The 141885-nt window shown below is 45.2% G+C and overlaps 4 protein-coding genes, 1 long non-coding RNA gene and 1 other non-coding gene across 10 annotated transcripts; 4 read left to right on the forward strand and 2 right to left on the reverse strand.

Annotated features, from left to right (window-relative positions):
* Positions 1 to 15820: 15820 nt before the first annotated feature.
* Positions 15821 to 15950, forward strand: LOC119808580. The gene has a single exon (XR_005284503.1). It is a non-coding gene; the product is annotated as a small nucleolar RNA SNORA61 (small nucleolar RNA).
* Positions 15951 to 17745: 1795 nt separating this feature from the next.
* Hmces (5-hydroxymethylcytosine binding, ES cell specific) lies at positions 17746 to 36799 on the reverse strand. The gene is made up of 7 exons (XM_038319862.1): positions 36736 to 36799; positions 35887 to 36091; positions 31917 to 32060; positions 27568 to 27693; positions 22790 to 22968; positions 20944 to 21136; positions 17746 to 18276 (listed from the first exon to the last, which is right to left on the reverse strand). The coding sequence occupies exons 2-7, from the start codon at positions 36067 to 36069 to the stop codon at positions 18040 to 18042; spliced, it is 1062 nt and encodes a 353-aa protein (XP_038175790.1). The 5' UTR covers positions 36070 to 36091; positions 36736 to 36799; the 3' UTR covers positions 17746 to 18039.
* A 1524-nt stretch (positions 36800 to 38323) lies between these two features.
* Copg1 (COPI coat complex subunit gamma 1) lies at positions 38324 to 64240 on the reverse strand. The gene is made up of 24 exons (XM_038320103.2): positions 64076 to 64240; positions 62984 to 63036; positions 62400 to 62480; positions 62098 to 62169; positions 61853 to 61932; positions 59781 to 59856; positions 59492 to 59584; positions 59080 to 59166; positions 57878 to 58035; positions 57660 to 57793; positions 55927 to 55994; positions 55571 to 55759; positions 53344 to 53439; positions 47866 to 48109; positions 46637 to 46712; positions 45777 to 45880; positions 44698 to 44823; positions 44371 to 44439; positions 42594 to 42736; positions 42177 to 42348; positions 41515 to 41612; positions 40449 to 40587; positions 40072 to 40170; positions 38324 to 38687 (listed from the first exon to the last, which is right to left on the reverse strand). The coding sequence occupies exons 1-24, from the start codon at positions 64110 to 64112 to the stop codon at positions 38557 to 38559; spliced, it is 2625 nt and encodes an 874-aa protein (XP_038176031.1). The 5' UTR covers positions 64113 to 64240; the 3' UTR covers positions 38324 to 38556.
* Positions 64241 to 90036: 25796 nt separating this feature from the next.
* On the forward strand, positions 90037 to 98982 carry LOC119808485. Of its 2 annotated transcripts, none has more exons than XR_005284439.2 (3): positions 90037 to 90278; positions 97307 to 97399; positions 98572 to 98982. It is a non-coding gene; the product is annotated as an uncharacterized LOC119808485 (long non-coding RNA). The 2 variants fall into 2 exon arrangements; XR_005284440.2 differs by having other exon boundaries at positions 90038 to 90249.
* A 2550-nt stretch (positions 98983 to 101532) lies between these two features.
* LOC119807603 (CCHC-type zinc finger nucleic acid binding protein) lies at positions 101533 to 112069 on the forward strand. 4 transcript variants are annotated; one of them, XM_038319656.1, is made up of 5 exons: positions 101533 to 101690; positions 109509 to 109646; positions 109744 to 109836; positions 110003 to 110204; positions 111014 to 112069. In XM_038319656.1, the coding sequence occupies exons 2-5, from the start codon at positions 109523 to 109525 to the stop codon at positions 111129 to 111131; spliced, it is 537 nt and encodes a 178-aa protein (XP_038175584.1). In that variant the 5' UTR covers positions 101533 to 101690; positions 109509 to 109522; the 3' UTR covers positions 111132 to 112069. The 4 variants fall into 4 exon arrangements, with proteins under 4 accessions (XP_038175584.1, XP_038175585.1, XP_038175586.1 ...); XM_038319657.1 differs by having other exon boundaries at positions 110006 to 110204; XM_038319658.1 differs by having other exon boundaries at positions 109509 to 109625.
* A 9890-nt stretch (positions 112070 to 121959) lies between these two features.
* Positions 121960 to 136915, forward strand: LOC119808368 (pre-mRNA-splicing factor ISY1 homolog). Its single transcript, XM_038320829.1, has 11 exons — positions 121960 to 122129; positions 124591 to 124613; positions 125132 to 125183; positions 125716 to 125781; positions 126251 to 126293; positions 128647 to 128759; positions 130798 to 130915; positions 133702 to 133824; positions 134684 to 134805; positions 135749 to 135835; positions 136174 to 136915. The coding sequence occupies exons 1-11, from the start codon at positions 122127 to 122129 to the stop codon at positions 136279 to 136281; spliced, it is 858 nt and encodes a 285-aa protein (XP_038176757.1). The 5' UTR covers positions 121960 to 122126; the 3' UTR covers positions 136282 to 136915.
* Positions 136916 to 141885: the final 4970 nt, after the last annotated feature.

A 141885-nucleotide genomic window follows, 5' to 3' on the forward strand; every position in this document is an offset into this window, starting at 1 on the left:
TTTTTGAGGAAAAAATATTGAGGACAAGACCAATCCCCAGAATCAAAAATAGTGATGTAGGAGGAAAATCATATGTCTTATAATAAGAAAATATAAAGAACCATAGCCAATCCATAGCAAGAAAAGCTGCTACACAAGAATTCTATATTCAAATAAACTGCTGGCTCCTCGAACACGCTGCACATGGCCGAGGTGCGGTTTGGGAGGACTTGCGCCTAGCTGGGCATGCTCCAAGCCTAGCGGAGGACATATATGCAGTCAGAGCCGGGGGTTCTAAAACCAAATGGTTGGTCACCAGATGAAAGTAAAAGTCACAAAATAATCCCATACCAGTTCAGAATTATAAATAATAAAGGGTATTTTATTTAGGGGAAACTTACAGATTACTGCCCAAGATAACAGTCCTCTGCGCAAACATGAACAGAGTCTAGCAGCTGAAAGCAAGAGCAGGAAGCAAGAGAGTGAACGCATGCTTTACAGCTGCATTTACAGTATAAGAGACCACACCCTTAATCCCAGCATTCGGGAGGCAGAGGCAGATGGATCTCTGTGAGTTCGAGGCCAGCCTGGTCTACAAGAGCTAGTTCCAGGATAGGCTCCAAAAGCCACAGAAAAACCCTGTCTTGGAAAAAAAAACAACCAAAAAAAGAGACCACATCCAACTAGGCTGGTATCTTAAATGCTATTGGCTGAAGGAACAGAATGTGCTCCCACAGCATCTGCCCTTATCTGATCTAATTGAAAAAAATTGTGTGTTAGCTGTAATGAATAATATAGAAACTTAGTTTACCATAGGCCCTTAATACATTTAGTTTATGCATATTAGGTTCCCAGACTGTAAAGGCAATGTGGACTCCATCCTGTAGTGCCAGGAAATTTTTTTAAAAGCAGTCCTTAATATCTAAAACTAAAATACAAGATGGAGTGATAGCACTAGGTTGGAGGAGGCCTGGTTGCCTCGACCCCATTTTTTATATTTGACCATTAACTGCACAAAGATACTGTAGGAGGCAGTAGCATCCCAATATCTTGGGAGTAACAAATATGGGGGGATTATGTTTACTTGTGGGTGGTTCTATGTGCTATGTGCCCCATCTTAGCTGTTCTGGAATGAATTCCTTTAGGATTGACAATTTGGGTTCAATTATAGGCCACTGTTCCACCAGATGTCTTGATTTGAGAGCCATGTCATTGGACTGGGGCTAAGAGGCTCAATCATAGTGGATTTCTGACGGACAGCAGCCCTTAGAATTGGGGGTGACAGTCATGCATAGGATCGCAATTTGCTAAACCTGTGTTTTTATGGACCTGAAGGTCATCAAAGAAAACTGTATCATCAGTAGTTATGACAGCACCCATATCCTCCAGGATGTCTCTGCCTCAGAGGTTTCTCAGTACCATGAAAACAATAGGGAGAATAGTATTGTAGTCTTTGAAATCCAGTGTGCCCACTAAGCATGCTCTTGAGTTGTTAAAGCAGTCTGTGATAGCAGAGAGAGATGTGGGAGAGATAAGGGATGGTAGAGATATTTGGCTTAGAGCAGCTAATGAGCAGTGTGGTAAGAGAGTCTAATAAGCCAAGGAGTGAGGCCACAAAAGGTGGTCATGAGTTTGACCCAGTAGGGACACACAGCCAGCATTCTCCAAGGTGGTCAGGCAGAGCATTAGTAGCTAATATGCAGAGGTTAAGATCTGATACAAGGTGGTGTGACAGAGAGGTGGGGTCAATATCATCTAAAAGGATTGATGTTAGAGATGTAAGTATATTTGAAAATAATTGGACCACTGATCAATGTGTTACAGCTCTGAGGGAAAAGGTTTTTCTATTGCAACTTATTTTATTACAAAACAAAACTCAGGAAGTAAACTTTAGAGAATAAGTCTGAGAGATCCACAGAGCAATGAAGGCATGAATACTTGCTCTCTACTTCATGTCCTAGATTTAAAAGACCATCCAAGGGGCTGGAGAAATGGCTCAGTGGTTAAGAGCACTAGCTGCTCTTCCAGAGGACCTGAGTTCAATTCCCAGCAACTACATGGTGGCTCACAACCATCTGTAATGAGATCTGGCACCCTCCTCTGGTGTGCGGGAATACATGGAGGCAGAATGTTGTAAATCTTAAAAAAAAAAAAAGGACCACCCAACATTTTGGCTTCTCCTCTTCTTCCTCCATATGTCCTATCTCCCTCTGAGTTCACCTGGAAACTCTATTGTCCTCTCCAGCCAGTTTAATGTGGACTCCACCATCTGAACTGAGGTCAGACTCTGTTGGTGTTCTCAGAGCAATCAATACAAATCTCCCCAACATTTCTCCAATGCAAGTGATGCATCTCCAAAGAGAAAGTTTTCCTTGAAGTCTAGGACAGAGAAATGAGAGGTCTCCAAGAGAATGATGGTGAGGAGAGTATAAGAATTGGTCACTATGGGGTGAAGGGAAACAATGGGTTCTTAGTTAGGATGAAAAAGATCCCAGTCTTCATAAAGGCAGACTCTTTTCCGGAATGGGCGTCATGTCTCCAGCAGTCTCCAGACTCTACCATGTGAGTGGTCTGGTTGAACTGCTGGGTATGTATTTCCTGAACCTCAAATTCCCATACATAGAGTCTGATAGTGATGGAGGTGAGTAGGGGGAAGGGGAAGAGGTAGGACATGACACAGTAGGGCAGGGCTTGAGTCTTGACAGGTGTGTGAGGCCTCATTCTTCTGAGACCAGAGATAGGCTGGTATTCTGTAGATAGTTTTAGGGGTTGCCCCCTTGCTAATTTCCAGGCATGGATTAGAGCTATCAATGCAGCCTGCTGATTTGTGGTTGGGTCAGAAGGGCCTGCACTTCAACCACTATGGTTTCTGAAACAATAGCATCTCCTGCTTACGTACTCCTTCATATGGGGGGAGCCGCCACCTGTGTGTCATGTATATGTGGCCTGAAGTAGTGCTATCTCCTTTTCAGTAACAGAGAGAGAAGGGTGAGTTAACTCTGGAAGTTGTAGGGCTGGAACCTGGAGGAGGGCCTGTTGAAGTTTACAGAATGGCTTGCTGACAGGGATCAGAGGAGGTTAGTGGAGGGGCCAAGAGCTGATTTACATGTCAATGAGCAAAAAGAGAGAAAGAATAAATCAAAAGAGCATAAGAAACTGGACATTCCTAGGAAATAAAGAATTTCATCCTTTGTAGTAGGGATGGTGAGTGACTGGATTAAGGGTCTTCTGTCTAGTATAAGCTTAAATTCCCTGAGGTTTTGAAGAGAGAGAGATTATTGGGCCCTAGTTATATATTTGGTTGGGCTTTGTGGTTAGATGATATCAATGGGGTGATGCTTGGCTGTAGAAGGTTTTGGGGTGCTCCATACCTGGGGATATACCTGGGAGGCAGGTAAAGGAAAAGGAGTAACAGAATGTGTGGTTTGGAGGAGAAGGAAGGAAATGACTGAGGCTAGCTGGATGGAGGGAGCAAAAGAAATAGAGGCTCACATTTTGGTTAGGGGGCCCCTTCTCAGCAAGGGGATAGGACAGGTTGGTACCACTAGGGAAGAGTGGGTGAGGGGAATATCCTCAAAGATGCAGCTAAGTGGTGGGGTTTTGTTAACTTGGTAAGATGGTCTCCCTATTCTGACAAGAGAGGAACAAGAGGTTAAGGTCAGCCCCCAGAACTTCAGCAGGACTGAAAAAGTGTCCCCAGTATTGATATGTAAAAAGATGTGTTGCCCAAATGTTGTGTTGGCTACCTGAGGCTCCTTGTTGGAAATGGCCGTGGTTGGGCCAAGGAACCCTAGGCTTTGTCAGTTATCCATGGACAGACTAAGAAGGTTGGCTGAAGGGTATCCTGGGCTTGATATCCCCATGTCCCTTATGGCATGGGGACAGTCAATACCCCAATGCCCTTCTTGATGGCACCTTGGACGTGATCTGGGTGATTTATGAGGATTTGGACAGGCCTGGACCCAGTGACCCTCCTGACCACATTTGTAACAAGGATATAAATGTTCTCAGACTTTTGGAGGCCAGAGAGCCTGAACTTCTTGACAAGTTGAGAGGCTTTAGCCATCATCAGGTATTTTTGTTTACAGGCTTTTTATTCATTCCATAATAAACCTTAAAGGCCATACCTAAGGCTGCTGTCTGTGGACTCGGGGTTGCTCTCTCTAAACATTTAAGTTTAGCCTTAGTATCTGGGAAACTTTGAGAGAAGAAGTAGGTCGTAAGTAGTTGCTTTCATCTGGGGCCTCAGGATCCAGGTTGGTATATTTTAAGAGGGACTTTGTAAGGCAGTTGAGAAATTGAGATGGGTTTTCTTGTCCTTTTTTATTGTCCTTGTGGACCATTTTAAAATTTACTGTCTTAAGGGCAGCCCTGCAGAGACCAGCTAGAAATGGGGCTTGTTCAGATCTGGGAGGTACAGTAGGTCCAGTAGCAGGGTTGGAATGACTAGCAAGAGGACTAAGGACTGTCAGTGAGTTGAAAGAAGGTGCCAGGGAGAATTGACCTGGACAATCTGTCACTGAGAAGAAAAGGGAAGCTGAAGGTACCAGAGGAGTGATGTGGGGTTCCCCTCTATATGCTGTGAATATGGCTTATTACCATTGGTTAATAAAGAAGTTACTTTGGCCTATGGCAGGGCAGAATATAGCCAAGTGGGAAATCCAAACAGAAATATATGTAGAGAGAGTAGGTGGAGTCAGAGAGATGCCATGTAGCTGCCAAAGGAAAAAGATGCTGGAAACTTACCAGTAGGCCACAGCCTCATAGTGATACATAAATTAATCAAAATGGGTTAATTTAAGATGTAAGAGCTAGCTAGAAAGACACCTGAGCCGTTGGCCAAGCAGTGTTGTAATTAGTATAGTTTTTGTGTGATTATTCGGGTTTGGGAGGCCAGGAAATGAACACGCAGTCTCAGTCTACAGATGGTGCCCAACATCTGGACATGGATTCACATAGACCTAAAAAAGCTTAAGATAAAAAAGAGGGCTTCTAGACCCACAAAAATGGGAGCCTAGCACAGCTTCTTTGTAGGAGCATTTTTTTCCAGATGGGGGTCTGTTTGTAGGCCATAAGCAGAAGTGGCTTCCTGGTTTGTACTGGCAGCATGAATGACCCTAGCTGTTTCAGGAGGTCCTACTACAGAGCACTTAGGGTTTGTGGGCAGAGTGCTACTAGTTGCTAAATAGTGACATAGACCCACTGTGTCCCCTGGAGCTGGGGCAGTGTGCACGACTTGCAGAGGTAGTGAACATAACTCTGCCATGTTGGATGGGATGGAGCCAACAGGCAAAGCTGCAGCCTTAGTCCTAGCCATGCTTGCTTACCATTTTAAAAAAAGTGCTCCTGGTAAGAAGTGATTACAGATATGCAATAAAGACAGATTCAGATAAAAATAAACCTTTGAATGCATCACAGAGTGTTTAAAAATGTACGTAGGCTTAAGAAGAAAAAGAAAATGGGTATAGGCCATTATAGAAAGAAACAGTTTAAAAAAAATAAAACAAAGTCTTTAAAGAGACAGTAAAAGTAATATAACAGAAAAGAAAAGAAAAAAGTAATGATGGCGTAAATCACAAACAATCCCACACCAGTTTGGAATTATGATTAATAGAATGGTTATTTATTTAAAGGGGAAAAAACTTACAGACCACCGTCCCAGACAACAGCCCTCTGAGCAATCAGGAAGGGAGCCTAGTTGTCAGAAGTGGAGCCGGAAGCCAGAGAGCGAGCAGAGGGAAGTGGCCGCATTTTTAAAAAGAGAGACCATGCCCCAGTGGGCTGGTATCTCAGCAGCTATTGGCTAAAGGAGCAGAAGGAGCTCCTGCAACACCTCCCCCTTTTGTTTAAGTAAGAGAGTTCTAAACCTACTATGAAATTATATACAATAAGCACAAATATCCTATTCCAACTAGCTTAAGTCTTGTAAAATAAATAACTTGGCCAAGTCATGAGAGGAAAGTAACTACATTTATATAGTCTTCAACCCCATTGAAGATCTGAGAAGGAAAATGTTACCTGAGTAATTAGGAAGTGCATTCAAACAACTTCTAAAACATGCAACAAATCACAGAGACAACTAGCTACCTGGACAATCACCCAAAGTCATGTTTGCAGCGTTGAAGCAACCAACTTTGGCTAAGGCCTGACGAAACTGACATACCATTTTCAAAGGCAAGAAACTTTTCAGAACTATCTTACCCTGTCTTGGCAGGATATGACAGTCCTGTTTTATCCATTTATGGATGCTCTGTATCTGTCAGTGGTTGAGGTATGGGCATTTCTTTGCCCAAAGGCCAGTTCTGCCAAGAAGAAAGGCTCCACGTGGAGTGTCTTTGGTGCTCAACATTCTCTCGGGAATAGATTGGTGTTGCCAGGAGCAATTGTGTCTCACTACCAAATTATTTGTCTACCATGGAACTCTGAGTTAAATTAAAGGCCATTTTCTACAGCTCTTTGAAGAGGTTGAAGATTATCTATCTATTCTGAGTATAATCTCTATTTATCTAACGAACCTGATTAGTCTAATTATAAATGACAAACATAGATGACTACTGATCTATATAATTCTCAATACCTATCTAACTTAAAGACTAAGACAATAAACAACTGTGCAATAAATGAGGACAATATGACCTCCAAATATAAACAATGTACAAATATACAATGCAATATGATAAATACATACAATATATATATAAATACAATATATATCAATACATAAATGTTTTAAACAGAGGTAGAAACATGCATGCATACAATAGTCAATATAATTTAACTTTGTATCAATATACAAGAATTGATACCAAATTATTTGTCTAAAAACAGTAACTCACAATTACAAATCTATTATCCCATCATCCAATTATCCTTCTTTTTTTTTCAAAAAGATCCCTGAGCTTATAAAATTCCTCCCCCAACCCCCAAACCCTCAACCATATACTAATTATAATCAACCCTTAAATAATGTCCCTAAACCCAAGGACAAACTTTACGGGGAGAGGGGACGTCGTCCTCTAGAATTACTTCCAGCTGTCATGGGGGAGACATCTTTCTGGGGGATCCTGTGAAAGTAAAATGATGGTTAAATTCCAAGATCAATATCTTTTAAAATTGCAAATAGTCTCTGAGTATTTTGTGTAGGTCTGGCCAGAATGTTGTACAAGATGTGCACCATTTCAGATAACCAAGTTGGAACTGTCTTGTGCAGCTGGTACCCAAAACAGGTCTTGTAGTCTTGTAGTAGCGCTATCAGTATCATGACGTCAACCAGGTGGAATTGTTGTTATGGGGCCCCATCTTCTTCCTGGAAACTTCAAATGTCACTGCAGGAAAAACTCATTGTTCATTGTGAAAAGCTCAAACATTAATCATATAGACATATACAGACATACATATATTCAATGAAAGACATGATATGTTCAATGAAAAGTATGAGAGGTATGAAGAAAAGCAAAGATGTTTTCTAAACTCATATTTCTTTCTGTCCCATATCATGGCTCTTGACATGAGACAGAAACTCCAGAAACTCTGGGTTTTCTCTTATCAACAGGCTTGGAATTAGAGAGGGACTGAGCCAGAGTCCAACTCCAAAACCAGCTCTATAAATTTAGAAATATGATTTAGTATATTCTACTTACAGAATCCATTTAGTTTTCTTGATAATCCCTATTGGGCAGTTATTTTCCCATCTGTCAGTATTCAAACATCCAGGGTCCCTTGAATTTTTCAAATATGAATGTTTACCTGTGGAGATAAGAACAGAACCCTGCCCCCATTCTATATGTTTTTCTTACCACCTGTATGAATATCATGATTGTGGATGAGCTGTCATTTCACCTTTCCAAGAGGTTTCTCCTCTTCAAATCGAACCTTTATTAATTTTGATGGTATCCACAATTTTTCTTCTCCTGTGGAAACAAGAGCAAAACCCCTTCCCCAACGTAGCACATCTCCTGGCTTTCACTGAGAGGTCAGCACATCTTTGAAATAAATTGGTTGATTTAGTTCAGCAGACTTTTCCATTATCCAATGTCTTTCTGCCGCTATTGTTCCTTTCTCATTAGCGTTAAGAAAATTCAAGGTTAATAAAGCATTATGCAATCTATTTCTGGGGGTATTTTCCGTCCCGTTTTGTTTGTTCAGCATATCCTTTATAGTACGATTTGATCTTTCTATAACTGCCTGACCTGTAGGATTATTTGGTATACCTGTAATGTGTTTTATATTATAATAATCAAAAAAGCGTTTCATTTTCTTAGATACATATGCTGGACCATTGTCTGTCTTTATTTGTGCAGGTATACCCATGATGGCCATAACTTCTAATAAATGTGTGATTACTGAATAGGCCTTTTCTGAGCTCAGGGCAGTAGCCCATTGAAAACCTGAATATGTGTCTATGGTGTGGTGTACATATTTTAATTTACCAAATTCCATAAAGTGAAACACATCCATCTGCCAGATTTCATTCCTTTGAGTACCCTTTGGGTTACTCCCTGCAGGCAACGGTGTTTGATTATAGAAAGAACAAGTAGGACATCTCTTTATAATGTCCTTAGCTTGTTGCCATGTAATGGAAAATTCTTCCTTTAGGCCTTTACTATTGACATGATGCTTTTTATGAAATTCTGAGGCCTTCAACACACTTCCAATCAATAATTGATCAATCTCTGCATTACCTTGTGCTAGAGGACCAGGCAGACCCGTGTGGGACCGGATGTGTGTTATGTACATTGGACAAAGCCTATTCCTAATTATATCTTGTACCTGGATAAACAATGAAGTCAACTCTGTGTCATCTGGAATAAATTCAGCAGTTTCAATATGCAAGATAACTCTTTCTGTATATTGTGAATCTGTAACTATATTAAGAGGTTCTTTAAAGTCCCTTAGCAACATAAGAATGGCATATAATTCTGCCTTTTGGACAGAATTATAAGGGCTTTGTTCCACCTTACTCAATTCATCTGACTTGTAACCAGCTTTCCCTGATTTATTTGCATCAGTATAAAACGTACGGGCTCCAGTTATTGGAGCATCACGTACAATTCTAGGAAGAATCCAAGAAGTTCTCTTTATGAGGTTAAGCCTATCACTTTTGGGATAGTTGCTGTTAATTTCTCCCAAAAAAATTAACACAAGCTCTTTGCCATGGTTCACTGTCTTCCATAACTTTTTTATTTCCTCAGTAGTAAAAGGCACTATAATTTCTGCTGGGTCTATACCTGCTAGTTGACGAAGTCTCAGCTTACCTTTTATAATTAATTCAGAGACTTTTTCCACATAAGTTTTTAATTTTTTACTTGGTTTATTAGGCATAAATATCCACTCTAAAATAGTATCTTCCCTCTGCATTAAAATCCCTGTAGGAGAAATTCTGGAAGGCAATATGACTAGGATGCAGCTAAGATTTGGGTTCACCCTATCCACATGTGCCTCCTGTAATTTTTCCTCAATCATTGTCAGTTCCTTTTCTGCTTCAGCTGTCAGTTTTCTGGGACCATCTAAGGTTTTGTTTAAATGAACTATTAGATCAGGTGTTATCCCAACAGCTGGTCGTAGACTGGAAATGTCTCCTAACAATCTTTGGAAGTCATTAAGAGTCTGTAACCTGTCTCTCCTAATTTGTGCCTTTTGCGTTTTAATTTTCTCTAACCCTATTCTGTAACCTAGGTAATTAATAGAATTTCCTCTTTGAATTTTTTCAGGGGCAATTTGTAATCCCCATTTAGGCAAGACTTTCTTTACTTCTTCAAACATCCTTTCTAAAGTATCTTTATTTGAATCAGATAGCAAAATGTCATCCATATAATGATAAACTATTGACTTGGGAAATTGTTTACGAATTATTTCCAATGGCTTACTTACAAAATATTGGCACAATGTGGGACTATTGAGCATCCCCTGTGGGAGGACAGTCCATTGATATCTCTTAGTAGGCTGAGAATTATTATAAGTAGGCACTGTGAAGGCAAATTTTTCTCTATCCTTTTCTTGTAAAGGTATAGTGAAAAAACAATCTTTCAAATCAATAACTATAAGAGGCCATCCTTTTGGTAATAGAGAAGGCAAAGGAATTCCAGATTGTAGTGGGCCCATAGGTTGAATTACCTTGTTGACAGCTCTTAGATCTGTCACCATTCTCCATTTACCAGATTTCTTTTTTACAACAAACACAGGAGAATTCCAAGGGCTGGTTGATTCCTCAATATGGTGAGCATCTAGTTGCTCTTGTACCAGCTGTTCCAATGCCTGTAATTTATCTTCAGCTAAAGGCCATTGTTTAACCCATATTGGCTTCTCAGTTAGCCATTTTAAAGGTAGGGCTGTTAGTACCTCTAAAGGTTTGTTTTGTTAGTTGCTTTATGTTCTTGTACAGCCTGAATGGCTGGTGACCTTTGTGCATGGTACTTTATTACATCCTTCCCAGAATTATGAGTTCCTGAGACTGCAGGAATGTTAATCTGGGTATTCCATTGTTGTAGCAGGTCACGGCCCCATAAATTTATTGCAATATTGGCTATATATGGCCTTAGTCTTCCTATTTGCCCTTCAGGCCCTATGCATTCGACCCATCTTGTGCTTTGTTTTACATGAGACAGGGTTCCAATTCCCAGGAACTGAACATCTACCTCTTGAAGAGGCCAATTCAGATGCCAAGATTCTGGAGTAATGATACTTACATCCTCACCTGTGTCTAATAAGCCTTCAATAAAAATGCCATTTATACAGACTCTTAGCTTTGGTCTTTGATCATTAATAGAAGTCTGCCAAAATATACGTTTACTCTGTCCTACTGGATTTTTTGACTGGCCCTCCACATGTAATTCATCATTTAGACCAGTATTACTTTTTACAGCAGAAATTGGAGCTTTTAGTTTTCTTGGTGAGGCACGTTCTCCACTGTGACTGGGAATGACTGGGCCACTGTTGGCTTGGGGGCCTGCGAGAGGCCCCTCAAGGGGTTTCCCGATGGTATCAGGTTTCCTTGTCTGTCTGTTGTTGACCTGCATTCGTTGGACCAATGTCGGCCTTTACCGCATCTCCTACATATACCTGAAGGCCGAGGTCTCCTATTTTTGTCATTCCCAGAGGAGATATTATTCCTAGAAATTCTTTGTCTGCAATCCCTTTGCAGATGCCCTAATTTACCACAATTAAAACACCTGGCAGTTTGATGTCTCCTCATTGCTTTGGAAATTGCTTCTCCTACCCAAGATTCATCATTATAGCTAAACATCTCAATATTCATCGTATGCTGAATCCATTCATCCATAGGTGCTGATCTAGACTTTAAAGGCCCAATTACCTTTTTAATCTACATTTGCATTTTCAAAAGCTAGAGATTCAAGAAGTATTCGTCTAGCTTCTGGGTCTGTTACCTCTATGTCCAGAGCCTTAATTAATCTTTGCAAAAAGTCAATAAAGGGTTCTCTCTGTCCCTGCCTAATCCTTGTATATGATTCGACCCTTTTCGCTGGATCTTGTATCCTATTCCAAGCATTTAAGGCTGCTTGGTGACATAGACATAATACTTCTTCGTCGTAAAGAGCTTGGACCTGTGGATCAGCATATGCTCCTACACCAAGAATTTGATCTTGGGAAACCTCCACACCTTTTGCTCTTCCTTGCTGTTCCATATGTTTGGATTCTTCTCTGAAATAAATTCCAAACATCAAGGAAGGTCCATCATCTAAAACTGCAGACACTAACTGAGAGAAATCATGGGGGGTAGCTCTGACATTAGAGGCCCAAGTCTTTATCATTTCCTTAACAAATGCAGAGTGCAAGCCATAATTAACAACAGCCTGCTTAATTTCTTTTAGATCATTCAGTTCTATTGGCTTCCATCTAGCATCTTTGACTCCCTTTGAGCCTTTGGAAGTTGATGCTTTGTCAGAATTAATTACAGGGTATGTCGCTAAAACCCTGGGTAAGCCAGTTCTAATAGCTGGTGGTGGCATTGTAGCCTGTCCTTGTGCCTCCTTACTCTGTTCACCAGCTCCAATAAATTCTTCAATCTTTTCAAATCTTTTTATCATCATCTCTCTTAAATCCTGAATCTCCTGACCTGTATGTGTTTCTAGTGATTTCACTAAGGTATCAAATTTTTGGTCTCTATTCTGTACTTGTGTTTCCAAAGTTTTAATTTTTTCCTTCAAAGATAATATGTCCTCTTTAAACTTTTCTTGTACATCATGTAGATTCCCATCTTGGAGGTACATTCTGTCTGTTACCTTATCAAAACTTTGTGATAACGTCTGAACATCAAATTCAACAGCCTGAACCCTTTCAGGTAACTTCCTAGTACCCTTGGATATGGAGTCAATTTTGTCTATCATAGTATCCACTTGTTCAATTAACCTCTGATTTTCAATAATTTTAATCCTTTCTACTAGTTGTTCATTATTAGTCCATAGAGATTGTATAGTTCTTACGAGTGCCTTATTCTTCCTTAATGATAGAATATGGAAAATAAAACTGAAACCTAGTAATAAGCAAATTAAGGTATCCCCATAATCATATAAACCTTGCATGATATAGTCCAATGTATTAATAAACAAAACAGTAAAATTTGCGTTGGAAATGAAAACTGACATATTACCTATTATCCAGCCGGTGGTGCTGTTGCAGAGTCGCGACTAGAACAGCTGCAAAGTTGATTAAAACGGGATCCTGTTTCAGTGTCCGCCTTAGTATTTGTTAAAAACTGGGAAATGCGAGTTGCTCAACAAAGAAAATGTAATTAAATCAATTCCATACACAGAACTAGAAACCCAGAATCCAAGGGAAAAGAAGAGCAACCTGGAAGCCGCAGCTGCGTATGGCCTCCACGTGACAGAGTCGCCCTGAGGGGTTGCAGTTTTTTCGGCAACCGCCTGCATGCTGGTTTGCTCCACCCAAGCACTGCACTTGCAAGGGAGATTTAAAAGCGTCTCAGAAAAGAGTAGGCCAGGCGGGCAGAGACTGTGCGGGCCTGTGGAGTTTAAATCCACGTGGGGAGGCAAACGATAGGGTGCGTGGGGACTTGGAGTCAATCTGAGGCGTGTAAAGAGAAAATATAAAGAATTTCAGCAAGAAAAGCCACTGTGTGTAATTTATATTAAACGCTGTCTCCACGCACAAGGCACAGGCCTCCGCTGAGGGAGGGAGGGCTCGCGCCAAGCCGCGCTGGCGGCAGGCAGCCGAGCGGGGAAAGGAGGGGTCCTAAAACCAAATGTTGGGCGCCAGATGATGGCGTAAATCACAAACAATCCCACACCAGTTTGGAATTATGATTAATAGAAAAAAATCTCAGAGGCAAAAGGTAGATGGGATAATTTAAGTTATGAAAAGCTGGCTAAAGCCAAGCTAAAGTCGGGCATTTATAAGAAAAATTAAGTCTCCTTGTGTTTATTTGGAAGTTGGGTGGTAGGCCACCAAAGAAGAAAAAAATGGAAGAAATGAAGTGGCTCTCTTGGCTTGTCCCCTTTCACAAGTTTATTGTGGCATGTCTTGGTACACACACACACACACACACACACACACACTGTGCATAACTTCAAAACAACAAAAATAAGACTCCCTGGCAATGATGCTCTGAAGGAGTCACATGCTGTTGACAGCCACAGACTCAGGCTGTGGTCCTGAGTATTTCTATTGCAGAGACACTTTCTCTCCATAGGATGCTCAGGACACAAGACTACGCTGTATTTAGGATCTGTCACTCCTTTCCCTGGCTGCTTCAGTCCCATTGTGACTGCCCTGCACTTCTGACCTGCTCTTCAGTTTGATGGTCTGCTACCCTTCTAACCTTTGCCCCATCAAACGGTCCCCCAGCTTCTGCTGCCTGCCTAGAGCATTGCACACACAGCATGAAACACGCGTCTCTTCTGCTGGCTGTGAGAAGTTCCCAGTTGTCTCCATGAGGTACACCTGTAGCGAGAGATTTCACAGAGCCTTTGCATCTGGCTCGAATTCAGAGTGATTGCTCCCAGACTTTGAACTACCTTTGTTTTGTTTTGTTTGGGTTTTGGGGGCGGGGAGGATTTCTAGACAGGGCTTCTCTCTGTAGCTTTGGAAACTGTCCTATAGTGATGAGCAATGGGCTGCGTTCCCGCCCAGCTCTCGGCTGCCTGGCTAGCTTATGCCCCGAAATAACAACATACAAATTGTATTCTTTTAAACACTGCTTGGCCCATTAGCTTCAGCCTCTTACTGGCTAACTCTCACATTTTGATTAACCCATATTTAGTAATTTGTATAGCACCACGAGGGGTGGCTTACCGGGAAGATTTTAGCCTATGTCCATCTTGGGTCCGAGCTTCATTGCATCTGACTCACTTCCCTTCTTCCCAGCATTCTGTTCTGTCTGCTCCACCCACCTATGTTCTAACCTATCAGGCCAAGCAGTTTTCTTTATTAATTAACCAATGAAATCAACAGATTGATAGAAGACCCGCCTCCATCACTGTCCTGGCACTCACTTGCTTTGTAGACCAGGCTGGCCTTGAATGCACAGAGATCCACCTGCCTCTGCCTTCCCAGTGCCAAACAAACTTCCTTTTAGAGCAAGTGATTGTTAGCTTTTGAATTCTTCTTTTGAAGGAATTAACAAGCCTTTGCATAGTCTTGAAAGTACCTGGCAAATTGGGAGCTCTCAAGGTTGAGAGTTGCTTAGATAAAAGGTTCCTTCAAACTGTTCGTTCAAACTCCAGATAAGAACTTTTGGTATGCAGAAATTGACTTGCTAAATAAGTAATTTGTATAACATTAAAGTGGGCGTTTGCAAAGCTGTGAGCAGTCAGTTCCTCAAAAGCTGGCTCCTCTGCCCCTGAAAACGTCCTTAAACATTCCGGTGTGACTCTTGACTGACCCACACAGCACAGAACACCACACATACCACTTGGGCCTGAGTCCCAAGAGCTGGCGCCTGCTGTTGTTGGGTGCTGAGACTTTATTTTTGCATACTTGCCTGCTCTCCTGTGGCTCACAGGGTCAAACTGAATCCCCAGGGAATGAAGTGTCAGCACTTCCATCCCTTGCCCCATATTCTGAGCAGAGAAAGGGTGAGCAGGCTGTAGGAGAGAGACCAAGTCCCCTACCCTCAAGTGGGCCTTTTGGCAGGATCTAGAGACTCAGTACAACAGCCTCTTAGAGAAAAGCAGCTAGGTGTGGTGGCCTCCATTCTTTACCCCAGCACTCTGGAGGCAGAAGGAAGCCAATCACTGTGAGTGCTTCCAAGCCAGCTTGGTCCACATGGAGAGTTTTAAGACAGTCAGGTCTACAAAGTGAGATTGTGTCTCAAAAACATAACAAAACAAAAACAAGGGAAAGGGCATAATTTTAGTCATTCACACATACATAGTGATCTTTAGAATAGTGAGGTCTGAAAAATCAAAGCATGATATTTTTATACTTTTGCACACATTTCTGAAAGACAGTACAAAGGGCATCTTGGCTGCAGTGGTCAATTCTAGGTATATTAGGGAGATACCTCTGAGGGAGTGCCACAGAAGTTCATGAGCAATTGGTTTTCTGTTCCTGGATAATACGTTTCTGCACCAACGCAGTAAGCCAGATCAAGTCTAACTGTATAACAAATGTATTTGAGCAAAGTAACTCCTGGGTAAGTTCTCATCTCCATCTCAGAGATGGAGGCCAGAGAAACTTCATGTGCAGGAATTAAGGCAGGAAGATTATATAAACTGTAGGTGATGGGTGATGATATGTTCTCCACAAGCTGCTTTGTGCCCAAGTATGGTCAAAAGCTGGAACACTTATATGGGGACTTGGGCTTCTGGTGACAACAGGAGAGGAAGATGCAATGGTCACCAGGAATGTTAACAACAAAGGGGAAGCCCTCTGCTTCCCTTTCCCTCTGGATCCCAGGACTGGTTTTGGTGGTTCTAAAGCAGAAAGGGAATAGGGGAGCTGGCCTCCCAGTGTTGGAGTCTGCCACAGAGCGTGCAGGCCAGATTCAGACAGGCCTGGTTTCTCTTTGCAAAGTGGAATAACGTGAGAATTAAAGAGGCAGTGTGCAGTTCTGGGCAGGTAGCAATTGCGTGGGCATTTCTTGCTTTCTAGTCTTTTTAAGGAGCTAGGTAACTAGTAAAAGGGCCTTCATCTCTGATTTTTGGTCTACAATTAGGAAAGGCACAGGAAAGAAGGGGCAGGTAAAAGAACAGCTCTACAGGCAGAAACGTTTGGCTAATGCTGTGTGGTTTACATACCTGTAACTGGATCAGTAAGGACATTTTTTGGAAAAATAAAAGAACAACAGAAGAGTATCCCAGTTGGGCAAAGAGTGTGCTGCACAAGTCTTACAACCTGGACTCCAACCCTGGAACCCACAGAGGGGACTGACCCCACAGTTTGCCTCTGATCTCCACATGTGTTCTGTGGAAGCACATGACCCACTCTCCAGAGCTCTATAGACAGGATTAAACATTGGCAAGAAGGCGGGAGGAACAGGTCACGTGCTTCTGAAACAACTGAAGATTTGGTGAGCAATTAGCAATGCCCAGTAAAGCTGGTGGCTTAAAGAAAAAGCTAAAAATGTAACGCCTGAGGTAAGTGTTTCCATTTTCATACCTGAGTTTTATTACTTAAATATTTTGTAGTCTCCTGTTGGCTAGCCTTGAACTCCTGACTCTCCTGCCTCCATCCTCTACCTGCTAATGATGCAAATGTCTATGTGATTCAGTGAGTGTTCTAATAAGTTATCTGAATTTAAAACAAAACAAAACTTATAGAAATGAGCTCACTTCCTAAACCAGAAGTGCAGTGTGCCTGGACCCTCATGTCCAGGGTCAGTCTACCTTCTCCGCTTCGCTCAAGGGGAAATTTGGGAAAGGCAGCCCAGGAAGGTATGGGTGATGGGGCCTGCATGCACTTGGTGGGTACCCCCCACACCAGGGTACCCAGACAGCATAGGGTGCAGGATTGCAGGATCCCTGAACCCAGCTGCATAAGCAGCTGCCACCCACCAGACAGTGCCCAGGTTCTTAAGTCGGTATCTTTACCTGAGTGGTCCTTCTGTGAGCCATTCCCAGTGGCCGCCCTGGTCTCTGTACCTGCTTCTCGAGGGGTTTTGCAAATGGCCCTGCTGGGACACTAGCCCTTTCGGTAGGGGCAGAACTCCAGAGCACTTACCCCATTACTTATTTCTAAGGTGAGCTGCAGTGCAGGCACACAGAAGTGCTCACAGGCACTCAACAAATGCTTGCACCTGCACTTCTTAGGCAGCAGTTACACTAAATTTAAACCAACACAATTAAACAAACACCTGGACACTCAGGGAAACACTGTGGAGAATCTATTTGCGAAGGGACATAGCATCCCAAGCCACTATGAAGGTATGGTGCCAGGAAAGGCACACAGCAAATGGCTGACTGAGGGTGTGGTAGGGAGCCATTTCTCCAGCATTCCTCAAGCCATCTAGTGCAGACTCATGTGCACACAATCCTGGAAGCTGGGAACCTGCACAGGTCCAGGCTCTCACCAGCCTCTTCCCTCTGTGCTAAAGGCAGGGCCCTGAAGTCATCTGAACTCAATTCTCCCCAAATCACTCAGCTGAGTGCGACAGCCCCCTCAGGCTGGATTTTAACTACACAGAGGACTTTTAATATTAACAGTGAAAACATCAACAAGGGGCTGCCATGCTACTAAACTCTGATGGATTTTTCCCTCAGAGGGCCCCAGTGACCCACCCCTTTGTGGTAAAACCCATTCTTTAAAAAAACAAATACCAGGGAAAACTGTAAGAGCAGAACTCTTGCCAGCCAAGGTTTACCAAACATAATTTATTTACAACAAAATACAAAGAGAGCCTAGAGATAGAGAAGAGCCTTCTTCCAGGACCACCAGAGCAGAAGTAAAGCTCCCAGCAGGAGGCAAGACTACCAGCTGAGCCAGGATGGGTAGAGGCCCCACAGGGCTGGCCATGGCCGCCAGCCTTCTTCTTCTCAGGCACAGTAGCCATGGTCCTCCTAGGCCCAAAACTGACATGGTGTTACCATTTTCCAAATAATTGGACACAATTCCAGTCAACTGGTGATAACAGTAATCTACTGTGGCCTAGCTGTGAGGCCGCTTGGCCATGGGCTCTTCTTCCTTCTCCTGCTTCAGCCACCGGTCCAGGAGGCTGCTGGTGGCACCTCTTTTAGCAGGCAATGGGCTCTTCTGTAGAAACTGGCTGGACCAATGGGGTACACCTGACTCATCCTTTTTGGGTGATCCAGGGGCTTCTTTTTTGGGTGACTTTGTAGCCAGCCACTGCATCATTCTTTGACTGCTGCCACTTGTCTTGGGCTCCTACGGGAGAGAGAAATCTCTTAACATCAAGGTTTGAGCTTCACAGGAAAGACCAAAATGCAGATAGGAAAAAGCATACACACCAATCATCAACCTACACTTGCATAGTGTTACTCAGGGTGCAAGGAAAAGGGGGCCGAGAATGCTCCCAGAGTAGGGGAGGAGCACTTAAAAATCAGAGGACAAGGGTCTGGGTGAAGCTGGAGTCTCCCAAACATGCAGGGAATGAAGTGCCTTCTGGGAAATTCAGTGACTCAATGGCTGACGATGGGATGGATGCTAGAAGTGAGGCTGCCACCACAATCAGGCTCAATAGTTTTCCCCTGCCCAGTATGTCTTGACTGTCACTACTCCCTCTGCAGCCTGTGTGCACACTCAGCCCTGAAATGAGAGGTTCTCTGTGAGCAAACAGCACAGAGTATAGACCAAGATAGAAAAAGAGTTCTGTAACTGGCAACGGTGGCACACGCCTTTAATCCCTGAATTTAGGAGGCAAAGGAGATGAACCTCTGAATTCAAGGTCAACCTGGTTCACAAATCCCAGAACCCACACAAAAGGCGGGAAAAGCTATAATCTCAGCAGTGGGTAGGAGTGTCCCTCAGGCATCCTAACTGCCAGACTAGCTCTGAGTTCACTAAGAAATCCTGTGTCAGCTGGGCATGGTGGCCCACACCTTTAATCCCAGCAATTGGGAGGCAGAGGCAGGCGGATCTCTTTGAGTTTGAAGCCAGTCTGGTCTACAAGAGCTAGCTCCAGGGCAGGCTCCAAAGTTACAGAGAAACCTTGTCTCAAAAAAAAAAAAAAAAAAAAAAAAAGAAAAAAAAAAAAGAATTGCCATGGTCATGGTGCCCCTTCACAGCAATAGAAATCCTAAGACAGGGCTAAAATACAATAGGATCTCAACATCACTGCTGTTTATTTTCCAAAGAGTATAAGAGCTCTGAATAGTTTAAATTAAATTAAAATTCTGGCCAGGCGTGTTAGTGCACGCCTTTAATCCTAGCACTTGGGAGGCAGAGGCAGGCGGATCTCCATGGTTTGAGGCCAGCCTGGTTTGCATGGCATGTTCTAGGCTAGCTAGAGCTACAGAATGAGACCCTGTCTCAAAACAAAATCATTCTGTGGGTGCTAGATAGATGGCTCAGCAGCTAAGAGCACTTTGTCACTCTGAGGAGGACCCAGGTTCATTTCCAAGCATCCATATTGGGCAGTTCACAACTGCCTGCAACTCCAGCTCCAGGAGATCAGATGACCTTTTCTGGACTCTGCAGCCACTGTACTCATGTGTACAAACCCACCCACAAACACACACATGCTGTGGGACAATGGTCTGTACTCTGTCACTTTATTTTAAATAAACGCTGATTGGCCAGTAGCCAGGCAGAAAGCAGAGGCAGGGCAACCAGACAGGAAGTAGAGGCAAGGTAATGAGAATTCTGGGAAGAGGAAGTTTCAGTCTGCAGTCGTCACCCAGACAGAGAGGAAGCCAGACACAGAGCAAGCAAGATGTGACTGCCTCCCCGAAAAAAGTACCAAGCCACATGGCTAACATAGACAAGAAAAATGGGTTAATATAAGATGTAAGAATTAATTAATAAGAAGCCTGAGCTGCTAGGCCAACCAGTTTATAATTAATGTAGACCTCTGTGTGTTTATTTGGGATTGAACGGCTGTTGGATCGGGCAGGACAGAAACCTCAGTCAACAAATGGTGCCCAACATGTGGACAACTGCATCCACAGAAAACCTGAGATTGGGAAGTAATTCTAGGCACAAAATAACAGCATTAAGCATGGATTCTTGGTAGCAACAACATCTCGGGTTTGCTCTCTTTGCTAGAGGCAAGTGCATCTCATTTAAGAGAGGCTTCCTGACTCAGCTTTAGCTGCAAAAACTTGCAGGTCTTTTAAGAGGTCCTTCACAAAACATTTAAATGGTGTTGATAAATAGCCAACCACATGCTTTTTGGTGGTGGCAGGGACCTTGAAACTCCATAGCTTGGGGCAATAAACACAACTCCAGCCAGTACCTCCCCCATGAGGCTAGACTCTCAGAAAGCTAAAGAATGGGCTGGATCCAGCCATCAAAGCCACAGCTTTAATCCTAGCCATATCATTTAGGAAGGAAGTTTCCGTCTAAAGTCATCACCCAGACACAGGGCAAGCAAGATGTGACTGCCTCTCTGAAAAAGGTACCAAGCCACATGGCTAACATAGACAGGAATAATGGGTTAATGTAAGATATAAGAATTAGTTAATAAGAAGCCTGAGCTACTAGGCCAACCTGTTTATAATTAATATAGACCTCTGTGTGTTTATTTGGGACTGAACAGCTGTTGGACCAGGCAGTACAGAAACCTCAGTCAACAAACACACATATACATAAATAAAAATTAAATAAATCTTTAAAAAATAGTAAAAAAAAAAATCCAAGCATGGTAGTGCATACCTTTAATACCAGCAATAGGAGGCTGAAGCAGATGGATCTCTGTGAGTTTGAGGCCAACCTGGTCTATATAGCCCAGTTCCAGGTTAGTCATAGCTACACAGGGAGACCTTATCTAAAATTCAAATCACATAAACTCAAATGAAATAAACATTAAAGGCAAGACAAGGCATACTCTGAACATCAGGAGTCTCAGAATAGACTACCTTCTTAGTCACCTACCTTCTTAGTCACCAAATCAGCAGGAGCTAGACATTCAGGAGTGTTGTTTCGGGAATTGTTCACCACTTGAGAAACTGGATGGAAGGTGATATTGTCTATGGGATGGATTAACTTCAGAGCTTCCTGAGTGGTGACCTCACCAAAGTCAAGCCATTTGGAGACTGCCTCTTCTCCATCTAGTATGGCAGGCATCCTGATCGGGGATCAGATGGAGAGGTTGATGAGGGTAGGGGAAAGGAAAGAAACTGAGTCAGCTGATAGTTGAGGCATCACAGGCTTCCTGGTCCTTACTCTTACCTCACCTGCACTAGAGTCAACATTCAGTTAAGTTATGAAACATGGCACAGGCAGTAAATAGCACTAAGACTGACTCTAGTGCATGCCCTGTACCCCTAGAAAGTTGGTGCCTCTCTCCAGACATCAATTGTGAAAGTCCTCCAGCAAGAAAGGGCTGGCCAGGCACTGAAGTGAGCTTGTAGTCACAGCTATATAGGATGCTGAGGTGAGTGGCTCATTTGAGCCCAGGAGTTCAAGCTAGACTGGGCAACACAGCAAGACCCATCTTTTGTTTTGTTTTTGAGACAAATTCTTGCTGGAGCCCAGTCTGGCCTTAAACTCATGATTGTCTTGCCTCTCCTTTCACTCTCTAAGTGTTGGGATTATAAACTCAGTGTTGCCACCAGGGGAGACACATTTCTTTTTTTTCTTTTTGGTTTTCCAAGACAGGATTTTTCTGTGTAGCCCTGGCTGTCCTTGAACTCAGAGATCCACCTGCCTCTGTGCTAGAATTTAAAACAGGCTTTAAGACACATTTCTTTAAAGAAAAAAAAAAGACAGTCAGGATGGCCCATGTACATAATCCCAACACTTAGGAGAATGAAGAGAATGAAGCAGGAAGAGCAACAAGAGTTTCAGGCCAACCTGGATTCGCACAGTGAGTTCCCAGTCAAACTTGGATACAGAGTGAGACTCTGCCTCAAAAAAATGAGAGAACAAAAGATCCTTAAAGTCTCTGAAATCTGGGTGCATTCATACCACTTGGGCTGTATTACATCTTAGTTAGAAATAACAGACAACTGTTTTTGTGGGTTTTTTTTGGGTTTTCATTTGTTTTGTTTCTTGAGAGAGGGTTTCTCTGTGTAGCTCTGGCATCAATTGCTTTGTAGACTCGGCTGCTTCGAACTCACAGAGATCCAGCTCCCTCTGCATCCTGAGTGCTGGGATTAAAGGTATGTGCCACCACAGCCTGGCTAGCTTCTAGTTTTACAGCCCACGCTCATATTTTATTGGTTGTTTGACACAGCTAATTTTAGGAGACAAATGTATAAATAATTATATTAACAGATAAATGCTTTAACTTCAAGAAATCAACATGTTTTATTATTTTAAGATTTACTTTTATTATTTGTAATTACATATAGATGTGTGTGTCTACATGTAGGAATGTGCATGTGGCTGCATGTGTTTGTAAAGGCCACAGTCAGTAGATCCCCAGGAACTGCAGCTACCAACAATTGTGAGAGAGATCCTTTGGAAGAGGACCCACTGAGCCATCTCTCCAGTCCTTCAATGTGTACTTTAAAAATCAGTGAGTTGTGAGTAAATCTCAGTGATACACCACTAGTCTAGTAAGTCATATTAAGTACATATTCAACTATGAGCTACACCATCAACCCCTAAAAATATTTTAAAATCTCAGAAATCCAAATGATTTCATGTTGTTTTTACTATGTAATTTTGCAAGCATGTCTGTAACAATTTTAGAACTATATATCATGTTTTGGGAAAATGAATTATAATCTGTACAAGTTAATTTCCTACTCCCCAGAAAAAGGTAGTGACTTGCCTGCTGTGGATGTCACTCAAGCCTTTGCAGGAATCCACTGTGATGATGCTGTAGGAATATAGGCGCTCTCCCTCTGGGGGTTCCCAGCAGTCAAAGATCCCTGCCATGGTCAGCAGCCTCCAATTGTCCCAGACCTTTTCCTTGCTGTCGGGGCTGTCTGAAGCATCATTCCCACCTGACTGGAAACAGCAGTTCAGCCCATTATTGAACCTATTTGACCCACTATCATTAACACCAACAGACTTCACAGCAAATGTCTACTGAAGCTCCAGATTTCAGCTTCTTAACACTTTCAGAATTTAATACCTTCACTTGGTTTCAAGCTTTCAAAAAAATCTAGCTCAGGAAGGGCCTACAGCCAGGGAGAGCTTGGCTATTGGAACAACCCTCTGGTGTGACTGCTCACCTAAAGCACAAGGAAATAATACAAGCCTGTGAGGAATAAAGATAATGAAAACAGCAAATACAACCCAGTTCTATAACAGACTTGATCTCATATTTAAAGTCATCATAGAAGAATTCCCAGGAATAACTATTATTTATTTTGGTCTCTGCCTGTGGCTAACAACAAGCAAAAATTGAAAGAAACATAAAAAAAAGCTAGAAGAGCTGAGTGGTGGTGGCGCATGCCTTTAATCCCAGCACTCGGGAGGCGGAGGTAGGTGGATCTCTGTGAGTTTGTGGCCAGCCTGGGCTACATAGCTAGTTCCAGAACAGGCTCCAAAGCTACACAGAGAAACCCTGTCTCAAAAAACAAAACAAAGTAAAACTAGAAGAAAGAATCTACTGCCAAGAGAAATTTCAGAACCAGACTGAAGGCTTGATTCTAGATGGTTTAGTTAAACCACTAAAGGCTCTTGAAACCAATGAACATTACCCAAACTGAAACACAAAAAATTCAGAAGATATTGTTCAAGAACTGTGGAATAATATCAGATAATTTCACATAGATAAGTGCTTTTTCAGGCAAATAATACCAGACTTCAAGCTTGGATTAGTGGCACATTCCTTTAATCCTAACACTCAGGAGGCAGAGGTAGGCAGATTTCTGTAAATCTGAGGTCAACCTGATCTACACAGGAATTCTAGGACAGCTAGAGCAACATGACAGAGAAACACTGTCTCAAAAACAAAACGAACAAAACCCCAGAAAAGTATAACAAAAAATACTCAATTAAAAAGCATCTGGAGAGATGGCTCAGTCAGTAAAGTGCTTCCCACATAAGCATGAAGACCCGAGTTCTCATCCCCAGCACCCACGTTAATGTTGGACATGGTGGCATGTGCACATCACCACTTGCTAGCCAGCCACTGGCCCAGGCAAATGAGTGAGTTTCCAGTTCAATGAGAGACCTGTCTCAAAACAACAAGGCTGAAGAACAACTGAGGGAGACATACAACATCAAACTCTGGCCGCTCTCTGCATAAACACACATGATCATGTGCAACTAACTGCAAGTAACAGTGTGTGCACTTCTGAACATACACACATGAACACACACACAAAAAAACAGTAGGTAAGTAACAGAAAAGCTATAAAGTTACTGAGATAAATAAAAGACAATTAGCAAATATTTTAACCCAATTATTTCAATAATTATAGTCAAGGGATAAGTTCCAAACATAAGACTTCTTGTCAGATTATCTGAGAAAGACAAGCTAAGTGGAAAGTCCATGTATTGCTTCCTCTGGAAAGCCTGCCATGATGCCCTAGTCTGAATTTGATGCTGAGTTTGAGCCCTTGCAATTGTACTTCCATGAGTGTTCATCACTACATTCCTTCATGTTCTTTTCTCTTTCTCCTCCACTACCTCTCTAAAAAAGGAAAAAAAAAAAAAAAACATGGAGGTAAGGCTACCAGTAGTGGTGGTGAACAGGAGAAAGTAGAGGGAGAAAAAAGGGGAGGGGTCCTAGAAGTGCTGAATTACACTTTACTGTAATTGCATTTAGAGGATCTAAATGCAAGCTTCAACCTCAGCCCTGAAATAACACAATAGTAGGGCAAGCATACTGGCTTGGTGCACAAATATGAGCTAGTAGTGAGGTCTAGGACCAATCCTGGCATTAGTGGCCCCTTAAGAGATCAGAAAACAGCCTGGGGAGTCTTTTGGGGAGCTGGACCTGTCTGTGAAGGGGTAGCAGTGAAATGGTATCTCAGATCTCTAGCAGTGGAGGCTTATTTGAGCGGACAGGGGCTTTCTTCATTTTCCTTGGAAGAGGGATATATATGGCTAATAAACTGACTGGGTATCGAAAGAGCTGAAAATGGCTCCACCTTTTAAAGCTTCTTTGCTACCACGGAAGAACCCTCAGGAATGCGAACACACTGAAGAATGCAGTACTATACACCTACAAAGAAAAATCCAAGCTTATTAAGAGTGACTGGGCAAAGAAAGAGGCTTAGCTGAAAAGCCCAAATAAATAAAGAAGGAAAATAGTAAGGCTGGTGGCAGAAAGAAAATAACTGTAAGGAAAAAAAGTGAAAGTATTCAGTTCAATTTGGTTTTGAAATGCATGGAGAAAATAGTTAAATTTTTATTTATAGCAAATAGACAAACAAAGCCAGATCAATCAGTGATTGAGCATCCTAATCTGTTTTTCTTGCCTACCTACTCCAATCCTTAAAAAAAAAAAAATCAATCTTCAACATTGGCCTGCCAATACACACCATCTTGCTGGGCATGGTGGTGTGTGCCTTTAATCCCAGCATTCCAGAGGCAGAGGCAGTTGGATCTCTGCAAGTTTATGGCCAGCCTGGTCTATATATCAAGTTCCATGACAACCAAAGGTACAGAGAAAAAGCCTATCTCAAAAAAGTAAACAAAACAGTACACATCATCTTAGAACCAACCACACTCTTCCCATCCTCACTTTTAGCTCTTTTTTGCCTCCTAGAGTTTTCCTAGTTAGCAGGTGCAAACTATTAAATCTAACTAGAAAGAAAACAATGCTGGCATGTCTCATTTATTTTCAACTTTCTAATGTTAGGATGTGAGCCTTTTATATTATGTGTCTTACAATGAAAGTTCAATGAGGGAAATGTTACATACAGAATTACCATGTGACCTAGCAATTGTACTAAATATATATATATCCATATAAAGCCCTCCCTGCATGTGAGTGTTCATAGCAGAGTATTCTAACCAAAAGGTGGAAGCTTAGCATTTTAATATAAAGCAATTTGCCTGGCATGATGATACATGACTTATTTTGTTTTGCTTTTTTTTTCAAGACTGGGTTTCTATGTGTAGCCTTGGGTGTTCTGGAACTTATCTGTAGGACAGGCTGGCCTTCAGCCCAGAGATTTGCCCTCTTCTGCTTCCCAAATACAGGGACCAAAGACATTTACCACTATACCTGGCTGGTACATGCCTTTAATTCCAGCACTTAAGAGGTAGAATTGGGTAGATCTCGATGAGTTTGCAGCTAGTCTGGTCTTCATAACAAATTCCAGTCTAAAAAGAGCCACAAAATGAGACTTAGAAGTGGAAGGTAAATCACTACTGCTGAAGACACCACACAATTCAGAAACAAAGCCCAAAGATTCCTGAGCTGGAACTGATTCAATGCCCTTCCTTTAGGACTAGTTTTTATGGGACAAAAAGGCACTATGCAAGCTTCCAAAGGAGAGAGGCAACCAATAATCTACACGGCTATATGCTTATGAACCACAACAATGACTCTCACGGTAAGATAGCCCTAAAGATACAGCAGTGAGACACAGACCTTGATGGTAACCAACAGCTCTTTAATAGACTTAAGACCCACTCAACAAGAGGGAAATCATGCCTGGTACTGTGAACCTAGTTAACTCAGTACTAGTAAAGTCATCAATACCAGAGGACTATCTACAACTACTACCTTACTAAACCAGCATAATCCCTAATAACAATCTAAGCATTTGTCCTCATACCCACAGATAAGTGTAGTCTTCATCCCTCATCGGGGAAACTTCTTTTTGCAACAGAGACCATTACAGCAAACCACAGCCAATCAAAATGAAGAGCTGTGGAGCCCAGTCTCAGTGGATACATCTATAAAACACTCCTGCACCTGCGGCTCAGAGAACACTGCAGAAGACAGGGTGAGAAGATTGTAAGAGCCAGAGAATTGGGAGTTGGCTATGAGACTGTATCTCCTAAAGATGTCTTAAGCTAAACCCATAAAGTCTCAGCAACATGACTGCTCAAATGTGAGCTGAACAAGGACACCAATGAACATGACAAAGTAGATGGGGAAAAAGTCAACAAGGCCTCAACCCTACACAAACAGAACAGCAACTGAGGAATGCTGGGAACGGAGTAATAATCATTCCCAGGGAGGAGCACAGCAACTGGTGGTCTAGTGCCAGGTGGAAACACATATTAAATAACGTAAGGACTGAGCAGATTAGACTTAGGAATGTGTGTGTATATATGCGTGTATGTATACACATATATACATATATGCATGCAATAAAAATGAAAAAGAGGTCATGAAATATGGAGGGCTTATATGGGAGAGTATGGATGGGAGAAAGGGAGAGATGTAATTATATTATTATCTCAAAAATAAATTACAGACATGTAGCAACTTGAGATAGTTCTGAGAAATGTGGCATTAAGAATTTTGTTGTGCTAACAATGGACTGTACTTAACACACCTTAGATTACATAGCAATGAGTAGGGTCGCTATCATATATGTGCCCTATTGTTTATACAAACATTGCTATAGGTACATGACCTTGAGTCAGTTTGTTTATCTTTCCCAAACATGTTGTTCAAGCAACTGCTGATACCTTCTCTGTCTTGATTTGAGGAAAATAGATGAAATATGGTTGTCTCTGGTTTGTTCCCTGACACCGCTGCCACTCGTAGAATCCATCAGCTAAAACAACACAACGTCGTCCTTTTCCCAGAGGAACCTGAGAGAGAATAAACAGGATATGGTCAGTGACAGGATTCCACTACATGGCCTTTCGGGTTCAGCACTGCACTTTGGTAGTAGAGGGCTTGCCCAGCTTGTACAAGGTCAGAACCACATCCAATGTGTGTGGATATACACACATAAATCAAAACACTCAGGTCTCATGTGTGACCCTAGAAGAGTTACCCTTTATCTTTTATAAAGTGTTTGGTAGGGACTGAACTCAGGCAAGTACACTACCACAGAGCTACATACCCAGAAGACTTAAATTTATCTGCCCCTCAAATCTCAAGACTTTTTTTTTTTTTTTTAAGAGACAGGATCTCACTATGTAGCTCTGGATGTTCTAGAACTCACTATGCTGTTCAGGCTGGTCTTGAATTCACAGAGCTGTGTCTGTCTCTACCTCCCAAGTTCTGGGACTAAAGGCATGTACCACTACACCTGGCCTTAGACATTCATTTTTTTAAAAGTACATTTGTTTATTTCAGTGTGTCACAGTATATGTTATGAAATATATGATCATACTGCAAAACATGAGTTTGTGTTTCCATTAATTAAATAAAATCAACTTTGAGTCAGGAGCCAGCAACTAGTTAGCAGAAAGTAATAATGGAGAGCCAGAAGGAGCCTGGAAAACAGATAACAAAGAGATACACTGGAAGCAGAAGGAAGGGACTTTGAGTGTGGCAGTACTTTTTGGTTTGGAACAATGGAAGAGACTCTCTTTCTGAGACTCTGGCAAAGATGGAAGGTCAGCTAGTTGCTCCTCAACTTCTCTGAGCTAGCAAGTTTCACCCTAGTCCCTGACCACTCCTGAGTCTTTATTGGCAAACGGAATGACAGAGATTAACTAGATTAAATGTAGTGAAAAACTACATTTGGTAGCAGTGGTTACTGGCTGAAATAACAGAAGATTCAGGTGCGGTCACTGTGCTGGCAGAAAAACATGTCTGTAAGTAAAAGGACAATCTGTGGGAGTCAGTTCTCTCCTCCTTCCATGTGGGCTCCAAGGATCAAACTTTGGTCCTTATTCTGGTGGAAAATGCCTTTACCTCCTGAGTCATCGAATAGCCCCCCCCCCCCCCGCCCCGTATCATTTGTCTTCTGTATCAAGTTACCACTCAACTGAACAGATGTTATAAAGATTAAATAACATTCATAAAGGCAAAAAGCACTTTCCCTCTGAATAGGTACAACAGGTACACATGGCAGCTAGTGTTGTAGAGCAGTTTCTTTCAGGAGCGAAGAGGAGACTCCAGGGCCAAACTAAACAACACACCTGAGGGAGTAGAAACTTGCAAGATTCTAGAAGGCCTCTCCCCAGCTTTGCAAGAGAAAGCAACAGTTCTCCTGGGGAAGGTGATGGACCAGCCCACTGCAGAGAGATCCAGGATGGCAGCTTGTAAGAGCTGGGGTGGTTTTCAGTGATGAAGCTGCTTTTTGAGTCATCCCTAGTGGTGTGGGACAATGGTCTGTATTCTGTCAATTATATTTAAAATAAACACTGATTGGTCAGTAGCCAGTCAGGAAGTATAGGTGGGACAACAAGACAGGAAGTAGAGGTGGGCCAATGAGAATAGGAGAATTCTGGGAAGAAAGAAGTCCTATTCCGCAGTCCTGTCCCAGCCACAGAAGAAGATGTGACTGCCCGGCCGAATAAGGTACCGAGCCACGTGGCTAACATAGAAAAGAATAATGGGTTAATATAAGTTATAAGAGTTAATAAGAAGCCTGAGCTAATGGGCCAATCAGTTTATAACTAATGTAGACCTCTGTGTGATTTTTTTTTGGACTTAACAATTGCAGGAACCAGGCAGGGCAGAAACCCCAACAACAATCCCTGCTCTTATAAGTGACCCCATACCCATACTCCTCGTAGTAACCCCAATAAAAACTCACTGGTTCACCAAGTTGTACTTTTGTCTGTCTTGGGTTCCCTTTCAGGGGTAAACAGACGTGTATACTGCCACCTCTCCAGTTACGGTTTGCTCCACCTGGACCATGCTTTCTAGTATTCACGTGTATCTCATCCTTTCCCAGACTGAATGAGGCTGTCTCTGAAGCACTGCTGTACAACTGGCAAGACCAGGTCACAAAGCTTTTGTAGTTTCTGTTATGCCTTCTTGAATCGTGAGCATTGCAGTAAATGAGGTACCACATTAGAAGCTTGGCTAAGACTCCCTCAAGATAGGAATGCTGAAAGACTTCTAGTTGTTCCAGCCATACTCACCATGGTAACAGCCATGAGTGAAGAAGCCATTTATCTGTCTTACTTTGCTTTCTATTGATATTGCAAAACACTAAGACCAAAAGCAACTTGGGGAGGAAAGGCTTTATGTGTTTATAATTTATCATGAAGGGAAGTCAAGAGCAGGAACTCAAGGAAAGAGCTGAAGTATATGATTCCTGTGTCTCGTTGCACAACTTGAATTCGAGCACTTGCAAGGCAGATGCAGAAGCAGGCAGATCTCTGTGAGTTTGAGACCAGCCTGGTGTATATAGTGAGTTCCAGGACAGCCAACGCTACATAGAGAGATCCTGTCTCAAAATCAGCAATAAAAATAATCAAAGCAAGCCGGGCGGTGGTGGCGCACACCTTTAATACCAGTACTCGGGAGGCAGAGGCAGGCAGATCTCTGAGTTCGAGGCCAGCCTGGTCTACAAGAGCTAGTTCCAGGACAGGCTCTAGAAACTACAGGGAAACCCTGTCTTGAAAAACAAAAACAAAATCAAAGCAGAGGCCATGGAGGAATGTTTACTGGCCTGCTTCACATGGCTCAATCTATTTTATTTATTTACTTATTTTTCCATATAACCTAGGACCACCTGTCTAAGAGTAGAACTGACAACAGTGAGCTGGGTCCTTTCACACCAATCATTGATCAAGAAAATGGCCCACATGCCCTGACATGCCCTCAGGTTAATTTGATGGGAGTATTGTCTCAATCAAGGTTCCTTCTTCCCAGCTGACCCCAGCTTATATCAACTTGACAGAAAAGTAACCAGCACAACTACCACAGCCTGGTAAGTACAACAGACATTCCCGGTTAAAACCACCTCCCTGAGGCCGGGCAGGGTGGCACACACCTTTAATCCCAGTACTCAGGAGGCAGAGGCAGGCAAATCTCTGTGAGTTCGAAGTCAGCTTGGCCTACAAAGTGACTTCCAGGACAGCTAGTGCTACACAGAGAAACACTTGCTTGAAAAACAAAACAAAACAAACAAACAAAAAACCCCATCTCCCTGAGCACAATTAGTCCACAGTATATAAGAGATAATTGCATTACTTTTATTTAACTTTTGGTGGGAAGTGGCTGATCATGCCACGATGGGCATGTGGAAGTCAGAAGACAACTTGTGGGAACTGGTGCTCTCCTTCTACCATTATGTTCTGGGGGTTGAAGGTGATTAGCTTTGTTTGGTAGCAGGTATTTAACCAGGGAACTTTATATCTGTTACCTTTATCGCCATTTTGGGATTAAGGTCTCATTATATACCTCTGCTTGGTCTGGAACTCACTACATAGACCAGGCTGGCCTTGAACTCACAGAAACCTGTTGGCCTCAACCTCCCAAGTCTGGAATTAAAGGTGTGTGCCACCACACTGGGCCAGCTGTTTATGTTTTAAATATTTCTACTGCTGTGATAAAACATCATGACCAAGGCAACCTATTAAAAAAAAGTGTTTGTCTTAGTTATTTTTCAATTGCTGTGGTAAGACACCATGTCTAAAACAACTCGAAGAAAGGGGTTTTATTGGAGGCTTACAGTTTCAGAGGGTGAGTTCATGACCATCACGGTGTGGAACATGGCAACAGGCAGGGTGCTGGAGTAGTAGCTGAGAGCTTATTATATCTTGAAGCACAATCACCAGACAGAAAAAGTAAGAGAGACAACTGGGAATGTCATAGGCATTTGAAACCTCAAAGCTCACTCCACACTGACACACCTCCTCCAACAAGGCCACACCTCCTAATCCTTCTCAACCAGTTTTACCAACTAGAACCAAGTATTATAAGCCCATAGAAACCACTTTCCTTCAAACCACAATAACCAATAAGTTTGGGCATTGTTGGTTTGGAATACAGCAATAAATTGAACAGGACTCCACATAAACAGTTGGGAATAGCCTTAGAAACCTTATTTATCAGGTATACAAAATATGAAACAGTGTTAGAGAGAAGTGCCTTTTCCTTTGAATGACTGCTACCTACCTACCTTGAATGACTGCTTTTCCAGGATGGTATCACTACGACAGTTGGTAGTGTTGAACTGCAGCTTGGAAGGATCACTTTCTTTGAACCAAGATGGAACCAGGCCCCATCGCATGGGAATAATTATCTGCTCTGATGAGTCTGCACCCTATAAGAGAAAAAAGGTTCAGATTCAGCACCTGGATTTGTGGTGTAAACTTGTAATCCCAGCATTCAAAAGGCTGAGGCAGGAGAATTACCGCTAATTTAAGGCCATGTTGGGCTACACAGCAAGTTCTAGGCAAATCTGGACTACATATAGAAATCCTGGTTCAAGGCTACAAATGATGCCGTGGTTAGGAGCACTAGCTGCTTTTATGGAGGACCTGAATAAAGTTCTTAGCACCCATGTCTGGCAGATCCAACTACACATAACCCCAGCTGTGGGGAATCTGAGGCCCTCTTTCCGCTGGCATACACTCAAACAGATGCATAAACACACAAATTTTTTTAAAAGGCTGACAAGATAGAAAAAAATGCAATTATTTTACATTATATATTATATTTCTACATAACTTATTCTTTATATTATGTATTAATAAAAACAATTGTTTTGATATTACATATTCATATTATATATTGTATTTATATAAAAAATACAAATACAGGCTCAGATACAGCAGGAAGACCATAATCATTATATATGTTACTATAAGGTAATGAAATACAAACAATACAAGGTTGTTAAGAGAAAAAGTCAGCTGGATATGGTACTACAGGTTTTTAGTCCTGATACCTGGGAAGCAGAGGCAGACAGATCTCTGTGAGTTCAAGGCCAGCCTGGTCTACATAATAAGACCCTGTCTCAATAGATAGATAGATAGATAGATAGATAGATAGATAGATAGATAGATAGACAGATGATACAATAGATAGATATAGATAGATAGATAGATAGATAGATAGATAGATAGATAGATAGATCGATAGATAGATAAAAGGGAAAAGGTAGACCAAGTGTGGCAGGTAGAAAAATACCTATAATCCTAATTAATACCTGGGAAGCTAATACAGATGCACTGTAAATTTCAAGCTAACTTGGGCTACATTGCAAACCCTGTCTGAAGAGGTCCAGAGAGGGATACCATTAGTCTTCTTTTTGATAAATGGACCAGTGTCAAGCTAAATATTTATTTTAAAAATACGTATTTATTTTTATTTGCATTGGTGTTTGCCTGCCTGTATGTCTGTATGTAGGTGTTAGATCTTGGAGTTAAAGACAGTTGTGAGCTGCCATGTGGATGCTGGGAGTTGAACCCAGATCCTCTGGAAGAGCAGCCACTACTCTTAACCGCTGAGCCATCTCTCCAGCACCAATATTTACATTTATACCCAAAGATCAGTGATGTTCTCAGCCTTGGTCAGAGAAGCTTCCATATGCAAGTGCTGATGGTTAATTCAGAGACTCACACAGGGTCAAAGTACTGAGAATAATGACTTTATTTATTTATTTATTTATTTATTTATGGGTTTTTTTTTTTTTTTTTTTTTTTTTTGAGACAGGGTTTCTTTGTAGCTTTGGAGCCTGTCCAGAAACTAGCTCTTGTAGACCAGGCTGGTCTTGAACTCACAGAGATCTGCCTACCTCTGCCTCCCACATGCTGGAATTAAAGGCGTGCACCACCACCACCACACTAATATAAAAATGAAAATGAGTTATAATGTAAGATCCCAAATATGCGATTCATGTATTAAAAAAAAGTACAGTGAAGAGTGGTGTGTGAGAGAGAGCAGAAGAGGAAGGTGGAGAATCTTAACTTGGGTCTCACTACAGGTGCTAGATACCAACAAGAGAATGGAGAGCAGACAGAATGAGTAACGGATCCACAGCAGGAATGCCCAGAGCATTCGTTTTGCACAGAGGTTAATATAGCGGGCCAGAGACTATTATTTTTAGAAGGTCAGCTTCTAAGGCTATATCTGGTTAGCATTTTGGGATTATTCTGAGTGGTTTTCCTTCCCCTAGCTGATAAGGGGGCTTTAATCAAACAATGAAGTCAATGCTCAGTGCTTATAAACCCTTAAGGTAACTCTTGGGGACGTTTAGTTTTTCTGGCTTGAGATAGCTACAGGTATCTAGTGGATAGAGGCCAGGGGGCTGCTAAACATTTTACAATGTACTGGACAGCTCTCTACAACAAAGAATTATCCCACCCATTAAAACTTCAGTACTGGGTCTGGCAGATGGTTCAGTGGGTAAAACCACTGGCTGTGATTCCAGTTTTATTTCCAGCACCTGCACGGTGGCTCACAAGTGTCTGTTAACTCCCATTCTGGTGCCTTCTTCTGGCCTCCACAGACACTGTATGCATGTGGTATAGTTATTCATTCAGGCAAAGCACCTATTCATATCAAAATAAATATAAAATTTTTTAAAATGTCAGTGATGTCTTGGTTGAAAAATCTTGTTCTCATAAATTCTACTGGTCCCCTTGTGAGGGTTTACATCATTGCACAAACCAGCCCAAACACTAGCGCAATGGACACGAAGTGGCTGAGAAGTAGAAATACTGCAAGTATTATTGCTCAGTATTAGTCATCTTTTCCTCTACAAGATGCGACTTTGGAACAGAACAGCTGGTTGCACTGTGGTAGATGAAAAAAAGAAAGAGGAAGTATTTTGCAAATCAGTGGTTTCAAATACAAATATTGCTACCTATACATACACACTGGCAGTTGGACTGCTGAAATGCTAATTCTGTTTTAGAATTTATAGGTTTGAGGAAAATAAAGTATCAAATATTTACCAAATTAAGAAACCCTAGCAATCTAAGCAAATCATATTACAGATGTGCAGTCAAGCATTAATGGGCAAACTCAAATGACCCAAAGGAGGGCTATGTTTGCTAGGGGCTCATTTTCCCATTCCTGATCCCCAAGATCCATCCAATGGAACAGGGTCCGTGGTCTGTTCAGCAGTTAAGGCCACTTAATCTCTTGGAGAGGACCTGGATTCAACTCCAAGCACTCACAAAGTGGCCTTTTGTAACTTCAGTTCCAGGGGATCTGAAGCCCTGACATGTAGGCAGGCAAAGCATTTGAATAAAAAAAAAGTACAATTTTTTTAAAAAGTAACTTTTCAAGTGCTAGTACTGAGCCAAAGGCTCTGAGAATATGAAATAGGCTTTATATCCCCAAACAACATTACCAGCCTCAATCACACTGAATTCTTTTTCCTTACATTTATTTGTGTTATATGTCCACTCTCTGCCACAGAGTGGGAGTGGAGCTCAGAGGATAACCTGCAGGAGCTGGTTCTCTCCTACCAGGTAGCATTCAGGGATCCAATTCAGGCTGTCAAGTTTGCCAGCACTTCCACCCACTGAGCCCTTTGACAGAGTTTCTCTACGCAGCCTCGACTGACCTGAAACTCACTGTGTAGACCAGGCTGGCCTCCAACTCAGAGATCTGCCTGCCTCTGTCTGCTTAGTGCTGGGATTAATGGTGTGTGCCACCACACTTGGGAGGTCTTTTGTTGTTGCTGTTTAAAGACACTCAGATGACGCTGATAAATCAGTAATACTTGAAGGCTGATATCTTAACAAAAAAAGGGGGGGGGGATTCAAGCTGAGTAGTGTAACACACACCTGTAATGTAGAATTCTGGAGACAGAGAAGTTTGCTGTAGGTTTGAAGCCAGCCTGGCTTGTATAGTGAGTTCCCAGACAGCCAGACTACAAATACAGTAAGATTCTGTCTCAAAATTTTTTCAATGTATTCAAATATGAGGTTCATATGAATTGGGCAAGCATTCCAACAGTTTGAGACTTACTCCTTACCAAGGCCCAGAGTGATGTTCAATTAGTGCCTGAATCTATCTGTAAAGGCTACTTTCATGGTCACTGCGGAGGCTGGCCAGACATCAAAGAAACCAGGAGTTGGAGGACCATCGCAATGCGGGGCCAGCAGCCAGAACCGAGCTGACACAGTCCTTACCTTCTCAAAGTGCAGCCGGGAGAGAAGCACTGGGCTGCTCGACTGGGGGCTCTTGTTGTACGAGGGGTAATATTTATCGGGGTCCCTCCACTCGGGGAGCCGCCGCCTGCCCTGACGATCGTGATAGGCACAGGCCCTTGTGAGAACATCTCTAGGCAAGTGACAGGATGTTCGCCCGCACATTCTGCAGCGCCGCCTCTCAGACCTACAGTCAAAAAACGTGAGGCTTTACTCCCCAGGCCACAGCGTCCTCCCTACCATTCCCACAGGATCCTCCGATGCCACAGCTTTCACGGAGGGCCCATTAGCTCAGGGTCACCCTGTCGCTGCCGCGGCAGGGCCCACAGCCCAGCTGAAAGTCTTCAGGTGTTAGGCGAGAAAGCCGTGCCCTCCGGGGTTCATCTCGATGGATTAATAATTCAGCAAGAAAGGAGAGAGCTCTTCGTGTTCACGCCAGCAACCCTTGCTCGCCGCAGAGACCGCACTACCGCCCGGCGCGCACCCGCTCGGCTTCGGGGGCGGGGCCTGGTAGACGCCGAGCTCGGCGACGAACCTGGGCCGCCCTGCGCCAGCCCGCGTCCCCTCGGCGAGGCCCTCGCATGCGCCCGCCCGTTTCCCTCAAGTGGAACCGGGTCCTCCGCCCGCCCGCGTCCCCTCGGCGAGGCCCTCTCCTCTTCTCCGCCCGCCCGCGTCCCCTCGGCAAGGCCCTCTCCTCTCCTCCGCCCGCCCGCGTCCCCTTAGCGAGGCCCTCTCTTCCTCATGGCCAGACTTTCCTGAGCGGGAACCGGGTCCCCCGCCCGCCTGCGTCCCCTCGAAGGGCCCGTCCCCCGCTCGCCCTGTCCCCCTCACCGCCAGCTGGTAGAAGCACGCTTCAGCGCGTCCCGCGTCCTCCTTTGGGACACCCGCCCCACCCCCTGCGATAACTCGGCCCCGCCCCCGCCGTGACGTAGGCGCCGTCGGGGCTTCCTCCCCACGGGTGGGGCTGCGGCTCCTACCTGAGTTGAGCCGTGGAACAAGCAAGACACTAAGTTCCTTTGACGCGCCCTCATAAAGCAAAACAAAACACATGCACCTGAGACAAGCACTCAAGGCGACCCTATCTTTCCTCCTTCCCAGACCAGAACCTGAAACCAGGAAACCTGTCTGCTTCCCAGTCATTCAAGTCACCCTCAAACATAGAAGGCCACCAGATGAGACTTGCTAGCTCTCCAGGGTCAGGAAGTCCCGCTTGGTCTCCTTTTGACATTTGTTTTGTGGTGTGTGTGTCTTCACAAAAGGAGGCTGACACACAATTCCCTTTAGTGAGGTTTATTAGAATGGAATGGCATCCAGGCTATGATCAGGCCGAGAGGCGTGGGAGGGGAGGGTAGTAGCAGAAAAGAATACAATAATAAAGGTCTAAGCAAGTCGGGCCTTAAAGGAAAGGCCCTCCATAATGGCTGGAGGGAGAAAGGAGGGAAGAGAGGGACAGGTGGGAGGGGAGGGGCGGCAGGCAAGAACAGCTGCTCCAGTGTGTCCCTGGCAGAGGGATGAAGGAGGGTGGGGGCAGAAGAAGAGGAGCAGCCTTCAGCAACCTCCATGAGCAAATTCCCCCCAAAACAAATGAGAAATCTGACTCTATAACCTTTTAAGGGTGAAAGAAAATTTCACATCACGTGATTTAGTTCAAAACAGCAGGCAAGAAGCACAAGGAAAAGCCACCACCATAAATCACGAGTTACTGTTAGGCCACAGCACAGCTTCTTAGCTTCTTAGCTATACTCAGGTGTAGCCTGATCGCTTCAGGTAATGGGATTCGGCCTAAAGGGGCAGGCCTATGTTCTAACATGCACACGTGTATGTGTATGGGCATACTATATACCAGGTACGCATGAGGAAGTTAAATTACTACTTTTGGGAAATGGTTCTCTCCTCCACCACACGGGCAGTCAGTCTTGGCAATTGCCTGCACCTACTGCACCATCTCAGCGGGCCCCAGAGGAGGTCCACTCAGAAAGTTCTACTGCTGTTTCCAATGGTTTAAAAACACCTGACTTGAGTTTAAGGTCCATGACCCTTGGGGCATACCCTAGGATTTTTCACTCCAGCTAAAAGAGACTGGTCTTCCCACTCACAGACTGACCCAGAGCGGACACTCTGGAGAACCCCAATTCAGAGCTCCTCAGGTAACACCCTGGTGAAGGACCCCAGCCCTTTGGAGATCACCCATCTACACATGCCCGAAGATGAGTGGCTCATCGGGCCTGCGAGCGCTGTCACTTAGCTAGCCTTTATCCCCATCCTAAGCTTGGGACTGACACAGCCCCAGCGGGTACCTGCACTGTCCACTTGGGGAAAGGAGGCCTCAAAGAGAGGTGGAGGCCCTGAGCACAGCCTGCAGAGTGAGAAATACATGCTGACTTATTATAGGGTAAGACAGTTTCTTTGGGGATAAATATGCGAGAAAGTCTGAACATTTTATTCATTTGTGATGTCTCCTTGCAGGCAGGGTGAAAAAAATTTACCCTAGCATTCCTGGGTTATAGGATGGAATTTAAAAAAATATCTGTACTGATTCGTGATTGTTTCTGAATACAGAGGTGTGGGGAAAGGTTTCCACTGGGCTTGAAGGGGAAGAAGATACTTCAACATAGTGTTGGAAAATGGAGCAGGGCCTACTCAGGCCGGACTTTAGCCCACTGAAGCCAAGATGATGTCTACTGGCAGTTCCTCTGAGCTTCTGGCTGTCACCTGCATCGTCACTGTGTCCAGAAGCAGAAGTCGGGAGCGCACGAGGATGTCATGGCCACCCCGGAAGACCCCTGGAAGAAAGAAGCAGAGTTTGTGGGGCTGAAGGGACTGTGGATGTTACACTAAGGGTGACACAGGCAGCGAATGACCAAGGCAGCCACTCTGCTGAGGCACAGTTGGGAGGCCTGGGCAAACCTCACTGCTTCTTTGAACTCTAGAACCCTTAACAACAAAGTATGGCAGTAAGAGTGTTAACTAGTTCAGGCTCCTGCCAGGCTCAAGTGAGCACACAGATATGAAAGGCTGAAACCTCACATTAGAGGCTCACACACACAGCGGCGGAACCTGAGAGCCCTGATGACGGGGAGAGCCCCAACAAGAAAACCCACAAAGCAGATGTTTGACAGACCCAAGGGACTGTGGCGGTGAGCTGTGAGGATGCACTGGAGCAGAACATCTTCCCAACCCTGTTTGTAAACTCATTCACCTCACGCCCCCAAATAATGAACCATGAGCAGGAGTAATCCTCCTGCCTGGTGTGGAGGCTCACTGAAGGCTGAGGCAGGAGGATTACTTACAAATTCAAGGAATCTTGGGCTACATAGCAAGACTGTGCACCAAGAATCTGCCTAGCCTCGATCCCCGAGTTTCCCCTAGCCTCGATCCCCGAGTTTCCCCTAGCCTCGATCCCCGAGTTTCCCCTAGCCTCGATCCCCTCAATGTCCAGCTCCATATTCACAACTGTCTCAGGGCAAACGATCCATGGCCCTTTTTGAGTTAAACATAGGATATCAACTATTTACATATGAATTACACAAATGATTTGCATAAAATACCCCAAGGGATGAGTGGCACAGGTGCTCAAGTGTGGGGTGACAGTTAGTGCACTATATGCACTATTTAAATTTTGTGTCTGTTTGAAAACTTCAGAGACAAAAGCTTAAGCGTACATTCTTTTGTTTTGCTTTGCTTAGGCATTTAAGCCCTTGGCCTTAAACTTACACAAAAGGTCCTGTCTCTGCCGCTCAAATACTGAAATTACACGGTGAGCTACCAGGCCAGGCCCCGTACCCGTTCTTAGAAAAAACAAAAACAAAAAACAACCAATAGAGTTGATAATTAGACAAAGGAACATCAGACAAGTCACCAAAAAAATATGAATGGAAGACACTTCTTTCAAAATGCAAAAAAATTACATTAAAACTACACTGGGGGCTGGGGGATTGCATTTGAATCCCCACTGTTAGTCACAGACCTGCTGCTTTAAGAGACCAGCGGTCAGGGAGAAATGCTGGGCCATCATGCCATGCCCACTGCAGCCCTTCTCACAGGATAAAGGACAAGCCCCAGCCAGGACTACTAGAGCACACGGGTGTGTGGGGAAGATGGGGTAATAAAACCCAGTGCCAGTCCCACCTGTAAAGCACCCAGGCCCTCCCCACAGACGTTTCTTACCAGCTAGCAGCAGCGTGTGAGTGTTCTTGTTTTCCGGCACTTTGTCTGACCTCTCACAAGGATGCATGCCCAAGAACTTCACAATATTGCCCACAGCCTCTGTAGGAAAAAACCCAAGCACATCAAGTCTCGGGGATATGTGTGTTTGTGTGTGTTTATTTTGCTGGGTGCTAGTTAAATCCCGGGCCTCCTACATGCCAAGTGCACTTTCCCACTGAGCCACAAGCCCGCTCCCAAGACTCTGTGCCCCGGCACTCAGCATGTGTGCTCTAGATGTGGCCCTGGATCCTTGGTGGGAAGAGGGGTACACGGCAGCTGCTGTATAGCTGAGGATTCTGAAAGGCAGGCAGGTCAGAGACAGAGCCACCAGCATTTACCTTCAAGTGTCTTGACGGTAGACAGGGTGAATGTTTCCTCCTTCTCAAACTCATCCCCAACCTCATCCCAGGCTGCTTCAAAGTTCACTTTCATGACTTTCTGGATGTGATCAGCCACAGTAACTTCTAGATCCTCCAACTGCAGATAGGGGGACAGAGGTTAGATGTCAGGAAGAGACTTCCTGTTCCATTTTCCAGGCCCCTGCTCTGAACTCATCTGCCTATCTCTGCCTTCCTGCAGCTCACTTAGCAGATACCTGCCAATGAAGGGACATGGTAGAGAACAAGTTATGTCAGGACCCATCCTAAGGTACCCAATAAAAGCACTCCTGTTCAACAGGCAGCAGCCATATCCCCGGCAGATTCTGTACTTTAGCTCTGCCCTCTAGGCCCAACATAGGTTGGACCCTATTGTCTCCTCAACTGTGAACTTGACACTTAGTACTCCCATTCAACCAGCTCGGACCATGTCCACACGGAGGCTCCTCTTTGCATTCTCCCAATAGACCCTCACAGAAATGTTCTTGCCGGTGTTGCGGTACACACGGCCACTGCTACAGTGAGGAGTGCCTCAGCTACGGCTCCCAGAGGAGAAAAGCCTCAAGGCTCAGGACGGCCCTTCTCTACTACGGTTGTTACAATACACACCACAGGACTCTGTGGTCCAGGGTGAAGGAGCCCAGTTTATCTAGAAAGCAATTTGACTACAGCAGTTAAAGTCTTCATGCTTTCCTTTTGAGCCAATAGGATTTTATCCTAAGAAAATAATCAGAAATGCATGTAAAAATTTGTATACAAGTATTAAGTATATATATGTGTGTGTGTGTGTGTGTGTATGTATGTATGTATGTATGTGAGTGTGTGTGTATGTGTGTGTGTGTGTGTGTCTGTGCACCAGTTATGCAGAGCTTGCAGAGGCCAGAAGAGGCCATCAGAGCCCCCATAACTGAAGTTGCAGACAGTTGCTATTTACTATGTGGATACTGGGAATTAAACTTGGTCCTGAGAGAGCACCAGTGTTCTTAACCTCTGAGCCACGTCTTCAGTCCTGGCGCCGTCCTCTTACCACATACTCATCCTCGTAGCCCTCTTCATCAATCTCTCCAGTGTTGGGGTCACAGTCCTTAACGGTGAACTTCATCACGCAGCTGAACGTGCATGCCACTGTGGGGAAGAAGGGCTGGATGACGACAAGCTCCTCACGATCAGGCAGACATGGCCCGCCCTTCAGGCAGCACTAATAACAGCTGACACGCCATCAACCCCAGCACGCTGGACAGAGAAGGCACCACCTCATAGGGCAGGATCAAGTCACAGGTCCAAAGAAAAGGCCAAAGAAACAGAGACAATGCAGTGTGGCTAAGACCATGCCACAGCTGCAGGTCACTGCTCATGGTAGAAAAAGCTGGTAATGTCTTTGGAAAAATGAATTTGCGATGTTTGGGTGTTTCTGCCTGTCTTTGAGAGATACTGTGGTATAAGGAAGGAGCACTAACTCATCTGAAGACCAAACAGGCTTTGATTCTAAACTTACTACAACCCACTTGGCTTAGGCCTTGGTTTCCTCATCTATGAGCGAGAACAGTGCTTACCCTCACAGAGCTGCTGTGAGAATACATGAAAAGAACTTGGGCCTCAGCAAGTCTCATGTCTGAATCAAGCAATTTCTGTGCCATCCTTAATACATGGACTCCCATGGAGCCTGGGTGGCAACTACAGAGAGCTCACCAGCTGTAGGGTCTTCCTTGGGCAGAGCCACTAGTGTGTAGCAGGTCCCAGGCTGGTTGTAGGGCAAACTCCGGGCAGGGACATAGGAGAGTACTTCATATGCCTCGGTGGGCTCCATCTGCACTGTGACATTCTCCAGGGTCTGGTCATTGAGGGTGTTTGTGCAGTCAAACTGGAGAAGGAGGAGCGGGGCTCAGGTGTTGCTACGGGAAGAGCCAGGATATACCCCCCCCAATCCCAGCCCTCTGTCTGGTTGACGTTCACAGGCTAGTGGAGTCCTGGGCAAAGAGGGATGAGATGCACTAGCTGGTGACAGGTACGGTCATCAAGCTGTGCTCCCAACCATGTATGGACCCATCTGATCAGGGACTGCTCCTAGACGCAGACAGCAGCGGGGTCTCAGGCCACCGTGCTTACCTGAAACACCAAGTGGTCAGAGAAGGTGTGTTTGGTGCATCGGATGACATACTCGGTCTCTGACTCAGTGAGGGCCACTGGCTCAGGTGAGGACTTGAAGAGGGGCCCGAGCCCCTGGAACTCAGGCACCGCCGCTAACTGCTCTGAAATCCAAAGACCACATTCACTTGGTTTCTGGATCTCCACACCAATCTGTGTTGAGCCCCCAGGCCTCATACCCCTCCCACAGAGGAAGGACACGTGCATGGCCCCCTGGGTGGTCACTCTTCCTTGGCACACTTGCACACTTCTCTGTCTGGTTCAAGCCCTCCAGGAAGAAGCCTCTCTGTCTTATGAAAGACCTCTAAGCAGTTCACCATGCGAGACCCCAGTGTGCCAGGCCTAAGCCATCTGAAAACCCTTACCTTTAGTTCATCCATGATCCTCCCTCCCTCCCTCCCTCCTTCCCTCTCTCTTTCCCTCTCTCAAGATTGGAGGTGACAGATGTTAGCCACCGGACACAGGTGTTAGGAACTGAACTCGGGTCTCCTGTACGAACAGCATGTATTGCTGAGCCACCTCTCCAGCCTCAACAAGGATCATAAAGGGTGGCGATTAGGAAAAGACTACGAGGATGAGGCACGTACTGTTAGTTATAAACGTGGGTGAAGGACAAATCCACCCATGCACTGGTCAGTTAAGGCATATGGCCAATGATTAGCTACTTCCTCTTTGGAAGGTCTAACTCTTTAGCCCAGACTAGCTTCAACTTTGTGATTCTTCTGCCTCAGCTTGCTGGGTCTTGAGATCACAAGTGAGTGCTATTATGGCCAATGACGAGCTACTTCAGAATGCTGCAGACACACCAGACATGTAGCACAGGCTTGCAATCCAAGCTACTTAGGAGGTCAAAGCAGACGGGTCCAGTTCAAGGCCAACAGACAGCTAGACAGTGTGATTCAAGGCTAGTCTGTGTACCTCATTAAGATGTTGTCTCAACCTAACCAAGATAACAAGGCCCTACTGCAGTCTGGAACACTATACCTAGCATGCTTCAGACCCTAAGTTTGATCCCAGCACCAATAAATAAGTAAATAAGTAAAACTGTTAGGGTCTATGGGTAAGACTCCCACTGTGTACCATGACCGGGTCCTAGTAGCCCAGAGTAATTCTGCTAATCCTCACAGGCTGAAAGCAGGTGAAGAGGCACATGCCAGGTGTCTGGAAAATATGTCTGCCTCCAACAGCTTCAGACCCTGCTCTCTTCCCTTCTCTAAGGCAAGATTTCTTCCAGGAAGTCACTGTTCGGCTATGTGCACCATGATGCTTGAGGAACTGTTAGTGCAGCCATGAGGAACAGAACAGGGCAGAGGGTTTGGAGGTGGGCTGAGCTCAACTTCCTTGACAATACTCTCAGTTCTGAAACCAGTGTCTAACAGCAGACACACTTGTAAGGCAGCATGCACTGGACACATAAGGAATCAAAAACACAGCACCAGTGTCTGAGCTCTAACTCCACTCCACCAGGCATCCTGGAACCCAGGCCACGAGCACGCACAGTCAAACACGAAACAAGCCCCAGTACTGTCAATCACCTGGCATTCCAGGGAACCAATAAAGTTCTAGCTCTTTTTAAAAATTATCGGTACTGGGCTGAAATGCAGGGTACTCTACCACCGAGGCACACACATCCTCTGAGGTTCTAAATCTTAATCAGAGGTGGAGACCGGGTCGATGTGATCAGGAGCTGGCAGGCTCTGAAGTCACCTAACTTCTGACCATACTGACCATTACTCACCCTGGAAGATCTCCTGCCGAGTGGCTGCCACTTTCTCTGGCTGTTTGACCGTTGCGGTGGCAGTGCTTTCTGCAAGAGCAAGCATAGCTGGTGACCCACGGCTCTAGTTACAAGCAGCATGGTGCTGCTGACCCCGTGTTATTACTCAGACACTGTGAATTCCAACTCTCTTGAGAGAGAAGCATTCAAGGAAAAGAGCAAGCGTGTCAGCATAGCTGTCCCCACAGCCTGAAGCAAGAGGTGGAAGGGTTGCTTTTTCTTCTCAGCACACCCCCCATCCTGCAGCCAAGGGAGACACATAGGCCTTGGGCATGAGCAGGGCCTTACCTGGTCTCTGCTCTGCCATAGGGGTGGTGGCCAGAGGCACAGACTTGAGGTCAAATGGCTTTTCTGATGGTTCTAATGTATACTGCTGCAGGGCTCTCTCCAGACCAGGGATAGACACAGTGAGACCTAAAGCCAGTGGAGAGATCATTAGGCACGCCGCACCTAGGGAGGACAGAAGCCTGGACCCCCCCAGTATCAATGCTAGATGTGCTGATGCTGAGAAAATCATGGAACCTCTGAGTCTTACTCCTTGCTCTCCTTTCCAGAGGGTTGTTGCATAGATAAATAAAAAGGGACTTAAAAAATTACTAAGATAGGGCTGGAGAGATGGTTCAGAGGTTAACAGCACTGACTTTTTCCAGAGGTCCTGAGTTCAATTCGCAGCGACCACATGATGGCTCACAACCATATGTAATACTATCTGGTGCCCTCTTCTGGCCTGCAGGAATACATGCAGGCAGAACAACAATGTATACATAATAAATAATTTTTTAAAAGTCAAGAAAAAAAATCACTCAGGCAATAGAAGTTTCCACTTACTGCTTTGTTTTGCTTGAAATGTCACTTTGTAGCGTAGCTGAGGCTGACTTGGAGCTCCCTACCCTCCAGCCCAGCCTAGCCTCCTTGGGGGGATGGGATAAAGCCATCAGACCAGGCTGAGAAGGTTTTATTAATGAGTATTTTCAACTCTGGACATTGAGCCAAGAGGACTGTCATCAATTCCAGGCCAATCTAAGCTGTATAATGAGAGACTACCTCAAAACAACAACAAGTTTTGGACTGAGGATACAGCACAATGGAGGAGACTTGTCAAGCATGTGTAAGGCCCTGGGTTCAAGCCAGAGAACACACACAAAGAGTACTTTAGTTTACTTGGCCATTTCCCTGGACACGGGTTCAAGCCACGTGACCCTAGGGCTTCTGAGGTCATATCAATCCAAAGGGTTGCTATACAAGGCCAAATAAGCATGTGTGTTCTTGGCTGTCTAGGCTCAGAGATGGCACACCTGCTCGAAGACCACAGGAAGGGCCAAAAGCTCCAAGAGGGGACCGGGTCCTGGGCAGCCAAGAAGACTCACCATTTAGTATGTAGCCCGCGTTGAGGGCCGTCTGCTTCTGCTCCAGGACATTCAGATAGAAGGTGGCTCTGTCTCTCACTTCGTTGTCGTCGTCCATCACACACCTGTGTCCGGGATGCAAAGGTGTCAAAGGGACCCCGGAGGGCCGTATGCGGGTGGCGGGGAGATGCAGAGCTCTCAAAGCCGAGCTGCCACGAGTGGAAGCTTTAAATGACAGCGTAAAACACTAGGGGTGCCGGGCAGCTGTGGCACACCTTGGGAAGAAGAGATGGGCGGACTTCAGTGAGTTTGAGGCAAGCATGGTCTACAAAGTGAGTTCTAGGACAGCCAGGACTGTTATACAGAAAAACCCCACCTCGAAAAACCAAAAAAAAAAAAAAAAAAGACAAACAAACAAACAAAAAACCCCAAACATCAGGGGCTGACAGACAGTGACATACAGCTCTCTAGTAAAGACCTCACCCAGCAAACAAGACAAACCAAGAGACAAATACACAGAGGTACCTTGGAGCTCAGAGACTGCTTACACCCTCTTCTGGACTGAGCAGGTACTAGACACCACACACAGTGCATAAATATACGCACAGGCAAAACACCCACACAAATAAAATAATTAAATCTTTGCTGGGCATGGTGGTGCACACCTTTAATTCCAGCACTTGGGAGGCAGAGGCGGGTGGGTCTCTGTGAGTTTGAGGCCAGCCTGGTCTACATGTCAAGTTCCAAGATGGCCAGAGCCAAAACAACAACAAAGAAAAGGAAAGAAAAAGAAAAAACAAAATAAATTTTTAAAGGGCAAAGAGGTGGCACAGACCCAAGGGGACACTGTTGGGCACAGAGGCTCCTGTGCCTAGACTCACCTTTTCAGCAACACCAAGATGCTTGGTAACATCTCTTCATTCTGGGCTCCAAACTTGGCCAGAGCACTCACTGCACCTAGTTCCAAGGTAAATCGGCATCACCAACAGCCCCTGAGGCCCACCTGCCAGAGAGCTGAGGGTGCCCATTAGGGCTCAGGGAATTCCAGCGGAAGAGCTAGTAGGTGGTACCCCACCATGATCACAGACTAGCTCCTGGCGGATCCTGGTGCTACCCAGCCCCTACTTCCTCTGCCAGTTGCTGCAGAAAGGGGGTGATAGACCAGTGGCTTCTGTTCCAGGGCTCTACAGGCTGTTCTCAAATGATAAGGCCACAGATACTATCAACACTGCCAGCTATTCACTTCAGAACAATTTCATTTGTAGCTAGGTCTGAGAATAAAACATGAGAAAATAAACCATCACTTAGTGAATATCAACTGCTAAGAGAAGAAAATCCTCCTAAGAGAGGCACAGAAGCAGGAAATGGAAAATAAGATGAAATCTAGAACAAGATGGTAGACTTAAATCACTGCCTCGTATAAAAGTACAAAAAGCTCAATTTCATGGTGTGCATTATATCTCGAGGTTTTTTTTTTTTTTTTAAAAAAAAAAAAAAAGGACAGGTATGGTGGTACATGCTTGTGATCCCAGCATTCAGAAGGTCGAAACAGGAGGATTTCAAGTATGAGCCAGCCTGGCTATATAGCAAGACCCTATCTCAAACAAACAAACCAAAAACATTCTAACCGCTAATATACAGTGAAACTTTAAAAAAAATTAAATTGTAGAAAGTCACTTATATATCCAAGCTGGGCAGTAGTGCAAGCCTTTAACCTTTAATACCAGCACTCAGGAGGCAGAGGCAGTGGATCTCTGTGAGTCTGGTCTACAGAGCTAGTTCCAGGATAACCAGGACTGTTTCACAGAAAAACCCCGTCTCAAAAAAAGAAAAAAAAAGAAAAAAGAAAAAGAAAATGGAAAGAAGAAAGTCACTTATCCAGATGACATCTAAAGTCCTGACAATATGAAAAACAGCTCATGAGGCCATGTCCCCTGGGGAAACAGTCTAATTCCCTTTGCTGGCAAATTCACTGCAAAAGACGCTAGAAGTCCAGAACCACCCCAGTTTAGAGTCCAGGACCACCCCAGTTTAGAGTCCAGGACCACCCCAGTTTAAAGTCCAGGACCACCCCAGTTTAGAGTCCAGGACCACCCCAGCTCAGACCTACCGGCCCGAACCTCTTCATGTTCCAAGACCACACGGTTGTAGATGAAACGAATGTACTTGGAGGGGTTGTTGGTCTTGGGCCCCTCCTGGCCCAACAAGTGTAGGATCCGGGTGGCCAGCACAGTGAACTCGCAGTCCTCAATGAACTCGCACAGGTGCGACAGCCCCGTCTCCTTGCTCTCTGAGTTCTCCTCGATGATGCTGATGATGCAGTCCACGATGGCACGCTTGTACTCGAAGCCACCCTGCAGAGACAGACGTCTAGCTGAGCAAACAGCTCACATCCTCTGGAGACCGGCTGATGCCCAGAGCCTAGCCAGGCCGAGACACTGCTCCACAGCCCCGAAGCAGGAGCCTAGGCTTCTGTGTCTCTGTTGCCTAAAACAAAGGCTTGGCCTGGAAGCCCACTAGGACCGTTAAGTCATAGCAGAACAGTTTAATGGGGGGAACATTTTGAACCCCAATTTTCTCGCAGGGAGAAAGATTCACTCTGAGTGAACTGCCACGTGCTTTAAAGCTCATTGAGAAGCTGGCTCTGGAGGAAGCGCTGCTCCCTACCCCGACCCCAGATGTAGATCCAAGCATGATTTTATCTCCAAGACCCTTATCCAGGGATGATTGTCACCTGCCCTATGATAAGATGAAGGGGAACAGCAATACAGACAGAGTGAAAACGGCACCACTGAGAACAGTAGAGGAAATCGGTGAAGTAAAAACACCACGTCCCTGAAGACAGCCGAGCAGCTCATTCCCAGGCTCCTTCCCAGAGAGAAAGACTCCCCTGCTGCTTGTCTCACAGGGAAAGCTCCTGGGGTGGGAACAGCTCACCAAAGTCACCTAGCAGGAGACAGTCTACAGGGACCCTCTGTCAACAGGGCCTCCGATGACTCTTTCTTCCCATGGCTTTCCTAGACTCCTGCAGGATGGTCTACTGCCTACTTGCTATAGACCTCACAGTCTCACTCTAACTGAAAGCCTGGCGATGGGAGATCGTGCTACACGTGCCACTGAGACATGAAAAAGGCAGAATGGGTGGCACAACCCATGTGGAAAACAATACGGTGGGTCCTCGGGGTATCGAGCACAGAATTACCATCTAATCCAGTAACTCCAGTCCTGGGTGTCAACAACAGAACAGCTCCCTACACTCATCATCTCGGAAGCACCTGTCACAAGAGGGGCAGCACAGGAGCATCCCGAGTGGAAGAGTGGGTAAACAGTGTAGTCACTACTTTAAAAGAAGAAAATGAAGCCGGGCAGTGGTGGCGCACGCCTTTAATCCCAGCACTCGGGAGGCAGAGGCAGGCGGATCTCTGAGTTCGAGGCCAGCCTGGTCTACAAGAGCTAGCTCCAGGACAGGCTCTAGAAACTACAGGGAAACCCTGTCTCGAAAAACCAAAAAAAAAAAAAAAAAAAAAAAGAAAAGAAAATGATGCATGCTATAACATATATGAAACCTGAGGACATTTCTAAGGGAAATGAGGGAGGCAGGAAAAGAACACTTCATGATTCCCCTCAAGGTAACTGGAGCAGTCAGATTCATAAGCACAGAAGAAACATGGGTGAGAGGCTAGATGAGGCAGATGGGGAGACAGTGTCTAATAGGTATAGTCTTAGCTAAAAACTCAAGAGTTGGAGCTGGAGAGGCTCAGCAGTGAAGAGCACTTGTTTGTACAAAGGACTCAGGTTTGGCTCCCAGCCCCCACACGCTGACTCACAACCATCCCTAACTCCAGTTCCAGGGGACCTCATGGCTTTTTTTGACCTCTGGGGGCGACAAGCATACACATGCAAAATACACATAAAATTAAATGAATATCTAACTGAAAAAAAATTAATAGGGGGGTGGGCTGGAGAGACGGCTCAGTGGCTAAGAGCACCTGAATTCTTCCAGAGAACTGGAGTGCAGTTCCCAGCACCCCCATCAGGCAGCTCACAACTGCCAGTAATCCAGCTCCAGTGGATCTAACACCCCCTACCGGCCTGACATGCGCACACATCCCACAGAACTAAACACAAAATAAAATTTTTAAAAAATTAAAAATTAAACGGGCAGTGGTGGTGCACGCCTTTAATCCCAGCACTCGGGAGGCAGAGGCAGGCAGATCTCTGTGAGTTCGAGGCCAGCCTGGTCTACATAGAGTTACTTCCAGGACAGGCTCCAAAGCTACAGAGAAACCCTGTCTCGAAAAACCAAAAAAAAAAAAAAAAAAATTAAAAATTAAAAAGTTCTGAGATGATCTAGACACAGTTGTGCAAGCCTGTAATTCCGACTCACAAGCACACATCCCAAAAGCCCCAGAAATATAAATAAAATTAAATCTTAAAAAAAGAAGATCCCAGATGAGGGTAGGGTGTACGTGATCTGATCCCCAGCACTCTTCCCACCCCAGCGTTGTGTTCTGTGGACTGTAATGACACGGGAAGGGGCTACTGGGCTGCTGGTTGAAGTGTCATCCAGCCTCACAAGCACTCAGCAGAGCAAGCGGACGTCAGAAGACAACGTGTAGCGGTCCCTTCTCTCCTTCAGCCACGGCTCTCTCTGCTTTATGAGTTTCAGTGGTGGACTCCGATCTCTGGCCATCAGGCTCGGTGGCCAGTGCCTTTAGCAACCTCACCAGCCCCTCACTTAACTTCTAAGGGATTCAGCCATTGGTGTGCCTGCCTCACAGGGTATTCTGAAAAGCAAACAAAATTCAATCTGAACCAGGCACGGTGCATGCCTGTAATTCAGGAACTCAAGATGCTGAGGCAGGACAACCTATAAGGACTATAAGGCTAGTCAGGACTATTTAGTAAGGACTAATCTCAAGGGGAAAAGAAGAAAAAAGTACTGTCTGCTCAGTGTGTGAGCTACAGGTCAGCAATATATCGTCCACTACAAACCTACAAACCATCAAATGCTGTTTCAATCTCACCGTTGCAGCCAGCCACTGGCTCTAACGAGATGACAGATGTTAGCAGGAGCGAGGCAAGTTCTCAAGTCTGGGTGCTGCAGCCCCTCAGTGAAGCATGTAGCTTTCTGGGAAGCAGCCAGAAAGCTGAGGAGACAAAGCCTGGGCTTTTTCAGGAAGAAAAGCATGGGTTTCAGGGCCAGAGGCACTTGGGCTCAGATGCCACTAAGTTTTCCTTGCTCTTCAGAATAATCTGGAAGGCAAATCATTGTACTCAGGCCCATTAGCCTCAGATTTATGTTCTTTTAGATGGGACTAGTGTATCTCAGACTAACCTCAAAATCACTATGCATCCAAGGATAACCCTGAGCTCCTAACCACATTTCTATCTTTCAAGTGCTGGGATTGTAGGTATGTATCAGCTACCTGGTTTATACAGCGTTGAAATCAAAATTAGGGTTTGGTACATGCTACCAACCAAGTTACACCTCCGGTTCCCATAATTCTCTTCCTTCCTGATGCCGTCATAGGCAGTTATGAACTGCTAAATATGAGTCCAAACTTAGCTTCTCTGCAAGAACAACATGTTTTTTTGTTTTGGTTTTGGTTTTTCGAGACAGGGTTTCTCAGTAGCTTTGGAGCCTGTCCTGGAACTCACTCTATAGACCAGGCTGGCCTCGAACTCACAGAGATCCACCTGCCTCTGCCTCCTGAGTGCTGAGATTAAAGGTGTGTACCACCACCACCCAGCAAGAACAGTATGCATTCTTAACTAAACTCTCTCTCTGGTACTTTTTATTTTAAGATTTATTTATTTATTATATATACCATATTGTATCTGCCTACAGGCCAGAAGAGGGCACCAGATTTCATTACAGATGGTTGTGAGCCACCATGTAGTTGCTGGGAACTGAACTCAGGACCTTTGGAAGAGCAGACAGTGCTCTTAACCACTGAGCCATCTCTCCAGCCCTCCAGTACATCTCTTAAAACATGTGCACGCGCACACACACACACACACACACACACACACACAATCATTTTGCATGCATGTATAATACATTATGTATGAGTGCAGGCCTATACATGCCACATCACAAACATAGAGGTCAGAAGACAGCCTTCAGAAGTTGGTTCTCTGCTTCCACCATGGAATCCAGGGATTAAAGTCAAGTCAACAGGTTGGTGTGGTAAGCACTTCTACCAGTTGAACCACCTCACTGGCTCCAGAGTCCTCATTATTAAAATATTAGTGACAAGGACAGTAAGGAGGATCAGGAGACCTCACATCCCACATATAGTCTCTAACATACTGGGCTTGCAGCTGGAGGCGCTTAAGGCATTAACGCCTTATCCCCTATGCCTTTGAGAAAGACCAAGGAACCAATGCAAAAGCTGCTCTCCTGATGGCCCTTGGTCCACCTTGAACTGGAGCAAAGGGCTCTGTAGATTTTGTGGGCCAAATCTGTTCCATTTTTTTTTTTTTTTTTTTTTTTGTGGAACAAAAAAAGTTTGTTTTTAGGCCGGGCGGTGGTGGCGCATGCCTTTAATCCCAGCACTCGGGAGGCAGAGGCAGGCGGATCTCTGAGTTCGAGGCCAGCCTGGTCTACAAGAGCTAGTTCCAGGACAGGCTCTAGAAACTACAGGGAAACCCTGTCTCGAAAAACCAAAAATAAAAAAAAAAAAAAAAGTTTGTTTTTTTTAAATTATTTTATTTGTATAGGTAGGTGTTTTGCCTGAAAGTATATCTGTGCACCACCCGCATGCTTGGTGCCTGCAAGTATATCTGGGCATCACCTGCATCAGATCCCCTGGAACTCGAGTTACAGAGAGTTGTAAAACGCCACATGGGTGCTAGGAATTGAACCCAGGTCCTCTGGAAAAGCAGCCAGTGCTGCTTTTCATTACTGAGCTGTCTCTCCAGCTCCCAATACACACTTGTTTCTGATCCTTGAAATCAGTTGGTTTTGTTGAGACAAAAAACAAACAAACAAACCTAGACGTGGTGCACGCCTTTAATGCCAGCACTTGGGAGGCAGAGGCAGGAGGATCTCTGAGTTTGAGGCCAGAAAACATGGATTCATGTCAATAGTGGAATATATGCCTTTAATTCCAGCACTCTGAAGGCAGAGACAGGTGAGAATCTCTGTCAGTTCAAGGCTAGTCTTGTCTACTTAGTGAGTTCCAGGACAGCCAGAGCTAGGTAGAGACCCTGTCTCAAAATAAAACAACAAACCCCAGAACCAATGTCATGTTTTAAGCACTAGTTTCCCAAGAGCTCCTGAAAGGTACGCAGCCTTCTAAGCTTGACTTTGCAACAGCTTAGACACATCCTCCTTTGTGCACAAGCACTGCCTCAGGGCACCCGCTGGACTTGGTGCCACGCTGGTGAGTCACACATTACTCCTGTAATTAACAGCGGCTGGTGCCATTGCAGCATCTGTGCACTCAAGTTTAAAGGGCCGCAGGCTCCAGGAACTAGCTGTTTAACGGTGTTCTGAGCTTAAACCAAGCGAAGGATCTTGGCAGCCAGGCCATTCTCTGCACCAAAAGAGCTAGCAGGACCTCAGTGACCCCAAGCTTACCTCTTCCCTTAGCATGGTGAACAGGAAGTTCATGAGTACGGCATGTTTGCGAGGATACTTCTGGCACAGGGCACTGATGGCCTGGACAACCACCACCTGGGGTAAAGAGACATGCATGAATAGCAGACCCTGACAAAGCTGGTGACTGGCTCACTAAATGTCATAGAGTCCCTTCTTATGCAATATCATGCCCTAGGCCCAACACAAGACACATGCGGAGGCACATGGTCCTCAGGTCACCCAGGGCAGGAAAACACGGCAGTCTCAGTGGCCCAAGTGAGGGTCTGGGTCCCCAAGCCCTGCCCAGCCTGCTCCCTCCTGCCTTGCACAGTGTCACTGCACTGCTCTCTTCTCGAGGTCTCTGCATACTATTTCCTCCCCTGCTTTACCCTCTGTTCCTTTCTTTAACTGGCTCAAGACCTCACACGGCTCTTACACTAGCCCTCTTGCTTGCTCCTGTGTCTGTCTTCTGAAATACGAGTCTCTTCAAACTCATCGTACTGTCCGAAGGGTTATTCTCGTGTGCAGATCTCATTGCATCATCGGCTGATTTGCCTTCACACAGCCCACAGGCAGAGGACATTTCTGTCCACTCTTCACAACCCACACTCTAGAATTTATCCTGCTACATTGAAAACTGTTCCTACCACTCTCTGCTCTGATAAAAACTCCCCAGAGACACAATTCATGACTCTTTACGTAACACCGAAACAATCTAACTATGGAAAATAAGGATAGATTAGTGACTGTCAGGAATCAGGATGAGGGGCTGGGGATGGAGGGCACGAGCCCTGTCTAGTGACGGGAGGTCTGACTGTGGCAGCAGTTTTGAAAGGCATCACATGTGCCCCGTGTAACCAATGAAATCTGAGTAAGCGCTCTAGACTGTACAGATGCTGGTTTCTTCACTGACACCACACTCTGACTATGTGGGACGCGGGCACTGGAGTTTAAAGAAATGCCCAGGACCGTTCCTCTTATTTATTTATTTATTTGCAAGGCTCTGTGAATTATTTAAAAGTAAAAGGTTAAAAACTACTCCAGGTAATGGTAGTACGCATCTTTAATTCCAGCATTCAGGAGGCAGAGGAAGGCAGATCTTGGTGCGTTCCAGGCCAACCTGATCTACAGAGCAAGTTCCAAGACAGCCAGGGCTACACAGAGAAACCTTGTCTCGAAAAAGCAAAACAAAACAATACTATAAGCCAGATATGGAGGCAGGCACCGTAACCTCAAGCACTTGGGAGACAACAGAAGGAGAACTGCTCCAAGATTGAGGCTACTGAGTTGTAGCTCATCCCGAGCTACGGAGTAAGAACCCTTTCTAGAAAAATCAAATAAAAAAAAAAAAAAAAACCAGCAAAAGCCATGTAGGCAATGAGTGATACACTCAGCAATCCCAGTAGCAATGAAGAAGCTAATGCAGGAGAAACTTGAGTTAGAAGCCAGCATGGACTACATAGGAAGACCCTGTCTTAATTTAGAAAACAAATCCCAAACCACAACCTTTCCAAATGTCTTTTTTAACAATTAAAGCAATCACAAGCTGTAGGTCAGAGAACAGCCCAGCCTGCGCTGACATCATCACCTTCGCCATCCCCAAGCATCCGACCCCAGCTGCCCTGTCTCCTTGGAACTTTCCAAACAGCCACTCCTGCCCTCGTCCCTGTCCCTGCCTCCCCCACAATGTCGGCTCCTCGCCGCCACATCCCAGGCTATGGCTTGTGTACATGTTTGTTCATTGATAAAGCTTATCTTTCCCAACGGAAGGCATCTGTCTCGTCCATCACTGCCCCCTCTCATAAAACTCTAGAACAGGCAGCAGGAGCTCAATACAAACTTCAAGAATCAATAAACAGGAGGCTGGAGAGATGGCTCAGTGGTTAAGAGCACTGGCTGTTCTTCCTGAGGTCCTGAGTTCAATTCCCAGCAACCACATGGTGGCTCACAACCATCTGTAATGAGATCTGGCACCCTCTTCTAGCGTGCGGGCAAACATAGAGGCAGAATGTTGTATACATAATAAATAAATAAATCTTAAAAAAAAAAAAAAAAGAATCAATAAACAAACTCCTTCCTAACCCAAAAAGTACTGTGCTTAGGGCTAAAAGGGACAGAGGGCCAAAGACTTAGAGGTAGGCCTGTACACCCCAACCCAGTGGCGTGGACAGCAGGTTGAGAACATCTCCGTTGCTTGGGGACTACAAGCTGTGAGGGCACGTGGTACCTTGAACTCATCTGAGATCTCCGACATGAAGGAAGAAATCTGCTTCATAAGGCGGTCAATGCTGCTCTCACTCCCGGTCTTAAGGAGGGTGGTGATGGCCAATGTGGCAATGCTACGGTTGGAGTCTGTGACCAGGTTTTCCAGATCCAGATTGCAGGCAGTCACTGCCGACGGGTGCTTCATGGCCACCTGCAGAGGGAGCACAGAGACGCCGGGCCATACTCAACTCTCTGATTCCACCTACAGGGTAAGCCTGGCCAGAGGTCCTTTGGGGGGACCACGTCAACTCCTCTCCCAGATCATTCAGAAGGAGAACACCTGCTATCAGCTAGGCCAGCCCCTCCCCCTCCTCTTACCTTATTGAGGGTGCGGACAGCAGCGTAGCGGAGAGCAGCCTTGGGCGAGCTACAGAAAAGCTGGAGCACTGCAGGGAGACAGACACACATGTCAGGCTGCCCTTGCTGCCAGGCAGTGGGATACTTGGGGGCCCAGGCAACAGCATGGGATCAAAGGTGAACAAGCTCTCAGGCCTGTCGGACACAAGCCCTCTGCTCAGCAGAGACCAGCAGAACTGCCTTGCCCTGAACTTTGTTAGCAAGGGCTCCGTAGTTGTCACTGGTTGATATGTAGTAAGCATCTGCCATGTGCTAGGCCCTCGCTGTGAATGACATGCCTGATTCTCCCAACTCCCAGGAATGGCAGCAGAGCAATTAAAGTGACTTTAAGTTAGCATCCACCTGGCAGGAGCAGGGTTGAAGCCAAGGGCTGCCCAAGCACTTAGCCACCTCTCTCCTTCCACACTCACAGACCCAGTGAACACCCCTCAGTACCGAGCCAGGGAGCTCAGCCCTCCCTCAAAGACCAAGTTTATTTCTCTCTGGGACAGTCCCAAAGAGTTGACCCCTACTGTGAATATCAAGGACACCTTTTTCTCAACCCTGGCCACCCAAAACTCACAGCTAAAGTTCATGTTCAAGCACAGTCTTGGATGGGACTGAATTCTGGAATAGCTGAGTTCCTTTCTTTATTGCTTAGCTTTTATTGTCTTGTCATTTGTTTAGAACTAACATTTGTCTTAAAATAGGGTAACATATCTTTTAAAGCCTCTACTTTATGTCTTTCATTATTCTGGAAATATGGGGCTATCATAGGAGAACATTAGTCAGTGAGTGGATGCACCTGCCCTTTGGTTTGTCCCCAAGGAGGGAGACTGCTCCTTCCATACTCGAACCCCATTTTCCCACCACTGTGGGGAAGTCTGAAAAAAAGAGCTCAGTCACTCCACCCCTCCTGTCATGCTCCTTTGCCTCTGGGCTGGTCCTGGTTAGGCACTCATCCCTCTCTCCAACTCTTGGATCCAGCACAGACCCCTCTGAACTCTCAACATAGCCGCTGCTCTGCGCAAGCCCCTAGGCTCTTCACGCTCTGGTGCAGACTCTCCACTCCCATCCCTACACCAGCTCAGAGCAGGTGGACAGGGCACTGACTTGATGGCTAGAGCAGAAACGACACAACGCTGCTGGATTCTTCTTAGGAACACACTGCATCCATGCTAGTGCCTCATTCTGGGCTGGGAGGCTTGTACAGACCGTGCCTTCACTTCTACAGGAAAAAGAGCTATTCATGTTTCAGAGGGAAGTGAGGCCTGGAGAGGAAGGTCAGAGGACAGGGGCTTGCCCACTTGCTGAGAGCAGTGCCAGCGAGTGCAGCTGTGAGCTCCAGTGCTACCCCATGAGCACGCTGGGCTTTAGGGGTCCCGGGCCCCCCCAGCTCCTCCTCTGGACCACACACTCATCTCTTCAGCAGAGATGGAACTGAACAGTCCACCTCAAAAGCAATGTCTGAGCCGGGCGGTGGTGGCGCACGCCTTTAATCCCAGCACTCGGGAGGCAGAGGCAGGCGGATCTCTGTGAGTTCGAGACCAGCCTGGTCTATAGGAGCTAGCTCCAGGACAGGCTCTAAAAAAAAAAAAAAAAAAAAAAAAAGCAATGTCTGTGACACCCCTAGATGATGGTCTGGAGACAAGCTCTGGCTCAGGGCCTGGGCCTAGCAGACACACTAAGCAGCAGGCACGGGGACGCATAGACACCTGATACAGCAGGGGCCAGCTCTTTGGCACTGCAGCCGGGCAGGTTGACGATGGCTGAGGCGGCTTCATACACGACCATTTCATGCTTGTTACGCAGGCAGCTCTCGATGAAGTCAAACAGTGGGCTGTCACGGCTACAAAGGAACACAGCAACGGGAAGCTGGGGACAATCCAGCAACGCGGGAGGCACCTGGCTGGCAGGAGGGCAGCACTCTCACCTGCCATCTTCTTCCTCCAGTTGCTTGCTGGCCACTCGGATCATCATGCAGTAGGCGAAGGGGGACTTCAGGCCGTGCCGGGTGAACTTGCTGATCATCTTACTCACAGCCAGGCGGTCGTTCTTCCGCACGTGGTACAGCAGTCCCAGCGCATGGTACTACAGGACAGAGGCGGCACGGGAAACGAGCACATCAGGCTAGGCCTGCTGCTGTGCAGCACCGAGGCTACCGTATGTCTCCAGCTTCACCCTTCTTGTTTAAGTATAGCAATCACATCCACACAGAGGGGCTGCAGCAATTTCCCCACGCACTCTGCAAAACTAACTCCAGCAAAATGCTCAACACACCACACATGTGATGATCTCACTTGCACTGGTTTTGGCAAGAACCCCGCAGGCACCCTGACGATGTGGGACAAGATACCAGAACTGAATGAGCTGCCCCAGAGATCTGGGGGCAGGACCTGAGCGTGGTCCTGTGGGACACAGGACACAAAACCTTCCAATACCCAGAGGACTGGCCTGCTTGTCCCTGCTTATTGGTCCCACTCATGGCCAAGCTGGCTCTGGGGGCTAGAAAGCCAAGAATGCCACTTATAGAGAAGTATGGTACCAAGGTCACTTCCTGTTCTTTCTGTGCACTCTTAGTCAAGAGGCATTTGAGGGTCAAGGTATGGGTAAGTGTCTCTGACCTTTAGAGATGGGCTGAAGGGTCACTGCTGACCCCAAAGGCAAGAGCGAAGAATGAAGAGAATGACAATCACTGAAGGAAAGAGACAAACCAGCCTTCCCATCCCTCATGTGTGTTTTCTTATTTAAGTCTTGCTCTTCCAACATTCAAAAGAAACTGAGACCCAGAGGGAGGCACACCAGGTTAGGTTACTAAGGAAAATTTCTCAGAAGGGAACCTCATGTCACTGAGCCTGCTCAGCAATGGTTTGGATGGCCATCGGCCATCCTGTAGCAGCCTGTGTTCCAAAACATCTCATCTTCCTTTAGTGCACCTGGCTATTACAGCAGCTCCAGGGAGGAACTGTTCTCCAAACACCCATGTGCTGCCCTGGCCACTTCTCCCAAGTCCCCATTCCTTCCCCACACTCAGTGACAAAAGGATGAAAGCCTGTCCCGGCCAGAGGCCACCAGTACTTGTGGAGCGGGGACAACAACAGTGTGGTGCATCTGCTTGTCCAGCACCATTCTCACCTGGACCATGATGTTATCACTGGACGCCGCCTCCTGGGCCTCATTCACCCAACGCTTGACCACATCGAAGCTGCATTTCAGCAGATGCTGGGGGCAATGGGACTTGTTAAAAGGTCAAAAGGAAGGGTGCCCTCTTGTCACACCCATGTCCCCTCTGAGATGCGGTCAGAGCCTCTTCACTGTCCTGATCCCATGGACAAACAGCACAGCTGCCGCCCTCATTCTCCCTGCTTGGCAGATTTCCTACTCGATCCCAGTCCTAACAATCTGCCATCTAAGGCGGTGGGGGTGGCAAAGCCACTCACTCCAGCTCTTCCCAGTGGACCCAGAGTTTCTAGATCTCTTCTAACAAGACTCTCAGTTTATTCTACCTTCAATCCACACCCCTGCAGGTCCAGTCCCAGCTACATACCAGGGAAGACACGAGGGCAGAGCTGGAGACGCTGGGTACCTTGTCCACAATGGCTTGTTTCATGTAGCGCTCAACAGCCTGCAGCATGGTGCTCTACAGGAGAAGGTGATGGAGCTCAGGCACGGAAACCGTGGAATGCAGAGCAAAGTAAACACATTCAGAAGCTCCTATGAGACACTCCCGCCCTGCTCCTCCACTCCATTCAGACAGCTGCAGATAACCAAGGGTGTGCTTGGGACAAGGCCTCACTTGAGAGCCTGGGAAGCAGGCAGAGGGTGGAGAAACTCACATCAGTGATCTGGCAGAGGGCTCGCACTGCAGGGCCACGGTAATTATCTTCCTTCCCGGTCATGTCTTTTGTCAGGCTGCCGTGGAAAGGAGGCACTGTTGACATGTAGGGCCCGGGGCCCTCCTCCTCTAGTCTACCCCACCCCTGCCTGGATTTACCACACTAGCCTCCTAAGTACTGCTCCCCTCTGTTCTCAGCCCTCCAAGCCAAGCTCTAACCCGAACAGCAGCTCCAGGGAAACCTACAGAACTCAAAACAGAGCTGGGCATGGTGGCACACACTTGTGAGCCCGGCACTCCGGAAGTACAGGCAGCAGGATCACCATGAACTCAAGGCTTCCTAAATATCAAACTGCACAGCTTCCCAGTGAGCTGTCCTCTCCTCTCAGGCCTTTTCATGTGGGGTTGTTCAGCCTGGACCTCAGCCCTGCAGAATCCAGACCATTCTGGAGGCCTTTGGGGTCCAAAGCTAAGCTGGTGTCCTGTTCTGCTTTCACAGCCCATTACAGTTCCACAAACCATGCTGAAGTCCATCTTATCAGCCTGGCTGCCTGGTTATTTGCTTGTAAACCCTGAGGCTGCAGAGGTTATGTTTTGCCTAAGTTTCCTCCAAGATTGAAATATTCCATCTTGCAAGGAAGCTTCTCAAGCAGGAAGGCAAACAATCCAGAATATATTCAGGAAGTCCCTGAAACTGACCAGATTCACTAGGCCCCTCCCTGCCAGAGTGAGCGATAAAAGCTGAGAGTCCCTCTCAGACCAAGAGCTGAACTGCACAGAAGACGCTCAGAGCAGACCGGAGGCCTAGAAGAAGCAGAAACCTGCCAAACTGCCCGGAAGAGGTAAACTGAGGCACCTGGAAAACATACTCCAACCTGCTGACCTGCCTACAGGCTATGCAGTATGCTCTGGGTTCCCAGCTTTGGGAGCTGTCACCCATGCTGGGGTGGGCTTTGGTAGTAAAGCTGTCTCTGTGTCGTTTCTGCTCCTGTAAGCAACCCCAATAAAACTCATTGGTTCACCAAACTGGACTTTGGCTATTGTGGGTTCCCTATCCTGGCTGAGTAGACAAGTGTGCTGTGTTTCTCCAGGAAAAGCTTTGCCACATACCCCATGGCTTTCTTGTTTGCTACTATACTCCCAGAACCACACAGGGACTGATAAACATTCAGCATCATCTTTCTAAAAAAAATTTTTAGGATTTATTTTTATTAGTTTTAGTAATGTGTAGGTGCCTGTGTCTGCATGTGATTGTGTGTAAATGAGAGCGGGTACCCTTCAGCCATCAGATTCCTCCGAAGCTGGAGTTACAGATGGTTCTAAGCCTTCTGATTGCGTGCTAGGAACTGAACCCAGATCCTTTGAAAAGGCAGCAAGTGTTCTTAACCACTGAGCCATCTCTCCTGCCCCAGTAAATACCAACATAATGCAACTGACCATGGCTGTGTGGATCCTTCCTTGCATAGCAGTGTCAAGAAGAAATAGGGGTTTTGTTGTATTTTGTGTGATTGTTCTGTGTTTTGTTTGTTTTTTTTTTTTGAGACATCTTGCTATGTAGACCAAGTGCCATGAGTACAAGTGTACATGATCATGTCCAGCTTTGACTCCCAGGGCTCAAGGACATCTGTATTAGTGTCATCTGTCCCTGAATTACTCGGCCTAATGCAGACACCAGTGCTTGGCAAGCAGACATCTTCATAAACTCCCTGCACTTGCCGGGCGGTGGTGGCGCACGCCTTTAATCCCAGCACTTGGGAGGCAGAGGCAGGCGGATCTCTGAGTTCGAGGCCAGCCTGGTCTACAAGAGCTAGTTCCAGGACAAGCTCTAGAAACTACAGGGAAACCCTGTCTCGAAAAAAAAAAAAAAAAAAAAAAAAAAAAAAAAACAAAAAAACTCCCTGCACTGTTTCTTTCCCTTAGTTCATTGAAGACTTTCTGAGAGCCCATGCTGGCTGAGCTGCCTAGGTAGGAGGAAGGGAAACAGGGCCAGAACACTCTCGAAGCTGGCATGGGGTGGGTCTAAGAGGAAAGGGCCCTGGCCATCAAAGGAGCCGTCCCCTGCCCAAGACTTGCCTGCTGGTAACAATGATGACATCCTCTGCAATGCAGGACATCTCCTTGATGGTCAAGTAGCACATGCGGCGGAGTGTGGGCTGAAAAGATAGAGTTTGCCCTGTCAATCCTGCTCAGTGAGAGGGTCAGAGTCAGGAGAAACCTGCTGTTTCTCCTGCCGTGGGCAGCAGTCATGCTGATGGGTGGTCCTCCCACCACCGGCACAGGTGTCACATGTCCAGAAAAGCAGGGATTGAGGTACTTACATCATTGGACTGAAAGAGCTTCGTCATGGCAAAGAAAGCCTCGGTTGCTTCTGTGGTCCCCAGGTGCTCCCCCTGTGGTAATCATAAAGGAAGCCTCAGTTTTAGACAGATCAGTCAGAGTAGACCTTTAGTGCCTGCGGAGGGACTCCAGGCAACAAATGAGAGGTGGAAACTCAGAGGACCCAAGACTGGACTTTTGGTTCCATCCATAGAGTTGTCAGAAGCTTAGGGTACATCCCCATTTACAATCCCCCATATCCACCCCCCCATACCCGTATTCCCTGCCACCCTCATCTTGTTACCTGGTTTATGAGGTAAAGGATCTTGGTGAGGATGTGGGCGCATTTGCGAGGGTTGATAGGAGTTTCGTTAAAGACCCGAGCCTGTGAGAAAGCAACTGTTACCTCCAGTCTAGTATACTTTCCTTCCTTCGGCAACCCTCAGTTCATGAAGGGCCTGGAGAACCACGGGGCACATATTAACTCATTAGTCCAGATAAATATATTCTCCAAGTAGTAAGAGTCTATTTTTCTTCCTTTCTTTCTTCTCTATTTTATTTTATGTTTATTGCCTGCATGGATATCTCTGTGAGGATGTCAGAAGTCCTGGAACTGGAGTTACAGACAGTTGTGAGATATGATATGGGTGCTAGGAATTGAACCCAGGTCCTCTGGAAGAGCAGTCAGTGCTCTTAACCACTGAGCCACCTTTCCAGCTCCAAGTTCATTTGTCTTAACTCATCTACTAAGCATATAAACAAGTCTTTGTGCCTCTGTACTGACTACAGACACTTAGCGAATATAATGAACAAGCAGCACTCTACACGTTAGTATTCTGACAGCGTAGCAGGTGTATCTGACCAGATAGACAGGTGTGATGAACTTGCCTCTTGGAGTACTGCACTCTTCTCCAGGTGCTGAAGGGGGTTGGAGCCTCCACCTACAGTGAACAGAGAAGACTGATTACAGGTTGTGATCCTGAATTAATTTCTTCCTTTTCTTTTTTGAGACAGAGTCCCATGCTGGCCTTGAATGTAGCGGAGGACGATCTTGAGCTTCTGATCTTCCTGCCTCCACATCCTGGTTTATGTGGTGCTGTGGATCAAACACAGTGCTTCATGCATGCTAGGCAAGCATTCTACTGACTGAGTTACATTCCTAAACTGTGACCCTAAACTTCAAGACTCTGCCAAACACAGGGAAGGGGAAGAAGCCTCTATTATCTACCAGCGGCAATCCAGGTTCCACTATCTGTCTGTAAATCCTGTTAAGGGAACTCCCCTCTTCCCCAGACCATTTGCTCAGTCACCCAGCACTGTTTCTGGGCCTCTCGTGATGCCACATTTTGCATTCATTCATGCAACCAGAACCTGAGTGAGTCTATGTGCCAGTGACAACCAACACTAACTAACCTATGGTGTGAGTACCCATGACAACAGATGCTACATTTCTAATTAATTATGTGTGTGATTATATGGTTGCTATCTGGTCCCTCCACTATATTCTACCATTCCTACTGCAAGCACTAAGCGTCCCACTGGTTTTAGCTCCGGCAATATCAAGATCCGTGAGGTACCTGATGTTTAGTATATGAAGTTTATTGAATGAATGAAACAGGGTTCTTAGCTGCGGACTGGTTACGCCCAGACTGGCTGGTACCAACGCAGCTCTGGCAAATACCAAAAAGTCGGATGGAAATTCAAGGGAGCATCCAGGCCGGGACCCTCCTCTTATCAGATGGGGAAACTGAGGCCCAGAGAGGAGCGTGACCCGCACAAGGTCACGCAGCAGTCCTGGCCAGAGCTGGCTAGTGAGAACAGCATGTCCCCTCCGAGGACAGCTACGGACATGCGCACAAGCCCCTGTCCCTTTTGGGCCCCGGCGCTGGTTCTGACAGTGGCCCGGAAAAGGACGCCCAAGAAGGTCCCAGGAATCTGGCGCGAAGATCTGGCCTCCCCAGGCTTTCAAGAATCCCTCACCCGACTCCTCGTCCTTCTTGTCGAATTTCTTCAACATGGTGCCAGCGGAAGCTCCACGCAGCAGGGAGATGCTCGGAGAAGCGGTAAGTGCAGCTTCTCCCAGCGGCTTCCGTACTCTCGCCCGCCACGTAGCCCTGAGCACTGCGCTGTGGAATGCGCCTGCGCACTAGGTGCTTTGCGCCTGCGCGCGACCGCGCCCACCTTACTCTTTCAGCACTGGGACTGCAGGGAAGACCGAGACCTGGCTGCGTGGAGGAGGGCGGAAGGGGCGGGCTGAGAACGCTGATCAAATGGGCGTGGCTTGACACTGGGGGCGGGGCCCTAGACCTGATGTTTAAGGCGCTCCACCTTGGCGCCCCTGTGCGTTCCTGGTGCTTGCAGTTGCCCTGGCTGAGTTTAAAGGGCGTTCTGGCGTGGGAGTTACAACACAGCACGTTGGCCCCAAGAATATTCTCTGTTATTGTTTGTCATCTTTTTCCGGAAGCCTCACCAACTGCTCTGCTTTGTCAGTCCTCTCCTGTTTGTCCTTCCTTTCTGAGTCCCCGTCCAACATCTTGTATTTTAATTTCTTGCTTTATTGATTTTCATGCATTACCGTAGATAATGTTGTGTCTAGTAGTTGCTCAGTAAGTTCTTGTTGAGTGAATTAATGCATGGAATTGCTCACATCTGCCCGTCCTGTGCAGACTGCTGGACTTGGCTAGCCGTGGGAGGAGGATCAGCAGCATACCTCACTGCTGCTTTTGGACTTTGAGTGTTTAACTACTCCTTCCTGTGGACTTAGGGAAACTCCAGTGAAACGAAGGTCCACACTGCTCCACGATGATAACACGGGCCACGGGTGGGTTAGGGTGGCAGGGTACAGTGACTGGCAGAGACTGAGGCTGGGTGGTCCATCTGATGCCAAAGTGAAATCATCCAATATCAACAGGCCAGAAACCTGTTTACCATCTTTAGTCCAGACCTCATTCCTTATCTAGTGGAAAGCACTCAAAAAAATTAATCAAAATTGTTCAGTGCTGGGGTTTGATAAAAGAAATTGTGGCACATCTGCCTCCTTTAGAAAGGATTCTTTTAATTGGTCTTGGTGATGGGTTAAAACCAGGGCTACACCGAGAAAACCTGTCAGGAAGAAAGGAGGGAGGGAGGGAGGGAGGGAGGGAGGGAGGGAGGGAGGGAGGGAAGGAGGGAGGAAGGGAGGGAGGGAGAAATGAAGCCAGCCAGCCAGCCTGCCATCCCATTGGTGGTGGTGGCAGCTCATGCCTTTAACCCCAACACTCCGGAGGCAAGGCAAGTGGATCTCTGTGAGTTCAAGGTCATCCTGGTTTAGGGAGAGAGTTCCAGGACAGTCAGGATTACACAGAGAAACCCTATTACCCCCAAAAAAAAGGTGTTTTTTTGTTTGTTCGTTTGTTTGTTTGTTTCTTTTGGAGGGGGTGTTCAAGACAGGGTTTCTCTGTGTAACAGCTCTGACTGTCCTGGAACTTTCTTTGTAGACCAGTCTGGCCTTGAATTCACAGAGATCCGCCTGCCTTTGTCTCCCAAGTGCTGGGATTAAAGGCATGAGCCACCACCACCCCACAACAGTATATTTTTTTTAGTAATAAAAACTTAGACAGAGTTTCTCTCTATAGATCTGGCTGTCCTGGAGGTCACTCTGTAAACAAGGCTGGCCTTGAACTCATAAAGATCCTCCTGCCTCTGCCCCCAGAGTGCTGGGATTAAAGGTTTGCACCCATGCATGGAATAAAAAAAATTTTTAAAGAAGGGGAGTGATGCACATGCATGGGTGATAGCATGGGGAGCTGAGTCTACACAGGCCTAGTGATACTTCACATTACTTGATATTACCTAACATTGTAGAACTGTCCAGATGAAAGTAAAGTTGCCTGCTGATTCCATTGTCATAAAAACAGCTTGGATGTACCGTAGCTATCTTTACACAACAAAAACTTCAATTAACTGCCCTCCGGGTGGTGAGGATAAGAGAGAGCTGGCCTGCTGACCAACTCAGCTACCATCCAGGCTCAGACCCAGGGCTTTGAGTCTGCGCATCCCAACAACTACCCCATCTATGAGCCTCCTGAAGGGGCGGGTCCTACAGAACCAAAGCCGCAGGATCTCCGTGACTCAGGACAACAGCAGGATATTAGAGGAATCTCTGTGAGGGGTCAGTATCAGTGGTGTAGCAGAAGACAGAGAACTGGAACCAGATCAATGACTCATGGCAATGAACGTTTGCAAGGAAAGCTGGTTGGACAAAAAGGCAGACTAGGTGACACACCCTGGCATACTACAGCTTCCTCGGTGAGACTTTTTTTATTTTTCTACTTTCTTCTGGGGGGAGGTTGCAAAGTCGGAGGGCAGATATGGAAGCATTGGGAAATAAGTGGTATTGAGGCACATGATGTGGAATTCACAAAGAATCAATAAAAAAGATGGGGAAAAACTTCAATTAACAGACTAGACATTTTATAAATTGAGGAATCTTGGACCAATCAATGATACTTCTGATTTTATTAACAGTTTAGTTCTGCAAAATCCTCTGTGACTCTCTAGGCTCTAGACTGTGACATTCTACAGTCTGTATCTGTGACTTCCTAGACTCTCTAGATGATGACATTCTACAGTCTGTATCTGTGACTTTCTAGGCTCTAGATGATGACATTCTACAGTCTGTATCTGTGACTTCCTAGACTCTTTAGATTGTGACATTCTACAGTCTGTATCTGTGACTTCCTAGACTCTCTAGATTGTGACATTCTACAGTCTGTATCTGTGACTTCCTAGACTCTCTAGATGGTGACATTCTACAGTCTGTATCTGTGACTTCCTAGACTCTCTAGATTGTGACATTCTACAGTCTGTATCTGAGACTTTCTAGACACTCTAGATTGTGACATTCTACAGTATGGATTAGACATACTGGAGTTTTGTTTTTTTTTTAAATGATTTTCTTCTGCCTTAAGATTTTGTTTTAGGCCAGGCAGTGGTGGCGCACGCCTTTAATCCCAGCACTCAGGAGGCAGAGGCAGGTGGATCTCTGTGAGTTCGAGACCAGCCTGGTCTACAAGAGCTAGTTCCAGGACAGGCTCCAAAGCTGCAGGGAAACCCTGTCTCAAAAAAACAAAAAAAAACACAAAAAAAGATTTTGTTTTTTAAATGTATTTTTGTCCTGAAGTACATGTTAATTTGATGGGAACTCTGCTTTTAAAAATCAGCACTTAATTTTCTAATTAATTAAAAATTCTAATACATTAAAAGTTAAACTTGTATAAAAGATTTTTTAAAGAAGGGAATTTGTGAACTATCTTTCTTTTTAAGATTTATTTATTTTATGTATGTGAGTGTTTTGTCTTCTATATATCAGAAGAGAGTATTGGCTATCACAGGACTACAGATACAGGCAGTTGTGAGCTGCCATGTGGGTACTGGGACTTGAACCCAGGACCTCTGGAAGAGCAGCCAGTGTTCTTTTTTTTTTGCAGCCAGTGTTCTTAACCACTGACCCATCTCTCCAGCCTATCTGTCTTCTTTCATTGCAGAGTTTTTGGAGTCATATCCAAAAATCATTGTTTAAACCAAGCTAAATCTCACCCGTTTTCTTCAAATAGTGTTATAGCTTTTCCACTTACATTTAGTTCTTTGAGCCACTTTTATTAGCTTTGATGTATGATATGAGGTGCAGGGAAATATTAGAGGGACCAGGGAGAAGAGGGAGGAGGGTATTAGATTGGGTATGATTAAAATACATTGCTAACATGTATGAAATTGTCAAAAAAACAAATAAAGAAAATTAGGAGCTATAGAGATGGCTCAGAGCAAGCGCTTGCCACTTTTTTTTTTTTTTTTTTTTTTTTTTTTTTTTTTTTTTTGGTTTTTCGAGACAGGGTTTCTCTGTGGCTTTGGAGCCTGTCCTGGAACTAGTTCTGTAGACCAGGCTGGTCTCGAACTCACAGAGATCCGCCTGCCTCTGCCTCCCAAGTGCTGGGATTAAAGGCATGTACCACCATCACCCGACTAGCGCTTGCCATTCTTCCAGAGAGCCAAGAGGCCAATTTTCAGAACAAATGCCATAGGCTCACAACTAACCATAACTCCAACTCCAGGGGATGCAAAGCCCTCTTCTGGCCTCCAGTGCACCTACACACATTTGTGCACATGTATACACACAGGCAACATAAATAAAAAGTAAAATGAAATCTGGAAAAAGGAGTGATTATTGTTATAACATTTTATCATCACAGTCCCCAGCTTAAAAAGAAAATCTAAAGTATATTATATGTATTTCAGGTCTTCCTCTGACTTCACCAACTCTTTTCTGTTTTGTTTTGCAGAAGCCAAAAAGTGAGATAGGAAGCTAGGCCCTGCCAGTCCACCAAAATGACTTGGAGAGAGTCTAAATGTCTCATTGTAATTTAGAGAAGGCTCAGGATCACCCTTGCTTCAGGATATGACTCCAGTCCTGTAAAAAGAATGCTTGTTTAGCATGCACGAAATCTTGGGTTTGATTATCATATTAGCACATAAGCTGTGCATGACACACACTTGTAACCTCAGTACTCTGGAGAGAAAGGCAAGACTGGAAATTCAAGGTCATCACCAGGCACGCACCATTAATCCCAGTACTTAGGAGGCAGAGGCAAGCAGATCCCTGTGTGTTCAAGACCAGCCTGGTCTACAGAGTGAGTTCCAGGACTGGCTCATTGTCTTTTGTCTTGAAAATCAAAACAAAACAACAACAACAAAAAAGCTAAACAAGGTCATCATTTGCTATGTAATGACTTTGAGGCTAGCCTGGGATACATGAATCTCTTTCTAAAACAGACTAAAACAAAACACACACACACACACACACGCACACATAAACACAGACAGACAGACAGAGTTGGGTGTAGTAATACATAGCTATAGTACCAGAAACTTGGAAGATTGAAGCAGGAAGATTGCCATGAGTTTAAGGCCAGTGTGGCTGCTATAGTAAGTTCCGTGATATATAGCCAGGACCACAAAGCAGGGCTCTAAAATTAAACCAAAACAAGCAAATGAAAAAAATACAATCGACAGCACAAAATTCCTCATCTGTCTCCTTCCTGCTGGGAATTCACTGTTTCCAGCTTTTTATAATTAAAAAAAAAAAGCTGCTAGGAGAGCCTGTCTTCTGATGCATACACTCGGGGTTGCCTCCTGAATTCTCACGCCAAGGATGGGTTGCTAGAGACACACAACCCTTCCTGATAGCACTGACAGTTTCCCTAAGTGCTTCTCCCAATTTATATACCACCAAGGGTCTATATGCTCTCCTCCAGCAGGATAGATAGATAGGTATTATATATTTTATAAAATATATATTATCTCAGTGGAGTCTGATTTGTTTTTCCAAAGTGGAAAATCATTTATCTGCTTGCTGTACAGCCATAATACTTTGTGCAAGGAGAGGGGATGAAACCAACTTACACTGGGGAAGCCCAGCCCATTTCCTCAGTATCCTGAGTTAATAGTAACCTCATCCTGAAACAGACATAGAAATACCCAGAATCATGTTTACCCAAAGATCTGGCACTTGAGGCTCAGTTGACATCTTAAATAAGTGCTCACAAGTCATCTCTCCACCTTCAGAGTCCTCGCTGTAGCTGGTGCCTGGCACACAGTAGGTCTTCTGAAAATAGCAGTTAAATGGCAGAACCCAGATTCCAGCACTAGTACAAACAACTCCAGGTTTATTTATCTATTTTTGGAATAAAAAATTCCTTCAGGTGGCTGGAGAGATGGCTGAGAGGTTAAGAGCACCAGCTGCTCTTACAAAGGACCCAGGTTCGAGTCCCAGCACCCATGTGGCAGGTGGTTTGCAACCATCCATAACTTCTGATCCAAGAGATCTCATGACTTCTTCTGACTTCCAAGGGCATCAAGCATACACACACACACACACACACACACACACACACACACACACACACAGGCAAAAGCACATGTGACATAAAATGAATAAATCTATGTTTTCTACAAAAAATAAATTCCCTCTGGTTGGAGGGCTAGCTTGGTAATAGAGTGCTTCCCTGGCATGTGGAAGACCCTGGGTTTGAACCCTAGCATTGCAAGAAGCAAAGGAGCAAAAGCTTCTCTCAGGCTGGGGATGGAGCTCAGGAAGAAAGGAGGAGGAGAAAGAGGGGAGGAAGGGAGAAGAGAAAGAGAGAGGGAGGAAGGAAAGGGGAAAGGAAAGGATGGAGAGGAAAAAGAAGGGGAACAGAAAATTCTCTCATGTTGGCCACTTAGTTTCATGGAGGAGAAAAAGCATAGAAGCCAAATTAGTCTCTGTAAATAGTGACTTTCCTTTCATGTGATGAAGCTGAAAGAAACCTGAACCGGGCGTTTTGTGGGCCCTCAGATCTTAGCGGTGAAGTTCACCCTATCATCCTCTTCTATGTGCTGGTTTGCATCTATGGGCAGGCTACTGGGAGCTGCTTTCCTGTTACTATGGCACCCACCAGAGGAGAAGCAGCATCTGCAAGATCCTCTGCCCTGCAGGAGGGGTGGTGTAGGAAGGGCTGCCAGTGACTCACCAGGAGCTAGTGACAGTGAAGTAGAAAGGGCTTGGAACATCTCCACCCACAGCAAACTGAAGAATTAGGACATCGGCTAAAACTAATAGGAGTGTCTGTGACTGTGTCCCCCAGGCTCCTCCCCACCAAGGCCACCATGCATGAGGACTGTCAACACTGGATTTTCCTGAGTCCATAGGAATTATAGTTAAAAGATCCCCAGGAACAAGTCTGCCTTTCCCATGATAGTCCCCCACCTTTAGAAAAATACAGGATGCTGTGGGATGTACACGGACATACGTGAGCATACACATTACATCATCAAAGACGCAGTTCCATCGGCTTCCTGGGAGACACTGATGTTTCTGCAGTGGGCTTTGGGCTTGGAAACACTGTGAAAGGTCAGTCTCCAGGCGATTCCATTTTCTTAGTCAAAAAATATAAGAAGTGTTGGCTGCTGAAGCAATGGCTTATCAGTTAAGAGCACTTACTACTCTTCCAAAGCATCTGGGTTTGAGTCCCAGCACCCACATGGCAGCTCACAGCTGTCAGTAACTCTGGTTTCAGGGGCTCTGATGTCCTCTCTGACTTCCAAGGGTACGGGGCACATGAATAGTGCATGTAGGCAAAACACTCATACACATTAAAACACACATACACATTGATACATACACACACACACACATACATACACACACACACACACACACACACACACACACACACCATCATCACCACCACACAACCACCAGGGGCCTTCTACATGTTGTTTATGGTTCTAATGACAGCCAAACAGAAATTGATGGGGTTGGTTGGGGGGACGACACAGACATGGACTGCCTGTGAGCCAGACAGGGCACCAGAAAGAGGAAAAGGAAGAGAAGGAAGAGGCAGGAGAGAGGGAAAATACTGGGCAGGGGAGAGTACTATTCACCCTTCGTACATGACTTATGTAACCATTAAGAAAAGAAAATATAAAGGCAACCATTCTGGCACATTCCTGCAATTCCCACATCAGGAGGCTGAGGCCACCTTGGCCTCAGTGAGGACCTGTTCTGCAGAGAAGGGAGGGAATCATTATTTAGTATATTGGGAGGGGGAAGTAGAGGTCCAGGTTGTGAGCAGAGTGGCAGCAGGGAACAGATGCAAAAACTTGGGGCTGGAAATAAAGGTGAAAAACTGCAGGGTTTCCAACATCAAAGGAGAGGAGATAAGAGGACAGAACAGCAGCCCTGATGGAAAACCCTCCCTGCCAGGACCTACGGGGCCTTGGAACTTGATGACAGCCACAAGCAAAGTAAAGCTGAGAGCAGGATAGAGCCACCAGCAGCAGTCCAGAAACTCAACAAGCTTATTACATACATAGAAATCTCTATGTATACATCTCTAGAGGAGCATCTCAGGTTACAGACACGGGGATGCACAGGCTGAGGTTGGCATTTTCTGCACATACTGGTTTTAGCTAAAGGTCAACTATTCATCAGCATCCATACACGGGCCAGAAGAAAGCCTTGCCATCCCCATGAGTCTATGCTCACTCATACTGGGGTACACTCTCCCAACACCTTTCTAGTTTTGGCGACCTCACTGATTGGTCATTATTCTTCACATTGTCATATTCAGGTAGCCAATCAGGGCTCACCAAATATAATGCCAGGCAGTGGCAGTGCACACCTTTAATCCCAGCACTCTGATGATGGTGGTGCTAGTGTATGTGTTTTAATGCATCAAGTGTTTTGCCTGCATGAATATATGTGCACTATTTGTGTGCTCAATGCCCTTGGAGATCAGAGAGAGTGACAGATTCCCTGAAACTGGAATTGCTAACAGCTATGAGCTGCCATGTGGGTGCTGGGAATCGAACCAAGGTCCTTTGGAAAAAGCAGTAAGTGCTCTTAACTGTTAAGCCATTGCTTCAGCAGCCAGCAACCATGATATTTTTTGACTAAGAAAATGAAATCGCCTTGGAAACTGATCTTTCAGAGAGACAGAGGCATATGGATCTCTGATTTTGAGGCCAGCATGGCCTACAGAGCAAGTTCCAAGATAGCCAGGGCTGCACAGAGAAACCCTTCTCGTAACAAATGACCGAAAAAAAAATCTGTAAAAAGGGCTGGAGAGATGGCTCAGAGGTTAAGAGCACTGGCTGCTCTTCCAGAGGTCCTGAGTTCAATTCCGAGCAACCACATGAAATCTGGTGCCCTCTTCTGGCTGGCAGGGATACATGCAGACAGGACACTGTATACATCACTAATAAATAAATCTAAAAAAATAAAACTGTATAAACCCAGTGCCCAGCCCAGTGTGGCCAATCTAACCAGACTAGTGGGTGAAGTAAGTTACCCCTGCCCCTGAGACCTGCTGCTTATACCAGGGGACAGATGCCTACTGCATCTGCTTCTACTTTTCTTTGAGACAGGTTTCTCTGTAGCTTTGGAGCCTGTCCTGGAACTAGCTCTTGTAGACCAGGCTGGCCTCAAACTCACAGAAATCCGCCTGCCTCTGCCTCCCGAGTGCTGGGATTAAAGGCATGAGCCACCACCGCCCAGCTGCTGCCTTTCACAGGTAGCTTGATCCCACTGCAGATCCCCAACGTTGGGGGCCCACAGTGAGCTCAGAGCTGTAACAGCTGCCATCATTGATCTCGGGTCAGCTACTACTGAGGGTTCAGAGCTTCTCCTTTCCTAAGAGAGCTGTCACCTCCCTGTGAAAAGTCTTCCCGGCCTGTTCACCTTTCTGTACACCCACTACACTCCTAGAAGGTCTACACTGCAAGCACCCTCGGGACCAAAACAGGAACCAGCTGTTCCAATAGTAGTTTAATTATTGTAAAGAGTTGGTTGGGGTCTTGCTATATTGTCTAGGCTAGTCTCCTACTTCTGGGTTCAAAGGAACCTCCTAATTCAGCCTCCCCAGTGGCTGTGACTGCTTGTCCATTAAGAAGCAGTGCCATTATACTGACTTTACTAGTCTTAGTTTAAAATTTGCTTCAGAATTAGGGGAACCAGCAAAGCATTCTGGGTAGCTAGCTGTATAAACTTAGAATCTGTTAAGTGGGGGGGGGGGGTGTTACAGGTTCAGGTGCCACAAGATTTTAAGCACGACTGGCTATTTTCTATTTCTTAATTTTTAAAAATTAATTTTTTGGAACAGTGCCTCACTTTGGTAGTAGCCTTGGTTGGCTTGAAACTAGCAGTGATCCCCCTGCCTCAGTGTCTCTAGTTAGCACAATGATTACAGGTGCCCACCACCACATTCAGTTAGAATGTTAGCTCTCCTTGTGATTCCCCCAACACGCTTCTTACAGAAAGAACCCAAGACAATCCACGAAAATGACAAACTGATTCCTTAGAAGTCCTTATCCCCTGTTCCTCCCGCTTCCCCCTCCTGTCACTGCCCACCCCCTCCTGTCACTGCCCACCCCCTCCTGTCACTGCCCACCCCCTCCTCTTCTGTCACTGCCCACCCCCTCCTCTTCTGTCACTGCCCACCCCCTCCTGTCGCTGCCCACCCCCTCCTGTCGCTGCCCACCCCCTCTCTTCTGTCACTGCCCACCCCCTCCTCTTCTGTCACTGCCCACCCCCTCCTGTCACTGCCCACCCCCTCTCTTCTGTCACTGCCCACCCCCTCCTGTCACTGCCCACCCCCTCTCTTCTGTCACTGCCCACCCCCTCCTGTCGCTGCCCACCCCCTCCTCTTCTGTCACTGCCCACCCCCTCCTGTCGCTGCCCACCCCCTCCTGTCACTGCCCACCCCCTCTCTTCTGTCACTGCCCACCCCCTCTCTTCTGTCACTGCCCATTCCCCTCCTATTCTGTCAATGCCCATCCCACTGTTAACTACCACTGTAGAGGATCTGATGCCCTCTTCTGGCCCCTGTGGGCCTTTGAACTCAGATGTATAAACCCACACATATATGCATCATTAAGAAAAAAAGAGCCAGGCCATGGAGGCGCATGTCTTTAATCCCAACACTTGGGTGGCAAAACAGGAGGATATCTGTGGGTTTGAGGCCAGCCAAAACTACACAGAGAAACCCTGTCTTAGAAGAAGGAAAGAAGGAAGGAAAGAAGAAAGGAAGAAATTAAATAATTAGCTGGGCATAGGGGCACACGTCTTTAATCCCAGCAGTTGAGAGACAGAGGAAGGCAGATCTCTAAGAATTCAAGGCTAGCCTGGTCTACATAGTGAGCTGCAGAATACCCAAAGCTACATAGTGAGATCTCAGCAATATACGTGTGTGTGTGTGTGTGTGTGTGTGTGTGTGTGTGTGTGTGTGTATAAATGAAAGAAAAATATGAAATGAAATATTTTAAAAATAAAGTAACTGATTTGGCAGAGTACGGGACTTAATGACTTTGCTGAGACTCGTGGTTGGTGATAAAGGCTGGGAGGAGCGTCCAGCTATCATCAAAACAGAAACCAGGAAAGAAGAAAAAAAATGGAAAACTTCCCAGCTGCAATTGGAGCCAGGAACAGACTGTGTTTGACTGCTCACAACGACGGTCTTGGACAGCACGCTGATGATGACTGTCTAGGAGGAGCCACGGCAGCAGGATGGCTCCCAGCCAAGATCACTGCAGCAGCCCTGGTGCAGACTCGCAGTGCAGGCTGTGGTGTCCTGAGGACGGAATACTTGTTTCTGCAGTGCTGCTTTGGAGGGAAGAGAAGCAGAATCCAGGACCTGGCTGGGAACTCTGGGACAGCTTCAGATAAGAAGTGGGTGCATAAAAAGATTCCCCATAATGTCTGGAATATGTTATAATACCTATTCCCCATAATATCCGCATTTCATACGCATTCGCCCGAGTCCACCCTTACCCTCCCTCTTCTACACACATGAAGTCCACATGGCCAGCTGTTTTTCTGGACTTTAGCAGCAGCCTCTGCCCTACTCGTTCCTGTCAGGCCTCCTCAGCTTACAGCAGAGAGACTTTACTCACATGAGTTCAGTCACCCACGGCAAGCAAAGTCAGATGTAGTCACAATACCAGTGCATTTTGAGAAGTGCCTTATTAGGCTATGCCATCAGTATGTGTAAACATCGTGCAGCCTGTTCATGCAGATCTAAACGTAGGTCCTTTGCTTGGCTTGGCCTCTCTCTGTTTTATGTTTTACTCTTTGTAGTGCTAAGAGTGTAGCTAAGACAAGTGATAAACATGAAACTTGTGAGGGTGCTATGTGTGTGATGGGGCATATTATTTTGTTATAAAGTAATATTGTTTAAAACAGGGTCTCACTGTGTTGTCCAGGCTGGTCTAGAACTCCTGGTCTCAAGTGATACTCCTGCTTTAGTCTTCCAAAGAGCTGAGACTTCAGGTGTGTACCACTGTGCTTGAAGAACTACCTACCCTAAAACAGGACAACAGAGAAGTTTTGCGAATGTAATATATAAACTACATTATCATACATAATCTATTTTGTCTTTCTTTTTTTTGAGTCATGGTTTCTCTGTGTTGCCTTGGATGTCCTGAAACTTCCTCATAGATCAGGTTGGCCCCATACCCAGAGATCTGCCTGCCTCTGCCTCTCTTTTCTTCTTCTTCTTCTTCTTCTTCTTCTTCTTCTTCTTCTTCTTCTTCTTCTTCTTCTTCTTCTTCTTCTTCTTCTTCTTCTTCTTCTTCCTGCTGCTGCTGCTGCTGCTGCTGCTACTGCTACTGCATCTAAAGATGGCAGCAGCTGTCCAATGCCAGGAACACTGGTGGTGAAACCCATGAGCAATGAGTCTTCCACCTGAGCATGTGAAACTGCGTCTGGTAGCTCCTCCTCCTCCATCTCCTTTTCCATTGAGATGCTTTATCCTTATCCAAGTATGATAGTGCCTGCCTGTTATCCCAGCACTTGGGAAGTGGAGGCAAGAGGATCAAGGTTTCAGTTGTCCTCTCTGGTTACCCAGTTTGAGGCCAGCCTGAGCTACATGACACTCTGTCTCAAACAAACAAAGATCCTTCATTTTATTGCTGTAAGTACAATGCTTATCAAAATTAACATTGAAAACACGTACAGAAAATGATTGTTTTCAGGTACAGAAAGCAGTAAGATAAACAAAACAGTTTTGAGACTGGTCTTCCCAGTCTCAAATTTAACAAAGCAAATGTAACAACTCCAACTTCCTCAGTGTTTATAGAATTAAAAAAAAGGCAGAGTGCACAGGCCTGTAACCCCAGCAACTGGGATTATGGAGGAAGGAGATCAAGAACTTCAAGTCTTGTGGCTAGAGAGATGGCTCAGTGGTTAGAAGCACTGGTTACTCTTGCAGAGGACCAATTCCCAACACCCACATGACAGCTTACAGCTGTCTGTAACTCCAGTTCCAAGGAATTCAACAACCTCACACAGACATATATGCAGGAAAAATACCAATTCACTGAAACAAAATTAAATACATTAAAAAAAAAAGTCATTCTTAGTTACACAGTGAGTCTGAGGCCAGCTTAAGTCACATGACATCTGTCGGAAAAGGTGGAAGGGGCCTAGAACAATATATCTATTTTATGTGCATTGGTGTTTTGCCTATATATATTCTGTGTGAGGGTGTTGGGTCCCTTAGAACTGGAGTTACAGACAGTTGTGAGCTGCCATGTGGATGCGAGGATTTGAACATGGGTCCTCTGGAAGAACAGTCAGGACTCTTAACCACTGAGCCATCTCAGTGTGAACAGCCCCTTGCTGTTGCTTTTAAAGAGGACTCAAGTTCAGCCCCCAGAGCACCCACAATGTGGGGCTCACAACCACCTTAACTCCAGATCCAAAGATTCTGACACCCTCTCTCTGGCCTCTGCTGGCACTCCCTCCCCCCACCCACACACACACATAAACATGAAGAGAAAGATAGTTCTTGAGAGGCAGAGGTATGAAGATCATGAGTTCAAGGCCAACCTCGGCTACAGCAGGCTGCAGGCTTTGCGTCTGCACATGGACATGCAGTGCAGTGAGTCAGCCACACCTGGACTCGTATGTGAAGATGGCTTGTTGCACGCAGGACCACAGAAGTTCAACGTTTGCCGCATTAGAGAACTGAGGTGTTCAAGAGGAGCAGGAGGACTGGCTCACTCTTGGTTCTACAATTCATTGAATAGCCTGTCTGGTCCTTAACAGAACCTGTCCCTACTGATGACATTGGTGGCCTGGCTGTAGCAGCTTCTGCAGCACAGACAGGGTGGCCCCAGATTGTCTGTGATCCCAACCATATTTATGATATTTGTTAATAATCACCCCCCCAAAACTGACAATATTTCCAGTGTCTGTACGAATATAAATAAATACATACATACATACATACATACATACATACATAAATAAATTGACAGTGTCTTGGAGCTCATCCTCAGTCTACATCTTCAGGAGCTCCCCATGGGCCTTGGCATATGCTTTCTGTCACTGCTGTCACTGTGAAAGCCAAACTTTGGCTGGTTGTTCTGGAAGCAGAGCACCATGGTGACTGGATCTTGTCCTGTCCCACACACCTGCCCCACACAAGAGATGATGACTCCTCCTCCTCCTCCTCCTCCTCCTCCTCCTCCTCCTCCTCCTCCTCCTTCTTTTGGTTTGGTTATTCAAGATAGGGTTTCTCTGTGTAGCTTTGGAGCCTGTCCTGGAACTCGCTCTGCTGATCAGGCTAGTTTTGAACTCATAGAGATCCTCCTGCCCCTGCCTCCCAAATGCTGGGATTAAAGGCGTGCACCACCACTGCCTGGCCAGAGATGATGTTCTTTTTTAAAAATATTTATTTATTATGTATATAGTGTTCTGTCTACATGTATACCTGCTGGTCAGGAGAGGGTGCCAAATCTTATTACAGATGGTTTTGAGTGACCATGTGGTTACTGGGAATTGAGATCAGGACCTCTAGAAGAGCAAGCAGTGCTCTTAACCACTGAGCCATCTCTCCAGCCCAGGATGATGTTCTTATGCGCAACACTCTCTATCTTGAAAACCATGGTAGAAATAGTGGTCACAATTTTACTCAGCTTTAGTTTGGACAGAATTGCCATCTTCCAGATGGCATCAAAGGATACTTATAAAGGTGGACACCTCTTTTGTTGTTGTTGTTGCTGTTGTTGTTGTTGTTTAAAAAAATCCCTCCCAACACTTGGGAGGCAAAAGCAGGTGATCTCTGTTGAGTTCTAGGACAGCCTGGTCTACAAAGTGAGTTCCAGGATAGGCTTCAAAGCTACAGAGAAACCCTGTCTTGGAAAAAAAACAAATCAAATCAAATCAAATCAAATCAAAACAAAACAAAAAAACCCTTGAAGAGGTTTGCAAAGATCCTCGTGTACAGGTGGAAGCAGTCTCCAGCTAGAGACTTCAGCTATATCTGCCGCCCCAGATGCTGGTTTCACTTCCACAAGGTCTCTGGAGTCATATGCCACTGGCTCTTGGAGCTTGAGCCATGAGCCTCTGGCTCTGCTGATCCAAACCCAAGGCCTCGGGCACTCAGGGGCCTAGTGCTGCCAGCACTGCCAGGTGAGAATTGTGTGCCGGCCCATAATTCCAGTCTGGGTAGATTGGAAGAACACCAGCCAACTCGTTGGTAACAGCTGGACTTCTTTACAAGGTGATTGAGGACCCCAGGAGACTGTTTTAAGAGTCGCTCTGGGGCCAGAGAAACGGCTTAGTGGTTAAAAGCCTCTGCTGCTCTTGCAGAGGTCCTGAGTTCAGTTCCCAGCACCCACCTGACAGCTCACAACCGTTCCTCCAGTTCCAGGGGTTCCAGTGCCCTCTTCTGGCCTCAGCAAGGAGCCAGCGATTGTGAAACTGGGAGCTGTGTTGTGATTGGTGAAAACACACACCATGTCCTTGTATTGGCTATATGACTAGGTTCATTTTTGCCTGCATCTACGTCTGTGTGCCCTGTTCAACCCACTTTTATTTTTTGTTTTCTCCTTTATGTATGTGTGTCTTAAGGTTTTTTGTTGTTGTTGTTGTTAATTTGTCAACTCACTTTTGGAATCAACCTGGAGGCACATGCATGCCTTACCTCTCCGGTGTTGTAACATTGTACCCACCAAAAGGCTTTTCTTGAATTACTGAATAATAGTTATGGGAGTCTGAATGTAATTGACCCATTAAGCTCACAGGGAATAGCACTACTAGGAGGGATGGCTTTGTTAGAATAGGTAAGGCCTTGTTGGAGGAAGTGTGTCACTGTGGGGTTGGGCTTTGAGGTCTCATATGCTCAAGCCATACCCAGAGCCTCAGTCTACTTCCTGTTGCCTGCATAGCAACCTGTAGCGCTACCTCTCCAGCTTGCCTGCATGTCTCTGTGCTCCCACCATGATGATAATGAACTGAACCTCGCAACTGTAAATGAGCCCAGTGAAATGTTTTCCTTTATGAGAGTTGCCGTAGTCATGGAGTCTTTTCACAGCGATAGAAACCCTAAGACAACAGTTTTCTTTCTTCTTCGAACATTTTACTGTAAAGTCCTAAGTACAGCGGGCTGGGCTGGTAACATTAATGGAGCAGCTTGAGCAGAAGCAGAGTAAAAGGCTACCTTAACTTGTAAAGAGTGGCAGCGACAGGAAGTGGTAGGAAGCGAGGACCAAGGACAGCAGAAGTATAGAGAAGGCCAATGCTAAGACTTTTCAGCTGGGCAGAGAGAGGCATTGGTCAAATCGCAGAGAGAGTTCACTGAGCCTTTAAGATCCAGGGTCCTGCCTAGCAGTGGTGGACCACAAAGAGAGTTCCAGGACAGCTAGGACTGCTAGAGAAAACCTGTCTCAAAAAAAGAAAGAAAGAAAGAAAGAAAGAAAGAAAGAAAGAAAGAAAGAAAGAAAGAAAGACGGAGGGAGGGAGGGAGGGAGGGAGGGAGGGAGGGAGGGAGGGAGGGAGAGGAATGAATTTCCGGGGTCCTACATTTGAGTTGTACCTGCCGCTGAACACTGCTGATGGCCGCGGCTTACAGCAGCTTGGGGTCTATGAGCTCCTGACTGCTGGTCTACCGGCCAGTGAAACCCAGAGCAGCTGAAGCATTAAGTCTATAAGCCTCCAGGCTTGGAGCTGTCAGATTGGAGCTTGAGAGATTACAGCACTCCAGGGCTCACACTGCTTCACTAGGAAAGTTCTTACTGACTCTACGGTTGCTCTTTGAGTAAAGCAAAAGGCCTCGGCAGCTCACTGGAACACAAGTAGACAACTCTGGGGAGACCAAATTGGTGCGAGCAAGTTAGTCACACAGACAGCCTGGGAGGAATGTCTAGGAAGAGGGTCCAAAGGCAAAAAGCGGTGAAAGGTCTCCTTGACAAAGACTCCACTTGGCCCTTAGGAACAGAAAGAAAGTCATAATGGCAGTGTAAAAAAGGAAGGAGGGGGCAAAGTCTGAAGGAATAGTGGCCTATTTGACCTTTGGATGAAGCCTTGATGTGTTTGCTGAGTGTCAGGACCTCCGTCTCTTAGCTCCTTGTCTCTAAGCTTGTCCAAGCCTATTCTCCTGGCCTGTTCTGAGAAGCTCTATCCAACGCTTGCTTAAAGGAAAAAACTGTTCAGAAGACTCAGATACAGTGCCTGTCACCCACTGTCAATTATAATCAGCATGTCTTTTCACAAACATCATCCAAAATCACCAGAGTCCAGTCAGGGAAGAGAGTCCACAAGGCAAACGTCTGAGCCACACATGGAGCGCTCCAGGCTAAAGGCGTTTCTATGCATTAACTTGGCTAACCTCCACAGCCCTGGGAAGGCTTTATTACTGTTCCCACCTGGTATGGAGGATATAGCTCAGAGTCCAAACAACCATCAAACTGCAGCTTCCACCCTGGTCCTTTCGTTATGAATCACAGCCTCTACTGGCTCCTTGCAGCTCCAGTTTCCCACTGCAGGGGCTGCTGCGGGCAGGTGGCCAGACTGTGTGTTCTCCAAGATCACGCTCCCTATACAAGGGTTTTCGCGAGTCAGGGACTCACTCAAAGTACTACCAAAGAAGACGCCTCTCACGTTACCTTGAATTTGTATTTTTTTTCAAACCGACACCTAGTGTATACTGCACATAGCAACTCTAGAGTCCATAATAAAACACTGTATTCTGTGTTTATTATAATGTTTTAAACTACTACTTGGTGCTATCACCTTAAAATCTGATGTGCTTTAACTAGAAAGGTGGCTAGAGGTTAAAGAAAAAAAAACCCGGTGCTGGGAAGGTGGGTGAGTGACAGAGCATGTGCCTGGCAGCTCTTGTTCAATACTGAGCACCCTCCAAAAAGAATGTATTGTTTGAAATGATAGCTAATATAGTATTTAAAAACAAGCTTGTCAGATGTGGTGGCTCATGCCTGTAATACTAGATCTTGGCAGGGTGAGGCGGAGGATTGCTGTTAGTGCAATGACAGCCTGGGCCACAAGGTGAAAGTCTGCCAATAAATAAATAAATAACTAGATAATCTCATCTTCTCTTCCATCTTAGTTATAGTTTCAAAAAGGAATATATATGTATGTATGTATGTATGTATGTATATAAAATTGGTTATCTTTAGAAGAACACTCTTGGGGCTGGGCAGATGGCACAGTCAGTAAGATGGTCGCGATGCAAGCACGAGGACCTGAGTTCTGCTTCCCAGCCACAGGTGCTGAGCATCTATGATCCCAAGGCTGGGGAGACAGCGGCAGGCAGCTCTCTGGAGCTCTGCGGCCACACAGGCTATTGAGTCAGCTCCAGGACAATGGAAACTGTCTCGCCTGTAATCCCAGCACTTGGTAGACAGAGGCAAGAGGGCTGCTGCAAGTTTGAGGCCAACCTGATATACGTATATATGTATGCATGTATGTATGTATGGGAGCTGGAGAGATGGCTCAGCGGTTAAGAGCACTGCTTGCTCTTCCAAAGGTCCTGAGTTCAATTCCCAGCAACCATTTGTAATGAGATCTGGTGCCCTCTTGAGGAAGAGACCTGGTCAGTCAGACCTGGTCCTCATCACCTTAGGCCATGAAACCCAATATGGACAAGTTCAATCAACAGAACCGTCATATACAGGCTGCCCCCATTTGAATATATATATATATATATATATATATATATATATATATATACACACACACACACACACACACAAATACTCAATACACACACGCATATATATGTATATACACATATGCATATGTACGTGTGTGCACGCGCGTGTGTATGTGTGTATGTGTATGTGTGTACTGAGTTCCAGGCCAGCCAGTGCTACATAGAGAGACTATCCCAAAAATAGCCAGACATGGTGGCGCACACCTTTAATCCCAGCACTTGGGAGGCAGAAGCAGGCTGATCTCTTTGAGGCCAGCAAGCCTGGTCTACAAAGTGAGTTCCAGGACAGTCAAAGATATACAAAGAAACCCTGCTCAAAAACAAAAAAATAAATAAAATAAAATAACACAGTAAAATAGTAAACTCTTAAAATACACCACAATTTGATTTTTTGTTTGTTTTTGTTTTTCGAAGCAGGGTTTCTCTTTAGCTTTTAGAGCCTGTCCTTGAACTCACAGAGTTCCACTTGCCTCTGCCTGCCAAGTGCTGGGATTAAAGGCGTGCACCACCACCATCCAGTCACAATTTGAATTTTTATCATTTTGTTTTCTGTTGCTTCTGGAATCGGAGCCATGTGATGTGAACCCATTTAGCATCGGCTTTACTTTTTAGTTGTGTGGAGCAGTGATCTATTCGAATGGCATGTGCTTGCCTGGCACAGCCTGTGAGGAAGTTCCATGGCTTCCTTCCCAGGCCCTAGCTTGGTGCACATCCTCCTGTGCCCAGAACACAGCAGCTGTCGGCATGTCCCAATGACCCCTGCGGCCCCTGTGCTAGGATATAACTGAGCAAGCGGTTGTGTTCTAAATAGCTCCCGTGGCAGCCAAGCCTGGTTGCAGTCCTTTCTCAATATAGTCTTTGCTTTGCTTTCCAAAGGTCAGCAGCTCGTCTGAATGTGTTTTAGGGATGACCTATCAGCTCGTGTTCAAAAGAGGGAGGGTTCTGTGCTCAGCATCTAGGAGACCCTGGGTCCATCCTAACACAGCAAAGAAAGGAAAGGTGAAGCAGAAAAGGGAATTTTTATAATTTGAAAGGTATAATTGAGCTAGATAACTCAGGATCTCCCCATGAGACCTCACCTACGGAGGATGCATTTTGACAAAGCTGTAATAATGCAGGTACAAGCCTGAGACCCCTTATCCTGAGGTCACGAAAAGATTCTCGCTACCAGTCCTCTCCACCTTCATATTTTCTTTTCTATTTAACTTTCTCTTGTGTGTGTGAGTGGGTGTGCATCTTCATGTGTGTGTGGCGGTCAGAGGGCAACCGTGGATGCTGGTCCTCAGGAGTTAGCCACCTTACTTTCTGAAGTTCTTTCACCGGCCTGGCACTGATTCAGCTAGGTTGACTGGCCAGCGAGCTCTGAGGATCTACCTGTCTCTGCCTCACAAGAGCTGTGACTCTGAAGGTGTGGCATTGCACAACCTTGGCAATTTAATAGTTTGATTCTGCCATTTTAAATTATAAATATATTCCTTTATGCTGGACATAGGCAGTCCCAGGACATAGGAGACATAGGTATGCAGAGCTCTATGAGTTGGGGCTAGCCTGGTTTATAGAGTGAGTTCCAGGCTACCGAGGGTTACAAGATAACATCCTATCTCAAAAACAAACAAACAAATAAACAAACTTTTACCAGGCAGTGGTGGTAGTGCGCTTTGATCCTAGCACTCAGGAGGAAGAGGCTGGAGATCTCTGCGAGGTCGAGGCCAAACTGGTCTACAGCGTGAGTTCCAGGATAGCCAGGACTACACAGAGAAACCCTGTCTCAAAAAATAAAACTAGGGGGCTGGAGAGATGGCTCAGAGGTTAAGAGCATTGCCTGCTCTTCCAAAGGTCCTGAGTTCAATTCCCAGCAACCATATGGTGGCTCACAACCATCTGTAATGGGATCTGGTGCCCTCTTCTGGCCTGCAGACATACATGGAAGGAATGCTGTATACATAATAAATAAATAAATAAATATTAAAAAAACAAAACAAAATAAAACAGACAAGCAAACAAAATAAACCTTTATAATCTTTGCCAATTTATTTTTAAGTTTCCTTAAGATTAGAAAGAATTACAAAAGCAATTCACAAATAAGAACTTGTTATAGCAATATAAATGGGATTTAGATGAAAAACAATTTTATCTCCCCAATTTCATCAGCTGAAGTCACAGCTTAAAAAGCACAATCTTACGTGTTTTCTATTTTTCTTTTATCGCTCAAGCGTAAATAATATACAGTGGCTCACCTTGTGACCCCAGCACCTCAGAGACTAAGACAGAAGAATCCAGAGTTTGGACAACTTGAAATGGTCATGGTGGTGCAGGCCTTTAATCCCAGCACTCTGGAGACAGAGGCAAGCAGACCTCTTTCAATTCAAGATCAGGCTGGTCTACATAATGAGTTCCAGGACACAGTGGGCTACTCTGATTTTAAGGCCAGCCGGGTCTACAGAGCAAGTTCTAAGACAGGCAGAGCTCCACAGTGTAATCCTGTCTTGAAAAACTGAAAAGAAAAGAGAGTCTAGCCTGCATACTGAGACACTATCTCAAAAGACAATCACCTCGGGCTGGAGAGATGGCTCAGAGGTTGAGAGCACTGCCTACTCTTCCAGAAGTCCTGCGTTCAGTTCCCAGCAGCCATATGGTGGCTCACAACCATCTATAATGAGGTCTGATGTCCTCTTCTGGCCTACAAGCATACATACAGACAGAACACTGTATACATAATAACTAAATCTTTAAAAAAAAAAAAAAGACAATCACCTCATCAGGAGTACTGTAATTTCTAGGTATCAGGACCTCATAGGGAGGACCGTAATTCTAGGTAGCTATTGTATCAGGATGTCTTGACTGCAGTCTCCTAGCAGATGGCTCATTGGACCCAGCAGGGGAAAATCCAGAACCCTTAGTCAGAGACTGGCAGCCTTCAAGGACTAGGAGAGTTGCAGAGGATAGTCTGCCTCCTCCCCACCCCGCCCTGCCCTGCTCTGCAGTAGGTTTAAGCATTCTGGAGTAGGGAGAGCCACCTGCAATCTAGTAACCCTAACATGTTGGTTCTAGGTATGATTTGTACACTCTGACCACACAGGGTTAGGGACATGCAAGTGTGCAGCCTGTGTATAAACTGAAGAAACTTGTTTACCCTCGCAGGGCCTCGGGGCAGGGCCTGGTGTTTATATTGATAACAACATGTATCCAGACTGGGGAAAGTTTTTTTCTCGTTTCCCTACTATCAGCAGTTCACACAGGCACCACCACCCCCAGCCTTTTTTCTTTCTTTTTTTTGAAACTAGATCTTCTGTAGCCCATGCTGGCCTAGAGTTCAAGGCCAGGTTAGGCAATTTGATGAAACTGAGTCACAAAAAGTAAAATGAGGACCGGGTAAAAGCTCAGTCATAAAGCACTTCCAGCATTCACAAAGCCATGGGTTCACTCAAGTAACACTGCCACCATCAAAAGCAGATGCCAGCAGGGTGTGGTGGTGCAAGCAGGGCACGGTGGTGCATGCCTTTTAACTCAGGCTATCGAAGACGGCAGAGACTGGAGGATTGGGAACTCAGAGTCATCCTCGGCCACTAGTTAGGAGCCAGACTGTTCTACACGAGACTCTGACTTGAAACAAATCAAAAAGTAAATAAAAACAAGCAAACTGCTGGGCAGCGGTGGTGCATGCCTTTATCCCAGCACTCAGGAGGCAAAGGCAGGATTTCTGTGAGTTCGAGGCCAGTCTGGTCTACAGAGAGAATTTCAGGACTGGTTCCATAGCTACTGGGAAACAGTGTCTCAAAACAACAATAACGAAACCAAAACCAACCAAGCAAACAAACAAACAAAACAAGACTTCATTCTCTAAAACGCAGTGTAAGTTTTGTGTGGTCCAAGCAAAGGAAGTTGGTTTTGTAAACAGAAGAAGCCTGAAGGCAGCAGAGAAAAAACAAACAAACCAAGATATGGATTGGTCATTTAGCTCCACTCCTCGTAAGGCAGGGACAGGGTGACAGGGTGACGGCAACAGAGACGTAACTGCTGAGTCAACAGCAGGCTGTCTCAGCTGCTCCTATGAGAGGATTAAGACAGAGGGAACTCCTTTCCACACTGATTGAAACCTGTTGGTCTGGAAAATCAGCTGACATCTCTCTAATCCTAATTTCTTGGAAAGTCATATAAACATATGGGTTTCACTTGGTGACTGTGGAACTTTAGTGTGGGTGGCTTGTAAATTAATTTTTTTTTTTTTTTTCAAGACAGGGTTTCTCTGTCTAATGTTGGAACCTGTCCTGGAACTCACTCTATAAACCTGGCTGACCTTTAACTCACAGAGATCTACCTGTCTCTGCCTCCCAAGTGCTGGGATTAAAGGCATCGCCACCACCTCCCTGCTCCTTTTGATTTTTAGGCTGGCCTGGTGGGGCCCCTTTGTCCAAAACTGTGGACCCCGGGCTGGAATGTGGCTCAGTGGTAAAGCATGTGCTTAGCACTAAAGAAGCTCTTCGTTCAAAACCTACCAAACCAAACCAAAACAGCAAAATCGGTGGCCTGTAATTCGTATCTTGTTGGACTCTAGTGTCCAAACACCGAGGAAGAGTCGCCCCCAGAGATCACCTCTCACACCACAGCCCATGCAAAAGCATGAGAATTTTATTAATTCTGTCATGATAGGGTCCCTCAGCATTCGGGAAGCCAAGAGACCCCGACTAGCTGGTACAGGCTACTTTTAAAGGAGAAGGCCATAGAAACAAGGTGGGTTGTGATTGGCTTATTTGAAAGGGCTATTACCAATAATTGGCTGGAGAACTTTTGCCAGATCAGATGTGGTAAGAGGTCATTTTGACCCCGTTTCCCAGGGGACTGAATGGGGAAGCACTATGGCACAGAGGCTGAGAGGGTTCAGAATTATCAGAAATGGCTTCAGAATTGTCTTAAAGTCTTACAATCTAACATCCCATAATGGGAAAACACCCGTGTAGATCTCAGAATGGGCAAGTTTCTCCCAGAAGAGTGTCCAGAGCGGTGCATCAAGAGATCTTGCTGACTGATGGCAAACCCCAGGCTAGCCATTGTTAGCCTTCCGGTTAAGATGGCACATCGGGCGGTGGTGGCATATACCTTTAATCCCAGCATTCGGGAGGCAGAGGCAGGGGGATCTCTGTGAATTCAAGGCCAGCCTGGTCTACAAGAGCTAGTTCCAGGAGAGGCTCCAAAGCTACAGAGAAACCCTGTCTCAAAAAAAAAAAAAATAGTTTGAGGGCTGTTCTTGCTTTGCTGTGGTTCTTTCTCTTTCTCCTGGTCTACGTGATTACTGAGCAGAAAGTCCTGGGTGAGCCCAGATGTCTCAGAGTTAAGGGATGACAGGGCAGGGCAGGGTGTGTGTGGCAGAGAGTGCTAGGCTACTCAGAGGAGGGAATGACTCACTTTAGAAACCAGAGAGGCTTGTGGAACCTGGCCAGGAGCTTGGGCTCAGGCCCAGCCCAGCCCAGCCCAGCAGCTGGACAGGAAAGGTCTGAGGAGGCAGCTCCTGAGAGAGGAGTCTGGAAGGGAGGAGGGAGTCAGCAAGGCGGCTGGCCAGTCTCAAAGCTGTGTGTTTTAGCCATAAGACTAGAGAAGTGTTGTCTATTGTCCCAGTGGTCAAATACGAACATTTCACCTTCTCCTCCTCTTTTGTATTTCTTACTTAAACCACTCTTACATGTTCAGTTGAATAACACTGATTACTTTAATTGCAATACAATGATCACTGTTTCCAACATTCTGAAAGGAAATTAGCCCCCTCTTCTTCCTCTGTTAGTACTCAGGCATCTGTACTGGTCTGCCCTTGGGGTTCTGACAGGATTGTCCTCAGCTGCAGCCACTAAGCAGATCCTCTGCACATTCGTTAAGTTCCCTTTTATTTGTTTATTTATTTATTTTGGTTTTTTTGAAATAGGGTTTCTCTATAGCTTTGGAGCCTGTCCTGGAACTACCTCTTGTAGACCAGGCTGGCCTGCCTCTGCCTCCTGAGTGCTAGGATTAAAAGCGTGGCCCACCACCGCCTGGCCTTAAGTCCCCTTTTAAAGGGTGGGCCTTGTCCACCTCCCGTCTTTCTCTCTCACCCTCTCTTTCTTTCTCTTCTGCCACACTTGTCCCCAGAAACAAGTTTTTGCCCCCCCCCTGTCCCTTCTCTCTCTCTTCTGGAAAACCTATGTGAGCCCTGTTGTATGGCATGACTTCTTCCAGCCATCTTTCAAATTACAAAACTGCCTCCTGGTAATCTCTAACCTGCTTTGCTTCTGTGCATTTGCCTAATCTGAATTTTATTTTTAATGTTTTTCTTTTTCTTTCCTTTCCTTTCCTTTTCTTTTCTTTTTCTTTTTTTTTTTTTGGTTTTCTGAGACAAGGTTTCTCTATGTAACAGTCGTGGCTTTCCTGAAACTTACTCTGTAGACCAGGCTGGCCTCAAACTCGCAGAAATCTGTCTGGCTCTGTGTCTTGAGTGCTGGGATTAAAAGAGTGCTCCACCACCGCCCGGCTAAATTTATTTATTCATTCATTTATTTTCTGAGACAGGGTTTCTCTGTGTAGCTTTTGGAGCCTGTCCAGGAACTTGCTCTATAGACCAGGATGGACTCAATCTCACAGAGATCCGCCTGCCTCTGCCTCCCAAGTGCTAAAATTAAAGGCCTGTGCCACCACTGACCAGCTAAAATGTGTAGCCCAGGTTGGCCTTGAACTCATGATCCTCCTGCTGCTGACTCATTCAGCAAATCCTACCGGCTGGGCCAGCACAACTGCCTAAATATTTTTTTTATCGTGTCTTGCTATTTGGCCTGAGATTTACACTTAGCCCAAATTGACCTTGACCTCAATTTTCTAGAATTTTCTAGAAATTTCGGTTTCTAGAATGCTGGTATTATAGCATTTATTTATGGTCTTGCCCCACTATTCTAGGGAGTGTAGGTAAGTAACTTCTTTCAGTTCTATCTGGCACATTTGCTTAAACTGAACTGGGCACTGGTGGCACGTGTTTTTCATTCCAGCCTCACGAGGCAGAGACATAGGAGCTTGAGGCCAGCCTCCCTTCCAGAGGACCAAGGTTCAGTTTCCAGTAACCATTGGGCAGCTCACAACTGACTGTAATTCCAGTTCCAAGGGATCCAATGTGCTCACACAGCCATACATACAGACAAAACACCAAAGCACATGAGATAAAATAAATAAAAAGGACTGAAAAAAATGAGTAAAAGAAGCTGGGTGTAGTGGCGTGCATTTCAACATCAGCATTAGGAGGCGGAGCCAGGAGAGTCTCTGCGAGCTGGAAGTTGCTGGTCTGCACAGTGAGTTCCAGGACTGCTGGGGCTGCACAGTCACATGCCGCCTCAAAAAAGCAAGCAAGCAAACAAACAAAAAAGAGTAAATGACCAGCAGGGCAGTACATGTTTGTTATCTCAGTGTTTGGAGGAAGACAAGGGCAAAAGACTCCAACTGACTGGTGACCAAACACGTGGCAGCTGAGCAGCTGAGAACATGTTCAGTGTTCTATGCCACTAGGGACCGGCAAGTCAAAAGGAAAGGAGCGACCACCCACGCATCAAAACATCCACACCCTGCACCTATCTGCCAGGCCAAGAATGGGGTACAAGCTTCCGTTCTTTAAAAGAGGTGTGTGGGGCTAGAGAGATGGCGCAGAGGTAAGAGCACTGACTGCTCTTCCAGAGGTCCTGAGTTCAATTCCCAGCACCTACATGGTGGTTCACAGCCATCTGTAATGAGATCTGGCACTAAAGTGTAATAATAATAATAATAATAATAATAATAAAGAAGTGCGTGAAGAAATCCTCTTTCTCCAGCAGGAAAAGAGGCGACTTATTCTGTGGTGCTGATACAGGGTGGAGAATGGTCAAAACCAAACAATGACAATACGAAATGCTAGTTAACTCTCATTTGTTGTCAGAGAGGACTGGGGTCTGGAAAAGTTAGGAGTAGAGAGGTTTAAGTGATATAACTTTGAGAAAGAGAGAGAGAGAGAGAGAGAGGAGGGGGAGGGAGGGAGGGAGGGAGGGAGGGAGAGAAAGAGAGAGGGAGTTTAACTAGACAGAATCTGACTGTTTATCTCAGAATAACCTTGGGCTCCTGTTCTTGTCTCTACTGCCAAGTGTACAGGAATATGCCACCACTCCTGGATATTTCGTCATTTTCTTTTCTTTTCTTTTCTTTTCTTCTCTTTCTTTCTCTCTCTCTCTCTCTCTCTCTCTCTCTCTCTCTCTCTCTCTCTCTCTCTCTCTCTCTTTCTTTCTTTTTTTGTTTCTTGAGACAGGGTTTCCCAGTAGCCATGGAGACAGTCTTGGAACTCACGCTGTAGACCAGGCTGACCTTGAACTCATAGAGACCCACCTGCCTCTGCCTCCAGAGTGCTGGGATTAAAGGTTTGCACTACCACCACCCAACTAATTTGTCATTTTCTTAGATTGAACATATTATTTTTGTTTTTGTTTTCTTTGTTTGTTTGTTTTTCAAGACAGGGTTTCTCTGTGACTTTGGAGCCTTTCCGGGAACTAGCTCTTGTAGACCAGCCTAGCCTCGAGCTCACAGAGATCTGCCTGCCTCTGCCTCCTGTTACTGCAACAGGGATGAGGACTGTAAAAATTAGTAAAAACCTATCTTTCACCTGTGTAATCTGCAATACAGAATCATTTGATGTTGACTAATGCTGTTTTTGAGACTGGGTCTCACCCCCCAGCCCAGACTGACCTTGAATATGTCCGCCCTGGCTTTCTGCACGCTGAGATTATAGGCGTGAGCTCCTACACATGTGCACTGCTCTGGATTTTCATAGTTTCATCCTCGAGTTGCCTCTATGATATATATTATACAGGGACATGTAATACATAGTGGGGCTTATAAAAGCAGATTGTGGGCTGGGATGCACCTACATGATAAAGTACTTGCCTAATGTACACACACACACACACACACACACACAAAGAAGGAAAAAGCAACTAAAGCCCTGTATATGTGATGTGAACAAACTTAAGGCAGTACTTCATAAGCACCTATGTGTAATCTACTGCAGGGATTTAGTGGGCTAAGACCCAAGGGCAAAACTCCGGAGGACAAAGAACCTTTCTAAGGGAAGTCAGTGGTCACCTCTTTTCAACTTGGAGCCTGGGGATGCTGGAAAGACTGCAGGGCAGAGGGAAGACACTCTACCAGTGAGCACTACATCCCTTATGCTTTCTTTCTAAAAATGCATTTATCTTAAGATTCTGTTCGTTTGTTTGTTTTTGGGAAACAGTCTCTTTATGCAGCCCTGGCTGTCCTGGAACTTGCTAAGTAGATCTTGCCAGCCTTGAACTCACAGAGATCCACTGTCTCTTACCCAGTGCTGGGATTAAAGGAGTGTGCCACCACTGCCCAGCGACTGGTCTTATTTTTAATTGTATGTATACACATCTGCCTCTGTGGGGCTATGTGCACTTGAGTACAGCCGGCTTAGGAGGCCAGAAGATGGTTTCAGATCTCTACTGTTACAGAAGATTGTGAGCTGTGCCGTATAGGTGCCTGCAACTGAACTCAGATCTTCTGGAAAAACAGAAAGAGCTCTTTACCTCTGAACTATCTCTCTCGCCTCTTATCTCCTTTTTGTTGTGTGTGTGTGTGTGTGTGTGTGTGTGTGTGTGTGTTGTCAGTATGAGAAACAAAACAAAACAGAAACGGAGCTAATGAATAAGATCATTCACCAAAAATATTTCTGTTAGAGCTGGGTGGAGGTAGAGGTGGGGAGATCAAGGATTCAAAGATCATTCTCTGCTACCTCATGAGGCAGACTCATTAGTCAGAGATCAGCCTGGTCTCCATGATCCCTGTCTCAAAATCTCAGCAGAATAAAACACAGTCCACACAAAAAACTGTTGTGGCATGGGTTTAAGCCAATAGGATTTTGTTGTTGTTGTTGTTGTTCTTTTTTTTCTGAGACAGGGTTTCACTGTAGCTTTGGAGCTGGTTCTGGAACTAGCTCTTGTAGACCAGGCTGGCCACAAACTCTCAAAGATTCGCTTGCCTCTGCCTCCCGAGTGCTGGGGTTAAAGGCATGAACCACCACAGCCCGGCCAATAGGAAGCTTTTATCAGCCACCCCATGACTACACTGGGTGTTTGGGATCCTAGTATGGCCCTGGAGCCTTCCAGGGTAAGATTTTAAGCACAAAAACTATGTCCTGGGTTGACGTACTTCAGTGAACAAGAACAGTTCGCTAGAAGTGGGACTACGGAGGCCAAAAAGCAAGGTTAGTACATTTAGAGACTTCTCCAGAACTATGGACTTTGATGGATTAGGCTTTGTTTTTATTATGACTTGAATGGTACTTCCATCATGGAGTAAGTAGGTCTGGGAGCCTATTACAAAACAACCTTTCCTATGTAACAAATCCTTACAGGACAGGAATTGTGACCAGGGCCACATGGGTGACAAACTGTTGCAGTACGAAAGATTTCCACACTAGCCCAGAAGGGAACATAATAAAGGTTTATTTATACAGAGTAAACTCACAGAAAGAGGAATGACCCACAATCTTCTGCACGCTCTGGGAACTGGAACTAAATCCAGCAGCCAAGGAGCCCTGTGCACACTTTACATCTGCATTTGTAGCACATAGACCATGCCCAAAGTGGGCCAGTATCTTAAAGGCTCTTGGCTAAAGGAGTTCCTACAGCACCAGCCTGGTAGGTATAGGCCTGTAATCGGAGGCACTGGGTGGCAGGAAGACTGCAAGTTCAAGACCAGCCCCAGCTACGGAGTGAGGACAAAGTCAGCCTTGTAGCTTTAGTGATAGAGTGTCTAAGGAATGTGAGGCTCTAGATTTGATCTTCAGTACTGAAAGAAGAAAAGAGGGAAGGAAGAGTTTTACTCAAGAGGCCTCTAGAGATTCACCTTTGTTTCATACAGTGACACTTAACTCAGCCCTCTGGAAATATCCAAAGCCTTTTCCTTGACATTATTTGTGTAGCACAAACATAAATTCTCATACTCTTTGACATCCCAGGCCAATGCCTGTCTTTATGTTCTTGTTTTTGCTTAAGCAGAAATTATAAGAGTCACATAGGGCGGGTGGTGGTGGCACATGCCTTCAATCCCAGCACTCGGGAGGCAGAGGAAGGTGGATCTCTGTGAGTTCGAGGCCAGCCTCAATAACACAGAGCTAGTTTCAGGACAGTCAAGACTCCACAGAGAAACCCTGTCTGGAAAAACCAAAGTGGGTGGTGGTGCGGAGTCAAGGCAATTGATAAATGAATGTCTTTTTAAAAAAATCCTCAAAACAAGATTTCACGTAGCCTAAACTGGTCTGGACTTTGTAATCCTACGGCCTGAGCCTCCTGCGTGCTAAGATCCCAGGTGTACACCACGGCCTTCAGCCGCAGCTCTGAGATCTCTGGCTCAAGTGTGAACTGCTGGGTTGTGCAGAGTCTCCCCTTTTTTTTTCTGTTTTGTTTTTGTTCTTTTCAAGACAGGGTTTCTCTGTAGCTTTGGTGCCTGTTCCGGAACTTGCTCTGTAGACCAGGCAGGCCTTGAACTCACAGAGATCTGTGTGTCTCTTCATCCTGAGTGCTGGATTAAAGATATGTGCCACCACCACCCAGTGGGCTGTGCAGATTCTTATCCTGAGCCTCATGGTGTAGCTAGGCTGGCTGGCTCCATCAGTGCAGATCAAGGTGCGATAGGTGGTCGCTGTGCTATTATGGCACTCAAGAAGATAGAGTTGGTTGCACCAGTTGGGATAGTCCACGGTTTTTTTTTTTTTTTTTTTTTTTGGTTTTTTCGAGACAGGGTTTCTCTGTGGCTTTGGAGCCTGTCCTGGAACTAGCTCTTGTAGACCAGGCTGGTCTCGAACTCACAGAGATCCGCCTGCCTCTGCCTCCCGAGTGCTGGGATTAAAGGCGTGCGCCACCACCGCCAGGCAGTCCACGGCTTTTATGGCCAGGCATGCAGAATCATGGCTCTTGTTTCTGCCAAGGAGGAAGTGGCAGCCGCTGAGCAGAGAACTAAAAAGAGGCTGCCTGCTACCTAAAAGCACACTGACTTTGGCTCCTCCAAAGCTCTTTCTCTTTTCCAAAGTCACTTTGTGAGCACTGACTGTACTGGAATAATCAGCATTCCCTGTGGCTGGCTGAAGGATGAGTCAGGATTCTAAATTCTAGCTGCAGAGCTGGGGAAATGGGAACGCCAGGGAAGGGAGACTGTGATGTCAGCAGCTTCCCAGGGCTGATCAAAATGCTGGAGAGCATAGGCTGGGTTTGCAGGAAAACAGATGCATTTAAATGCTTAAAATGATCAGGGGAAAGCGTTACTAAGACAAATCTATGAGCTTTTGACATCTGCCCTCAAGCAGGTAGGAGCTTTGACATCACCAATTAAGGTATACTGCAGTGTAGTGGGAAGCAAGAAAGACCTGCCCTACTGAAGAGTGGTTCTGTAGATCTCTTTAGTCCCTTCCCACCCTCAAACCTCTAAATAAAATGGTTTGACTCCTTTCTGACCAAAATAAAATATCCTGCAGACACAAAGTGATGCAGAAGAAATGATAGCTACCAAGTGTGTTGGCTACGGTGATGTGCACAAGCTCAAAGTGAATGGACGCCCTCACTTACTTTACCAGTTGCACACACTCACGTTTCAGCGATTCTTGAGCAATTCCTAAACTTTATAACACTTTGGAAAATAGTACTCATTAAGACGGAAACGAATAATCTCATGTGACTGTGATGGCCGATCATGTTTGGAATTGCCTCGAGAGTCATCTCCAGGGGTATTCGTGAGGTGTTTCTGGAGAGGTTTCACTGAGATGAAATGCCGACCCTGTAGTATGAGAGGCACCACGCTGTGGACACGGGTTCTGAACTGAACCAAAAGGAGAAAGTGAGCTGGGCACCAGCATCCATCTCTGTCTGTCCCCCCCCCCTCCCCGGACTGGGATGAATAGGTTTGTGCTCTCACGACTTTCTTGATTGGATGGACCATACCCTCACACTCTGAGTCATCGGAAACGCGTCTTTCCTAAGCTGCTTTTTTTCTTGGCAGTGAGAAAAGTAACCAATACCCTGCCAAAGGACTGGGGATTCAGAATATGTATTAATATATCTTGGAGCCTAGTGTAATGGATCATGCCTTTAATCCCTACATTGGGAGGAAGATATAGGAGGATCTCTGTGAGTTCCAGGCTGGCCTTTAAGTAACAGAGATCCTCCTTGTCATAATTTTAAAAATGGCTGGAAAGGAGGCACACCATGCAACAGGGCTCACATAGGAGTTCATTGGAAGAGGAGAGACAAGGGCAGAAAAGGGGACAGAGAAGGGATCAGAAAGAAGGGCAAGAGTGTTGGAAGAGAGAGAGGGCGAGAGAGATGGGAGGTGGACAAGGCCCACCTTTTAAAAGGGAAGATAACGAACGAGCACAGGGGCTGCTCTTAGTGGCTGCAGCAGAGGATGTATCCTGTCAGGACATGGACGGCTGGGCAGTACAGACGCCTGAATACTAACACTCCTGCCTCTGCCTCCCGGGTGCTGAAATTACCACCATGCTCGGCTGGTATCACATTCTAAAGGATACATTTTTTAGGAGTGGAGCTGAGTTGATGGCCTAGTGAATAAACTGTGGCTTTGTGAACATTCGGAATGTGTTTGAAGCTGACTCCCTCTCATTCTGACCTTGGGCAGATTATTTAAGATCTCTGAACTTTTCTTTTTGGGGATAATGAGAATTTACAAAAGTTTTGTGAGAACTTTTTTGGTTTTGTGAGACAGGGTTTCTCTGTAGCTTTGGAGCCTGTTCTGAAACTAGCTCTTGTAGACCAGGCTGGCCTTGAACTCATAGAGATCCACCTGCCTCTGCCTCCCGAGTACTGGGATTAAAGGCATGCTCCACCACTGCCTGGCAGTTTTGTGAGAACTTTGTGAGTCCACCATAGGCTATAGGAAACCTTGTCTTAAAAACAAAAGAGGGCCAAGTGATGGTGGTTCATGTCAGGTAGGTTTCTGTGAGTTTGAGGCCACCCTAGTCTACAGAGAGAGTTCCAGGAGAGCCAAGGCTACACAGAGATACTGTGTCTTGAAAAAAAAGAAACAAACAAACAAATAAATGGGCTGGGTGTGAGAGCATATGCCTTTAATCCCAGGACTAGGAAGCTGGGGTAGGTTCTAAACCAGTCTGGTCTATACAGCGAGTTCCAGGCTAGCCAGTGTTACATAGTGAGATCCTGAATCTAAAACAGCTTGGTGACACATGCTGGCAGCTTGACCTGAAGAGATGGAGGTGAGACGATCATGAGTTCACAGCCTGCCTGGGCTACACCTTTGGTAGGACCAACGGAGGAAGAGGCAGAGCTCTATGAGTTTTGGAGATTTTTAAAAATGAATTACGTGCGTGTGTCTTCATGGAAGTATGCGTATGCGAGTCTGCACTAGTGAGTAGGGCCTGGGATCTCCGGCTGCTGAAGTCCAGCAGCTGTGATATGAGAACTGGACTGGCCCTCTGCAAGAGCAGTGCACACTCGTAATCCTCCTGCCATCTCTCTAGCCCTGTCTTCTGTTTTTCTGAGACAGGTTCTCACCTTGTTGACCTACTTGGAACTCCTCCTGAAGGTCCGGCTGGCCTTGAATTCCTGGTAATCTGTCCTTGGTTTCTCTAGGTGTGCTCTACCATGCCCAACTCTGCTTTCTTTTCCAGGTTTTAGTTTAGCCCCTGTGTCTCTGCTTTGGAGATGTACTTGAGATGGAAACATCAATTTATTCGCCTCATCCTTAGCCACATACTTTCCAGGTAAGGTCCTAGCAGTTTCTCAGAAAGCACAAAGAGGAAGTCCTATGCATCAGCTCAGTTTGACAGCAGACTATGAGGCTTGTGCTATGCAGGTGGGCATTGGAGTGGAAATGAAGAGTTGGCAAGTACCGCTGTAAACTGTGACCCAGTTTAAGAACTCACCCCACTGAGTCATAGCATTTCAGCGGGTCGTCTCTCAAACACTCAATACTTTCTTACGGCCCTTGTTAATATGCCAGGTCTTCAAGAGCAAGGTCTAGATGATAACTAATTACCTTTGTCACCCGCCTGACACTGGTCTGACTAACATGAACAGGGAAGGAGGAGAAGATAAAACACATTCCCAAGGCCAGAGACTGTGACAGGAGTCCCTTTCTTCCAGTACCGACAGCTTAACGTTTTAATTACATTTTATTTATATATTTTTGTATGTATATACTTGTGCATGTTTGGGATACTCTATCACACGTGAGTGGAGGTCAGAGGATATGTTCGGAGTTCATTCTTTCCTTCTAACATGTGGTCTCCAGATATCAAGGCAGGCAGCAAATACTGTTACTTGCTGAACTGTCTTGGTGATCTACAGCTTAGCTTTTGATAAAGCTGGGGTTTTTTTCTTCCTTATTTTTAAACATTTCTAGTGAAACAGGTGGTCCTATTCAGGAAATACAAGTTAGCTTCCATTGCAGATCTATTTGCCAATATCCTAATGCCTCATGGCCAGTCTGGTGTCATGAATAGTGAGAATTACAGAAAGCTGGATGCCAAGTGTGGAGTCATCAGATGTCACACTGACACACCCAGCTGAAACCAGTTTTTCTTATAAGGAACATTCCATCTCTGGGCCTAAGAATAAGATCAAACATTCTATGTGTGATTGTATTTAGAATGGTAAGTTAAAAAAAAGCCATAAAGTTATAATTTAGCCTGATACAGTGTTGCACACTTTTAATATCAGAAAAAAGGGGCAAAGGCAAGCAGATCTCTGTGAATTTGAGGCCAGCTAAGACTACATAATGAGATACTGTCTCAAAAGCAAAAAACAGTTATGGTTCTCATGTCCTGGAGAAGGAGGTGCACCCAGTCTGGACTTAGGATATAGCCTTGACTTGTACATGATCACTGCTTGACCTTAAGAAGGTGATGCTTGTCTGCAATTGCTCTATCTCAAGGCTGGATGTGGTGGTGTCTGTGACCCCAGCACGTGGACAATGGAGGCGGGAGGATCAAGAGTTCAGAGTCATCTTTGGCTACCTAGGGAGTTTGAAAACATCCTGTGCTTGGAGACCTGGTCTCAAACAAACAAGAAGACAAAAAGATAGGAAAGAAAAGATCGAAATAAAGCCTGCCACTTTACTACTGGGAAGTCTGATGTTACAGCTTAATCAACTGCTAAGGATTTAATCAACATGGCTGGAAATGTGATCTGTTGATGCTGACTACGAAAACATTTTTATGCTTCATCATTTTTGTTTAAAAGTTTAAAAATAGCACTGGTTCTTAAAATCATGCAGTCATGTGTTGATAATTGTCACCTTTTTTATTAACACTGTATTAAACACGAACTGCTACATGCTTTGCAATGATGAGTAGTGTTGATTTGAATCTAGGTTTCATGTCTCTCGATCATTCATAGCCTCGGAACTGAAAAGGTAACTGAGATGGTATCCTAGGCAAGAACGGTGGTTCAAGCCAGGTAGTGATGCATGCCTTGATCCCAGCACTTGGGAGGCGGGGGAAGGCAAATCTCTAAATTCAAGGCCAGCCTGGACTACAGAGACACGTTCCAGCATAGCTAGGCCTACACAGAGAAACCCTGTCTCAAAAAAAGCAAAGAAAAAAATGAATAAATAAAAACAAAACAAACAAACAAAAACAGTAGCTCAAGTCTACCTAGCCATCAAAAGAATGAGGGCACCGGAAGGGGTCTTCATCCTTGTTTTACCTTTTACACTTTTTTAGATTTATTTTTATTTTATGTGTTTGGATGTTTTGGTTACATTCATGTCTGTGTAACACACTGGTACAGTGTCTGTGGAGGCAAAAAGAAAGTTTTGGATCCTTTGGAATTGGAGTTATAGATGGTTATGGCATGCCATGTGGGTGCTGGGAGTTGAGTCTGGGTCCTTTGGAAGACCAGCTAGTGTTCTTTCCAGCCGAGCTGTCTCTTAGACCCTTTGTTTTGGTACTGGGTATTGGAAACCAGGATCTAACACCTGTCAACCACTCTACCATTGAGGCCATATCCCCAGCCTGGCATTCAATTTCCATAGATTTCTGCATTCAGTTTTTAAAAAAAAAGATTTATGAAGCCGGGCATGGTGGTGCAACTTTATAATCCCAGAACTCTGAAGGTAGATGCAGGTGGATCTCAGTGAGTTCAAGGCCAACGTGGCCTCTATAATGAGTTTCAGGACAACCAGGGCTGTGTAGAGAGACCCTACTCCAACAAAAACAACAGAGATCTATGTGACTGAGTGTATTTGTGTGCACCTCTAAGACAGAGTGCATTAGCTCCTCTGGGACGAGTTATAGGTAGTCAGTAGTTAGCAGTATGAACTAAATTCTGGGCCTCTTCAAGAGCAGCATGTGGATTTTCTTTTTCTTTTTTTCTTCTTTTTTGGTAGTGCTTTTATTTTTTATTTTCCAAGTCAGGGTTTCTCTGTGTTGTCAGGGCTGTAGGGCTGTCCTGGAACTCACTCTGTAGACTAGCAGACCAGGCTGGCCTGGAACTCAGAGATTCACAATCTCCTGAGTGCCTCCTGAGTGCTGGGATTAAGGTGTGTACCACCACCTCCTGACTTTGTTTTGTTTTTGAGATAAGGTCTCACTGTGGTTGGAGGTTTTGTTTGGTGAGGCTGGAGATGGAATCCAGAGCCTTGTGCAAGCGAGGTAAATGCTCAACTACTAAATTGAATTTCCACCCCAAGATTCTTGCCATGTAGCCATGGCTGGCCTGGAACTTGCTGTGTAGATCAGGATAAACTTGAACTGACAGAGATTCTAATGCCTCTATTTCTCAAGTGCAAGAGATTAAAAGTGTGTGCCACCATGCCTGGCTGCAAGTGCTCTTAATTATTAAGTCATTTCTGCAGGCCCATATTTAAGTTTAAAGAGTAAGTCATTAGTGGGAACAGAGTCCACTCTGGGACACAGCAGTCACAATATGGCTAACCCTGATAAGTGTATTAATATTTAGACAAATTTAGTTCTTTTTGGAACTCATGAGACTTGTGAATGTTCCACTTTTTTTCCTTGTTTGTATTAGAAACTCATTCCAAAATTGGATAGAGTTCTAGAATGTTTTAGTTTACATAGAACAACTTTTTTGGGGTGGGATGATAGTACTGGGGAGCAAATCCAGGACTTATAATGAAAGCTTAGATGAAAGCCTTCTGGTTTGTAGGCCTTTTGAATGACTACACACAGACTCTCTATTGGAGACACCACCAAATTCAAACTTAAGGTCATTCCTGAAAGGGACTGCCCAGGCCAGTGACTTTCCTGGCCTCCTCTCTCACCCAGAAATCCTAGGGATGTCACTCAAGACGAGTCACAAGGATGCTGTGACACAGATCTCAGTAGTAGTACCCTGCCACCATCTTCACCCTCCTTAGGTATTTTCATTTGGGAGGACTGCCAGGGGCACTAGCAGCGCGATGTCGAGTTATACCCAGGAGGCACAAAAACCAAACGCATCTCATGGGCCATAATGGTGGCCACAGCCACTTCTATGACCAGGCTACTACGTACGACCTTCCCCCAAACTTAAGTGTGTGTTCTGGAAACTTGGCCTCCTGGGGGCCACCGGCTTAGGGGACGCCGGCTCCCGCAAGCCGCGATCACTGCCCAGGACAGTCCCCTAGAATACGGCAGGCAGGAGCGGTCACTCCGGGCTGGGAGAAGGCCATCAAACTTGGAGGGGCGAACCGCCCTAAAGAAACTAGCGGACAAGCCCTTGAGCTCCGGAATCCAGCTCCAGGCGGGAAGCCACGCGCCGGGCAGACGGAAGAGGCGGAGCGCGGAGGCGGAGCCTGCCCCGCCCCACGCCGCCCTCGCGCTAGACCGCGCTCCCCGCGGGCGCTTCTGATTGGCCGGCCCCGTTCCCTGCGCTGATTGGACGCGTGGGCGAGGCGGAGGAGAGCCGTGCGCAGCGGCGTGTGTGGGGCCGTGTGCAGACCCGCGTGTGGCGCAGGCAAGGACTCTGAAAATAAACAGCCGCTGCTTTGCGAGTCGTCTTCCAGGGCCTGCGTCCGAGTCTCCACCGCTGTGGGCAGCTCAGACGCCGAAGGTGAGGGCTGGGGATGTAGACGGCGCCGCGGAGGCCGCGGGGTTGGCGCGGCCGAGACCGACTGGGGGGCCGGAGCTGCGAGGCGCGATGGCGGCCGCACCTTGGCCTGCTCCCTGCTGCGTCAGGCGCGGGGCTCGGCCTGTCTGCCTCCTGGGCCTTGGTTTCCGGCCCGCCGCGGTCGGGCGACCGTCTTGGCCGCCCGGCGGCGCGGGAACTCAGGACCGGTGCGTGGGGGGCCTCGCTTGGCGCCCACGGTCGCGCAGGCCGCAGGCGAGCGGCGACGAGGCCCGGCGCCCTTGGGGCTGAGGCAGAGAGGGTCGCGCGCGGGCCTAGCGCCCGGGACCAGTGTGGCGGGAAGTCGTGGAACGAGGCGGTGTGCGGGGAAGGGCGCCCGGGCGCGGGAGAGGTCCGTAGGCCGACCGCAGGGTGGAGGCCTGGCGGGCCATGTGCCAGCGGCTGCGGGGCCTCGGGAGCCGGCCCATGACGAAGCCCGCGCACACCCCTGTAAGGCTCCGGAGTCGGGATTCGGTTCTCTAGATTGCCAACCTTTATTCCTCTTGATTTCTTGTAGTTTTTTTATTATAAACGGGTTATTCTACGCCGGTGCTCAAGCCGCTTCCTCCTAAATCGATTAAGATTCAAGTTTGAGGTCCTTCGGCTTCGATGGGGCGGCCGTAGGTGGGAAGGGTTCCCAGTTTGTCAGGCCCTAAGGCCATCCCGGCGGCAGAAGTCGTTGGCAGTGTTTCTCGGATTAAACGGATATAAATTACAGCAGGCCTCGGAAGTAGAATTGGCAGAGGTGAATCTAGATTTTCACTAGCGTGGAAACCTGTTTTAGAACGGTCTAATCGTCCCCACTTGGTTTTGGGTGCTGATTTTATAGGTAAATCTTTAGCTGGTTGCCACATGTCAAGCACATGGCCTCAACTATCAGGCACTTCAGAGGAAGTGACTACAGATGGCCTGGGGGTGGGGGCGGGGGTCCCGGAAAGGAAACCCCGCACCGCAGACGTCCGATTTCAAGTTTTTGCAATATTATCGAGGACACAAAACAGGCAAGACACTGAACTTGTTTGCATTAGTGTAAAAGGGAATTAAGTTAGCTCCATTTTGTTTCCAAGTTTTAGGAGATAAAAATCCCCCATTTCCTATTTTGGAGAGATTTATGCCAATGATTTAATCATTGGATTAAAATTTCTCAAGTTTGTTAGTCATTTGCTCCTAGTATATATTGAGTGTAAGGTTGTTGAGAGTTTTAAAAAGATACATAAACTGTCGTTCTTAGCACCCCTCTCCCCAATTCTTAGTTGAAAAAACTATTTTAAAGAAATAACGTGGTTAAAGTGCAAGCTTATCAGGCTGTAACCCCCGTAGTTCTATCTGCTTTTTTTTCAGCATATTAACCTTCTTGTCTACAAGGAACTCTGTATGTTGTATAAAGGGAATATGTTATTGGAATCCCAAGGGCTGAATTAAGGGCTTAATTTTACCCCCAAATTACAGCTGGCAGTTTATAAAAACCTAACAGTACTGTATCTTTGTAGTTGACTCCTTCATATTAAAAAAATCCTTTTGATTTTTTTGAATTATTCCTTTTCATACTGATAGCAAGAGATTATTTTAAACAGATGTGCAATCTGTAAAATACTTTAAATCAAACGAAAGGAAGACCAAGGGCTTTTATATTCTGGCAATTGAACAACTGCAATGGGCAAAATAAGAACAGTAACTTTTAAAGTATTAAAAATTTTGTAATTATTTATGGGATTCTTTTGGATTTTTAGAACCTGATAAAAATTATTTAGAAATAAGTCATTGCTGGAATGCTCCATGAGGTAAATACTTACCCGAGAGTTTGCCTTTCTCTTCATAGCCTCCTAACAGTAAGTTGAGAGCCAGAAGACTAATACCGAGGCAGCGTGGCCAGCTATGTGGAGAATTCTCTTTTCCATACTGCCTCACTTAATAGGGGCTCTTATTCTGGCAGTGTCTAATTTCAGGTTGTTAAATACATGAGATAATAAAGTAAACTTAGGCCTCTAATGTAGATTACAAATAGGGCTCTGTATATTAGAAATACAAGCCAGGTGTGGTAATACAGGATTGTAAATAAATTTGAGGCCTGCCTAGGCAATGGAGTGAAGTTGTCTTAAAGGGCAGGGAAATCCAGGAGTGGTGGAACACTCCTTTAATCCTTGAACTCAGGAGGCTGAGGCCTGACTCTCAATTTGAGGACAGCCCCCTATATCTAATAAATTACAGACAAGCAAAGGCTACCTGAGACCTTATTGCCACAAGGGGTGGGGAATGGAAGAAATAACAAAAATTACAATAATCATCTGGAGTTGACTCCATAGTTAGAAATGAGTGTATTGAAATTAAGTTGCTAATGTTTGTGTTGACACTCAGGTTTAAGGAGGAAAAAAAAGATTTTGGCTTAAAAATCAAGATAATCTCTTGTGAATAAATTTCAAATGACTATTTGGGGTCTTTTTTTTTTTTTTTTTTAGTTGATTTTGTTTTTGTTTTTCGAGACAGGGTTTCTCTGTAGTTTTGAAGCCTGTCCTGGAACTAGCTCTTGTACATCAGGCTGGCTTCGAACTCAAAGAGATTGGCCTATGTCTGCCTCCCAAGTGCTGGGATTAAAGGAGTCATAACAGTCTAAACTGTGTAGTTTTTATTCTAAGAGTGAATACTTTGTGCATTAGAATTCAGATAATATATAAGAAGCATATATGTGCATGCTTCTCACCACTTTATTACTTGCCTTAATTCTGCAGAGACTGCTGACATCTTGTTAGTTCTAGGGTCTACCAATATGACTTAAGTAAGTCACTTGTTCTCTGATTTTTTATTTTTGTTTTTGTTTAGTTTTAATGAGACTGGTTCTCTGTGTATCCCTCGCTGTCCTGGAACTCACTGTAAACCAGGCTGGCATCCAACTCAGATAATGCCTGCCTCTGCCTCTCAAGTGCTGGGATTAAAAGCGTGTGGCACCATGCCTGGCCACCCTGTTCCCTTATTAAAGGGGAGCAAGGATACATAACTTGGAGAGTGGTTAACATAATAGATAAAATTTATGGGTGACATACTATTAATCAAGACTTTGTACAGGTAGCTAGGACAGGCAGGAGTGGATGTAATTAACCAAGGTTAGGTAGTGAATTGTCATCATGGTGGCCAGAATCAGGTAACAGACAAGATTGTATCTTGTTTCCTTTTATTATATCTAGTTTATTACAACAACAGAGTGTGTGGTATGTGGTACCAAGCCAATTTACTGGAGCATAATACTAAATGAGCATATTCAGAGGGCAAGAACTGTACTATGGTCTTAGTATAGTAGCCCTGATAAGGCAGGGATAACCCCATGCTTGGAAAAATTGATCTAAAGCATACAAGCGAATGTAAACCATTGTGCCAGGAAAGTCAGATGAAATAGTAAAGATAGATCAATACACACCATTCTTGGTGAGAACCATTTTCTCTTCAGTATTCTTGTTACATAATATGAATGCATTTTCTAAGAGGTAGTTAGGGTTATTTTTTTCCTGTGTTGAGGTTGGCGCTGCCACTGAGCTACATCTTCAGCCTAGAGATTGTTTTATTGAAATTCCTTTTAGCTTTGACTGTGTATATAGTTAAATAGTGCTGGGTGGCTTATTTTTTTCTTTTTTCTTTTTTGGTTTTTTGAGATGGTGCTTTGGAGCCTGTTCTGGAACTAGCTCTTGTAGACCAGGCTGGCCTCACAGAGATCTGCCTGCCTCCCCCCAGTGCTGGGATTCAAGGTGTGTGCCACCACTGCCCGGTTTAGTTTGCTAGTTTTGATATAAAAATGTGTTTTTGAAAAAAAAAGACAAATAGCTATAAAGTCTGTTAATCTGTAAAACCTGGGTATGTTCAAAAATCTGTAGAACAATCAAGCCTCTTAGTTTTGCATACTGGCCTTTTGAGTGAATCTTTTCCAAACTTACTCTGCCAGTTGATCACCATCTTTTTGAATAGCAAGACTTACCATATCTTTAGCTGTAATTTGTGCCATGACACTGTGATACTTAGAATTGAGGCATAGAGTGGCACAAAAATGAGCTCAGCAGGTAAAGGTATTATGGCACAAATCAGATACCTGAGTTTGATTCCTGGAATCCATGTGAAGGTTGAGAGAAATGACGTGGAAGTGGTCTTCTGACTACAGAATGTGTCCTGCCCTGCCCCCCAATATATATTTTTTGTGTGTGCCAACATGAGTTCATGTGTACCAGGTGCTGAGTTGTCCAGAGGACAGAAAGTGTCAGACCCTCTGCTAGAGCAATAAGTGATCTTAACCACTAAGTCACCTCCAGCCCGTGTATATGATGCATCTGCCTCCCTACCTCTTCGCCTTTTTTTAGACAGTTTCATGTAGCCAAGGCTGGCCTTGAACTGATCCTCCTGCCTCTGCCTCCCAAGTACTGAGATTGCAAGCCAGTACCACCATACTTGGCTTTATTTTTCTATAATTCTAGTTTTTTTTAAAAGTTTATTATGTATAGAGTATTCTGCCTGCATGTATGCCTACAGGTCAGAAGAGGGCACCAGATCTCATTGTGGATGGTTGTGAGCCACCTTGTGGTTGCTGGGAATTGAACTCCAGGACCTCTGGAAGAACAGTCAATGCTCTTAAGTTCTGAGCCATCTCTTCAGCCCTCTATAATTCTAATTTTGAAAAAGATACGTGGTTTCTAGTAGTTGGAATTCAGCCTGCATTTCTGGGAAACTTTATCCCTTTCATTTAGGAAATTGATTTCAAAGCAAGAAGCTTGAGTTTGTGTAGTTAGTGCCACACTAATTCTGCATTACTCTGAATTCGGTATATATAACCTGACTTGAAGACTTAGGATAACTTGGTTGTATAGGGCTCATAAAGCTTTAACATACGTTTGAAACTGAGATGCTGGGCTGGAGAGATGGCTCAGTGGTTAAGAGCATTGCCTGCTCTTCCAAAGGTCCTGAGTTCAATTCCTGGCAACCACATGGTAGCTCACAACCATCTGTAATGACGTCTGGTGCCCTCTTCTGACCTGCAGACATACACACAGACAGAATATTGTATACTGAATAAATAAATTTTTTTTTAAAGAAGATGAAAGAAGAAACTGAGCTGCTATAAAGTAAAGGAATCTTGTGGTTCTGACCACAGATGAGTTTTATCACCTCCCTTTTACAAATGAACTGGAACAGCCATGGGTGGGGGTGGGGAGGGACTGAAGAGTCGTATATGGCTGGAATAGCCCATATTGCCTTCAAATTCAATTCCAGATTGTTCTTCAGTGGCATTGCACCTAAGCAAGACTTAACCATGGTTCTCATGTTATAACAGCAGTATTCTTGTTTTTAGGTTATTTTTTTTCTTTCTTTAAGAATATTTATTATGCATACAATGTTATGCCTGCATATGTGTCTGGTTGACAGAAGAGGGAACCAGATCTCATTACAGATGGTTGTGAGCCACAGTGTATGTGGTTGCTGGGAATTGAACTCAGGACCTCTGGAAAAACAGTTGGGGCTCTTAACTTCTGAGCCATCTCTCCAGCCCTGGCTTGGTTTTTGTTGGGACCTAGTCTCACCATGTAACTTCTGGATTGCTCTAAACATCTGAGACCATCCTGCCACTGCCTGTTAATTCTGCTTGCTTGTTCTCACTCGCTCTCTTTTTTTTTTCCCCCGAGACGGTTTCACTGTAGTTCTAGAGCCTGTCCTGGAACTAGCTCTTGTAGACCAGGCTGGCCTCGAACTCACTGAGATCCACCTGCCACTGCCTCTGGGATTAAAGGCGTGCGCCACCACTGCCCAGCCTCTTTCTCTTTTTTTAAGGTTTTTAAAAATCTTTGTGTAGTCCTGAAGATAGGACCCAGGGCTTCAAGAAAGAATGCTAGGCACGTGCTATACTACAATTTTAGCCAGTATTGTTATTTCATATATTTCATATTGACTTTTGTGTAGCACTTTGAGAGGTCTGGGTTCGTAGAAAAGAACTTGTGTGGCAAGTTAAAGATAGAGACCTGACTGCTGGCTTCTTTGAGTTATCCCTGGTGGAAGTTTCTCAACTTCAGGTTTGTTAGATAATAACTTTCTCCACCTAGAATTTGCTTGGTTTACTCTATACTAGTGTGAGTGTGCCATGTGCATACCCAGTGCAAGTGGAGGCCAGAAGAGGGTGTCCAATATTCTGGTACTGGGTCTCTGTCAGTGCTGGGAACAGAACACCAGTCCGTCTGTGACATCAAGTGCTTGTAACTGCTGAGCTAACTTGCCAGCCCAAAGATAGGCTATTTATTTATTTGTTTGTTTGTTTATTGTGTCTTTGTTTTTTAATTGGAAATGCCCTTATAGAGTAAGCCTTGATCCCTATTGGAAGCAAAAGCCTGACTCCTAAAAATCTGATTTCATAGAATCATACCTGTAATTTGACTTGGAGTAAGACTGAACCTTTGAGTACATAATTGAAAAATACCATTGTAGTAAATTACTGGTGTAGTAACTTATGATAACAAACTTATTTAGTGCTTTACTGTTGGTATTTGATTGGATTGGGTCTATTTGAGATAAACAGTGCACAAAGCAGAAAGTACTTAAGGCTTTCCTGCTGTCTCTAAAAGCTGTGCTATATAACTGCCATTTAAAAGATGACTATATGGTATGCTGTAGTGAATTACTCGGCCTCAGCTCTTTAGGAATATGATAAAAGCATTGTGTTAGTGTGATCTGGTAGCTATTAACAAAGTACCCTGGATTTTAATACAAATTCCAATTTAGGAGATGTGTTCAGATTTTCTTATAAACTTAGCATTGAAGTAATGCTTTAAAAGTTAGGGGACTGGGGCTGGAGAGATGGCTCAGAGGTTAAGAGCACTGGCTGCTCTCCCAGAGGCCCTGAGTTCAATTCCCAGCAACCACATGGTGGCTCACAACCATCTGTAATGAGATCTGGTGCCCTCTTTGTGGTGTGCGGGTATACATAGAGGCAGAATGTTGTATACATAATATATAAAATCTTTTTTAAAAAAGGGGGGACTGGAGAGATGGCTCAGTGGTTAAGAGCACTAACTGCTCTTCCAGAGGACCCAGGTTCAATTCCCAGCACCCAGTTGGCAGCTCATAACTGTGATTACGTTCTGGGGGACCTGATACCCATGACAAAACACCAATGGACATAAAACAAAAATAAATTAATTTAAAAAGTTAGAAAAGAATGTGACAAGTGAGAGGGGACTGCGGAGAAACCTATAGGTAACAGATATGAAAATCATGATTCTCAGCTGTGTTGTTTTTATGAGTAGTAGACAAAATCTCTATAAAGGTATAACTAAATATGTGTGTGCATATGACGTACTTTGTGAGTTGCCTGGCCAAATTGAGAAGACAATTTGTCTTAAGACTGTTAAGACTGCTGAGTTCATTGGCTGTGGATTGACTTTTGGTTTCAAGTTTTTGGGAAAGGATCTGAGTGTGTGTGTGTGTGTGTGTCAGAGGCTGGCCTAGAGCTCAGGATTCTCAGCCACTGTTCTTAGCTTGAATTGTAAATTAGTATTTCTTGACAAAAGTAAGCTTCTGTTTTTCTTTTTGAGATTAAGCGTCCTTGTGCACTAGGCACACACATAACATTCATGCTGGCAAAACACTCAGGAAAAAAATGGACCTGGAATGTTAAGGTATTACTGGGATTATTAACACAAGCATATGGTATTGGGTATATAAATCAAGAGTAAATAGGTGGGTGTTATTCTAACCACTATAAAGTAATTCTAAATGATTAATGTTATTTTTATTATTCCAAAGCTCTAACTGCAGCTATGAGCAGCAACGAATGCTTCAAGTGTGGACGATCTGGCCACTGGGCCAGGGAGTGCCCTACTGGTGGAGGTCGGGGTCGTGGAATGAGAAGCCGTGGCAGAGGTGGTTTTACCTCGGATAGAGGTATTTTTGTCGAATAAAAAATTTGAGGTGCTGCAGAATTCATTAATACCAAGACTGGCCTGATTATCCCAAATCTTTTTATTTTTGCTCAAAATAGGGTTCCAGTTTGTTTCCTCATCTCTTCCTGATATCTGTTACCGCTGTGGTGAGTCTGGTCATCTTGCCAAGGATTGTGATCTTCAGGAGGATGGTAAGTATTTAACACTTCATACTCTTGGGAGAGGTGTGTGCCTACATATGACTTTGTGATGTTTCTAGCTTAGAGGGTTTGTAGCATGTGGTTTAAAGCATAGCTTTGCATAGCTTTACTTTGTAAAGGTTTTATAGTCTTGGTCTGCTTCTTTTCCTTATTGTTGAAGCCTGCTATAACTGCGGTAGAGGTGGCCACATTGCCAAGGACTGCAAGGAGCCCAAGAGAGAGCGAGAGCAGTGCTGCTACAACTGTGGCAAGCCAGGCCATCTGGCCCGTGACTGTGACCACGCTGATGAGCAGAAGTGCTACTCTTGTGGTGAATTTGGACATATTCAAAAAGACTGCACCAAGGTGAAGTGCTATAGGTGAGTCAATAAGTTGTTGTCTAAAAACAAACGAAAAACTCCATTGTAGATTTGTGTGTGTATAGCTGTTTGTTAAAGGGAGAGCTTTATCAGTGCATTTGGTGAAAGTTGAGGGCAGCTTATGAGCTTGGTTCTCTTTCAGTGGGGTAGATTCTGGGGATTGAAAATGATTAGATTTGGTGGCAGATGACTTTACCCACTAAACAATCTCGTCTTTTTTTTAAAAGATGATTTTACTATGTAGTCCAGATTGGCCTTTCAGCTTGCATTTTTATTCCTTAGCTACCACTCCTGGCAAAGGAAGACTGCATATATCCCATCTCCATCGTGTCCCCCCATTTCTTTTTCCTCTTTGTGATACTGGGTATAGGACAAGAGGCTTCAAACCTGATAGGCAGGCACTACCACTGAAAACCTAGATAAAGCTGGGTGGTGCACACCTTTAATCCCAGCATTCCAGAGGCAGAGGCAAACAGATCTCTGAGTTCGAGGCCAGCCTGGTCTACAAGAGCTAGTTCAGGATAGGCTTCAAAGCTATAGAGAAGCCCTGTCTTGAAAAACAAAGTGTGCAGTTTGGGCCAGCAAGGGCTTGGTGGATGTAAAAGTATTTGTGCATATCTATGTTCTGTCCTATATACTACAGTGGAAAGAGGAAAAAAACTTCTGACTTCTGCACAAACATGACTGCAAGGGATTTTTTTTTTTTTAATCTTGGGCCATAATATCTTCCAAAATGTTTATAGTCTTAAAGATGTTCTTGTGTTAATAGCTTTTTGTTCTGTATTGACTGTTGTTTATTTACTTTTTAGGTGTGGTGAAACTGGTCATGTAGCCATCAATTGCAGCAAGACAAGTGAAGTCAACTGTTACCGCTGTGGCGAGTCAGGGCATCTTGCACGGGAATGCACAATTGAGGCTACAGCCTAATTATTTTCCTTTGTCGCCCCTCCTTTTTCTGATTGATGGTTGTATTATTTTCTCTGAATCCTCTTCACTGGCCAAAGGTTGGCAGATAGAGGCTGTTCCCAGGCCAGTGAGCTTTAACTTGCAGTGTAAAAGGAGGAAAGGGGTGGAAAAAAACCGAATTTCTGCATTTAACTACAAAAAAAAGTTTATGTTTAGTTTGGTAGAGGTGTTATGTATAATGCTTTGTTAAAGAACCCCCTTTCCGTGCCACTGGTGAATAGGGATTAATGAATGGGAAGAGTTCAGTCAGACCAGTAAGCCCTTCTGGGTTTGAGTGTGTTCCCATGTAGGAGGTAAAACAATTTTGGAAGCATCTGAACTTCCATAAATAACATTAATTTTTAGTATAATGACGGCCTTGGAATGTCTGACCTCAGTAGCTATTAAATAACATCAGTAACATCTGTATCAGGCCCTCGTAGAACATACAGTTGAGTGGAGTAAACTGAAGACACGATGTGTTGATGGCTGTGCCAGGGAGATCGGGATAAAAGCCCAACACAGGAGCAGCTTCATCCCATATAGATGGTGATGGCAAAGGTGTAGAACACATTTTTTCAAAGACTAAATCTAAAACCCAGAGTAAACATCGCTCAGAGTTAGCATAATTTGGAGCTATTCAGGAATTGCAGAGAAATGCATTTTCACAGAAATCAAGATGTTATTTTTGTATACTATATCACTTAGAAAACTGTTTCATTTGCTGTAATCAGTTTTTAAAAGTCGAATGGAAAAAGCAACTGAAGTCTTAGAAAATAGAAAATGTAATTTTAAACTATTCCAATAAAGCTGGAGGAGGAAGGGGAGTTTGACTAAAGTTCCTTTTGTTTGTTTTAAATTTTCATCAATGTATATAGAACAAAATACCATATTAAAGAGGGGAATGTGGAGGACTGAAAGATGACAGTTTGGACTTTTCTTTCTGTGCTAAGTAACGTCTTCAGTAAGGAGAAGCTGGTAACAGAAGAACACAATGGTCCTGGTGCTTTGTTCACTTGCAGAGCTGTAGAAAGTTCATTGCGGATCTGATAAATGGTCTGGTCTCATGGGGAAAGGCAGTTGCCACATAAGCTTGGTGACCTTACTTTGGTTCCAGGATCTATGTAAAGGTGGAAAGAGAACTAACTCCTGAGTTGTGTTTTGACTTCCATATTTGCAAAAAGAAAATTCTCTTGATTTGCTCTTAGGTCTGTGCTTACTCAAAATTGGTGTGGACCTCACTGCGTTTAGCACCCCCAGGATCATTTGATTTAGTTCCCTTATAAAAAATAAAAGCAAGCTAGCAGTATGTAGTTTAAGGTTAACCATAAGCACTCTTACTACCCCTGCTCTCTGATATATCATTGGTATTTTTCCCATTTAGTAGTTAATTGGTACCCTCTCCTTGCTATGTAATTCTTCATACTGGTTTTTTGTGCTTGCCCCCCCCCCCCGTTTTTCGAGACTGTTTATTTGTAGCTTTGGTGCTTGTCTTGGAAGTTGCTATGCAAATCAAGCCCCAAGCTCACAGAGATCTGCCTGCCTCTGCCTCCCCAGTGCTGGGATTAAGGCATGCGCCACAAACTGCCTGGCAATTTTTTTTTTAAATATATACAACATTCCTTCCACGTGTGCCTGCAGGCCAGAAAGAGTGCAGCAGATCTCATCATAGATGGCTGTGAGCCACTATGTGGTTGTTGGGAATGGAAGTCAACCAGTGCTCTTAACCACTAAGCCATGGCTCCAGCCCGGATATATTTTTTATCCTCTGTGTAACTCTACACAGAGTAACTCTACAAACTCTGGTCAGTTTGTGATGTCTGTTACTTGGACTTAGATGTTGGAGTATCTCAGCTGTGCTGTGCCTGTGACATATATTTGCCCAGTTTTACACTAAATCTTGTTTTTTTTCTGAACAAGTGGTGTGTGTAAGTAGCCAAGCATATTAAATGCCCTAGTAAAATTGTTTTTGAAGGTAGAAAGCAGCATAAGTAATGAACTGCTTTTAAACACTAGTAAGCACAGTTGAATCCTGGCGCCGGAGGGTGGAAGTAGGCTTTGTGGATAATTGTTCCTGAATAATCTTAACATGGATCTCATGTAAAGGTGGGAATAGAGAACTGGCTTTCACAATGTCTTGGAGGACCTCACACAACTTGGGGCATGGATGTGGTTTCTTTTCAGCCTCTGATCTAAATTTCCAGTACATACCAGAATGTAGGTTTTGGTTCTTTGACCTTTACAAATAATGAAAATTACAAGTATATTGGCTTGCTTTTTGGGTGTGTGTGGGGGAAGGGGTCTTCAAGTCAGGGATTCTCTGTATAACAGCTCTGGCTGTCCTGAAACTTGGTTTGTAGACCAGCCTTGCCCTGAACTCGAGATCCACTTGCCTCTGCCTCTTGTGTGCTTCCTATTACAGTCCACCAACAGCCTGCATCTTGCTCTAGGAAAGGATTTTAGAAAATGTTGATTGGGCTGTGCATTCTTACAATACTTTTAAAAGTTCTTTCCCTCTGAGGAATAAATACCCTTAAGAACTATGTGGGGGAGGGTGGTGGAAGAGGTTACTCCACAGATAAGAGCACAGACTGCACTCCCAGAGGACCTCGTTTGTTTCCCAGCACTCTCATGGTATCTCACAACCATATGTAACACTAGGTTCCAGGGAATCTGATGCCCTTCTGTCCTCCAAAGACACTGTACATGTACATCGTTCAGGCAAAACACCCACCTTTAAAACAGTCTGGATGTGTGCTGTGTGCATTTAATTACAGAACTCAGGAAGCAGAGGAGGTGAGATGAGTTTGAGGCTATCTTGATCCCAGTTTCAGGAACAACCAGAGCTACATAGTAAAACTTATTCAAAAAAGGAGAAGAGGAGGCCACTAAGCTGTTTAACAGCACTTGTTCTTCAAGGACTAACTAACCAGCATTTGGGGTTCTGGTTCCAGCACCAACATGACATGTCAGTCACCTCTAATTCCAGTTGCAGAGGATCCTAATGCACTCTTGGCTGGTTTGGCACTGGGCACACACTGGTGTTTGTATGTACATGCTACACAGCCTGATGACTGCCTACCCCAGCATTTGGGAGGCAGAAGTTTATGGTTAGCTTGGCCTACATTGAAAGGCCGTGTCTTAAAGATGAAAAGATGGGAAATGAAAAAGGTGAGATGGCTCAGGGAGGAAAGGCTTCTGATCTGAGATTAATCAGATAAGAGAGTTGGTCACCGTAAATTGTCCCACTGATCCCACCTACATGCTTTATTGGTTGCAGTGATGGGAGTTCATAACAATTGGTTCCATACAAAGCACAAAACACTTCATTTTCTGATGTATAGTGCAGCATTGCAAGAGATCTTTGAACAGTATAATAGGTTGTTTGAGCATTTGGCTACAAGGTGAACATCAGAAATTTGAGGTTAAAAGTTGAGTGCCCACTGTTTCAGAGTGAAAAATTGCATAAAATGCTGTGGTACTAGAAAAGTATAAAATCACCGTGGTGGGTGTGTATAAGGGGGTCTATGAACCAATTCAATGTCATAATTAGACTTGTGATCCATACCCTTAGGTAGTATGTTCATACATTTCAAAGACCAAAGTATTTTGTGATCTCAAACACCAGATAAGAGAGTTACTCATGCAGCCAAGGTAATGGTGCATGCCTTTAAACCCAGCACTCAGGAGGCAGAGGTAGTGGGATCTCTGAGGCCAGTCTAGTCTATAGGGAGTTCCAAGGCTGTTACACAAACTCAAACAAACAAACAAAAACCCACAAAAATATGCTGTAAATTTCGGTTTGGGAAACATTGACCATGATCTGTTTGCAATGTTGGTTAAAGTATTAGAAGTAAAACCTGTTGTGCTGAGAAGAGCTAAATGCATGTGTTAGTGACTTCTTAGGGAGAGAGCTTCATGCTGGGTATGGCACCAGGGACAAGTCAAAAGAAATAATTGCACATAAGTCTAGCTTGGTGAACTATGGGTTTATTACAGGCACTTAGGTGGCTCAACAGCTTCTGCATCACTGAAAAGTCCACCCTAGCATGTGTTAAGACAAACACATCAAGTAGCTCCCTGTACAACTTAACAGGTAGCCTGGTGTGGGTGTCTACTCCAGCAATTTTTATAGTGTTGGGAAACAAGAGGTCTTGAGAAGATTGTAACTTGCTGAGTTTTTAAGCCTTGTTTCTTTGAGTTCTAGGAGCCTCCCTTTAGGAGGGAATGTTTTTCAATAAGAAAGTAGCTATATGACTTCTGTTTCTAGTTTTCCAGTATTTGACAGTGGTTGGTTAGATTGGTAGGTCTAAATTTCTATGGTTTTTAAATTACAAGTATATGATTTTCTATATCATTTTGAATACATTGCTTTTGCAGTGTCATAGTATCAGTCAGGTGAACAGTGTGCATATAGAAGTCCCAACTGCTGTTACTCATAAATACTCGTTTACAAATCAGCCCAGTCTTCCAAGTGCTGTGCCTATATGAGTTCAAAGCAAAGATCCTATCTAGTTGCTAGTATGAACCACTTTATTGAAGTTGGAAATTCAAACATTTGGATTAAAACGTTCAAGAGTAGGTTTTGAGCCATTAATACTTTACAGGTTTCCAGATGGTTCTAATATGCCACCAGATTGAAAACTACTAGGTTAGATGACTACAGACAGGTATTACTGTCGGAATAGGAGTTTCAGAGTAGCTACAGTGCTAATTCTCTTAATTGCTGTGATTTCAGGTTTTTGTTATTTTCCATGTCTTAAAGAATTGGCCCAACTACAAAGTTCTTGCCCATAATTAGTAAAATAACTATTTGATGGTAAGGTCCATGGTATAGTACTTCAATCTTTCAGTCTATGTTTATACTAATTGGCTCAATAAGAAAAGATTTATGAATGAGGCATATTGATGTACCCTCTTACAAGTCAGCCACATGTGATCACCGGAGCTTTTGGGGGAACTCTTCTGGTCAAGAATTCATTAGAGCTTGATGTTCAGTACTAGATATTTCTGGCTGATTTAGGGAAAATCCTATTTAGGGATATATTAAATATTTTGTATAGTACTTCATTACAAAATTAGATACACGGGCTAGAGAGATGGTTCCGCAGTTGAGAACACCGGCTGCTTGACCCTGCTTCCTGAGTGCTGATAATGTGCTACCATGTCCAGCAAAGATTTTTCCTTTCTATATGTCTATGAGTGATTACCTTATGTATAGCTGCTGAGGCCACAAGAGCATGTTGGATACCATGGTGCTGGACTTAGAGGTGGTTGGAAACTGCCCAGCATTCATACTAGAAGCTGAACTTGGAGGTTTTCTGGAAGAGTAGCACATACTCGTAACTGCTGAGCAATCTCTCCAGTCCATTATGTTAAATTTTCTTTATATGTGCATTGGTGTTTGCCTACTTGTATGTCTGTACACCATGCGTGTGCCTGGTGCCCACGGATGTCAGAAGAGGCCATTGAATCAGGAACTGGAGCCATGTAGGTGCTAGGAGCTGAACACAGAATTCAGGTCCTTTGAAAGAGCAGTCTTTTGGTGGGAAGTGGGAATTAAAGCAAGCTTTTAATTAGAACTTTATATACTTACCAAGGTGAAATTTGGTCAGGACCACTCCATAGAAACATTACAGGGTGAGTTGACCTGAGGCACAAGTTGTTGGGGCTTGTATGTTCAAAACCCATAGGCCACTGTACTTTTCCATGAGGCTTCATTATTTTCAAGAACTACAACTTCCAGCATTCCAGGAAGTTACCTGGTCCTTGGGTAGATGGAACTTAGAGGTTAATTTAAGGCATAACATTCCTTAGTTGTATCTTGTATCTTGGGTCAAATCCTTGACTCTTTGATGGGTACCAATTTACATTTAGATCTCATAACCATTAGCTTAATGGTACCCAAACAGGAATTATTTATTGTATCAATGTTGTAAGAGCCAACAGTAATTGTCAGCAGCATAAGGGTCAAATACCCTGAGAGGGATAATATCTTTGTTCTGTATAAAGGATGCTGTATTGTATAGTATTGTAGACCTATTTGTTAATGAACATGCCTGTTGATAAACCTGAGCCCATTTTTATGATATATCGATGGGCATAGATAGCAATTTTGTCCCCTAAGTCAGGGAATTTTCTTTTGTCTCAGCATTTCCAGCCTGTTAAGGGGAGCAGGGATGGCGTACTCTCTTCTTTAATTACTTCCAGCTGAAACTGGGGCATTGGTTGTCAGGGCCCAGGAAAGTTGAAAGGCTAGTCAATGACTAGGCAATGGGATATTTATCAGATGGATCTGGTTAGCTGATCCAGGTGAAGGGACAGCAGTCACCTCAGCTTTCAGCAAGTCTAGAACTCTGCAGCTTACAGTTTGCATGTGCTTCCCGAATAGTGTCTGTCAGCAAAGTGGAAGTCAGAAGTTAAAATTCAGGAATTTAAAGAAAAACCTAGTATTTGGAAGTTTCACCTTTGACCTGTGACAGGTAGCTCCAAACCTTATGTGGAAGAGTAACCAGTGTTCTTAGTCACTGCTGAGACATCTCTCCAGTCCCTTAACTAAGTTTTAAAATCAGGTTAACAATGACAGAAATGTCTTGGACTGAAATAGTTGTGAAATAAGCAGTAATGTATAGAAGGCATGGTGGTGGCTGGGCGGTGGTGGCGCATACCTTTGATCCTTGCACTCAGGAGGCAGAGGTAGGCAGATCTGTGTGAATTCGAGGCCAGCCTGGGCTATAGAGTGAGTTCCAGGACAAGCACCAAAGCTACAGAGAAACCTTGTCTCGGGGGTGAAAAAAAAAAAGGCATGGTGGTGTATGCCTGTAATCCCAGCAGCACTAGGGGAGTTCAAGGCCATCCTTGGCTACAAATATTTCAGGCCATCCTGGACTACCCCAGACCTGTCTCAAAACACAACAAAAAACTTAAAAGTCTACACATGCTGTGTTGGAAAGGTGGGAAATGGGTCTCATGAATGAGTATAGGCAGGGTTGCTTTCCCTCTAATGGCTCTAGAGAAGAAATGTGTGTGTGGTGCTGGGTATTGAACCCAGGGCCTTGTGCATGCTTGATAGGTACTCCATCACTGAGTTACACCCTTGCCTTCTGCTAGCTGCTGTCCACATTTTTGGCTTTTGCCATGTCAGCTCCCCTTTACTCACAAGATGACAAGTCTCCACTGAACCTTGGCTTCCCTGTTATGAGGGCCCTTCTGATTCCATGGAAACCACTAGAGAACATGGGGTGGCGCCCATTTTTGAGTTCCTTAGTTACACCTATAAAATCTCTTGGTTTGTAAGGTAACAATTTTCAGGTTCTGCCAGGCGGTGTTGGTGCACACCTTTAATCCCAGCACTTGGGAGGCAGAGGCAGGCAGATCTCTGTGAGTTCGAAGCCAGCCTGGTCTACAGAATGAGTTCCAGGACAGAAATCCTGCCTTGAAAAGCCAAAACAAAACAAAACAACAACAACAACAACAAAAAAACGAAAACAAAAAGAACATAAAAAAACCAAATTAGGTCCAGGGGATAAGGGTGTGGGCATCTTTAAGGGCTGTGTTTGGATGTTTTTGTTGTCCTTTGTACCTTCAATAAATTCTGGAAAGCGGAAAGAACAATATTTGATTCTCATAGAAGGGGTGAAACTTGGAAGTATTCTTCCAGTCAATTCAATCTACTAAGTTTCCTACCATACTTCTGGTGTAGGTGACAAAGAAAGGCTTGAATGGATTGAATTGGCAAGAATAGATTGAGTTGTCCCAAATCAGGATTCTTCTTAAACATTTTACTCTTTTTTTTATTCATTTGTTTTATATGTATGGGTGTGAATGTGGAGGCCGGAGGACTGTTTTTAGAATGCAGTTCTCCTATCGTGACTTTCAGCATACAATGACAAGCAGGCACATTTATTTGAACTGTGAACTGGTGTGGTGCTGTACATGGCAGTTCCTGCACTTGGGAGACTGAGACAGTAGTAGCATAGAGTTCGAGGAAGACCTTGTCAAAACAAAAAACAAAAAAAACAACAATCCAGAGGTAGTGGTTGCACACCTGTAGTCCTGGGAATCAGAGGCAGGAAGATCAGAGTTCAAGTTCACCCTCAGCTATAATGATAGCTTCAGGCCAACCTGGGCTACTTGAGAGCCTGGATGAAAACAAAAGCAAGTCTTTTTGAAGCCAGGTTTGGGGACATATGTCTTTAATCCAACTACTGTGGATTCAGGTTAATCTGTGCATTTGAGGCTAACTTGATCTACATATGGCCAGGCCAGCAGAACGGTGGGACACTTCCCCTCCCCCCCTCTCGTCTTCGTGTAAAGACTGCCCATTCTTGTTTGGAATAAATATATAACAATGGGTACAACACATCAAATGCAATGGTTTCAAGACATTTCTAATTTTACAGAGAGAGCGAGAGAGAGGCTCTAGGCCTGGCAGTGGACTCTGTACTGCTCATGAGACTTTCATTTCTCATTTCAAGTTTGCTGTTTGTAATTAAGGTCACCTCTCAGAAAAGGGAAAGGGGAAGAAAAGGGAAAAGGTCAAGGCTTTCTTTTTTAAATATGTAGTAATCATTCATTTCATGGAAGTAGAGTGATGAACACCTCTGTGACTCCATTTGTTGTGAAATGTTTAACTATGTGGCATTTGTTTATGTTTCTGAATAATTATTTAATTATGTAAAAGTGTGTTGCTGTTTTCCCTTGCCTGACAAAGGCACCTGATTGGTCTAGTAAAAAGCTGAAGAGCCAATTACGAGGGCGGAGGTATAGGTGCAACTTCTAGGGAGGGAGAGTAAGGAGGAGGAATTTAGACTCAAAGAAAAGAAGATGACAGGGAGATGCCAGGGGCCAGCTCAACAGACACGGAGAAAGCAGAAAGTAGGACACACAGAATGAAAGAAAGGCAAAGAGTCTCATGGCAAAATGTAGATGAATAAGAAACAGGTTAAAATTAAGTTATAAAAGCAACTGGAGCCGGGTGGTGGTGGCACAAGCCTTTAATCCCAGCACTCGGGAGGCAGAGGCAGGTGGATCTTTGTGAATTGGAGGCCAGCCTGGTCTACAAGAGCTAGTTCCAGGACAGGGTCCAAAGCTACAGAGAAACCCTGTCTCCAAACAAACAACAACAAAAAAAAAACAAAAAACAAACAAGCCTAAACTAAGGCAGAACATTTTATACTTAATAAAAATCCGTGTCTTTATTTCGGAGCTGGTTGGCTGCCCAAAGGAAAATGCCAGCTACCTCTACTTCCATAGTTTTCCCCTCCTTATGGACAGTTGAACAGAAAAAGCCAAACGAACTCCACAAATCTCTAAATATAAAATGTCATGGTGCTTTAGTTATGCATATACAAATGGGTAAGGAAAAAATTTGGGGGCTCCTGGCCCAAAGCCATTATTTGGTGATATCTGCATACCTAATTGCAAGAAGTGGGAAGACAGGTTCTAGCCGGGTGGCCAACTGCCCACTTACATAGATACTCAAGTATCTGTCCCATCCTGTTTGATCCTGAACGCCTCCTAGTGCACCGCTTTCCTTGAGAATCTGTGTACCAATGGTTGCGTCTAATGGTAGAATGACCAGGAGCAGGGAAAGTCAATATAGCGGGCTGATCATGGCCCAGATGTATAACCAAAACGACGGCTGAATGTATAGCCCAAACAAATGCTAGCAGGTTACCCCACACTACACCTTACGGTGATGCTATTGTTGTTTTTACCATCATAAATGCTGTATTCCTGAGCTTTGGTGCAGAGAGTGCTTTGGGACAGGAGCCTGCATCAGCTGCTGGCTAATAAAAGTCTCTAATTTGGCCTTATATGCGTGATGGTTAATATTCTTGCCTGAACTGTGATATGAGTGTTCTTAATACCAACTCAATGGGAGAGCCCACCACCGTTTCTAGCGCCCAAATCTCTGGCAAGTGTCTCATGTACTCTCCAACCCCCAAGTACTCCAGGTAGTCCTTTCTTCTCTGGACCTTACCTCTGTATTTTATTTTCTCCTCATTACTTTGTTTTGTTTATTTTTTGAGTCATTGTTTATGTAGTTGTGGACCGACGGTCTTCTGAGTGGTGGAATCAAAGGTGCCCTTCTCTTTAGTTTCTGAGGCAGGGTCTCACTATGCACCCCTGGCAGGCCTGGAACTCTCTATATCGACCAGCCTGTCCTCCCTCTTACAAAAACCTGAATGCTAGGATTAAAGGCATGGGCTAGCAAGCCTAGCCTTAAATTTGTATTTAAAACGGTGGTCTTTGACTTCTGGGAATGTGTGGAGAAAGGCCTTTCTTTCACGATCACATTCACCCTGTCAGTTTCTTGGGAACAGGTACTTTTAGTAATGTATAATAACTATACATGTTTCCGAAAAGGAGGAGGAAGGAGGAGGATTCGTGGTCTCAGGCACTGTTCAGCTCCAAGCGAATGACAGGCAGCCGTGAAGAAGCCCCCAGGAAGGCAGGTTTGCTCCACTGGCTCCCCAGCCAGCGTGTCAGGGACCCGGGTCCACGCAGGCGACAGTACTGCTGCTGGACCCCGAGAGGCTGTGGACACTTAGTGCATCTAGAGAGGTAGAGGAGTCATCTTCAAAATGGTCAAGTGCTGTTCTAGAAGGATAGGAAGGACAGAAACAGGCAAACTCTCTGACCGCTGCTAACAAACACAACAAACTCAAACGCTGACAGCCTCATTGCCGCGGCGCAAGCGTAGTCCCGCCCACGTTGCGCGAGACGACGCACTGGACAAACGTCGACGGAAAGCGGCCCACAGAGCGTGGCTGCGTCTCCCGCCCCTCCTCCGCTCTTTTATCCGCTTCCGGTCCTTAACTTCCGGTCCTTTCCGTTATTCTTCCGACAGAAAGAGAGCAACCCGTTGGCTACTAGAGTTTTCCGTTCCCGCGCCGGCCCGGCTGGTCCCGGACTGCAAGGCACGCTGTTCGCTCTTCTGCGGCGCGGCGCCTGGGCGCCCCCGCCGGCACCATGGTGAGTGCTGTGGGGAGGGCGTCGGGCGCCTGGGCGCGAGAGCCCGGGTCAGTGGGCGGCCTCGGGGTCCCAGGCCTAGTCAGGGGTTCTTTTCCCTGCCTGCGTGGGTGTTAGAAATTGCAGGGGAAAACTGAGTTGGGGAGCTGAATTACATTCTGGCGGTTCAGTCCGGATGAAGCACATTATTGATAGGACTGAACGAGCGGTGGATTCGCCAAGGTGTTCTCAGTTTTCACAGATAAAATTTTCTCAAGGGCAAGGTCTTAACAATTTTGCTTGCTTAATGCCCGAGACGGAGTGAATGAATGACTGACCTGGGCTGAAGTGTTAAGAGGTTGTGACCCTCGGTTTCATTCGCTCAAGTAGTGTCTAATATGTAAATAAATATGAGATCACTGCGAGAATTGGCACAGAGAGGCGTGGTTACTGTAGTATTTTCAAAGTGAAGACCCTATGGCGGCTGGAAAGATAACAACTTACTTCACTTAAGTTTCCAGCACCGACAAGGTGGTTCACAATCATCTGTAACTTCAGTTTTAGGGGATCCAATACCCACTTCTGAAATTAGTGCGCACTACACTCACATGGTGAACCTTCATACACATACAAAAGAATCTATATATTTTTCTACGTGTATTAAAAGTATAAGTCCCCTTAAAAGCGTATGGCGTTGCTTTAACACCTCTGAGTTTTGTTGGTATCTTTGAGGTCTAGTGTTGAGTTCTGTATAATCTTAGCCACAAAACCAGCCCATTTTGGTAGATATTTACCCATATGCACATTCCAAAGTATGTTTATGAAACAGGTCTAAGTTTATGCATAACCATGTAATATATATACAAAATATGGGCATTTATTCAAATATATAGGTCTTGTCAGTCTGGGGTGTTTTACAATACCAAATAGAAAAAAAAAGCCATTAGTACACTTTTTGGGGGAAATGTTATTGTATATATATGTAGGTACAAACAGATACATAATCTTATTAAATAAAAATAGTTAAACAAAAATTTAGGAAGCACATGATGCCATGGAGTGATTACAGAGGATGTTTTGGAAGCCACAAGAGACTGTTAGCACAGAATCCTAACAAGGAGAGAAAGCTGGTCTTGAAGGGGCTGTGTCTGGAGGAGGGCGTGTCCTGCACTGCTGCTATGTTCATTTATTCACCCACCCCCTGCCAAGTTGCTTCCAGAGGTGGTTGGAAAGGAGAATCTGAAGTTAAATGAAGCTCAGTTTGCCGCCTCTGTCAACGATGTATCTGATTAGCTTCACACATTTATCTGAAGACATCATCATGACATTGTGTGTGGTCAAACGGAAACTAGGTTTTAGTGAGACTATGTCTCAGAGTTAGTGAGAGGAAGAGCTCGTAGCAAAATCCAAGTCCCAAATTTAGCAAGTAGTCTACAACCCAACTGAAGAAAATGTGTTGTCTTCCTGACCCTGAGGTTTAGGAATATTGACTTCGCACTGACAGCACTTGCATAGAAATTGCTTTGCAGGGGGGCTGGAGAGATGGTTCAGTGGTTAATAGCCTTGCCTGCTCTCCAAAGGTCCTGAGTTCAATTCCCAGCAACCACATGGTGACTCACAACCATCTGTAAAGAGGTCTGTTGCCCTCTTCTGGCCTGCAGGCATACACACAGAATATTGTATACATTATATATAAAACCAAAGGATTATGAGATTAGTGGCAATAAAGTAATCCTTTAAAAAAAAAAGAAGAAGAAATTGCTTTGCAGAAGCCAGTCTTGGTGCTTTCCTCTGAGTTCACTGGCAGGGGACAGCCAGCTGTGCATTTTGGTGCATGTGTAATTCCAGTAGGAGTGGGAGGGGGTTCAGGTTAATGGATTAACACAGTACATTCTACACACGTGTATGATCATAAAAAGTAAACAGCTTAAAGAATAACAAAAATAGGAAACTTTAGAAGTGATAAAAGGTATTCTAGGGGCTGAGGCGTTGGCTTAGTGGTTAAAAGCACTTACTGTTTGATGTGGGATGCCCCTCTGTGTGCTTTGAATTTGTTTTATTACCATTGGTTAATAAAGCAGCTGCTTTGGCCTATGGCAGGACAGAATATAGCTAGGCGGGAAATCCAAACAGATGGAGGGAAATGCTAGCAGTTGACGGAGGAGTAAAAATTAAGCCTCAGAGTGCTTATTGGGAACTGGCAGGCGAGAGAGAAACTGCCAGTTACAGCTGTTCGTGTAGAAGACCCAGGTTTGGTTCCCAGAATCCATATCAGGTGGCTCACAATTGCCTATACTCTAGTTCTGAGGACCTGACGTTCCCGTCTCTCCTTTGGCCACTTTCACGCATGGTGCACCTACAGGCAAGCAGGAATTTGAAAGAAAAAAATTTTTTTAACCCTTTAAAATAATCATTTAAAGTCAACCACAAGAAAAAAAAAACAGATATTCTAAACTCAGTGTTTTCTTTCTTTGTCTCTGTCTAGGCCCGAAATGCAGAAAAGGCTATGTGAGTATCAACTTACTTGGGGCTGAAAATTTTTGAGATATGGTGACCAGTACAGAACTTTTATGTGATCCCTTTGGCGGGAGTCTTTCTAGAAGCTGTTTCTTCTTTCCTTTTGCTAAAATAGTATTCCTGTGTTTGTTTGTGTTTGTTTTTCCCATTAATGTTTTCTGACATCTTCCAGAACATATGCTGGATAAACATTTCCCCACCTGTGGATAGGTTGGGAATGACAGCAAGGGCATCCATGATGTTAATTAATCTTTTAATGTTCCTGTATGTTGCTTATCACTGTAGTCTGATAGAGTTTCCCCAGTCCGTGCATGTGGTATTGTTAGATACCTGAGTGCTCAGAGCATACATAGTGTTGGAGGCCTATCCCTTGGGACTTGAAAACCCTTGGCTGCTCTGGTTTTTTCTTGCTGTTCGCACTAGACTTTAGATGTGGTCATGAGCAGACCTGTCCCATCCAGGAACTTGAGTGGTGAGAAATCTAACGGGGTCTTTTGTGTCACTGGCAGGACCGCCCTGGCAAGATTTCGTCAAGCTCAGCTGGAAGAGGGGAAAGTCAAGGTGAGTGAAGTTGCATTTTCTGGGATGTGTCAAGAGGCAGCGTATTGGAACTCCTTGGACAGGCTTCAGACTCTATCCGTTCTGCCTGTACTTGCTGAAGTGTTTGTATACTTGAACTTCTGGTGTTCCTCTCTTCTGCTGGGGCACGTGATTATATGGCCCCTGCATTCCTCCCCCCTCTCTCTTTCTCTTTTACTTTCTGAATCTAAAAATCTAAAGTGATGTCTGGGTTCCCTTATCATTCTAGCTCTAATAGTGACTATAAGAAGGTAGAGGATGGGCCTGGAGAGATTACATACTTGTATGCATTTATTTTAACTATAGTTCCTTTAGTAATTGTGTTTCCTAATTCTATAGTTTCCTAAGAAAAGATTGTAGAGTAAGGAGTAGGAATTGAGTATCCTCTAGCACTGTGACTTCAAGTGTATTTAGAGCATTAGATTTGTCAGGTTTCAAGCCTGAATCATCTGTGGATGTTACTTACATGTGCACAGAGCTTAATGGCAATATGTGATATTCTCATTCTCCTTAGGAACGAAGACCGTTTCTTGCTTCTGAATGTACTGAGTTGCCCAAAGCTGAGAAATGGAGACGACAGGTACGTTCTGGGTAAGCCTGACCTCAGAAGAAGAAGACGCTTTCACTTGCTTCTTTTTGTCTTGATGATTAGTAACCAGAATTTAATTTTTTTTTTTTTTTTTTTTGTTTTGGACTGGGTCTCTTCTTGTGTTCCTGGCTATCTTTATATAGACCAGGCTGGCCTCTAACTCACAGTCTCTGCCTCCGAGCTTTGGGATTAATGTGGGCCCTCGCACTGCCCAGTACTGTTTTTGATTTGTGAGACACGGTCTCACATTGTAGTCCTCGCTGGCTGGGATTTACTGTATAGGCCAAGCCAGCCTTGAGAGCACGGAGGCCTGCGCGCCTCTGCCTCGGCAGTGGTGAGGTGAAGCTGGGCTCTGCCGCACCCACAGTGTTTTTGTTAGTTGTGCATTACAGTTTTCCTGTGCTCCCAGATCTGTTCAGACGCCATGAAAATGTGCCTCTTGCTATTTGTTTCCCCACAGATCATTGGAGAGATCTCGAAAAAAGTTGCTCAGATTCAAAATGGTAAGATGGCTAACCCTGTAAAGTGCTCTAGAATACACAGTTAGACATGGGGACCTCAGCCCGCCTTTCCTAATGACCAGTAAGGCAAGTTCGTAGGGAATCAGCAGGGCCATTGAGATGCGAACACTGGCCCAAGTGTGGTGCAGGCCTGCAGTCCCAGTGTGGGCGGAGCTGAAGGCCGTCTTCATAGCTACACAGTACACAGGAGGCTAAAACAGAACACAGGAACAAATTCTCAGTCAGTTTGACCTAGATGACATTTATAGAAATAATGCACCTGATAATTTTACACTTCACTTTTTTTTCTTTTGGTTTTTTAAAACAGAGCTTCTCTGTGTAGTCCTGGCTGTCCTGGAACTCTGTAGACCAGGCTGGCGTAGAACTCAGATCAACCTGCTTCAGCCTCTTGAGTACTGGGATTAAAGATGTGTGCCACCACCACTTGGCTTCTGCTTAACTTATTTTTTTAATTAAATATTGTGTTTTTTTTAAAACATTTTTCATATTTAAATGTATTTTGTTAGTATTCTTCCACTCCCCAAGTCCTTCCAGATCCTTTCTCCTTCCCTTCCCACTCAGCCATATCTAGCTTCTAGTTAGATTTTCAAAATGTCAGCAAGAAGGTATTAAAGCATATATATTTTTTTCTTTTTCTTTAAGGTAAGCATTAGCTTTGCCTTGGGAAGACTGGTTGCTTTGAGTTTCTTTCTGACTATAGGGTTGCACATCCTCAAAATGGGAGTAATGGGTCTTTTTGTTGCTTAAGAGGCTATGATATGGGAATGGAAATTTGTAAATTTATTTTCATATTTGCTCTACTTGGTATTAGTTATAGTTATTTTGAGACAAGATCTTGTTAAGTTGTTTAGGCTGACTTTTGAACTCTAGTCCAGGCAAGCCGTGAGCTTTTTTGTTCCTTTTGCCTCAGTCTCCAGAATAGTGTGATGGCTATGCACATTTTTGGGGGGAGAGGGATAGGTTTTCTAGACAAGGTTTCTCTGTGTAACAACCCTGGGAGTCCTGAAACTCTTTGTAGACCATCCTGGCCTGAACTCATGAAGATATATCTGTCTCTCTCTCTTGAGTGCCCTTTCTGTCGAGTGCTGAGTTTAAAGGTGTGCAAGACCAGCCTGGCTGAAATTTTTCTTTTTTTTAATTGGTTTTATTTTCAATTATGTGACTCCCTCTGCAGCTGGAGTCACAGGCAGTTGTGAGCCACCTGGTGTGGATGCTGGGAGCCAAACTGATCCTCTGCAAGAGCCGCAGATAGTCTTTAACTATGGAGCTGTCTCTTGATCCTTAATTTTTCTTCCTTTTTTAATGGACTTATCCAAGATGAAGCATGCCATTTCTAACATAAGTGGACTGACTTTGGGCTGATTGGCGTATCCGCATCAGCATGGCTGATTGGCATATCCGCATCAGCATGGCTGATTGGCGTATCCATCAGCTGTCGGCACAGACAGATGGAGGTCACGCCTCCCTGCAGTGTTCCACATGTCTGTTTGCAGCTTTCCATTCACCTCTGCCTCAGGAAGACCTCGCTGGGACTCGACCTGTGTGGTCACCAGCTGTCCTCCTGTTTTTTGGGGTGCCCATCTGTGTCCAGTCCTTAGCCACCGCAGTCAGCACTTGAGCGGGCACTTTGTGTGCTTCCTTTCCAGCGGACCCCTAGGCGATCTGTAAAGCCCATAATCTTTGCCCCAAGTCCCATAGCAGCACACTGCTTTTCTGAAAGGTCTGGAGCAGCGTAGTATGGTGCTGGCCGTTGGTGCTTAAGCCAGACTCGCCGAATCTTTGCCCGAGAGACTAACTGTTGCCTACCACCTAAACTGCTTCATTTTAGTAGTGGTGTAAATAGTACAGAAGCATTTCCATTTCCATTTTTTTTTTTGGTTGCTACTGAGAATGAAGTTTTTAAAATAATTTTTTAATCCTACACTATTGTGAATTTCTGTTTATAGTCTTGGTCTTCCTTTATTTGCATGTTGATGACTTTCCTTAACTTATTTTAAAATTTATTTGTTTTTGAGACAGGGTTTTACTGTGTATTCCTGGTTAGGTTGGAACTTGCTGTGTATACCAGGCTGACCTAGAACTCACAGCAATCTGCCTGCCTCTGCCTCTGCCTCAGCCTCAGCCTCTGCCTCCTGAATGCTGGGATTAAAGGTATGTGCTACCACATCAAGCTCTCTCTTATCAATTTAAATGAGCAGTTTTATGTAGTAGACTGTTATGGTGTTGCCAGCCGTTGTAAAGCTATAACATTGAGTGCATGTATTGGGAATGTTGACATTCATCGTTTTAGGGCGTGTTGTCTTGAAGAACTGATATTAGCAGTTTTGTTTTCTAGCTGGTTTAGGGGAATTCCGAATTCGAGATCTGAATGATGAAATTAACAAGCTGCTAAGGGAGAAAGGACACTGGGAGGTCCGAATCAAGGAACTGGGTGGTCCTGACTATGGGGTAAGTAAGCTATAGCTTGGTTCTCAAGGAGCTCGGTGGTCTTGACCGTGGAGACCGGTGGTGCCCAAGACAAACTGCTGACCTTGCTGAAGGGCGTGTCTAGCTGTGCATTGCTTTTAGGTTCAGTCCGCGCCTATTCAAGGTTCTCAAGGGGAGCCAACTGATAGTATTGGAGGGTTGGAGAGCAGCTGTTACCTGTTGACAGGATACCTGTGGAAAGGATGGTGGCATAATTCTGAAATACTGTATGGCTCAGGCCTTAGCCTGGGCAAAGTACCTGTTTAAAATAGCCATGACCACCTTACATTCTTTTATTGTACTCCCCAGAGACATTCCTGCCTGTTGTGGGCTTTTCCCCCTTAGTATCATGATTATGGTAAGACACACGCCCACACTTTATGTTTTTGAACAAGGTCTCTGTTGCATAGCTCTGGCTGTACTGGAACTCACTATGTAGATAAGACTGGCCTAGAGCTCACAGATATCCATCTGCCTTTGCCGGGATTAAAGTCTTGCACTACCAATCCTGGCATACACTTCATTTTAAATTTAGATTTAGTTTTGCGTGTGTGCGTGTGTGTGTGTGTGTGAGAGAGAGAGAGAGAGAGAGAGAGAATGAAGACACGAGTGTTGAGTGTTAGTGCCCATGGAGGTCAGAGGAATCTGAGCTCCCTGGAGTTGGAGTTTCAGGCAGTTGTGAGCTACCTGATGTGGGTGCTGGTGATTGAACTCAGATCTGCAAGAGCAGTACCTGTTTCTTAGGTCTGAGCCATTTCTCTAGCCACAGCATATACACTTTATACTGTAATCTCCGCATACAAAAGTATGCTGAGAAAATTCTGTGATATTCTTTGACATTTCCATTCTGTTTTTATTTTGATATTTATTATTGTTTTTGCTTGTTTTTCTTTTGAGACTGGGCATCATGTACTTCTGGTTGGCCTCACAGTAACCAAGGTTAGCCTTGAACTGCTCCTTCCTGCCTCAACCTCCTGAGTGCTGGGGTTTCTGGCATATAACACCACACCTGGTTTTGTGTGGTGCTGGGATTGACCCCAGGACCTTGTGCAAGCTAGGCAAGGCCTCTACTGATTGAGCTATATCCCTAAGCTCCTTGGTATGTTTTTTTCTTTTTCTGTTTTTGCTTTAAGTTTTTGAGACTAAATCTCACTGTGTAGCCAGGGTATATGTAGTCTAATTTAGCCTTGGATTTTTGGCAGTCTTCCTGTCTCAGGCTCTCAAGTGCTGGGATTATAGGGACGCACCACCACACCCAGCTTTATTGGGGCTAGGCAAGCACTGTGCTGAGCCATATTCACATCCATGTTGATATTTCCTTTTGGCTTTTAATGTTTCTTAATGACACTTATTTTTTTTTTTTAAATATTTATTTATTATGTATACAATATTCTGTCTGTGTGTATTTCTGTAGGCCAGAAGAGGGCACTAGACCCCATTACAGATGGTTGTGAGCCACCATGTGGTTGCTGGGAGTTGAACTCAGGACCTTTGGAAGAGCAGGCAAGGCTCTTAACCTCTGAGCCATCTCTCCAGCCCATGACACTTATTTATTTACATTTATTTATGTGGGTGCTTGTGCGTGTGTGCACTTGTGCACGTGTGCATGCATGTACATTCCACAATGCGAACTTGGTGGTCAGAGGACATTTGTAGAAGTCTTTTCTACCATGTGGGTCCTGTGAAATTGAACATGGGTCATCAGGCCTCCTTCCTTTGCCCTCTCAGTGCTGAAGTTAGAGGTGTGTTACCATGTCAGGCTGTGTTTTTTTGTTTCTTTAACTTTTTTTTTTGTGGTCTGGGAACTGAACCAAGGCTATTTGCATGATAGACAAACACTCTACTCCTGGTCTATGTCGCTAGCCCTAGGTTAATTTTTAAGAGGTTTTAAAAACAGTCCTCAATTATTTTTCCATGTGGGGTGTTTTCCATGTATGACATTATTATCTCAATGTATCTGTAAACACAGGAAAGTAGGTTCATGTATCAGATTCATTTTTCCTTTCTCTTCCCCAATAAGAAAGTTGGCCCTAAAATGCTGGATCATGAAGGTAAAGAAGTCCCAGGAAACCGTGGCTACAAGTACTTTGGGGCAGCAAAAGATTTGCCTGGTGTCAGAGAGCTATTTGAGAAGGAACGTAAGTAGCTCATATTTGGGAAGGCCTTGGCCTTTAATTATTGCTAGTGAATGAGAGAAGGATGCCATATACTTGCAGTGTAGGAATTATTATATCCAGATTTTTAAAAATAGCTTTAGAGCCAGGTGATGGTGCCTATGCCTTTAATTCCAGTGCTCAGGAGGCAGAGCCAGGCGGATCTCTGTGAGCTCGAGGCCAGCCTGATCTATGGAGTGAGTTCCAAGACAGGATCCAATGCTACAGAGAAACCCTGTCTCAAAAAAACAAAAACCACCCCCCCCCCCAAAAAAAAAGCTTTAAAATTTTATTCCTAATTTTATTTTATATATTTGGATCGATCGCGGTCTCATGTAACCCAGACTTTAAAAAACTCCTGATCTTCCTGCCTCCACCTGCTAGGATTATAGATGCCTAGCTTTTTTTTTTTTTTTTTTTTTTTTTTTTTATGACTTTTTTCCATCTGCCCTTAAACCTGCCTTCAGAGTTTTGGAATTACAGACTTGTGTTACCATGTAGGGTTTCTTTTTGTTGTTGTTGTTAATTTTTTTTTTTTTTTTTGCATTTGCTTTTCATCTTTCTTTATTGTAGAAATTTTAACATTTCTCTACGGTATGAGTATTTGTGTGTGTGAGGGATCATGTGTGCCGTAATATTGTGTGCTACAGAGGACAGCTTACAGGCGTTCTCTGCTTGACCATGAGTGTCATCAAGCCTTTACTTACTCAGGCATGTCATTGCGCCATTTACTTTTTTCTAAATGTATTTAATTTTTCTGCTGTGTTAATTGAATCCTAGGCATTGTACATGCTAGGGAAACACTCTACCAATGATTTATGTCTTTGGCCCTCAGTGTATATTTGTATTTCTGTTGTAGGTTTTGTTGTTGACATAGAGCCCTTCAGTGTTACCCAGGCATGTCGTAAACTTGTGAGCTCTAGGACTCAGATGACAGCCTGTCTCAGTCTCCTGGGCAACCATGCCTGGCTAAGAAGTGGTGTACATAAGTCACTTTTACTCAGTATAATTAAACAGAGAGGAGTGTCCGTCCATCCGACAACCCCTCCCCTCCCCACCGCCACCCCAGACAGGGTTTGCTTTGGAGCCTGTCCTGGAACTTGCTCTGTAGACCAGGCTGGCCTCGAACTCATGGAGATCTGCCTGTTTCTGCCTCCCAGGTGCTGGGATTAAAGGCATGTGCCACCATCACCCAGCTAAAGAGAGAGTTTAGAGTCCCCTTGCTGACCCATTGCAGGTCTCCAGCAGAGATGCCTGGAAACCAGTATCTTCTCAAGGCCTAGGTGAAAGATTATTCAGTCCCAGTTGAATAAGAGTGTACGTTTTCTCTTTTCTTTCACATGATTGGACTTTAAAACTAGTCCCGTGGTCAGGAGGAAGGCAGTGCTTTTGCTTTAGCTAGTGTGATGACCACCCTGTCATAGGACATGAACTGAAATGGCAGATAAAGTTGCCATTTCCAGCTGTGGGCAGTGAATGGAGGTCTGCCAAACACGGCTGTCCCCTACCTGCCGGGACACTCCTTGATGGATCACTTAACAGCTACTGACTGCATAGTTGGTTGTGAAGAATTAAAGTGCGTCCCGGGCATAAGCTGATGGGGAAGCACTTGCTGAGCATGTATGCGGAGGCCCTGGGTTTGATCTTTAGAACCAAAAGAAAAATGAAAGGATCACCGTGGTGTGAATTAGTCATACTTAACCATTCTTTTAGTAGTATTGGTAGGCCTTTATTTCCAGTTTTCAAGTTCTCTCTCTCTCTCTCTCTCTCTCTCTCTCTCTCTCTCTATCTCTATCTCTATCTCTCTCTCCCCTCTCTCTTTCTCTCCTCTCTCTCTCTCTCCTCTCTCTCTCGTTTTTTCAAGATAGGGTTTCTCTGTAGTTTTGAAGCCTGTCCTGGAACTCACTTTGTAGACCAGGCTGGCCTCAAGCTCACGGAGATCTGCTTGTCTCTGCCTCCTAAGTGCTGGGATTAAAGGTGTACGCCACCACTGCCCGGCTTCAAGTTTTTATAATTTAGAAGACTTGTTTTGAGAAACGATTTCTCTGTGTAACCCTGGATGTCATGGAACTCACTCTGTAAAGCAGGCTGGCCTCGAACTCAGAGATCGCTTTCCTCTGCCTCCAAAGAGTGCTGTTTGTTGAGAAACCCTGTCTCTAAAAAAAACAAAACAAAACAAAAAACAATAAAAAAAAAAAAAAGAAAGAGAAAGCAAGCACAGCGTGAAACAGCGTTAAAGTGGTTTCTGGATGCCCATGCTGTACTCATGGTGTTAGCGTATCCCTAGTGTTTTCACTGTTGTATGAATAGTTCTGTGATGTGTGTCTCTGCCTAAAAAGCTTTGTTCTGGACTTGTGTATTGAGAGTGTTGCTAGAAGGTGCTTCAGACTGAACTTGGGACCTTGTGCTTGTTTAGCACAGCTCATCACTGATCTAAGTCCCCAGTTCGTGGATTTAAATCATGAAGACTCCATTTATTTACTTGTTATTTGTTATTTATCTGGTTTTGTAATGTTGAGGTTGACCCAGGGCCTGCAGCATGTGAAGCAAGGCTCTAATCACTGGCTTACACCCTTAGCCAAGGGTAGATTTCTTTAATTTGAGTCATTTAGCTTTAGAGAAGGTAATCCCATACATGATACAGAGAAATGCTGACTTTGTGTCATTTCTGTGGCCATGTGTCATGTGTGGCTCTAGCACCGTATGGAGAAAGGTTTTGGCTCAAGGATGATCTTGATGGGAATCAGCTAAGTTGTTGCCATTTCTTGTAGCCCTCCCTCCTCCCAGAAAGACACGTGCTGAGCTCATGAAGGCGATTGACTTTGAATACTATGGTTACCTGGATGAAGATGATGGAGTTATTGTGCCTTTGGAACAAGAGTATGAAAAGAAACGTATGTCTGTGGGCACATCACTGTAGATAGCTGTGGGCGTGTCACTGTATATAGCTGTGGGCGTGTCACCGTAGATATCTGTGGGCGTGTCACCGTAGATATCTGTGGCCGTGTCACCGTATATAGCTGTGGGCGTGTCACTGTATATAGCTGTGGGCATGTCACCGTATATAGCTGTGGACGTGTCACCGTATATATGTGGGCGTGTCACTGTATGTAGCTGGCACCTGGCTTCTCTTCTCTCCCTTGAAAATGGTTTAAATTAGTGCATGGTCCCAAAAGCTGCCTTTTATTGTGTCTTCAGTGGACTGTTAGTGAGCTGACATCTAGGTGGCAGGTGAGGCAGGCAGGTCTTGCTAGGCTCAGAACAGCAGGTGAAGCCACAGATCTTCCTTGGTCCTGATCCTGTTTCTGGCAGGTCACAGTCTAGATCCTTATAAGCTAGCTTTTCCTGAGCTTGTTTCATAATGCCTGTATTAGTAGCTTTTAGATCTGCGTCTCGCACCACTGACAGTTTACTGATGGAGACGGAGGTGGTGTCTGTACAGTGAGTGCTTCCTCCTTGCAAAGCATACCATGCCAGCCTGAGATGTGTGTCCATATCTGTTCCCAAAGGAATTTGGGAGTGCATGGTGAGGGTGGGACCCTTTTTCATGTGTGCTTGTCAGTCACTGGAAAGGATTTGGAGATATTATTACAAAAACCGCGTTGCACGCACTTGAAGCTAGAGGCATTGTAGGACAGACTGTCCTTTGCAGCCATTTTCACCCTTTAGGGCACAGTCAGATGTCCTTTTCCAGAGGGGCTGTCGTAGCCCAGTGGAATGTTTTAAATACTCTTTATTCTGCTTTGTCTTCAGTCAGAGCTGAGCTGGTGGGAAAATGGAAAGCAGAGAGAGAGGCTCGGCTGGCAAGGGGAGAAAAGGAGGAGGAGGAGGAAGAGGAAGAGGAGATCAACATCTATGCTGTCACAGAAGAGGAGGTACTGGTGTGGGGTCCTCTTCTCTGAGCTATAGACTGCACCAGGGAGGAGGCTGGGTCATGGCTCAGAGCCCAGCTCCCTCACCTGCAGGATGGAGCACAGGGAGGGTTCCAGACAGGAAGGGTGAAGGGAGCTCTCGTTAGCTTCCTTTGAACAGATGGGACAGTTTATAAACCCAGTTGAGGTCACACAAGCTTTATGTGGACATCAGCACTTGGTCACAGAAGTGACTAGTTTGTAGTAGTCTTCTGTAGTCTTCCACACCCATTTCACAGATGGAAACAGGCCCCTGGGCTTCTTCAGAGGCTTGTGACCAGAGAGGGGGCTGTGGTCTACACCTCCCATGCAGAGCCTTTGGGCTCCAGACAAGTGTCCAGTGTGGCCTGGTTGCTGTGACCAGTCAGAACACATCCGATTTGCTGTTCTGAGATGAGGTGGATTTTCCTTGTGCAGTTGATGGAACTTGCTTGTTCATCTCTGGGAAAGAAGCAGGAGCTGGGTGGTAGTGGGGCATGCCTTTAATCCCTGCACTCGGGAGGCAGAGGCAGAGGCAGAAGCAGGAGGATCTTTGTGAGTTTAAGGTCAGCCTAGTCTACAGAGCAAGTTCCAGGACAGCCAGGGCTGTTATACAAAGAAACCCTGTCTTGAAAAAGCAAAACAAAACAAAAAACCAACCCACCAAACAAACAAAAAACCCCCAAAAACAACAAAAAAATTACTCTCAGGGCCCACAGTGCTTGTGTTTTTTATTGTTAATTTTGGAGACAGGGTCACTCTGCAGCCCAGGCTGACTGGAACTTGAAGCAGGCCTATTGCCTCAGCTTCCCAAGTGTAGGGTTACACAGGCTTGTGCTACCAGGTCCAACTGAGTGACACTGTCTGCAGAGTGTGAGTGCTTATGTCGTTGTGACCTGCTCATGGGTTGTATGTCTGTCCCCTTCAGTCTGATGAGGAAGGCAGCCAGGAGAAGGCGGGAGAGGATGGTCAGCAGAAGTTCATTGCTCACGTTCCAGTGCCGTCGCAGCAGGAGGTAGGATGGGTGTTGCTCCCAGCTGAGCTTCCTCCAGCTAGGCTCACCTTCCTGGTGTTTCTTGTCCTTCCACTCCATATGCAGCCTTTGGCCCTGACCATGTACTCAGAGGACTGTGGGGTCCGTGAAGTACAGGGCCCACTCAATGGGACTGATAGGTGAGCTTTGGTTGAATGTTCCCAGAGGGAAATAGCTGGTTCTTGCAGACAGTCTTGAAACAGGTCCAGTGAAAGTCAGACTTCTTGACTATGTATGCTCCTGCAGGTCTTCCCTGCCTGGGTTGTGGCAAAGGTGGAGGCCTTGCTGAGGGCTGACTTCTTCACTGTGGGTGTTCACAGATCGAGGAGGCGCTTGTACGGAGGAAGAAAATGGAACTGCTCCAGAAATACGCAAGTGAGACCCTGCAGGCACAGAGTGAAGAAGCCAAGCGGCTGCTGGGGTACTAGGATGAGCCAAGCCCTTCTTGGACTCTGGGAGATCTGGTGGGTGTGCTTGTGACGCGCCTTAGGCCTACCATCCTCATAGCTACCCTGGGCTGTGGCTGGACTGACCAGTGCTGGGAGGCCCTGTGCCTTCTCAATCTTTCCTGGATATGTGAGCTGGCCCGCTGGTGAGGCCCTGCCCCCGACTTCCCAGTAAGCTGCCAGCATACGGAAGACTAACCATCACTTTTTACAGGTACCTTTGCACCATGTGGCTCCACTTATTTTTATTTTGGAGTGTGTAAAATCAGCTCGCTCTCTGAAAATTTATTCTGCCTTGTACTCTGATTTGGGAAGAGAGAAGGATTATTAGTAACCAACATTAAAAAAAAGCATGATTTTTATTCAAATCATGTTCATATTCAAAGGCATATCTTCTCTGGAAGCTGAGATGGTGTGTCTACCCTGAAATGGAACTCCACTGTCAGCAGTAGAGCCTTCCCCTTGTGCTGGTTACAGCTTTACTTTCCATGGTCCCCTCTGAGAACCTGCTTCACCCTCCCTCTCCTGCATTGTGGACAGGAAGTCTAAGTTTGTAACTTTTATAACTTGTTTCAGATAAAGCTACTTTTATTAAATATTTTAATAAGAAAGGAAACATCTGTGCCTGGACCTTGTCCTGTGGCGTATCTAGGCTGAGGTGACATGACATGGTGTCAGTCAGGAAAGGCACTGAGCACTGTGGAGAGTGGGTGGTGGTGCCAGGAATGGTATAGATCCCAAGGCTCCACCTGGCATAAGCATACAACTAGCTCGTATTCCCAGCTGGGGATGGCTGTATGCTGGCCTTCGTGGGTACACAGTGTACACCCTAAGTGACCGACTCCAAAGCACCACTTTGTGCTGAGTCTTTGCTACCGAACAAACCTGTCTCTAAGCCTGAGCAATGTGAGCCGCAGGCCTCCTGTTCGGAGGCTAGTGGGAGTGTCTGGGAGGCCAGTGTCATAGTAAGTGGCAGGGATCCAACCCAGGCTGAGGGAACAAGGACCCTTGGATTGGAGAAGCTTTCATGGAAAGGATGTGGTCTGTTTAGAGACTGGGGAGAGTTTGCCTGTGGAGCAGCATCACAGAGGATGGCGGAGCTGTGTTGTATAAATGGCCTTGTTGGAGGTGAGTCCAACAGGGCTGTGCTGGCTGACATGGGTTATCATGGTTGGTATTTGATCATCTTTTCCCCTTATTGGGGGCTTGTTTTCTGGATTAGCTTTGGTGACACACAAGGAAAATTAGGGTGATGTTATGTATGGGCTGTATATTTTAAGATAAGTTCAGAAAGAAAGAAGATGCAGAAGAAGCAAAAGGAATGAGGAAAGAGAGGAAGAGGCACGATTGTCTTTCTGACCCCTGGATATAGGATGAGGTGGCTCTCAAACACAGAGTGGTGGTTATCAGCTAAGATGGTATCATTTCGTGACGGTGACAGTTAACGTCCACTCAGCTCACCCACCACTAACTTGCTTTTAAAAATGTTCATTCAGCCGGTGGTGGTGGTGGCGGCGTACCTTTAATCCCAGCGCTTGGGGAAGTAGAGGCAGGAAGATCTCTGTGAGTTCAGGCCAGACTGGTCTACTGAGTGAGTTCCAGGACAAGCTCCAAAGCCACACAGTGAAACACTGCCTCAAAAACAAGAAGAAGAAAAAAGTTAAATCTAGGGGCCCGGAAAAATGGGTCAGTGCTGTCTTTGCAGAGGACCTGGGTTTGGTTCCCAGGGTAGTTCATAACCACCTCTAACTCTAGTTTGGGGGGACCTGTCACCTGTCTTTTTGGACCCTTACATACACATGGTGTGTATAAACTTATGCAAGCACACAGACATAAACATAAATGATAAATTGTTTTAAAAATTAGCTTGTTATGTGGGATGGGGAGGGCACCATGGAACGTGTGTAGAGGTCAGAGGACAACTTTCATCAGCCTGCTTTCTTTCACCATGTGAGGACTGGAGGATCCAACTCAAGACCTTATGTTAGAAGCTAGCACCTTTACCCATCGAGCTGTCTTGCCCACTTTTATAAATTAGATTTTTACATTTCTTTTTCTTTTTTTGAGACAGGATTTCTCTGTGTAGGCTGACTGTTCTAGAACCCTATAGACCAGGCTGACCTGGAACTCAAAGATCCACCTGCCTCTGCTTCTGCAGTGTTGGGATTACCACTACCACTCAGCTAAATAAATAAATCTTTTTTTAAAATTATTTATTTATTATGCATACAATATTCTGTCTGTGTGTATCCCTGAAGGCCAGAAGAGGACACCAGACCTCATTACAAATGGATGTGAGCCACCATGTGGTTGCTGGGAATTGAACTCAAGACCTTTGGAAGAGCAGGCAATGCTCTTAACCACTGAGCCATCCCTCCAGCCCTAAATAAATAAATCTTTAAAAAAAAAGACTCAGCGGAGGACTTGATAGGGCTCAGTGGCTCAGTGGTTAAGAGCCACTGGTGGGTAGGAGCACTTTGCTACTCTCCCAGAAGATCTGAGTTTGTGGTTCTCAGGCACAGTCACCTGACTCCACTTCTGTGGTGTCCGATGCCCTCTTCTGGGCTCTGCAAGTACCTACAGACATGTGGCCTTCAGACATACACAAATACAAAATAATTTTGTTTTTATTTTAGTTTTTTTGAGACAGGGTTTCTCTGTAGCTTTGGAGCCTGTCCTGGAACTCACTCTTGCAGACCAGGCTGGCCTCGAACTCACAGAGACCTACCTGCTTCTGCCTCCTGAGTGCTGGGATTAAAGGTCTGTGCCACCACTGCCTGGAAAAAAATAAAATCTTTAAATCTTGGGTCACTTAAATTTGAGATACACATTATTTCAAAATTTGCAGTTGAAACAGGGCTTAATTCTTTTCTATAGGAAAAGTAGTTTATTGAGTGTAATTCTGAACTGTTCTATCTTAAGTGAGTATAACTCATTTAAAAAAAATGCCGCTGTGCTTTTAAAAAATTTACTACCAAAAGAAGGGAAATGGCTGGGTGGTACTGGCACACACCTTTAATTCCAGCCCTTGGGAGGCAAAGGCAGGTGGATATCAGTGAGTTCAAGGCCAGCTTGGTCTATAAAGTGAGTTCCAGGACAGCCAGGACTGCTAAACAGAAAAACTCTGTCTTGAAAAACCAAAAAGAAAGAAAGAAAAAAAAAGTGCTGATCTGATCTGAAAAGGTGTGATCTGCACAGCATAGAATACTCTCCTTGACACATTTTGTTCTATTTTTCTTTGTGTGTGTGTGGTATATGCATGTATGTTCATGTGTATGTTATGAGGAGGTATCTGTGCCTGTGTATGCATTCATATGTAGAGGCCAGAGATTGATGTTGGGTGTGTTCCTCCCCCCCTTGTTTTTTTTTTTTTTGGTTTTTGAGACAAGGTTTCTCTGTGGCTTTGGAGCCTGTCCTGGAACTAGCTTTTGTAGACCAGGCTGGCCTCGAACCGCCCCTTGTTTTTAAAGACTAGGTGTCAGCAGGGCAGTGGTCCTGCACACCTTCAGTCTCAGCACTCAGGGCAGAGGCAGGTGGATCTCTGATCTTTGAGTTCCAGGCCAGCTTGGTCTACAGACTGAGCTCTAAGACACAAATGGAAGAAAGGAAAGAAAGAAAAAAAAAAAGAAAGAGAAAGAAAGAAAAAGACAAAAGTCTCATTTGAACCTGGAGCTTGCCATTTGACTAGGCTTTCTGGCCAAGCCTCCAGGATTTGTCTATCTACTCTGTCTAGCACTGTGGTTTCAGGTGTGCACCTCCACACCTGACACTTTACACGGACACTGGAGAACTGAACTCGGATCCTCATGTTTCACCGCGGGCATTTTATCCACTGAGCCTTCCGTCACTCCCATTTTTAATGGTTTTAATACATTTCCTGAGTCATGTAGCCCTCACCACAGGTAGTTTTTTTATTATTTGTTTTTGAATGTTTTTGTTTTCTGACACACTGTTTATCCCTGAATGGCCTGGTACTATATAGATCAAGCTATCTTTGAACAAAAGGCAATCCTCCTGTCTCAGTCTTCCAAGTGCTGGCATTACAGGCGTTCATCACTATACCTGGCTTCACAGTCCAATTTTAAAATGTCATAGCATTCCGTGAATGAAAGTGGTAGGTTAGCTTTTGCTGACACAGCCCACATGCAGACCAAAATCCCTTCTTCCCTAGACCAGGTCCGGCCCAGGGCAGAGCAGAGGCCAGTGAGCCATGACTGACTACCCTTCCCCCTTGCTCATGCGTACCTGGCTCTGGGACTCCCTTTTCTCTTCACCCTGGGAGCTAGACCCAGCTGAGGGGTACTTCCCACCCAGAGCCATCTTCAAGGACACCACTCTGGTTCAGCGTTCATATTGGAATGGAGGCAGTTTCTCCACCACCACAGATGTGCCAAGGCAAGGCTCTCGGAATTCGTGCCCAGTGGCACTCTAGGGGTTCCTGGCTGGAACTGCTGGGCATTTCTCACAGGGATGGAGTTTCAGCTGTTTCAGAACAAACGGCTCTTCTGCTTTCTCCATGTGCCAGCGAGGCTAGTCACAGGGCCCGCGGTGCTGGCGCCTGTGGGCTTGCTCTCTGTGCTTTCCCTAAGTTTTGGGAGGTCCTCTTTTCTACTGGGGAAGGTTTAGATTTTGTATTTTACTCATGGATGGATCTCAAGGCACTAGAACAGTGCGTGGCCACAGCCATTAATGAAATCTATTGAAATAAATATCCCTGGAAGGTGTAAAGGGTTGTCTGAAGAGACTAGGGCATTCTGAGTTTCCTCTCATCTTTAGGGTTAGGGCCTGTTTGATCTAGTTCAGACCGCTTACAGACATTTGGGTCCCGTTTCTGCGACCTCTGGTTTTCCAGGCCAAACTTAGGAGCTCGTTGGCTTACACGTTTTCCTTGTACCTCTTCTTGGGTGCAGGTGTGTTTTGGTTGGGATCTGGACTGTATTCCTAGGGAGTCCAGATTTGGCTGGATTCCTGTCTGGCCTGTCATTCTTCCAAATGGGACTCTGGGTTATTCTGTCCTCAAGAATTTTCATTTCCTTTTCATTTTTACCTAACGGAAGCTGCCTTTGCTGCGAGTTACCAGGGCTTTCGCATTTCGGAAGTGGGAACATGGAGGTGGGTTCTGCCACAGCCCTTCATTGTCAGTCCTACTCCAGAACTACGCTGTGGAGACCTCATGCCTGCTCCTGACTGGGTGCAAGCCAGGCGAAGGACAGAGGCAGGCCAGTGCGAGCTGGACGTTTGTCCCGGCTGAGGTGGGCAGGAGGTTAGGTAGGGATGGACTGGCCATAGCTGGCAGTTGTGGACTAGTAGGGGGCACAGCAGACTGAGAGGGGGCTGAGGAGGGGCCAAGAGCTGCGAGGAGGGGAATTAGGAGGAGTTAGCTTGAGGGCAATGAAGATGTGTGGGCTGATTTCCATCTTGGATGCGGTGCCAAAGGCGTGGACCAAGCTAAGGCGGGTTCGGGATCATCAACCAAGGCGGGGTAAGAGGTGCTAAGGGCGGAGTCAGGACCAAGTGGAGGATCAGGGAGGTGCTGACCGCGGATCGGATCCGCAGGGTACTCATGCCCTGGTTACTGAGGTGCTG

Source organism: Arvicola amphibius, chromosome 2 (genome assembly GCF_903992535.2).
Source record: "Arvicola amphibius chromosome 2, mArvAmp1.2, whole genome shotgun sequence".
Taxonomy (NCBI): domain Eukaryota; kingdom Metazoa; phylum Chordata; class Mammalia; order Rodentia; family Cricetidae; genus Arvicola; species Arvicola amphibius.

Excerpts from the sequence above, each read along its gene's own strand:
- Hmces (XM_038319862.1), bottom strand. The coding sequence starts at position 36,069 with ATGTGCGGGCGAACATCCTGTCACTTGCCTAGAGATGTTCTCACAAGG. Across the intron at positions 22,969-27,567 it reads CTCAAATCAAGACAGAGAAG|TCAGGTGGGAATGATGCTTC; the intron begins GTATCAGCAGTT and ends TGCTGTTTCCAG. Across the intron at positions 18,277-20,943 it reads CTGATTTGGTGACTAAGAAG|GAGCCCAAGACAAGTGGCAG; the intron begins GTAGGTGACTAA and ends TCTCTCCCGTAG.
- LOC119808368 (XM_038320829.1), top strand. Across the intron at positions 133,825-134,683 it reads ACAAGAGTATGAAAAGAAAC|TCAGAGCTGAGCTGGTGGGA; the intron begins GTATGTCTGTGG and ends CTTTGTCTTCAG. Across the intron at positions 134,806-135,748 it reads ATGCTGTCACAGAAGAGGAG|TCTGATGAGGAAGGCAGCCA; the intron begins GTACTGGTGTGG and ends TGTCCCCTTCAG.
- Copg1 (XM_038320103.2), bottom strand. The coding sequence starts at position 64,112 with ATGTTGAAGAAATTCGACAAGAAGGACGAGGAGTCGG. Across the intron at positions 62,481-62,983 it reads AGAGTGCAGTACTCCAAGAG|GCTCGGGTCTTTAACGAAAC; the intron begins GCAAGTTCATCA and ends GCTTTCTCACAG. Across the intron at positions 46,713-47,865 it reads ACATGAAGAGGTTCGGGCCG|GTGCAGTGAGTGCTCTGGCC; the intron begins GTAGGTCTGAGC and ends CCTTGGAACTAG.
- LOC119807603 (XM_038319656.1), top strand. The coding sequence starts at position 109,523 with ATGAGCAGCAACGAATGCTTCAAGTGTGGACGATCTGGCCACTGGGCC. Across the intron at positions 109,837-110,002 it reads TTGTGATCTTCAGGAGGATG|AAGCCTGCTATAACTGCGGT; the intron begins GTAAGTATTTAA and ends TCCTTATTGTTG. Across the intron at positions 110,205-111,013 it reads ACCAAGGTGAAGTGCTATAG|GTGTGGTGAAACTGGTCATG; the intron begins GTGAGTCAATAA and ends TTTACTTTTTAG.